General features: G+C 41.0%; 2 protein-coding genes and 2 long non-coding RNA genes across 8 annotated transcripts, besides 16 other annotated features; 1 reads left to right on the forward strand and 3 right to left on the reverse strand.

The window, feature by feature from the left end:
- On the reverse strand, positions 3,819-11,244 carry LOC105370346 (uncharacterized). The gene is made up of 2 exons (XR_002957491.2): positions 10,985-11,244; positions 3,819-6,283 (listed from the first exon to the last, which is right to left on the reverse strand). It is a non-coding gene; the product is annotated as an uncharacterized LOC105370346 (long non-coding RNA).
- Positions 3,845-5,044: an enhancer, noted in NCBI's record as "P300/CBP strongly-dependent group 1 enhancer chr13:107124121-107125320 (GRCh37/hg19 assembly coordinates)". NCBI's record gives its function as "activates an origin of replication core promoter dependent on BRD2, BRD4, P300/CBP, MED14 and CDK7 cofactors, with strong dependence on P300/CBP, by STARR-seq in HCT116 cells {active_cell/tissue: HCT116}" and the evidence as "EXISTENCE:reporter gene assay evidence [ECO:0000049][PMID:35650434]".
- Positions 4,213-4,507: a silencer, noted in NCBI's record as "tiled region #9098; HepG2 Repressive non-DNase unmatched - State 20:ReprD, and K562 Repressive non-DNase unmatched - State 9:DNaseU". NCBI's record gives its function as "represses a minimal TATA promoter and a strong SV40 promoter by Sharpr-MPRA in HepG2 and K562 cells {active_cell/tissue: HepG2 | K562}" and the evidence as "EXISTENCE:reporter gene assay evidence [ECO:0000049][PMID:27701403]".
- Positions 5,322-6,009: an enhancer, noted in NCBI's record as "H3K27ac-H3K4me1 hESC enhancer chr13:107125598-107126285 (GRCh37/hg19 assembly coordinates)". NCBI's record gives its function as "activates a minimal SCP1, AML or CMV promoter by ChIP-STARR-seq in naive H9 embryonic stem cells {active_cell/tissue: H9 hESC(naive)}" and the evidence as "EXISTENCE:reporter gene assay evidence [ECO:0000049][PMID:30033119]".
- Positions 11,324-12,523: an enhancer, noted in NCBI's record as "MED14-independent group 3 enhancer chr13:107131600-107132799 (GRCh37/hg19 assembly coordinates)". NCBI's record gives its function as "activates an origin of replication core promoter dependent on BRD2, BRD4, P300/CBP and CDK7 cofactors, and independent of MED14, by STARR-seq in HCT116 cells {active_cell/tissue: HCT116}" and the evidence as "EXISTENCE:reporter gene assay evidence [ECO:0000049][PMID:35650434]".
- LOC124903247 (uncharacterized) lies at positions 20,517-21,872 on the forward strand. Its single transcript, XR_007063940.1, has 2 exons — positions 20,517-20,707; positions 21,367-21,872. It is a non-coding gene; the product is annotated as an uncharacterized LOC124903247 (long non-coding RNA).
- On the reverse strand, positions 21,817-67,734 carry EFNB2 (ephrin B2). 5 transcript variants are annotated; one of them, NM_004093.4, is made up of 5 exons: positions 66,915-67,734; positions 44,601-44,884; positions 27,820-27,912; positions 26,953-27,066; positions 21,817-25,500 (listed from the first exon to the last, which is right to left on the reverse strand). In NM_004093.4, the coding sequence occupies exons 1-5, from the start codon at positions 67,034-67,036 to the stop codon at positions 25,112-25,114; spliced, it is 1,002 nt and encodes a 333-aa protein (NP_004084.1). In that variant the 5' UTR covers positions 67,037-67,734; the 3' UTR covers positions 21,817-25,111. The 5 variants fall into 5 exon arrangements, with proteins under 5 accessions (NP_004084.1, XP_016875895.1, NP_001358985.1 ...); XM_017020406.3 differs by lacking the exon at positions 66,915-67,734 and adding an exon at positions 50,893-64,127; NM_001372056.1 differs by lacking the exon at positions 27,820-27,912.
- Positions 24,552-25,052: an enhancer, noted in NCBI's record as "H3K4me1 hESC enhancer chr13:107144828-107145328 (GRCh37/hg19 assembly coordinates)". NCBI's record gives its function as "activates a minimal SCP1, AML or CMV promoter by ChIP-STARR-seq in primed H9 embryonic stem cells {active_cell/tissue: H9 hESC(primed)}" and the evidence as "EXISTENCE:reporter gene assay evidence [ECO:0000049][PMID:30033119]".
- Positions 25,200-26,399: an enhancer, noted in NCBI's record as "CDK7 strongly-dependent group 2 enhancer chr13:107145476-107146675 (GRCh37/hg19 assembly coordinates)". NCBI's record gives its function as "activates an origin of replication core promoter dependent on BRD2, BRD4, P300/CBP, MED14 and CDK7 cofactors, with strong dependence on CDK7, by STARR-seq in HCT116 cells {active_cell/tissue: HCT116}" and the evidence as "EXISTENCE:reporter gene assay evidence [ECO:0000049][PMID:35650434]".
- Positions 58,677-59,330: an enhancer, noted in NCBI's record as "OCT4-NANOG hESC enhancer chr13:107178953-107179606 (GRCh37/hg19 assembly coordinates)". NCBI's record gives its function as "activates a minimal SCP1, AML or CMV promoter by ChIP-STARR-seq in naive and primed H9 embryonic stem cells {active_cell/tissue: H9 hESC(naive and primed)}" and the evidence as "EXISTENCE:reporter gene assay evidence [ECO:0000049][PMID:30033119]".
- Positions 65,173-65,232: a silencer, noted in NCBI's record as "silent region_5489". NCBI's record gives its function as "represses an Ori minimal core promoter by ATAC-STARR-seq in GM12878 lymphoblastoid cells {active_cell/tissue: GM12878}" and the evidence as "EXISTENCE:reporter gene assay evidence [ECO:0000049][PMID:35858748]".
- Positions 65,293-65,392: a silencer, noted in NCBI's record as "silent region_5490". NCBI's record gives its function as "represses an Ori minimal core promoter by ATAC-STARR-seq in GM12878 lymphoblastoid cells {active_cell/tissue: GM12878}" and the evidence as "EXISTENCE:reporter gene assay evidence [ECO:0000049][PMID:35858748]".
- Positions 67,522-68,181: a silencer, noted in NCBI's record as "silent region_5491". NCBI's record gives its function as "represses an Ori minimal core promoter by ATAC-STARR-seq in GM12878 lymphoblastoid cells {active_cell/tissue: GM12878}" and the evidence as "EXISTENCE:reporter gene assay evidence [ECO:0000049][PMID:35858748]".
- Positions 68,762-68,831: an enhancer, noted in NCBI's record as "active region_7982". NCBI's record gives its function as "activates an Ori minimal core promoter by ATAC-STARR-seq in GM12878 lymphoblastoid cells {active_cell/tissue: GM12878}" and the evidence as "EXISTENCE:reporter gene assay evidence [ECO:0000049][PMID:35858748]".
- ARGLU1 (arginine and glutamate rich 1) lies at positions 73,745-100,209 on the reverse strand. The gene is made up of 4 exons (NM_018011.4): positions 99,645-100,209; positions 91,504-91,729; positions 89,120-89,203; positions 73,745-76,232 (listed from the first exon to the last, which is right to left on the reverse strand). The coding sequence occupies exons 1-4, from the start codon at positions 99,989-99,991 to the stop codon at positions 76,068-76,070; spliced, it is 822 nt and encodes a 273-aa protein (NP_060481.3). The 5' UTR covers positions 99,992-100,209; the 3' UTR covers positions 73,745-76,067.
- Positions 99,371-99,670: a silencer, noted in NCBI's record as "silent region_5492". NCBI's record gives its function as "represses an Ori minimal core promoter by ATAC-STARR-seq in GM12878 lymphoblastoid cells {active_cell/tissue: GM12878}" and the evidence as "EXISTENCE:reporter gene assay evidence [ECO:0000049][PMID:35858748]".
- Positions 99,371-100,475: a biological region, named in NCBI's record as "NANOG-H3K27ac-H3K4me1 hESC enhancer GRCh37_chr13:107219841-107220751".
- Positions 99,565-100,475: an enhancer, noted in NCBI's record as "NANOG-H3K27ac-H3K4me1 hESC enhancer chr13:107219841-107220751 (GRCh37/hg19 assembly coordinates)". NCBI's record gives its function as "activates a minimal SCP1, AML or CMV promoter by ChIP-STARR-seq in primed H9 embryonic stem cells {active_cell/tissue: H9 hESC(primed)}" and the evidence as "EXISTENCE:reporter gene assay evidence [ECO:0000049][PMID:30033119]".
- Positions 100,151-100,270: an enhancer, noted in NCBI's record as "active region_7983". NCBI's record gives its function as "activates an Ori minimal core promoter by ATAC-STARR-seq in GM12878 lymphoblastoid cells {active_cell/tissue: GM12878}" and the evidence as "EXISTENCE:reporter gene assay evidence [ECO:0000049][PMID:35858748]".
- Positions 100,281-100,350: an enhancer, noted in NCBI's record as "active region_7984". NCBI's record gives its function as "activates an Ori minimal core promoter by ATAC-STARR-seq in GM12878 lymphoblastoid cells {active_cell/tissue: GM12878}" and the evidence as "EXISTENCE:reporter gene assay evidence [ECO:0000049][PMID:35858748]".

Here is a 143,265-nt window from a genome sequence, read left to right on the forward strand (position 1 = left end):
GCATCTTCCCTCGGGGGTGGGGGGTGGTGGCTACCTTCAACCTTTCCCTTTTACAGGCTGCTGAAAGCTATTCTTTTAGAAGTCAAAGGAGAGTTGGAAGCCAACAAGTCATGTATGGAGAACTTCTTTTAACTTTCCCCTAAATTATCTAAGTAGACAAACCCAGCTGCCTCAGTAAATGATTCATTGAAAAGGCAGAGATTACAACCGAAGTGTTTTCCTTGACCCGGGAAGTGATCGGAATTGGATCGTAAGTGAAAATGCCAGATTTGCAGTGGCCTCAGGCACATGCCAACCTCCTGGCATTGCAGCAAATGCCAGGCCTCTCTTGCCAAAGTGAAGCTGGGGGTTTGCATGTCCCCGGTTCACCAATGTGGGCCACAGCCTTGGCTGATAAGATTGTCAGAAGCACCAGCCATTCCAAGGAGACGACTGAGAGCCTTGGGTGATGAGGGCGCCTTTCAATTAGCACTTTGCTCTGCCGAGCCAGCCGGCCAGTCTGCCAGCTGGCACAGAGCGGACCATCGGCAACCCCAGCCTGGGCAGCACAGCCAACTCTGTGAAAAAGAGACTGCAGTTAACACTGGCAAGTAACAAAAACAAATCAGAGAGGGGAACTGGGAGACAGGTGGTGTGGGGGGCCCTGGTGGGGCCAGCCATCCCTGAAACTCCTGCCTCCAAGGACAGGGGAATGTGGCAGGAGCATATGAGAAGTTCAGGAGTTCAGACCTGACCCTTCTATACGAGTTGGAAACTCACCATCCTGTGTCTCCATCTTAGATATGGTTGCCTCAATCTTTCCTGTAAATCTATGTCTGAAATAATCATGTTGACTTTTTTGTAGTTTGGGATACAAGACAAAATATATTTTAGACTAAAAAGTGTAGGTGAGTTGTTTTTTAAAAAAGAAAAAAACTCTAACAACTATTGACATGATTCTTAGCAATCTTCCTTTCATGTGTTGCCTGGGAGACACCACCGTGCACTTCGAAAGCTCCCTCTTTCTTTAGAAAACTGCCGCCTGTATGAATGGCACTTTTGCTGCTTTTTATTAACGTACAATGGAGGAGGCAGGTCATCGTCACAATTCCATAGAGAGAAACACCAGCTTCTTGCAGGTGTGTGGGCAAGATTCACAGGTGTTTCTGGAAATCTAATCTGGGCACAGGGATTTGTCCTCATCGGCACATGAAAGGTGTCGACGCCTTCCTTGAAATCTGCCTGCAAGGAACAGTTCAGCCCTTGCTTGGCACCAGCCATGGTGAGGGCAGGGCCACAACATGAGATTCCTTTGCTGTCGAGAAATCACCTTGATAGCAACTGCTACTGTTCATAACAGCATGGAAGCCGGCCCTGGCGTTGCGCACACAGAGCTGGTGAAAGCCTCCATTACCTCTCCCAGTGACTCCTGCAGACACACGGCACCCGGGGAGAGGGGAGGTGACGGGCTAATAATTGGGAGTGATAAGGAGCTGCTAGGGGGCAGGGCGAGGGCTTGTCCTGTGTCGACTCTGACAGCGATCAAAGCCAGGCCTTGGTTCCTCAGCTCTCCATTTTGCTAACAGTCTGAAGAATACAAAGCGAAAAGCAAAAGATGCCAAGAGCAGTGTTGCTTTTGAAGGTGAAGGCGCACTCTCCAGCCTGTTTCTCTTGGTAAGTGAAGACAGGAGCAGCAGAGTCTATGAACAAACAGGGATTTCTCTTCTGTTTTGGAAACCCTGAGCACGCCAAAAATAAATTTCGGTTTGTTGGTTGGTTTGACATCTAGTTTTGTTTTGATCACTTGAAGGGAAGAGCGGGGAGATCATAGCTGGGCCTTGGGAGAAACAGGGAAATTCCAAGGAGAAGGTTCCAGGGGGAAGAGGAAGTTCAATTTTGAAAAGTGTCTTTTATACCAGGCCTCCAGAATTACTAGGTGCTTTATTCGGGTCTAAATAAAATCTTATTGACTACAATAGCAGCAATAAAAAGAAACAGAAAATCCCCATGCTGTGTTACCCCCGTTAACACTACTTGTTTTTAGATGATTTAATCTCATAAGCATGAGAAAGCAAAAGCGCTGAAATGCAGGGGGCACCTATTTGGTTTATTCCTTACTCCGCTTTTTTGTTTTGTTTTGTTTTGTTTTTTGTTTGTTGTTTGTTTTGTTTTTTTGAGTCAAGATCTCACTCTCGCCCAGGCTGGAGTGCAGTAGCGCAATCTCGGCTCACTGCAACTTCCGCTTCCCAGGTTCGAGCAATTCTCTTACCTCGGCCTCCCAAATAGCTGGGACGACAGGCGCGTGCCACAATGCCTGGCTAAGTTTTGTGTTTTTAGTAGAGATAGGGTTTCACCATGTTGGCCAGGCTGGTCTCAAACTCCTGACCTCAGGTGATCCTCCCACCTTGGCCACCCAGAGAGTGGGGATGGTTTATTCCCTACACTTCATGCCCAACTTTTTCTTATTTGAAGAAACTCTGAAGCACTTTTTGCTTTGAATATATTAAAGCGAAAAAGAAAAGAAATAATTAGTGCATTATCCTTACCAGCATCCTGTTTCCTAATTCTAGAGAAAATATTTTTACTGAAAAATAAAACTTCTCTTCCAGTGATGCCAGTGCTGGCTGCAGTGTCTCCTCCATTTCGCCTTGTGCTCTGACCCCAAATGATTCACCTCTCCTGGGATTCACAGCCAAGCCAGCCCCGACAGGGTCTCCGATATTTAGTGAGGATCCTTTCCTGCTCTCTGTTCCTTCTTGACCTGTATCTCCTGTTTCCTAAGGCCTGTGCTCACCCTAACTGATGCCCCTGCTAGGGACAGTAAGGGAGAGTGTGGTTAGGTCCATTTGTGGAAACGCCCACACGAGTGTTTTAAGCAGATTAGGATCCCATTGGATTCCTCTTGCTCATTGAAGCCTGTGTATGTTGCATCTAAATAACACAAAATACAACAGCTGAGACATATTGAGTACTCAGCATGTGCCAAGCACCTCGGAGCATGGTCTCATGTGTGCCTCACGACAGCTCTGTGAGCGGTGCTCTTACCACTGAAGAGAAAACTGAGGCTCATGGAAGTAAAGGAACTTAGCTCTGGTCACAGAGGGGGCAGAGGGAAGAGCTAGGATGACAGCAGTCGGCCTGACTCCAAAGCCCCTTCTCTGAGCCAAAACAGTGCATCCAAGCCATTTTTAATATCACAGCTCTTTTTTTTTTTTTTTTTTTAGGTGGAGTCTTGCTCTGTCACCCAGGCTGGAGTGCAATGGTGCAGTGGCATGATCTCGGCTCACTGCAAACTCCGTCTCCCAGGTTCAAGCAATTCTCCTGCCTCAGCCTCCTGAGTAGCCAGGATTACAGGCGCCCACCACCACGCCCAGCTAATTTCTGTATTTTTAGTAGAGATGGAGTTTCACCAGGTTGACCAGGCTGGTCTTGAACTCCTGACCTCAAGTGATCCACCTTGGCCTCCCAAAGTGCTGGGATTACAGGCATGAGCCACCAGTCCCAGCCAGTATCACAGCTCTTAATTTGAAAAATGGAATGTTTGACTCCCGTAAGTCCATCAGCAACATCAATGAATGCTGCTTTCTAGTGGAACTCCCCCTGTAATCATCACACTATTCCACAAGACACAGGGAACTACGTTGTTCTTTCTATAAAGGTATAACATGAAATGCCCCTTGGTCACCAACAGAAAATGCGAGTGTCCCCACAACACCTTGCAGTTTTGGCAAATGCCTTAAAATGTCATTGCCGTTAGTACAATGTACTTCTGAATTATACTAGATCTTGTTACTTAAAGAGTTAATCAAGAGGCACACGTAGTACTAGATCACAATTACTTCAATATTTTGATAACTGTATTTCAAGATATTTGGTTTCCTTTGATAGCTGTTTCAATATAACTGGTTTCCTTGGTGCCCGATGTATTTATGTTATGGGTTTAAAAATATTATTCTTAGAAGGGGCCCACGGGCTTCATCAGACTGCTAAAGAGCTTCTTGGCACAAAGGTTGATTAAGAACTTCTTCTACACTGCCTCTGTTGCATGCAAAAATCATGCCTCCTCAACCATGAAGTGATTTTCTTTAAAATGGACATGTCACTTCTCCTTCACGGGGGAGAGTTGGTTTCACAGATGAGGCATACCCTTAATGCTGGGAGGGTGTGGCCGGCAGGATCTGCAGGGCCCAGCCGACTTTCTAATCGGTCTGGTTTCACCTAAGAGGGCAGCCCCACCCGGTCTCTGAGTCAGCTGTGCACAAAGCAGTCGGAACTGACAAGGTAAAGAACGCCTGACTCCTCTTTACAAACCCCAGGCTCCATTTAAACTGCAGATTCCGCGGGCATTTCTTCTTATCTAACTCCGCCCTGTGGGTTCCCAGGCGCTGACTCCCTCATCCTGCAGTTTCAATCCCTGCCTTGACTCATCCTCCTGGGCCTGCCTCTCCCCTCCAGAGTGCCTGTTCCTGCCTGCTCGGTGACTGAGCTGATCTCTCTAGGAATGACCTGTGTGCTGATCAAGCCGACACGTCTCTTTGCTTCCCGACGTCCTGATATGGCAGCAAAGGGTGGTAGAATGAAGTCATTCCTGCAAAAGAAGCTGTGAGAGGAAATACAGATGCAGTGGCTGAATATGAAAGTGCTTATGTTCCCAAAGGAAGAAAATGCTAAATCTCAATTAGAGGTTGGAAGAAATAATGACGCAGTCTTTTTACTTTTGTTCTTGCTTTTGTGTGTAGTTTTGCTTCTTTTTTTTTTTTTAATCTGTCTGGGTTTGCAAATCTCTGAATAATATCCACAAAGCCATCAGGGGTTCCAGGTTCCAAACCCTGCCATGTGTGATGGTAAAGGTGGCTCACATTTCCCAGGTCCTCCTAAGCTGTGGGTAGAACAGGCTCCTGTTTACACTCATGACTGGAATTTCCCTAGCCCGTCTACCTCCCTTTTAAGCACCTTTAAATTCCCCTTAATCAGTGTAAAAGTTCTCTAGGAAGGTCTTACGTGTGTTCAACAAATTCCTCTTGACTACAAGGAGGTGGTCACCATTTTCCTCCTCTGCTGCTCCAGCTAACTGGGTGTTATCCAGCTTCCGGTCCGTAAGGAGTGACCCAGTGTCCTCTGAAGTCCCCACCCTAGTGACATGCCTACCAAGGGCCATGGCACTGTGGCTGTGGCCTGAAGTCAGCCCCCAGCATGGAAAGCTGGGCTGAGCCGTGCTTTTTGAAGGGAGCTGGTGGGACACAGGCCCGGCTTGTGGCAGCACGCTGAAATGTTTTCTGAATTGAAGTCGTGTGCTCTCACCGCACAGCAGAGATGGCAGTGAGACTGCTCTTCAATGTGTACATTTCCTCCATTTCAGTACCTTGCTCAGGCCTCTGACGGCAGCATGTGAGGGCTGAGGGCCAGGCCAGAGCTGAGGGCGGAGTGGCCAGCAGTGTGTGTGCCCTCGTGCATCAGGTGTCCCTGCTGACCCTGGCATTTGGCATTGAGTCAGGCTGATAAGCCTTGTCTCTGTCTGGTTTTCCGACAATCCTTTCCCAGGAAACCTCTTGGGCAAGTTTGCATTCACAGCCTCAGGCACTGGGACACAGGTTTGGGGTGGGCTAACCCACCTGGTCCTCCAGCAGCCCTAGGCAGTCGTGAATCCTGCGGGGCTGCAGTTGAAGCGCAGGCCCAGACCCCGTCTCCCCATCAGGGCTGAGAGAAGCTGCGCCGTCCTGGAGTGAGTTTCCCACGCCCGCTGCTAGAAGTCCAGTTCAACAGAACAGAGCCGGCCAGAGCCTTTGGGAAGGTCTTCACGGCAGAAATGGAAATTGTAGTTTCTATAAATGTTTGCCAATATTCTTTTTATTGGCATATTGTACCCATAATAAATTATTTGGAACTGTTGTCAGTTGTAACTCAGTAATTATTATTAAGACAAACCCTATGGGGGCTGCTAATTTGCTCTTATGCATTGGCATTGCAATTTTTTTTCTTTTTTTTTTTTTTTTTTTGTTTTGAGACGGAGTCTCGGTCTTTTCTTCCAGGCTGGAGTGCAGTGGCATGATCTCGGCTCACTGCAACCTCCACCTCCCGGGGGCAAGCAATTCTCCTGCCTCAGCCTCCGGAGTAGCTGGGATTACAGGCACCTGCCACTGCACCTGGCTAATTTTTGTATTTTTAGTAGAGATGGGGTTTTACCATGTTGGCCAGACTGATCTCCAACTCGTGACCTCGGGAGATCTGCCTGCCTCGGCCTCCCAAAGTGCTGGGATTACGGTGGCTCACGCCTGGCCTGGAATTGCAATTTTGATGCGCTACCCTGAAAGGAGAAGTGAGAGGAAGCAAATGCTATCATCCTTGGTTATGACTTTTTTAAAATTAAATAATTGTTAAAAAAAAAAAAACTATCTTTACCATTCACTGAATCTGCTGTATGTAAATGCATCAACAATAACAAATGCAACAAAAGCAAACAATCTTATTTCAGACAGTGCTGTTTTAAGCACTTTACTTATATGCAACCATATAACCATCATGACAGCACGAGGAGATTGATACTGCTAGTTTCTCCATTCTGCAGATGAGGAAACTGAGGCACAGACTTAGAAACTTGAACTCATTCTGAGGCAAGATTTTAAGAACTATAACCCTGCGGATGCAAGAATGTCTTCTCGCTTGTGAACTGCGTCAATGGCTTTAACACCCATAGTACACTGAACTCCTTTTGAGGATCTTAAAATTCCACTGCCAGTGTTATTCATTCACACTATGGATTTTGACCTATTGGAAATTGAGGAAAGTAGTGAAATAAATGTAATGAGGCAGGTTGTTTTTAAAACTGGAAGGGAACAAAAATATATACAAAACATCAGATTACATCATGTATGATAATAGTAAATTTTTCATGAAGTTTTGCTTTAGTTGTGTGGTGTGTGTGTGTGGTGTGGTGTGTGTGTGGTGTGTGTGTGTGTGTGTGTGTGCACGTGGGTGCATGCTAGGTAACCGTGTAACCTAGCTGGGTTGCAGTCTAAAGGATTTGACAAACACTGTCCCCAGCCAGGCAGGGTTGTGAGAGTTTGGGCACTTGCTGAGTTAACTGACCCTCCCGGCGAACGTGTAACTGGTTCCTTATCCTTATCTGAGCTGAGGTATCATACCACTTGGCCTCTGCAGCACAATGCCAGCTGTGAGCTTCTTTCACAGTGAGAGGGAAAAAAAAGCATATTATCTTCATGGCATGAGTTAAGCACAGACCCCAGAAATGGAGCCCCCTCCCTCCTCGGCATGACTCACCTGTGATGCTAATCACAGAGGAGCTACAGCAAGCCTTCCTTGTCCTCCCTCCCTCCCTCCGATCGCCCCTCCTGAGGGGACCTGCACTGGTGTTTCTTCTAGGGTAGAGACTTTCACCAACCTGGCAACTTGTTAGAAGCTGGTGGATGTTATCCCAGGAGTGCCAGCCCAGTGGAGGCCCCACGTCACCCTCCCTGGGTTCTAATTATGGGGATCCTTGCCTACCTCCTCTGAGACGTGAAAACCACTTTGTGATTGACTAAGCCATCTTCATTCTTGTATTTTTCATGCTCCTGGCTTAGGAGCCGGCATAGTCACAGCTCATTGCATATTTGTTGAATTTGTGAGGTTTTGATTTTGATGTGTGCAAACATTTCGAGACATAATTTGAACGAATCATTAAAAAAGTAAAATTATTAGCTGAGCATGGTGGCATGTTCCTGTAATCCCAGCTACTCAGGAGGCTGAGGCAGGAGTATCCCTGAGCCCAGGAGTTTGAGGCCAGCCTGGGCAACATAGTGAGACCCCCATGTCTAAAACCAATGCATAAATAAATAAAAGTATTTAACAATTTCTTCAGAAAAACGTACAAAATGTAAGTACCTGGCACATAACATGTTTTGAGATGCGGTGCATGCATAGATCTATGCTAGGAAATATAAAGCGATCCTCAAGAAGACAGAACTCCTGGCCTGTTAAGCTGTGTTGTTTCAGCCTAATGTTGTCATCTGACCCTTGTACTCAGAAACTTCTCAGGCTGTCTGGACCCAGCAGCAGCACGGCCTGTCTCCAATCTTAAACCTTTGTGCGAATAGCTTCATGACTATGAGTCTTTGTTACCTGTTTATCATAAAATTTGGAAATCTGAATCACTGGCAGAAAATGTTCAAGGAAATTGCTGGCTGTTGTTTGGTTGAGAGATATGAAAGAGTTAGAGAGTTATACTCTTGGCCATGGTTCCACTTACTGTTTACCTTTCTCTCTAAGAATGCAATGCTGCCACAGGACAAACTTAAGAATGGAGTGACGTTTTTTTTGTTGCCATTTCACATAACCTCTCAAACTTTCTACATGTCCTTATTATTGCCTTCATCGTAACAGCTGCTTACGTTTAATTAGCCAACACATTACCGTGCTCTGAGAATGGGCTGTGCACTGTGAAAATCTTTCAGATTTACGGTCTCATCTGAATCCTAGGAGCCCTTGTGATGTATGTACTCCTCTCTCCATTTTACAGCGAGAACACTTAGGACTGCAAAGTTTATGAGATATGCTCAAGGTCACAAACCATTAAATTACGGGTCTGAAACGCAAATCAAGATGTTTAATTCCAAACCTTTCTTCTTATCCTCTGCTACCCTAGTTGACTGCCCAAGTCCTGGGGAGGCACCCGTCAGCCCAGGACACAGAAATAGCCTCGCCATTCTAGTTTGCATTCACAGCCTCAGGCACTGGGACTTCTGTGTTTTTGTACCACAATACAGCTAATGTTTTGTTGTTTTTGTTTGTTTGTTTGTTTTCTGAGATGGAGTCTCACTCTGTTGCCCAGGCTGGAATGCAGTGGTGTGATATTGGTTCACTACAACCTCCACCTTCCCAGGTTCAAGCAATTCTCCTGCCTCCGCCTCCTGAGTAGCTGGGATTACAAGTGCGCACAACTGTGCCGTCTAATTTTTTGTATTTTTAGTAGAGATGGGATTTCACCATGTTGGCCAGGCTGGTCTCAAACTCCTGGCCTCAAGTGATCTTCCTGCCTTGGCCTCCCAAAGTGCTGGGATTACAGGCATGAGCCACCATGCCCAGCCACAATACAGCTAATGTTTTAATCTGCCCAGATAACATAATCTCTTGATCCAGTGTTAAAGGAAAATGTTCCAAAAATGGATAGAATCTTGACTCTTGTACAGATACAACAATGAATACACAGTAAAGATTTTACTTAACTCATTAATGAGAAAATGGTAAGATGCAACAACCAGTTTCAAGAAGAATACAAAGGACAGACGCAATTTTGCATCAGGAATATAGAAACAAACGTGCAGATGAAGGAAACCAGCTTCTTCCCCGGCTGGGGTGGCAAGTCCATTGAATGTGTGCATCTACCAGGCAGAATTTATTTTTCATGTCTTCAGACAACATTTTGCATTGCTGTTGGTCATCTATAAATTATAGAGTCATAGAAGAGTTCAAAGGAATGGAAAGCTGGGAACCAGATAACCCAGAATGGTGTGCTCTCCACCAGGTGTCTGCAAATCTGGCCCCCACCTGTTTCTGTGAGTAAATTTTTATTGGAACACACCCATTTGTTTACTTATGGTCTACGGCTGCCTCCCGTCGCCACAACAGAACCAAGGAGTCACAGCCGAGGACCACATGGCACACACGCCTAATATCTTTACTATCTGGCCTTTTCAGGTGAAGTTTGCCAACTCCTGCTTTATATAATGAATGGCTTTCCACTGAAGCACACAGTTTTCCTTATACCACCTGAAACACATGGCTTTGTATGTTATGCAAAGCAGGTGGCAAGGATTCTAAGAATTTCTTTAAGAGCAATAATTGATTAAGGGAGATATTTAGTGTGTTTTGTTTTGCTGGGGCTGACATAATGAAGTGTCATCAACTGCATGGTTGAAACAACGGAAAAGTATTTTCTCACAGTACATGAGGCTAGAAGTCCAAGATCAAGGTGTCAGCAGGGTTCATCCGAAGACTGTGAGGGAAGAAGCTATTCCAGGCCTCTCTCCTTGGCCTGGAGACAGCCGTCCTCTCCCTGTGTCTTCACACCGTCTTTCCTCTATATGTGCCTATGTCCTGATCTCCTGTTCTCATAAGAACATGTCATATTGGATTAGGATCTACTCCAGTGATTTCATTTTCACTTGATTAGCTCAGTGAAGTCCCTCTCTCCAAATAGTCATTTGAGGTACTGGGGATCAGGACTTGAACACAGGAATGTTGGGTGGCACAGCGCAGCCCCTCACATTTGGTGAGAGGGTAATCTGCGTGCCCACTAAATACACTGTGAAGACGGCCAGATTCTCTTCCACCCTGTGAGAATGATGCTATAGTGGCTCTGCCAGAAGTGGACTCAGCAACACCCCATTAATTCTGGAACTCGCGGGTGCCTCTGCTCCTGCCCTCCTCCTCATTTAGAAAAGTCCTGCTCTCCAGCAGCAGCTGGCACATGTAGAATCCTGACACAGGGACGGGAACTTTCGCAGAGATGCATTCTGTGTATGCTTTTAATATAGTTACCATATATTTTGTCTTATTGTATAAGCCAGGTATAAACCAGGAAAAACTTGATCTCCTTTTAGGTCTGAATCAGCAGTATTTTAGTATGAAGTATATATTGATGCTGACTTAAATAATGAAGGCAGGAAAGTCAGGTGCAAAGAATGTTCTGTCCTTACTCTGGGAAAAAAATGCATATGGATTTCCTCTTCCCTTGGAGATATCTAAAGATGCTGTACAATGTGTACTCCTCTTGGAATACCTTTCAAGACCCCCCGTGGATGCCTGAAACCACAGATAGTACTAAACCCTGTATATACTATGTTTTTTTCTATATGTTCACAACTAAGACAAAGTTTAATGTATAAATTAGGTACAGTAAGAGATCAACAAAATAATAAAACAGAACAATTATAATGATATACTGTCATAAAAGTTTCGTGAATGTGGTCTCTCTCTCTCTCAAAATATCTTATTGTATGTTACTCACCCTTCTCCTTGTGATGATGTGAGATGATACGATGCCCGTGTGATGAGATGAAATGAGATGAATGATGCAGGCATTGTGACATGAATAAACAATTCCAGAAATAAACATGCATATGTTCTAAATGGCGTCGGTCTTAGCAGCATGATGGAGCCTGGTGCTGTCTGCATTCAGCCTGGATTGCCATTAGCCGCTTAGTAGCTTTGCCTTGGTTCTCTGATCAAGCATTGAGGTATCACAGCGCTGTGTTCAAGTAACCTTTATTTTAGGTCATAATGGCCCCAGAGCACAAGAGTAGTGACATAATAGTTTCAGAACTTGGTTGACTAAGGGTAACTGAAACTGAGGAAAACAATAAGGAGGGACCACTGTATACATAATGTAATGTTGACACTAATGTTTGCATGCCTATTAAAAGAGGTGTATTTAAAAAAAAAAGTCAGCAACGTAGGATTATTTGCGGTCAAGAATAAAATCTAGGGCTGGGCACGGTGGCTCACGCCTGTAATCCCAGCACTTTCGGAGGCCGAGGTAGGTGGATCACCCCAGGTCAGGAGTTCAAGACCAGCCTAACCAATATGATGAAACCACGTCTCCACTAAAAATACAAAAATTAGCCCGGCGTGATGGTGCACAACTGTAGTCTCAGCTACTAGGGAGGCTGAGGCAGGAGAATCACTTGAACCCAGGAGGCAGAGGTTGCAGTGAGCTGAGATCTAGCCATTGCACTTCAGCCTGGGTGACACAGCGAGACTCCATCTCAAACAAAACAAAACAAAAACAAAAACAAACAATAAAACCTATCACAAAGCCAAGTCTTGAGATCAGCTATATCTCAAGATAGTATGAAATAGAGAGACACTATTCACAGATCGTTACTGAGTGCCTATTACCTTCTAGCCCCTTTTGTGCGTGTTATTCCCACTAATCTCATGGCAGCTTTCAAGGTGGGTGTTCGTAGACCTCTTTTCACTGATGAAAAAACTGAGGTTCCGGGAGGTGAAGTAGCTTTCTCAAGAGCTCGTAGCTAACACGCAGCAGCATGGGGTTCCCACAGAGCCCATCTGCAGTGGAAACGCACCCGCAGCTGTCTTTTGGGAATGTGCGAGGATGACGCTGCATTTTTGAAAGAACCTCCTTCTATATCAGATACGCCATGATTTGGGCTGAACAGGAAGGCCTCCGCTGGCCGATTTTGCACGGTGCAGGATGAAGGAGGAGGTGCAGATGAGCATCATTGCCCGCCACTGGATTCCTAGCACAGGGGGAGAGATCTCTGGCGGGCCGAGCCTGCTCCTCCTTGCAATGTGATCTTTTTCTAATGTGTTTTGATAATGCTCTGTGGGGCCTCCTGTAGCTCAGATCCACGGAGCGCAAGCCCTATGAGCTATTTCCTTGCATGTGGAAATTGGCAAAAAGAAAGGGAAAGAGCCCGAAAGAAAACAAACGGACTCCATTTTCTCTCTTCTTGGTTATGACCGCTAGCTATTGATTGCCTGTGTTTGCTGAAGTAATTAGAAACCTCGCCCAGTGTCTCAATTCCTATAAGAAAAAAATGAGAATGTTCATGATGTGAAAAAAGAGGAAGGAAGAAAAGAAAAACAAATTATGCTTATCCTTACTGTTCTAGGGAACCACAGCCAAAGCCGGGCCTGCATCTGGACAGCAAAGGCATAGTTTGAACGTTGCAGAGAAGCTCTCATTGCCAAGAAAATATTTCTATATTGACTTGCTATGAGCTGATGTTTTACTGGGAAAAACAAGAAAAACAGGGACATTATCTTCAGAAGACCTGAGTTAAATAAACCATATGTTTCCTGAGCAAGGCCTTCTAACCTTTAGAAACTGTTCATCAGATTAGATAGTTGAAATCTGGGGGTGGAGGAGCTGGGATACTAAGCAGGGAGACCAGTGGATGTGGTTTATGCCAACACAAACTCTGTAGCTGGGTGATGAGATGAGGGAGGAGGAGCCAGGAGGTACCCAAGAATCTCAGAAGGCCCCAGGACCCACGGCCTGGACAGTTTGGGAGGAAGAATGAAGCAGAGGTGCGTTCAACTCATTCCAAAACAGCCCCGCTATTTCTCCAAGGGCTGATCCTTTTGCCAGTCTTTCTGTTGAAAGTCTCTGATTGTTGGCTTCATCTCTATTTTTGAACCATCTGTATTATATGCAGACAAGCAAGGCCCAGACAGGCACTGAAGAGGCGTAGAGGGAGTAGGTGTTGTTTCGTAAAAGGACTCATTGGAGGATCAGTGGAGCCTTACCCTAGACAGAGTGGGCAACCTCCTATGTAGTATGATCTATGGGGTTTGAGATTTAAGCTCAGGTTCTAGAACTAAGTTATTGTCCAAGAAAAAAAAAGTATGTATGTATAAACATACAAATCTCCTTATCCTCATCCTCCCTTCATATCTGATCACTAAAATTATGTTAGACAGTTTAAGTCCTTTAATTGAAGAGATTGAACCTTGTTTATTAAAAAGGAAAGAAAAGAAAAGAATAAAAAGAAAAACCCCATGAGAGGGAAACCTTCGAGCTGTTATCAACCATTCATACACCAGCAATCTTCTGTTTGCAGGGGAAAAAAGATTCTTGGGTCACACCAGCTCTATAGAATCTGAATCTCTGGCTTCGGGTACAGGGAGTTCTACTTTAAAACAGGGCATGAAAGTTTACAGAACTTCTTTAGTAGGCTGTCATAACTCTCAAAACAATCACTTATTTCCCTAAAATTGTAATTTTTAAAATAAACAATATTTATTATTCTGAAAAGATTATGTTTCTCTTAGAAAACTAAGATTACTACAGTGGGCCGTGATTGCTATTTTCACAGCAGCTCTATCTTAGGTGCTTTTTATGTTTCCTGCAAAGCTTCTGGCACAATTTTAAATAAATGGGAAGACACTTGGGGAGATAGTAAATATTTGGCAAAATAAATAAAGCACATGCCTTTCAATTTTTCTGTATAACTCTTAACATATCCTCTTACTGGTTCAAAAAGGAGAACGAAGTAACAAAGTATATCACATTCATGAGAGAATTACTGCCTAAATCTCATTAGATGAAATTTCTATTAGATCCGGAATACTCGGTTTTGTTTGTGCTAGCAAGATAACTGACTGCAATTACATGGCTTACACTTAGGCGTCTTCTCTATTAAAAGCAAAAATACAAATCTCTCTGCATCATGTTCCCAGGTCCACAGCTCAAGATCACATGCTCTGGTCACACTAGCAGATATCAAGTCCTATTTTAGTAGCAAATACACTAATGAAAGAGCTCTTATGCATCCACAGCTATGAAACAAAAGAGGTCTAAACTGTAACAAGGGGGGGCTTCAGATTATTTGACATATATTTATGTATTACATTTATTTCTAATTTCCACAGCTGGCATCAAAGTGATATGTAATGTTTCAACAGTTGTTACTTAAAACAGAGATAGTACTTTAAATACAGTAACACACAAACAAATTAAAGGCTCCTTTTAGTATTAATCTGTTTCATCCTATTTGCCTCTTGTAGGTTGTAAAGCATATCACAGAGTAAAAATGTAAACAAACCAGAGAAGAGAAGAAATGGAGTGGAACACAAATTATGTGTTCAAACCAGAAGTGAAAGAGGAAGGAAATTGGAAGACAATCTGGCAGTATCTATCAAAATTTCAAAAGGCTATTTCCTTTCATACAGCAATCTCACCACCAGGAATTTAGGTGAAGGATATATTTGGAAAAGTACCTTGAGATGTCAAGTGTGTGTAAGAACAGGTAGGCTTATGCTGTGGCAACAAACAATTCCCCAAATATTCCGGCTTAGCATGTTCATTTTATTTATTATGCAAAGAGCATAGTACCGCAGGTCAGTGGGAGGCTCTACTCCACAAAGTCACTCAGGGATCCAGGCTGACCAAGCTTCTATCATCTTTGAGCTGTGCCTTCTAGAACTTGTGATATCTATAGTCACTACAGCAGGAAAGGAGGAGCACATGAAGATCCAGCACCTGTTCTTTTATGTCACCACATCATTCCAGCTACGGCCCATTGCCCTCAACCTATGTGCAAGTGAGGCTGAGAGAAATAGTGGAGTACCTCGATTATCTGATGAGCCCTCCTGTCTCTCCACAAACCAAAATATGTTCATGAAGCAGTATGCAGAACAGCTTAAAAACCATATTTTGCCTGTAGATGATGGACAAAATAAACAAGCATATTATGTGGCAGTTTTTTTTTTAAGTAGATCTGAGCGTGCTGATGAGGAATGGTCTCCAAGACATATTACTTACCAAAAATACATGGCATAAAACAGTATTTCTGATGTGATCTCTATAGAGATCATTTAGAAACACTATTTATATGCAAGTGTGTGCATATATCATTTTTCTGAACAGATAGACAAGACTGATTATGCCAGTGCTTACTTTGAGAAATGGAGGAGGGGATGGAAAAGGAATCATAATTTTTAATCAGATAAAGTTATAGTGTTATTTTTACCCACATTTTAAAAAAAACCTAAAAAGATAAATTTAATAGATTAGATAGTAGATTATATTATGAAATGCTTGTACATTTTCTCAAGACTGATAATGGCATTGTGGTTATACAAGAGGGTTTCATCTTCCGAGATGCTGACATGTGGGAAGAAAGTATTGTGAGATCTGAAAATTCTTCAGCCAAGGAATGTGTGTACACATCCATATACACACATACACACATACTGATGTACATAGAAACACACAGAGCATGAGCATATGTACAAAGTGCTGATTATTGACTCTACATAGAAGATAGCTGGGAGTTCATTGTTCTGTCTTTCAACTTTTCTGTATATCTGAAAATTTCCAAAGTAAAATACTAGGAAAAATAAAAAGAACCAAAGGGATAAAAAGCACATCACCTGCAAACAGAAAGCTCCACAGATCTCCAGTCTCCCTACCTTAGGGCTCTGCAGAGTTCATAGGTAGACATACTTGAATGTCAGAAATCAGATATTGATATCCAAAACCAAGAAGCATCACAGAACACGCGGGTGCCGATGGTCTGCAGTAGAAAAGTTTTCCCAAAGGATTTCTGTTTGCTGCTATAAAAAGCTGGGGTGACCTTATAAAGCATTTGCCAGACTCTTCAAACTGCCTAATCACTGTTGTAATAGTAGTACCTGCTTGGCCGGCGGTGCTGGTTAAAAAATTCTATTGCCATATTTCAAACACTTTTCTGGAATCTGTTCTTAAAGTTAGCATAATTGAGACTCAAAAACAACGCACAGGGGATGAAAAGCCATGTGGCTTTAATCCATGTTCTCGTGGTCCCTGAGGCGATGGTGACTCAGGGAGAGAGCATGTCCCACCAGGCCATCTTTAGGAGGTGAGGACTTGGTATGCCACCTTTCCAATGGACAGCTGCCTCTCCCTGTGGTTAACGTCCACAGCACACGAGGCTTTATTGGCTCCACTCATTGTGTTGCACACAAACGTTAATGCCTCCCACTTTTTCAGCAACTGTTTGCAGCAAAAAACCCAGTCCCGGCAGCGCGGCCTCAGTGGGAGCTTCAGAGACCAAACTATCAAGGTACATTTTCCATTGTTTAGCAAAGTACCCGATAGTTTTGGAAATGGAGAATGGTGCTTCCACCATGCTTAAGCAGACTTTTTTTTTTTTTATATAAGCCCACGTGTGACTGCTACACAGAATACGAACTTCTGACACAGGCACTCCTGGAAAATGTTTTTCATCTTTTCCTGACACCCAGCCAACAGTGTGGAGGAATAAACTGGTGTAAGTTGAAGTGTAATTAATGCCGTCATTATTTTTATCTGAAATATTTAAGGGAGTTGGTAGGAGACCCTTATCTTTTCCCTCCCCTTTTACAAAGACGGAAGTTAAGAGGCAGGGACCTGGGTTTATGCAGGAGGAGCCCCGCGTCTGCTCGTCTGAAATGCTTATGCTGCACGTAGCTTGTAGGTCACTTTGGCAAACACCCCAGATACTCAGACTTCCTTTTTTTCCCTACTGTTTTTGGGTCCAGGGCTAACTACTGTTAGCGGACATAAAGTTCTCTGCAATTCTTTCCTCAGAACCAGCTACCAGAAAACTACCAATTATAGCCAAGAAACAGTCTTTCAAATACACATACACATTGTAATGTGGGCTGGAAACCAGTTGGAAACTTTTTGATTTGCCCTTTAAGGCTGGAGGCAGGCACTTGAGGCAAACTCCTAAGACGTTCTGAAGAGCAGAACAGCGATTCTAAATTTAGCATCTTAACCAGCCAGTCGGCATACATGTAATGAAAGATTTAAAAGGAAAGAAATTGAACTGGCAGTAACAGAAGATACAGGTGGATGAAAAGACAGCTACAAATAGACAAACACCTTCCTAAAACAATGCCCAAGGAATTCAGACCTAGAGCAGCTGTAAGCCTTCTTCCTTCCTTTCTCACCTGCATCCGAGATGCCTAATTGCTGTTCATGAGGTTTTAAAATTCCTAAGTGGACCGTGAGTTCCCTCATAGGAGGAATCCTGTCTTTCATGTTATAATCTCTAATATTCAGCACACTGCCTGGTAGATAGTAAGTGCTAAATAAATGATGTTATATGAGTGGACAAATTAATGTGTGTGTGTGTATGCATGCATGCACATGTGTGTGTGTTCGTTATATGAAGCTTCTAGACTTATCAATAAGCAAGAATCTGCTTAGGTGAGCTCATTTTGAGTGTCTCAGGCCCATCTAATGAAAAGGTGCTAGCTGAGGGTGACTGAAACCAGTGCTGCCTCTGCCTCTCCCCACGGCTCCCTACTAACCTGTGTGTTCTCTGCTGAAAACAGAGATGAGATTTTTGGATTTGTTGTGTTTTATGAGCTACACTTCAACATTAGCTGCATGTAATTGACCTAAGTCTTAGGAAGTCTCAATGAGTATCCGAGGGAGTCCACGTTGCAGATGGCTGGCCTAAGTCAAGGACCTGCTATGTGGTTTGCCTTGGGTCACATGAAGAAACAGAAGTTCCAGACAGAGGTGCCCCAGATTCCACAGGTTCTATGCTTTCTTAGCATGTAAAGGAATCTAAGCTATACTAGTTATTCATGTAAAACAAACAAACAAAAAAGTTGGAGTTATGTGTATAGAAACCTGTCTCACATCTTTTTTGTCATCTTGAACATCATGCAGGTCACTCAGTTGATGAAGAACTAAGAGATCAAATACTCCTAGACCCACTGGAAGATAGAGCAAGCTGTGAGCTCTTCCTGGAGCATTTTTTCCCAGTTGATGAATCCCAGAGATAGAAATGAATTTTGACTACTTTTTTTCTTCGTTTAGTGTTGTGTTAATGAAGCCACTGCACAAAAATGATATACCTGAAGAGGATTCTTGGAGTATTCAGTTTAAGATTCTAGGTAATTTTAAGCAATTTGCTTTGAGGAAATTTATCTCCCCTACTGTTCTTGGACGTTTTAAGATAAGAGTCATCACGCCTTTTAAAACACACACACACACACACACACACACACATACACACACATACACACACACACACACACATAAACACATACACACATACACACACATACACACATACACACATACACACACATACACACACATACACACACACATACACACACCCCTGTAATCTCTTTATTAAGCATGAATGGCACTTAGTTAAGAAATAATAGCTCTATTATCAACTAAAAGATGTTTCTCAATTCTACAGTTTTCTGTCACAGACTACAGAATTAGAGGTGTAAATAATAAAGGAGGGATAAGGATGTGTTCCAGATACCAGCATGAACAATATTCAACAGGAAGTTAAATTAATCTTGAGTCTACAAGGAAGACAAAGTCAAGTTGGGCTAAGTTAACTGGTGGAAGGGGACACCGTGACCACCCGACACGTTGCCTGGCTCGTGGTGGGTCTTTATCAGACAGTCACGTAGAAGAGTGTAGCGAATGTGCTCGGACCCCGCCTGCAGTGGCCTGAAAATGTTTTTAAATAGAGATAAATGATTCCACTTAACAATTAGAGGGAAGGGCTGGCAACACCAGCTCAATCCGTACATATACATCGCTGGTTCTGAAGTCTTTTTGGATTTTGATTCTAGGGAGGGGTGAAGAGCCGCAGAGTCCTGGACCCCGGGCCCTGGGCAGCGGGTTCTTGCTGGAGGCAGTGGGTTCTTGCTGGAGGCAGTGGGTGGATGGGCATGCGCAGCTAAGAGGTGGGGCCGACTGGGCACCACCTCCGCAGACTTCAGAGCTGTGTCTGCAGCACACTAGGACACGGAGAAGCTTGCATGGAGATACTTTTGTACAGCTGAAAATGGTGATGGCTTTTTGCTGCGAATCCTGCAAAAAGGCAAAAGCGACCTTTGGTATCTTAGAATCCATCCCTCTCACTTTACAGGTGAGGCTCTGAGGCACAGAACATAAAAGGATCTGCTGAAGGTCACAGCATGAGTCAGTAGCAGAAATACAGCCAGAAACCAGGTGCCCCTTTCATGATTTAACACCTTTGTTAACTGTCTACAACTGGCCAGAAACTGTGCTGCTATAATTAGTATTATTTTCCTTGTGCCGTATGCCTGTGTACCTGGTGTATACCTGGAGAATTCTTGAGGGGGTTGGTTGTTTTTAAAGATATGGTTGACTTCATATGAACACTGTTTTAAAGAGATTCCACTAATCAAGTTATCAAAGTATAAAAATCTTAAGCTGCATGTATCGTTAGCTTTTGGGACATATCTAAAAATGGATTAACCTACCTGGTTTGCTATATTTTGTTACAAATAATGCAATATTTTAGTACCCCCCCCTCAAATCACTGATGAATGATTCTCTACCTGGAATAATGAATCGGAGTAGGAAATACTCTTTTCCATGACAACACTGAAAATTTGCCTTCAAGTAAGTGTATAGTGTAAATATCACAAACGTAATTCAAAAATCCATCCAAAGTAAAAACCAAAGCAGTAGCACATCCAGGCTAGTGTCCTTGGTGCTGCAGTAGCTACTGTGTCTCCTGAGCCACCTGAGACCTATTTGCTACCCAACCAAAAAGTAGGGTAATGGTCCTTTTTCTTTTTCTTTCTTTTTTTTTTTTAACCTACATTAGGAAAGTGAGTTTTACTACTCTGGAGTTTACTTTTTCTCTTGCTAATTCTTCTCTGGGTTGGGTTCAGAGACTGACAGTAAGCTGGACAGCAGTTACCCAGAAAGGAATACTTTATTTTTTCTCATTTCCATTGCGAACCTTTATCCCAGGGTTTGAATGGCCATCTGCTTTGCCAAAAAGGGAGTTGATAAGAAAGAGAGCTGGCTGCTGGCTGAGGGACGCTCGCCTGTGCAGAGAAGTAACGTGCTCAGAGCAGGCTGGGCTCACCTTTGAGACAGAACAAAGGGCATCTGGTTATACGCCCTCTGCAAGGAGCTTCTGCGTGTGTTCCTTCTTCCCAGGTGAAAAGAACAAGTGGACAAATCTTGTTTCTTAGCTGAGCTTGGCTTACTCAGAAAACGTGGTTTAAAAACAGGGTCCAAACCATGACATTGTGTATTCGGTAATTTATGTTGTAATAGGTACCACAAAGTAAAGGTTGAAAATGCATGATTTCACTTTGGTTCTTTTCTTTTGCCCAAACTAACTAGAAATGACCTTGGTGCACACGGTCGAGGGTTCAGCTTAGTGGCTTGGCCATAAAATTGCATCCATCAACTTGGATCTGCAACTGAAGGCAGGTGGGTGCAGCAGGAGAAAATCCTGGAACAGATGAAACTACGATTCTACCATCCACGAAAACCCTGGGCCTCCGGGGATTGTTGTTGTTGCTGATGAAGGGAGGCATTTATTTAACAAACATTTCTCTAGTACAAGTACTGTGCTAAGCTGTGTAGATCCCTGTGTCCAAACCAGCCTTTCTTCATCACCTATGGACTTTTGAAACATATGGTTTCTTCCACTGACTGGGGTGTGGTCCTGGGCAAGTCAGTCAGACCTGGGAACTCTTCTGGCTTGCTTCCTGACTCCAGGGGCCTTTTCCTATTCTCCCTACCTAAAATGTCTCACTCTTATGGCAGGGATTAACCTGAGATAATGTAAAGATGTTAGCACTCAGATCTCAAGGGTGTGAAGTTCTCTGCCATGGGTGGGGACTCTTGGTTGTTTAAAAAGCTACCCAGGAAGTATAGTGATCAGTCTTAATACCCAGGACTACAAGAGGCCTGAAAAACAATCACACCCCTCAGGGTACATAGTTACCTTCCCCAGGAAGATGACCACTGAAAGTGTGTTTTAAACTCACAGCTGGCCTCTGGCTTGCCTTCAACCAGTATCTCAAAATGTGCTCTCATCAATGTTAAGTTTTTACAAAAACATTTGACTTTTTCCTTCTCCCTAGGATTATTCTGTTAAGAAAAATGAAGCGATAGACCGCTGCTTTGCTTCTATGGACACTAGATCGATCTGGAATTAAGTGTAAGATAAGAGTACATTTCCCTCTTTTTCCTGAGACAGCTAACTTTGTAGGTAACTATTCTGACTGTGCAATTCAGGTGCCACTAGAGAGATTTTCTGTTGAGGATTATTAGGATTTTATACAATTGCATATTATTTTTGAAATGAGAGTTTGTGGTTTTATGGGGAATAACGAGCTCACGGCTCTTAGCAAAATTAATATTTGTGTGATGTGCACATCCCGATTTGAAAAGTGGGCACACAGTGTCCATAGACAGAAGTCTCTGGATTAACTGTAATTTTGGGGGAAATAGAGTAAAGGAAGGCAAATTAAAATAACAAACAAAAAAGAAAGAAAAATGAAAAGAAAAGAAGAAAAGTACTTTGAAGGCACTTTTTCCATAGGAAAAAAATATTTTATTTTTTTAAGAACAAATTCAGTTTGAAACAGATGTGGAATGTGACTTCACGGATTTCATTTTCTGGGGCTAACTGCAATGTGAAACTAAAGCAGATTTAAAACCTATGACAGGCTATTAAAATAAAACAAAGAAAGAAAAAAATATTTATAACTCAGGCATAATACTGTGTTACTTACAAATTGGACAACGAAATTTTAAATAAATATTCATGGTACATAATTACGGCACAAATATGCAGCAATTTGGCAACCTTTTATACCATTTTTTCCTCATTACAGTGCAAAGGGGAATGACACTGCCGTTAAACAAGCTGTAGCTAAATACATTGCAAAATTCAGATTTTATACAAAACATCTTGCTTAGACTTTATAAAAAACCAACATTGCTCTATGTACACAATCTGGGTAAGAAAAGCCATTTCTTTCTTGTTTTCATGTGTATTTTTATTAAAAAGGTGAATAAGGCTACTGTAACACCCCAAATCCATAGACAGTAAAATCTGAACCTATTTACAGCATCTTCACTGAAACATGATGGTGCAAATTCCAAAGTCGGGTGACCAGGGACGATCATACAAGCAAGGCATTTACAGTAACTTTCCAAAGCTAAACCAACTTCAAACAAAGGGACAGTTGGTAGATTGTCATATTCTGCACCAGACACAAAACAGACGCACAGAACACTTTTCAATTGGTTGCAGGGAACTCTTTTATCAATTCATCTGATTTTTCACAGTTTAGCATAGAACCAAAACGTAGCCAACTGATGATACATACATTTGATTTCATTAAAATCAGACTATTTCCCATTTTTCCCCTTCTCGCCCCTCTCCCCCATCCTAAAAGTAACTTCTGATGGCTTACAAGAAACTCTTGCATGAATGCACAGAAAGGAGAGGTTGGGGTGATGGAAAGAATTACATATGTACTGTGGCTGGTTACCATGGCAACCCTCCACAGAAATATGATATAGATATATATAATATATATTGTAGATATATATTATACATATATGTACACATGTATACCACGCACCCACTCACACATACACACACGCACTTTGGACCAACATCATTTCCAGGTTCAGGAAATAGAGGATCATAATTTCTGTGACAACTCATTTTTGCAGGTACTCACTGGAGGTCTGAGAACCTTAAAATGCTGTCGCTACATTTTTTTTCCCTTCCAATTCAGAAAGCAAAGTGTTACCATAGTAACAGGACTATGTTAAAGATGTCTATTTTGCATAGCACATAAAAAGTAGGTTTCCTGTTTACTCTTCTTGTTTCCCAGAAGGGAGGGGGTGCGGGGGAGGACAGGAGGAGGGAGCCACAGCTAAATCGTCACCTGAAGCCCCCAGTGTGACCTGCTGGATTCTAGAGAACACTTCAGCCCATAAGGCAAGGGAAAACCCAACGCAGAAATAAACGCCGGAACATCTTGTCATTGTTAAATATATGATGCAGTCACATCGGCTTCCTGCTCTGTGGGGCTCGTACTTCCTAGTCTACGGTTCCGTGAGATGCCTTCGGAGGACTTGGTTATTTTTGCATTTGCTCTCATTATTGTTCTTTTTGGAATGATGTTGTTTTTCCCAGAAGTAGCTGTCCAATTTGTTTTTTTAAGCGCTGAGCATTGGGACCACTTAATTGCCACAAATGAATTTCACATCTTCTGGTGTGTACTGTGTGCAACCTTAAAATATATATTAGTAAAAATCTTTCATTTTATATCCCTTGTGTTCTATATACCTATTATAAATACGTCCTATCTTCCTTCTCCCCCTGGACATCATAATTTACTTCCGTCTTAAGGACTCTAAGAGGTCTGCCGTATGTGCTTCACCTTGACACAGAGCACCGGGCGCTGCAGCCTCCATCAGTACCGACCCTGCAGCCCTGGCACCCGGACAGCACCGCATAAACCAAAGTGTCGTAAGGCTCAATCGGGAGGGGAAGGAGGAACCTGGGGGGAGGGGGATCTGACCTACCTTTTATAGATAAGGATTCTTTAATAACAACGATGATGATGGAATTACAGCCTGTTTGACCTTTGGCTTTTCAACTTTTAGGTCAGATTTGGCTCTCTGCTATTCTCCTAAATGCTTTCCCTGTGTTTAATAAAATGTGATAAGTATAGCAGCTGAGTCTGCTTAAAAAATCATCCAAAGCAGACCGACTCTCCTACAGCTCGGAGCTGTGTATCTTATTGCCAGTACCACAACAGTCCTGCCCGAATATATCATCAGCGGCCTACTTTCTCCCTTCCCTCCAAGCCTGTTCCTTTCCCAACAATACCCGTCTTTGTTCCCCGGAATGAAGAGGGGCTTTTCTTCCTGCACATCGCTATTTGATAACAGCGAGTGCCTCCCCATGCACTGGAATCCACTGTGTGTGCTGTCGTGTCTCCTACTGGCCTCTTCGATCTCAGCAAAACCAAAGTGCTGTGCTACCTAATTGCTTTTTTCTTTTTTCCTTTCCAACTTTCTGTTTCAGAGGCAGCAGCAGTGAGCTGCAATTGCAGCCAGCCCTTTCCCCAGCCCCACTCCCTTCTATGAACTCCTAGCCTTCTTCGCAGACAGCCTAGCATCTGGCTAAAGGGCACCTTGTTAGCAAACACAATTTCTATGAACGGATTACCCATGGACTGAAGCTGTTGTTGCCAGCGGCTGGAGGAGGGGACTCCAGACATGAGTGTTCCATGAGTGATGCAGATGTGGAGTGGAGGTCTCAGGTGAGGTGCTGCAGAGCCCTGGGTAACAGAACGAGTGAGACAGTAAGGACTAAACTCTAGAGATCTTTGCACACCTTAACTAGCCCGAGGTCCGTGTGACAAGTCCGGTATGCACTGCGGGGGAAATGCACCCCAGGCAGAAGCCGGCCCTTCCAGGCGTGGCATCCTGGGGCACCTGCCAGGATGCTCACAGCCCTCTCGTCCACAAACCACTGTCTTCCCTTGGCTTCTGCAGAGGCCTGAGTGACCGCAGCACATGGCTTCGAGGAGGAGACGTGGGACGCGGCACAGCAGTCCGAATGGGCGTCTTCTGCACAGTCTTCCAGCTTCCAGGGAGCGTGTGTGTTCACCAAGGCCGAATGCTACAAGACTAGGTAAGCTGTCCAGCGCGACGGGCTCTTCCGAGGAGGAGTGTCCCTCTCCCCCGGTGCTGTGCTTCAGTCAATTCTCCAGCACGCGGGCTCTCAAACCCTCAAGGGAGGCATCGGGACATTAGGTGTCCTCTGGGAAAGCACAGGTACCACCAGGGTCCCTCTCAGACCTTGTAGTAAATGTTCGCCGGGCTCTGCGGGGGCATCTCCTGGACGATGTACACCGGGTGCCCGTAGTCCCCGCTGACCTTCTCGTAGTGAGGGCAGAAGACGCTGTCCGCAGTCCTTAGCGGGATGATAATGTCACTGGGCTCTGAGCCGTTGTTGTTGCCGCTGCGCTTGGGTGTGGCCAGTGTGCTGAGCGACAGCGTGGTCGTGTGCTGCGGCGAGTGCTTCCTGTGTCTCCTCCGGTACTTCAGCAAGAGGACCACCAGCGTGATGATGATGACGATGAAGATGATGCATCCTGAAGCAATCCCTGCAAATAAGGCCACTTCGGAACCGAGGATGTTGTTCCCCGAATGTCCGGCGCTGTTGCCGTCTGTGCTAGAACCTGCAGACGCGGAGACAGAAAAGGTCAGAGATAGTTACTGCTGTCCCAGTGCAGACGGACTGCTTTTATGACCCTTAAAAATGTGAAAAATAAGCCAGGCTTATTACTAACTAGAAGCTGGACTTTGCCTCGCCAATACCTCGTCTAAGAGCTCAACGCAAAAGGAAATGAGAGGTATCTCTAGGAGGGACTTCCCTACCCTCCCAAGCCACAGGGTTTCCTTTGTATCATTATCCAGCAAGAGCACAGACTGTCGGTGACAGCCAGCCCTTGATCTTGCTTCATCTTCTAACCCGTGTCAGCCAGCCTGGGGCAGCGGCAGGGAAGAAAAAGGGAAGTGGCCAATTCTCCAGGTCAGCGGTGAGCGTTTATGTGGTATTGCTCTTCCGCCTCCTTTGAGAAAGGGAGTTTCATGCAAACCTTCAAAGGGCCTGCCTTCTAAAGAAGAGCCCTGCCTCCTGGCAGAACAGAACAGCTCGGGAACGCGGAAGGAGTGAGGGGGCCTGGGAAAATGTTCAGCTCGTAACTCGTCTGTATTATTTGATTTACACTTAAAATATATTTGGAAGGCAGCAGAAACTCTCACACCGAACAGACTGCCAGCCCAAATGTTAAGCACTAAAAAACTGCCTGGCATCATTATATTATCCATTTATCAGTTTGTCACAAGAATTTGACACATCTTGTCATTGAAAGTTAGAAATAACAACTTCCCTCCTTGACTCTTGGAAAGGGATGGAATATTGCTGCAGACGATAAATTTGCACAACGACCAAGCAAGCACACAACAATCCTAATACAAAACTGCTGATGTCTGCTCAACAGCTACTCTATAAAACCTTCATTAGCATGGTAACAAATACAGAACTATTTGTTCCAAGACTGTTAAGAAAACGAAGGTCAACGACGGACAATTTTATCTGGTATTCTACACTTTTGTCAGGGACCTGTTTAATATTTTCTTTTACATGGAAAATGTGAAACAAAATAACGATAACCACCTGAAAAAATACTATTATGCAATATTTAAAAATGTTACCATTTAAAATTTAGAAGAGGATCAATTAAACCCTCTGTGGCTTAGATATAATTAGATGAGGGATTAGCACATTAATTACATATACATTAACATCAGCTTTAAGCTGGAGTTGACAACCAGCTTGATAAAATGTCAGCCAATGAAACCTTTGGCCTGACAGAGTAGTTCTAATAACTGGCACTTACAGCTCATGAACTCTACTCCTTTGAATATATGACTTTCATTGGAATGAGTTATTTTGTTCTTATTGAGTGTAATTAATAATGACTCACTGACAGCAAAGATTCCTGATCACTGTAACTTCCAGCTAATCCTAACTGGTTAGAAGTCTTTAGACTCTGCCCTACCTTTTAAGATACTACTAAGAATGTGGTACCCACAGACCTCCATACACACAGATCATGCTGTTATACCTGGATTTGGTTTTACAAAGGGACTTGTTGTCGAACTTCTTCCATTTGTACCAGCTTCTAGTTCTGGACGTCTTGTTGGATCTTTATTCCTGGTTGATCCAGCAGAACTTGCATCTATATGAAAAACAAATGATTAATTACGGCACAGACATCTGACAATATCTAGCTTTAGGAGCTGCATATATATTTCAACAGGCATGAATAGCAATGAACATAAGAGTCTTTATGCAAAGTACTGTGAAATACAAGAATATAATTTTTCTTTTAAAACAAAATGGTTATACTAGTTATTTCAGAGGTTTAGAACGTGAGGCCATCTGTGGAAACTATAGGGATTCTTGCATTTGGCAGGCAAAGCATTGCAGATGACATTTCAATTTAACTGAGCAAGTTGATTGACTACTATACCAATTTTTAATTAGAAGAATAATTATTTCTTTCTGCACAATAGGTTATCTATATTGGAAAAGTCACAATGAACAAAACTCTTCTGTAGTCAAGATTCAGAAATGAGCAAAACTGCACAAGCTTTTAGTTTTCATTCTGGATATTTTGATTTTGAACCAAAGTGTTTTGCTTTTTAAAAAGAAATATCTATCTATCTATCTATCTATCTATTATCTATCTATCTATCTATCTATCTATGGCAATAGACATTCTACCTTGCTGATCTTAACTCTTAGATCTCCAATAAAAGCTTAGTACATTGACTTGAGGAAATCTGTCAGTGGCTCAAAGTGCAGAAGGGTTTGCTTTGAAAACTAAAAAGAAGAGCGAATGAAGGTGGGCATCGGCAACATTAGCACCATACTAGCTGGGGGCTACACCAGGTCACAGTGGCGTCATGAAGCAGCAGATGGTCTTTACCTTGTCCAACTTTCATGAGGATCTTCATGGCTCTTGTCTGGCACACCCCTCCCTCCTGGTTATCCAGGCCCTCCAAAGACCCATTTGATGTAGCTGATTAAAAATAAAATGGACAAAACAAAAAAATAAAGAAAAATCAGGAAATCAATAAGCCAAGTTTACATGAACATGAAATGTCTGAAAACAATTTGAAAAATAAGAATTCACTCTTAGTCACAAGTTTTCTGAAAGTATGGGGATGCTGAAAGCCAAAAAGAAAAAGAAAAAGAAATAAAGAGAAATGGATATCGGAAACACTGCCGCACGTATGCTATCTGACTCCAAATTTATTTAGGCACTTTCTCCTTCCTTCACAAATGACTGATTTAATGTTAGTCTATAAATAAAAGGGATGGCATCCTTCAAAAAGTCTATGGACTCTTTTGGGGCCAAACTCAGAAGAGCAAAATAGTTAATGCAGCCATTTCCAAACGTGGTAATCATCCCCCCACACCTGCTTCCTCCACTGCAGATTTCCTGCTTCAAGAACAATTAGCTTGACGCTCTGTTTGTCAAGCATCCAAGTTCTGTAAACACTAGACCAGGAGCCTCCCACAACCCTTGTCTTCTTTTTTCAGCCTTATGCATGCTTAAGAAGTATACCAGAAATCAGGTCTTCAAAATCTCCCCTTTTTCCTCCATCGTTTTGTAAATCAGAAGAACATACGTGTTATTACTGCCAATGTCAACCTTAGTCAACCTCTTCAACCAAACTACCTGTTGCGGGAAAACTCTGGCTGAATAGAGGGTTCACACACATGCCCACCACTCATTCTGGGTCCTGTGGCAGCCCTGGAGAGAAAGTGGGGACTTTTACCAGCCACTTGCTGGTGTTCACCAACTGAATTCCCTCTCCACCTCAGCAGTGAGGAGTGGAAGGAAGGACAGAATCATTTTACCATTTTCAGCATTTTTTTTTTCAACAGCCTATGCTCTATTTAAACACATCCTTGTTCTGTCTCTTTAGACCAGCGAGGTCTCTGAATAGCTTTGTAACTCAAGCTGTAAAGAGATAGGCTGCCAGGTACTTTAATGAGAAACAGGCTTTGAATTACAGTTCAAGTTCCAGGAGAGAAAAGAAGGTGGAGAGTGCTAGACATTTTCATTCCCCTAAAGTTCAAGGGGCAAGGAACAAAAGTGTTTCATATACATTTCTGCAATTTAAATCCATTTTCTACCTGATTATCAAAGTCTTGGCTTGTAACACTGTACTTTGCAAGGGACTGAAAAAAGGATTGATTTTCTGGTAAAAATAAATCCCAAAGACATTCTTCTAATGGGATTGTTTGTTTTCCAAACAGTAGGTCAGCAAACAAGTTCTATATGCATTTATGGTAGAAATATGCATTCCACTGAAATTATATTAACTACAAAAATAAGGCACTTATTTACTTGTCTTTGTGGTCTTGAATTAACTTTACTTTCACTGTTTTCCTCAAAACAAAGACTGCCTCTTCTGTGCATACATATCACTGTGCTTCTCTGAGTGCTTGCTTAAACTTTACAGTCTCACAATTGCATCTCATTCTTCTGTAACTGTGGATAAATTTTTCCCGGGAAACTGGGCAATAATTGCCATAATAATACTTGTCTTGGAAGGGTAGTAAGAAGCAGACAGTATCTGTTTGTAGATACAAACATTGTAGACCATTAAGAAACTATTCAGCAGACAGCTTAAAAAAAAAAAAACCTAAAAATTTTGTACACTTCTGTGAATCTAAAAAAAATCTTTTTAATTATTTAATGGGGCTATTAAAATTTTTTTTTATTATACTTTAAGTTCTAGGGTACATGTGCACAACGTGCAGGTTTGTTACATATGTATACGTGTGCCATGTTGGTGGGCTGCGCCTGTTAACTCGTCATTTACATTAGGTATATCTCCTAATGCTATCCCTCCCCCAGTCCCCCACCTCACGACAGGCCCCGGTGTGTGATTTTTTTCAGTTCTTCATTCTGCTCTTTCCCTTTTCCCTCCTCCAAATATGTGACTAAATTTTAAAGTATCCTTTCCTCCCAGAGGCTTCAAACTATGAGTTTCTATGAGCAGATCCTATTTCTGGACCATTTCAGAGCAGAGCTATAATCTTCAATTAATTGTTGAGAATTTTCCTATTTGATTTTTCTAAAAAATTAGGATATGTCTGCATATAGAAAGAAGTGAAAGGCTGATGTCTCTATCTGGCTGATAGTTTAAAATGTTTGGTTTACTTCATTCAGGTGGAATCCCAATGTTTTTAAATTCACAAGCACATAAATGAACCTACACGCAAAAGTGCACTCAAACTCAAAGTTAACTTACTTTGAGTTACTTACTCAAAGTAAGTAACTGACTTTTTGTTGCTAAAAGTTTCAACACTAAGCTGAAAAATGACAAAATGAGATCTGAAGGGCAGTGCACAGAAAGAAAGGGGAGGAATACAGATGTATTTATTTTAATCTTGAGGGGGAAAAGACAGTCAAAGATTCAGATCCAAAAGAAAAACAATTAAATGAGTATCAGCAAGAGAAAAACAGGCACAGTAGAGCAGTTACTTGTAAATAGAATTGAGAACTGCGTCTGCAGAGGGAGAAACTGCTGATGACTTCTGCTTTGTCAAACTGGAAGCACAAGAGGTGCACATTATTTGATTTTTTTTTCTTTTAATTTGTAGGTCAGTGCCTTTTCTGAATATCAATGCTTTTGTGCGGAGCTCCCTAGGTTTACCAAAACGGGGTCTTGACAACCACAAATGTAAAATCTCTAGAGTATTAAAATTCAATTGGAATCTATAATTTAACATCCACAGACTATAAGACAGTAGGAGGAAGGCTGTGTTGCATAAGAATGAAACTGCTTTGCACCTTTAAGAGTGAAAACTTTTTTATTTCTTGGTTTAAAAAAAAAGTGTGTGGGGAAGAGGGAAACATTCAAGTCTTAGAGTTGAAGAAGGAAAAATCTACAGATGCTGCCTTTGTAGGTTCCTCTGAAGCCACAGGCTATTGCTTGTTTGGGGGAGTGTGCTTGCCACGTGGGGAGCAAAAGTGGGCTGAACAGTCTGAATGCAGACAGTTTTTCTGCTATATTCAGCATTTTGCTTCTTTTCCTTTTAAGTCAACCTGTGACTTGCAAAGGGTACTGGAAGATACTGAAAAATTCACTACTAATATCAAAATAACATCCCAAATACTTGGTTGCTTATAAAGGGGCATTTAAAATACAGTTACACGTTCCACCAGGAAAGATTTTTGCCATGAGTTAGAAATGATCTAAGGTGCCATGAACTGTTTTAACCCAGTTAGTACACTGGTACTAACTGAAACTCCAGGAGGTAAACTTTACAAGTATAACGTAATTCAAAATGACTTCAGTCTATTTTATACTTGATGTAAGTATAGCTTCCCATAGTGAAAATCACCTTTCTTCTCCCCTGCTACATCCTCATCACAGAGTGTAATTCTTATGCTGAGGTTCCAAACCCCCCTCCTTGAACAGTGACACAGCTAAAAAAAAAAAGTCTCCTATCCCAATTATACCTCCTTCCTGGCAGCGAACTCTGAAATAAAACCACAAGATTAATATTCTGATTTCTCCTGCAATAGTCACCAAGAAGCTCTGAAAGGCTTAGTGGCTGATTTTGAAAAATAACAAGAAATTGCTAATGCTTGGGAAAAAAAATCTATTTCCATTTCAGGAGACAATTCTGCAATTATTTTCATTGTTCATTTGAATGTACTGGGAATTTTTAACTTAGAGAAAGAGTGAAAATAAATTGTTAGTTCATTATACTTAGTTTTTCTTTGTATCTTTCTATCAGCGTGATCTAATGCAGCCACAATCATAGTATTGCTACATAAATGAAATCACATTTAATCATTCAGAGATAGAAAAAATAACATTGTTATAACTAAGCTTTTAGGGCCCAGATATTTTTTTTCCCTTGGCTCAGGAAAAAAATAGACTTTACAAATTTAAAAATTACCAGAAAATTTCTCTATCCAGTTGGAAAATAGGCTTAATAAAGATACATGGGCATTTTACAGCCTGTTTTTAAAAGCTTTTGCTTCAGGGGTCTAACTGCATGTAGTAAGTATATAGAAGTCACTACATTGTTCCCCCCAGGGCCTAATTTCCAGTGGGTAGAGATTACTGCTCAGCAAAAAAGTTCCTTGCGTTCACATCGTCTAAAAGTTCTGCAGCACATCTGAAACCACACAGCTGCCATCTGCGGTTTGCCATCTATTTGCACCTATACTTATCTGCAGTTCTTAGTCACTGGGAAGAGTATACTGGTTATCTGAGTAGGAAAAAAAAGAGAACCAGTGAGTAACTGTAAAGCAGACTGGAAGGGCAAGAATATTTCTGGCTGTGCTTTTTAGCCCATCCCCAGGAAGAGGAAGTAGTACTCCATTTTCACATGTCTTCATCTGATGTTCACCGCTCTGCTCCCAGGAGGCTAAGCTCCAGCCCCACATCTTGGCTGTGTTTAGTCCACCACATTGCTAACAGTGTGCTAATCAGATGGACAATCAAACTTCTGGATTTGCACCGATATATGGGTCTCACTGGCACAGAGATGTGAAACGGGGAAGCACAAAAAAATCCTACAGAATAATGGTATCACAGTTCTTATGGAAAGAATGAAGCACCAGGAAATATAAATACTATTGAGGGTATTTCAAATTATTTAAAAATGTAGCGTATTTGTATGGGGCCAGGATGGAGGAGAGGGCAGATGGACACTTGGAAGCAAGTATTTGTATCAACTCCGTTGAAGAAGTCCAACAGAGAGACATGATAAGCATCCAGGGTCATGAAAACCACAGAGTCGTCAGAATAAAAACGTTGCCCTTACATACAGCTGCACTGGACACAAGTTACTCTCATGTAACCACAAAACAAGTAGCATTTTATGAACATTCTCTGTCAATATCTATGGGAACTATTCTTTTCCAGCATGTCCTCACATGCTAGCCTTGCTAATTTGGACTTCTTAGGCGAGTCTTCCTACACATCAGTTTCCTTAAGCTTGATACAGACTTCTGAAGATCGGAAGACTGTTATCTTGGCAAACTGAAGAATTAAAAAAAGCATAATCCAGTAACAACATGGAAAGCAAAGCCGTGACTTTAAAATAAACACAAACACAACAACAAACCAAACTGTATTACTGTTTTCTTCTACCACAGGGCTATCAAATCTGAGTGTCAAAAAAACAAAAAGAATAAGGTAAGTTGAAAAATAAGAAGGCTGATAAAAAAATAATTAGTGTGAATATACAACCTAGGAAGCTAAGATTTATCTATTTAACACCCTGACATCAATTCAAACTATGTACTCTAGAAACAAGAATTCAATTTCTGAAACTCAAATTAATGTAGTTGAATGCCTTGAGTTTCACAGTTATCTTTTAAGATGCTAACTTAGAAGAAAAGTTCTAAACATGGAAATGATAGTGTTCACTGAATGCCAAAAATAAATGACTGTTTCTTTAAAGTTAATTAATAAAATCTTCTGAAACAGAAACATCTATTTAATTTGCCAAAAGGAAAAAAAGAATTTCATTCATTTTTTTTTCTAACTTCTTCCTTTTATGTGTTTTTCACTGTGGCTTTAAAATGAGAAAAATGAGAAATATAATCATGACTTTCCGAGGGCCTCATTATTCTTGTTTAGTTTAATATATTTAAAAAATTCAGCATTACTTCAAATCACATAGCACTTCATCCTATAATACCAAATTTGCCTTATCTTAGAGCAAGTTTTATGGTATACTTTCCCCTAAATGGCCTCACTTGAAGAAAGAAAAATACAGAAGAATTTATTTTCCTTTTTTTTTTTTTTGAGACGGAGTCTCGCTCTGTCACCCAGGCTGGAGTGCAGTGGTGTGATCTTGGCTCACCACAAGCTCTGCCTCCCAGGTTCACGCCATTCTCCTGCCTCAGCCTCCCGAGTAGCTGGGACTACAGGAGCCCGCCACCACACCCGGCTCATTTTTTGTATTTTTAGTAGAGACGGGGTTTCACAGTGTTAGCCAGTTTGGTCTCGATCTCCTGACCTCGTGATCCGCCCGCCTCGGCCTCCCAAAGTGCTAGGATTACAGGCGTGAGCCACCGCGCCCGGCCCAGAATTTATTTTCAAGAAGAAATTTATACTTAGCAAAGTTAATTTAAACAAAACAAGCCCTCTACTTGATGAGATGGTTCTCACTGACATTTGATTAACTCTTATTTTGCATGCAGGGAGCCACAGCTAAAACACTGTATAAACTATCAGTGATGTAGGATGTGTGAGTTTTTCACCCGTGAAAATATCGTTCAATATGATAGGAAGAATCACTTGAATTAATACCACATTGCTATGGTTGTGTTTTGAAAACTTAAAGCAGTAAATCATGCATTAAGAAGTAATAACTGGCTTAGCTTCAGTGACTTTTCTATGCAACACTATTAATTAGTTTTCTGCACTAAACAGAATAATTTGGAAAAAGTAGATTCTAAAATTGAGTCACAGTTTAGAACTCCCCTCCTCTTTGCCAGCATTGAAATATGACTGAAGATGTTATCAAGTACAAATGGATGCTCTTAAAGAAAATGGTACAGTTTTATTTCTTTAATTTCAAATATTCATGATGAACAATAATAGGACATTCTACCCAGAGCTCAGAAAGAAGAGTGTTAAACATGGAACAACTTTGAAGCAGTTTGGTAAGTTGATTTTGTTTGTATGTGCACTTAAAAGGTTTTGATGACATATATTACTTAATTGCTTCTACTTGGGAAGAGAAAGGATACCAGGATACAGAACTGAGTTTACAGGTGCCATCATGCTATGCGAGGCTTGGACACTGAGGGAGAAGGTCAATCTACTGAGAGAAAAGTCACAAAATAAAGCAATAAACACCACATCTAGAACAGGAGAAATTCTATCACAGCTTTCGCATAAAGCCTTTTAACCATTAAAAACCGTATGAATGTCAAATAGCAATCAGTGAAGACATTCAGGGCCATAGGTATCTTTGACTATACAGACCTGGAAAGCTACTGGCTACAGACACTCAAGAGTGAAAAGACGGAAGAGCAGAAAGTGATGGCAGGTGCACATGTGTGCGTGTCTACATGTGTGTGCGTGCAAGCACATGTACACATAGGGGGTATAGATCAAGAAAACATACCGTCCAGGCTCAGTGATGTACACTGACGCTTTTCTGAGAAAGACCAGACAGTACTGGCAATAAACTGCACCTCCCCCAACCCCCGACTTTTTTGTTTGTTTGTTTTGCTAGAGACATGTTTAACAACATAAGATTATTTATGGAGTTGTTTATTTTATTTCCCCTCAAACTATTGTTTGGAACAGCTTGGTGTCTTGATTTTTAATAAATTCTGTTGAGGAAAAACATCACTTTCTAAGTCTAAGATCTTACTGTTAAAAGTTATGACGATTTATGCAGGTGGAATCTCTCAGTTAAGAAAAAAAATTTAACATAATTTCAAAATAAAAAACAAAACAAAAAAAAAGCTTTTCTTCTAGTATAATTTAAGGGACCGTTTCTTATTGCCACAGTAATTCAGAAAAACTTAATATAGTGGGAACATGAGAGTCAATGGTAAAAGAATAAGTAACTTCACATAGAAGAGCCAGCCTTAGACACACCTGAATATGTGTCCTGAGCTAGGGAATCCGGGAGTGGCCAATGTGGAGAGTCATTCCTTGTCTATGAGGAACAGCTGAGCCCTCGGCCCATCCTGTGGAACATGGGCCGTACAGGGACTCGAGGTCCTAAGTTCTGGATTAAATGAAGGTTGCCAGGTGGAAGTCATTAGCTGGGTGGTGTTAAGTGAAAATGCTATAGATGAACTACATGCTGTTTGCAAGCAGTTGCAGTTTTCCTGCCCAGCTCACTGCCACAGGGCCATGTGGATATCTTGTCCAGCCCACTGCCACTGGACTCTCTCTTTCCTTGTATATAAGCCCCCAATAAAACCCCATGTCTTGAAAAAAAAAAAGTCATTCTTGATATGCTTAATATGGGCCAAAATCTACTAAGATAGAGGAATTGTGTTTTAAAAATAGGCGGCCAGATGACCACTGCAATAGCAATGACTCAGCTCACATTTTTAAAGAAAAGAATAATGTAAGAGTTCTAAAGATAAAACATAATTCCCTATTGTCTATATTAGCTGTACTTAAGCATCAGATTTTTAAAAATGAAACTTCCCAGGGAAGGGATAGTGATAATATCTAATGAAAATATTCTGAACCATGGAGAAGCAGGTGTTTGAGTGAATTATTTCCAGCACATAATCCAGTGCCTGCTCTGAAGATTCTGACAGTCTCAATCATTAAAATATCCTTGCCAAGATACGAAAAGGTCTAGCTGGGAAAGGGTCAGAGTAAAAAGTTCATGGTGGGGAGGGTGCACATCCCACAACCCTCTAGCTCTTTCTACTGTCACTAATTGCATGCAATGATATTAATGACCCAGTAATTGCGAGACGAGTGGCACTGAAGTGGAAAACATCCATCGGAGGCAGAGTTCATCTCTAGGCGGTGGGACTTCACCAGCGACCGAATTAATGTCTGCTGACAGTTTAGAATATAACAACACTGCAGAGGAGAAAATGCGTCACTCTCATGGACACACACAGCTTAGATGGACATCACAGCTTAGATGGACATGTTGTTTGCTTTGACCATCTAGAGACCAGTAGTAACCCCAATAAGGTGCCCCTATCTAAATTTGCCCTACACATGAACCTTATTCCGTCCAGGGGACATGTTCTATCCTCTAAGAATCCAGAGCAATTTCCCGCGTTTGTGCCAATAAAAGAATACCTTCATCCCCTGTTTAACATCAGGAACAACAAAATGGGCTACTTCACCAATGCAAAAAACCACTTGCAAAGCACAACTGTCACCCAGCCTGGCTCCTCTGTAATGAGATCAATTACACTCCAGCTTGAGGGTCTGCCAATCCATCAGTCCTTCTATGCAGCCAGCCAGCCAACAAAACTGCTGCACTTGTACTTGGCTAAGGGAATTTGAAGTCTCATACCACCTCTACTTGTATGTTTGAGAGATTTTTATTTTTAATCACTATATGATGTAGCAACTTTCTATTGAGGGGCTTAAAGTACTTGCTAACATAAAAACACAAAATAGTATAGATTTATTGAAAAAATGGAATTAAGAGTATGTCTAAAAAGAAAAAGAAAATTCATAAGAGCTAACAAATTGCCACTATAACCACCTTTTCCCAATGGCCTTCCTTTCCTAGTACCCTGTAGGATTTTCTTAGTTCAACTTTGGGGGCAGATGATTGCAAGCTGGTTATATGTTACACAATATATGACAAAGCGTCAGTACCAAAATGTCTGATACAAGCATACAGTCCATCCTTTATAGTTCATGAGCTTCTCTGCTGTTGCTATGTATGCAACATGTGTGTACGTATACTCTGCTGTCTCTACATATGTGTTATGTATGCATACATACTATCTTTACTATTGCTACATGTGCACTTAGATGTTTGGACCCAGGAGGCACTGTTGTAAACTAACAACGCCGGCCTAAGGGTCCAGCGGCCCTGGACTGAGTTTTGTTTCTGACATTTGATGGCCAACTGAATTGTACTAAGCTACTCACACTAAGTTTCAGCTTTCTCACAGTGATAAAAATTGCTCTAAGACCTGTGTTTCTAGACTTCAAAGTGAGACAAGAGTATGTGAAGGCCACAACACTTCCCTAAGTGATCAAACACTCAGCCCGAGATTTTGAAACTTCAGGAACAAATGTGACTCTTAAGAACTATACAAATAAGTTAAAGTAGTATTTGCTTGTCTGGTCTGTGCATCTTGGCTATTTTCATGTGTTTTATTTTGCTTTAAAGTTTTATCTTCCTGATGAATGTTTAAAGGTTATTAAGAAAGAAGCCTGTCCTCTTTCATTCTTGTACTAGGTCTCTAGCATTGTCCAATTATTTATAAATCCCAGTGAACCTTTAAAAAGCCATAAATAAGGTGCTAAAGATACCAAGATACATTTTATGAAATAATGAAGGCAGTTTTATTCTGAGCAATTCCTAAATAATTCTTGCTGTCATGATGGCTTAGGTGATGTCATTTAATGTGAACAGAGTCTCCGTCCACAGCAGCTTTTTCTTCTTACACACAGAGCCATATGGGACAGACATCCCCAGGTCGTGACTCCGCTATACCCGAGAGCCAGGAGTTTCTCAGTGCAATCTCAAGTTAAGCAGAAGCTGAGACTTTAATCCTTAAATGTAAAGAATTTATCTTTATTCATATTAAATTCAATCAGGAGTCTCACTGACACACACTGGGAAAACCTTTAATACACCCAGAAAAGGAGTTCACATGATGTTCAGAAATAACAGAAACAACGCTTCGAATTATCAGACTAATGGGCTGATCTACTTTCCCAGCTAGCCTCAGTGATAACGCAACCCTGACACATTTTCTTCTCTGGAAGACGATTTATACCACATTAGGATGCTACTAAAATTATCAATAAAGAGACACTATTTTCATTGTGTAACAGGGAACTGAGAAAAAGTCCTGGCAAGGCTGGTAACATGGAAATTGGGAAAAATGATTATATGTATCTGAAGACTCCTCCCCTGTCTGTCTCTTTTGGGTCTTACAAAGGATCTGCTAACAAGCTTGGGCAATTCCATGAACAAAAAGATACATAAATGCATGTTTCTTGGTAAAGGAAGCTCAAGGACAAAAGAGCTTTTATAACACTGAAAGAAGACAAAGAGAGAAGATCTTATAATTAAGTTATGCAGCATTACTGAAACGTGTAAACTCTCTGGAGTTCCATTTTATGGATGGACTTCAAATCAGCCAAGCTTTTGGGGTCCATCCTCTCCAGCTTGCAGCCGAACACAGGTCTGCCTCCAGCCTGGAGCCTCACACTTCCTCCCCTGCTCCAAAGTTAACTCTTAGTTATATGTATTTGGTGTCAAAGGTGGAAGTAATAAGCATTTTCTATATCCCACCACATCTGGATTCCCATCAACCCTGTGAAGCAGGTGCTGTCATTATCCCCACTTTACAGATGAAGAGACTGAGGCAGACAGGGGTTAAGTTACTTGTCAAAGGGCACTCAGGAACTCGGGTCTTCCAGACCCCAGACTCTCAACCTAAGATGTTGATCTGTTTCTCTTGGACAGGGGGAGGGTGGTGGTGGTGCTGTATCCCCCAAGATCCCAAATGCACAGTCTCTGGCAAGATTCTGATGAATATCCTATTACAAAGATGACAGCTGTAGGTTAGAAATAAAAATGAGTTTAAATGCTTGAACGCAGCCATTATGCACAAGGTATCAAACAGAAATCCTCACCCCTCAATCAGAGGACCCAAATGACAGGCTGATGTTGCTGTATCACCAAATGGGATTACATTTAATGATGGAAATGTGGCTTTTGCTACATTTATCGTACATAAATAATTCATCAAATAAAGCACATAATCGCTTTATACAGCCCACACATTATTCTATATTCTAAAAGAAATCTATATGTTAAGAGGACATTTGAAAGCTCCTGTAACTATCTTGCTAAAGAACAGTGCATTCAGTACGTTTCAGTACTACTTGCCAAACCTACACCCCAGAAATAAGTAAATCAAAAGCAGAGAAGAAAACAAATATATGCTTAACATAAGCAACAGACTCTGAAGTTCTTCTGCTTTGATTCTTTAAGAATATTGTTTCATTATATTTGTGGAAGCATTTTACTTTATTTTGTGATTTTGCTTAGAAGTGGAGTACATGTCTAAAAAATAGCAAAGCTGTTTGTGAAGCTTTCCAATTTTACATACTCTTTATTAAAAAAAAAATAAAAAATAAAAAGCTATAGACAACTGAACCAATGAGGGCCCTAAGAAATGGCAGCTTCTCCAGACTTGTTCAGTGTTCCTTAAGGAAGACTTTGCCAAGGCATGGAGAGTGAGGGAGGCCTCCAAGAGGATGCCATGAACAACACAGGGTGGATCTCACAGAACAACCTTTAATCAAACAGTCCTTCGGAAAGATGACTTACGGACTATGCCACAAGATGTGTCTTAGCTATGGATTTGCAGCAAAATAATGCAAAAGCCATATGAAGCTAAATTGGGAGGCGCTTCATTAATACGGTTTTCTTTGTCTAACAGCTCTGCTGTAGCTACTGTTCACTGGAAAAGTATGAACACAATGGCATTCATTTTTCATCCATCTCTGACTCACATGATTTTGGTAGTGTGACGAAAACCTCTTTGTGGGTTATTTTGCAAGGTTTTATGCGAAGGTAGAATAACCAGCCCACAGAACCTTCGTAAGGACAGCTGTTGCAAAGGGTCGACACACCAAACCTGCTGACTCATTCAGCTCTGGGTGTCGCCTCTGAAAAGAAACTAAACCAGGCACAGAAAATGCTGCAAAGAAAACTCTACGGATAAAGGCTACGAACACAAGAAGGCTTTCCCAGTATCAACTGGAGCATTTAGTAAGTCTAAGACACAGCTTCCCTTGAAAATAGGCAATTTCAGAACAGTTATTTCATGAACATTAAAAAAAACTTTAAAGACAATAATAAAATAACTAGAGGTTAGGTAAATTAGCTACTCTATTTTTAAGGCAATTAAAGATCTGAACATAATAAAGAAAAGGTCTCTTCAGACCACATGGCCATAATATCTCCATCTTTGCATTACTTGAAGATTAGGAGATCTCATTATGCAAATCAGGCCCAGGGCTAATTACTGAAATAGGTCACTTGAAAAAGTCAATTCTAAACAAGAATAAAAACCCATATACAGATGCTCCATGACTTAGGTGGGGCTATGTCTTGATACTTGATAAGCACAAGGTAAGCTGAAAATATCATTAAATTGAAAATACATTTAATACTCCAATAAACCCATCAGAAAGTTGAAAAATTTAAGTGGAACTATTTTAAGTCGGTGACCATTCATATATAATTTTGCCACAAGTTAAAAAACAAATAACCATCTATGAGAAGAATGAATGAGGATGCATATCAGTTTGCCACATATCTCCTAAGGGGACTTAGTTAATACTTAGTGTGTTTAAAAATACAGTTCAAATTAAAAATTCATATTCACGTCTGAAACTCACAAGTGTGATGACTATATTTTAAAGCAGGTAACACCACAAATCAAATTAAATGTTTTTAAAGAATTTACAGAGGATCATGTCCATTTGAAACCACACTAACAAGTGATCCTATATTGCATTTGTATGCCCAGCCCTAAGGTGGCTTGAAACTGGAGGAGACCGCCATCATTAGCCAGAACAATGACAATACTAAAAGCGTTTTTTAGGGAAATAAATTAAAGTTCAAAGAAATAAAATTGACTTTCTCATTAAGCTTAGGAAGCAGGACTAGCAAGTAGGACTCTAGGTTCCTGGTTTAATTCTTCTGAAATGCTGTTCATGTAGGGTACTCCCCAATGCAAGTCAGTCCCTCTGGACTACTCCTCACTGGGGAAAAGTCAAGCACTCCTCCAAAGCATCAGGTCTCTTTTTCCTCTCCATGGAAAGAAACCAGCACACAATAACATATTTATTATAACACTGCTCGTTCTGAAGGCGCTTACCAACTAGACACTCAGATTTGGGGTTAAACCCATGTAGAATTTATTAAAGCTGAACTCAAATGCTAATATTATTTACTGTCTCAAAGTGAACCAACGATTTGAAGTGTTAAAAATATACATGTAAATTTTAATACTTTCCGTCATGCTACCTAGCACTATTTATAAATGTACTGATATAAAAATTACTAACTTCAAACACTTTCCTTCTCAAAAAAGCCAGTACAGAGCTTGACTGTGTGTGTGTGTGTGTGTGTGTGTGTGTGTGTGTGTGTGTGTGCATTTGTCTGATATGCAAAGTAGTGACTTTTTAAAATCCATTCATTGTTTTGGTGTCTTGGAACTTATGCAGAAGCAATACAAAGTCAATATTAATTTCTAAAACTATTTTAACATTTGTTCTCTGCATTTCCCATTTCCTTTCTAGGGAAACTTGTAGATCAATGAGCTTTGCTGTAGGGTGGGTGAGAAATTGGCTTCTATATTTTCCCAAGTATCTGAAACGCCTTCCTCTGCCTACGCCATCGTGGAAGTCTTTCAACTCTGCTGAAAGTCTCAACTGGACTTCCTGGCAAACTTCTTAGCCCTGAGTCCTCCACCCAGCCCTTATGACAGTCCCCCAAAGCAACATTCAAATAGCCTCTCGTAGTTTCAAACTTGAGACCCTCAATTCTGTATTAAGAAAGATTCATTTATCCCAGGCTACCATATGCTTTTGCATGGTAAATCGTAACTCTAAGGAGAGCTCTGATGGCCAGAGTAGTTCAGTAACTGCAATGAACCTGTTAGTGTGGTATGAAGAGTTTCCAAAAAAAGAAAATAATAGATGTCGTTATTGTGTAGATTAATATTATAATTATAAATTAAACTGCTTCTAAATACAAATCTCTCATGTATTAATAAAAAGCAATTATTAAATGCTCACCACATTAAGCAAAGAGATGTTGGTAAACAATTATTTGCATATCTTGCATATTATTTCACACTAAAGGTTAAACTCTTAATGTTTACTAAAATTCCACTTGCGCCCAGTGCGAACTTAGAATTTGCAAAGCATTCTTCGTGAAGTCATAAGCTAAAGTAAGAAGAGAGACTCTGGGTGTGTCGGCATTATCGGTGGACGTGGGCTGCATCCACGCATTAGGGACATGCGTTCACTGCCCTAGGGCATCTCATCTCTAGTGTGTCCCCTCTTCCCGTACCACGACCTTCTTTCTCCCACCCCACCTAGGGGCATTAACCTTCTTAATAAATGCATCTGATCAGTTTCAGTTGCCTGTAAATGTCATGCCTAACAGTAGCTTTCACTGAAAAAGTCTTACTTTAAAAGTCTTTACTAAGGCCAGGCGCGGTGGCTCACGCCTGGAATCCCAGTACTTTGGGAGGCCAAGGCGGAAGGATCACAAGGTCAAGAGATCCAGATGATCCTGGCCAACATGGTGAAACCCCGTCTTGACTAAAAATACAAAAATTAGCGCACACCTGTAGTCCCAGCTACTTGGGAGGCTGAGGCAGGAGAATCACTTGAACCCAGGAGGTGGAGGTTGCAGTGAGCCGAGATCACGCCACTGCACTCCAGCCTGACGAAAGAGAGAGACTCCGTCTCAAAAATAAAATAAAATAAAATAAAAAAATAAAGTCTTTACTAATATAAATACATTGTTAGGCTTCCAAAAGCTTAAAGTTTCCATTTATTTTACCTGGTAACTATTTTACATTTTCAAAGATTTCCCTACTATGCTGCATACTTGGCCACCCCATCTACCTGTTTCATTTCAGAATGCTTTTATTTTATAATAATTACTCCTTACTAAGTATATACTCTACCACATTCTCTCTTTTTTTTCTTGTTGTTGTTGTTACTAATTCTTGGTAAGCTACTCTATGTATCAAGTTGGCTTTAAAAATAGGTTTTCATTCTGTGCTTTGAAGTGTAGCTCTTGAGCTGGGTGCAGTGGCACATGCCTGTAGTCCGAGCTACTTGGAGGCTGAGGTGGGAGGATCACTTGAGCCCTGGAGTTCAAGGCTACAGTGAGCTGTGATCATGCCACTGCACGCCAGCCTCGGCAACAAAGCTAGACCCTGTCTCTAAAAAAATAAAATAACAATAAAGTGCGGCTCATAGGTTGAGATGCAAGAGTTTCAGTTTGATCACCAAGAGTCTCCTACCTAAAGTTTTAGAGTCCACCTTGGGGCAAATAATAAACCAGTGGCAGATAGCAGTTCCCTAATAAACTGAAGTCTATGGTAACCAAGCCACTGGAAAATTCAACCCAATTAATTATGAGTATAATTTTAAACCAAAGAAATTAAGAAAAAAGACTTCATTGCTTGAATGACGCGAACAGCTGTCTGAGTCACCTAGACTTTAACACCACCTGGGGCCCTGGGAATGACGCTGACGAGAGATCTGCACATAGTAGGCGTGGGCTCCAAATGTGCTCATCAGCTGACTTCACATCCTCACAAGTCAGCCTCAGATATGACCCAAGGGATACGTACCATCTCTTCTTGAAACAGCGTGTCAAATTATATATATGTATGCAAAAAAGAGTAATGTACTAAGCAAACCAAGTTTCGTCTTTTTCTTCTGAATCTGGTTTTAATGTGACCTGTCATCCCCATCTTTCGAATTTATGAGCTCCATCTTCTCTAGACTGTTAACTTCTTGAGGAAAACATGCTATTTTACCACCTTTCACTGCTGAATCCCTAGCCCTTAAGCACAGTCTCTGGCACAGAATAAATACGAAATGAATGAGTGAATGAATGGATGGATGGGTGAAGAGAAAAGGCAATGCACAAGATTTACCTATCAAAATCCACCAATGGTCCTTAAAAATGGTTTTGTCAGTAGAGATGCTGAATATATTCATATAATACATTTATTTCAATACTATTAAGAATTCTAGTGTTTTTTTTTCTCTTTGGGTATGTATACTTAATGAATACTGGTAGCACAGGGTCCCAAATTCAATGAAGTTTTCTTTGAAAAAAAAAAAGGGGGGGGGGACAATTTTTCCACATAGATTTTCATCAAATTATTTGTCACAATAATTTTAAGGAAACAAAAAATTGATACAAACCTATATAGCTTATCTTAATTTCTATAAAATAAATGAATAAAATTATACTTACATATAATGTAATAATCTTTGTTCTTCTGAAATTCTAGACCCCAGAGGTTAGGGCTGAATTCTTGAAACTTGATGGTGAATTTGATATCTTGGTCTGGTTTGGCACAGTTGAGGAGAGGGGTATTTTCCTTCTTAATAGTGCATCTGTCTGCTTGGTCTTTATCAACCATATAAACTTTATAATATTCATACTGGCCAACAGTTTTAGAGTCCACTTTGGGGCAAATAATATCCAATTTGTCTCCTATCTGTGGGTATAGTACCAGTCCTTGTCCAGGTAGAAATCTAAAAGCATAAGAAAAAAAAGCCATTGAGTTGATAAAAATTAACAGTATTAATGACAGTTACAAGATAGCCAGGCAATGCCCATAATCCCAAACTACACATTTTCAGATTCACACTTTAATTTATCAAAAGTCTCTTACTTCAGATCAATATGGGATGAATGTATTTTGGAATTAAGCTTTAAAAGAAAAAGGAAAGACAGAAAGAAACCACTTTCCTTACTCTAAGCTGTAGGATCAGGCTACCTGCTGACATTTCTTTACCACCCCCTCGCTTGTAATATTTCAGTACTCCTTTGTGTAACTTTACCATAACTCTTCCTCCGTGGTGAGTCAGATCTCCCACATGTTTGTTATTTTTTAACCATTGGCAGCTTTAGTTTATTGGGCATGCCACAGAGAAAGCTCGTCAATTGGAGGGAACAGTGGATCCACTAATACTTTGTTGTCCTGTTAGTTTCCCTGTGCTGTTGATGTTAATTAACAGACAAGTTTCATCAAGAATGTTTCAAATTACTTATCATAATTAGTCAGTCACTGATCAAACAATGGGTTTTTTATTACACTGAACAAAAGCAATGTCTTACAAATGCGTAAAAGATAACCAGAAATAATTAGTTGTGGTATTGATTCAGCTGCAAAATGAAGTGTCCTCTACTTGCAAGGACAACTACTGTCCCTGCCCTATAAATCTTTTTTTTTCTTCCCTTGAGATGTATTTGCTCCAATTAATTCTCAGAAGCAAATCTTTAGAACTAAGACTACTGATACAATATCCCCTTAATGCTTATAGCTGAAAGCCTCCCTCCTCCCTTTCCTCTTTCTTGGTAGCCATGTTCCTGAATGATCTTTCTTAATGGGGAGTTTCTCTGAAAAACTGAAACAAGAACTTCCTAATGAACATCCTTCTACAAGTGCTAACACTAACAACACACTTAGAAATCTCAGCTCGTTCGTAAGCAGCCAAGCCTGCAGGCTCATTAAAATATTAAAGCCTAAGAACAAAGAATCGCCTCTGAATCCTTCCAATCCAACCCTTTCTTTAACCAGAGACGCCCACCAGCCATGATGACTACAGGGTCATAATTCACTAAGAGATAAAGCAAGGATGATAGGGCACCCCCAATTTCAAACCCATACCAAGGGAATAGTTTATGATTTATGCTAATGAATGGTATTAATTTTCTGAAAAGTGCATGAGTGTGGTTATGAAGCAGCACAAAACATAACAGAAATCATACTATGGATTCATATTAAAAACCCACACTCTTTATTGGGAAGAAAAATGTATGTGGCTGTTACCTCTTTCTTGGGAATGTGTTACTGTACAACCCCCAAAAGAGAAGGATGGTCCCTTTTTTTTTAACTGAGCTCCTTTAGCAAGGATATATGACATTCATTCATTCAAAAAAACTTTCTGTGAAACAGAACTCAAAACGAATTTTTATAACAATGATATATTTAAAACAACCATGTGTGTACTGTTGAAGAATTCTCTAGAACTTTTGACAAATGCAAATCACAGTGGGAGCCTCTCTGTGGTATCCCCTCAACCTTGTGAATGGCAATGTGTTCTCTGTAGACAATTTCATCTTCTTTATGGACAAAACACAATTCAGTTTCTCAAGTAACAGACTGAATCAGAATGTTTGGGATGAGGCTAATTTCTTTATCTCCCCCAGCCCCTCCAACACACACACAGTAATTCTGATGTGCTGCTGAGGTTAAAAACCTCAGGCAAGATGCCGGGCAGTAAGTACAAACTAAATTCCATAAACATTAAATTGATCATCTTCCTGACATTTCCTTTTTCTCCTGTCTTATTCCTTGACCTTTTTAGGACATCTTTAAGGTTTACAAACACCAGGAGTCAATTCCTGCCTAGGGTTTCTCATACACTCCAAACCTTTTCTATCCTTAATCTGCTCCTTTTGTAGCCTGCACAGACAGCACTATATAAGGGTTAGCTACTATTAGGGGAAGTATTCCTAAATTACAAGCCCTGGGGGCATCCCAGGCTTCAGAGATTAGGATCCTTAACCAAACCAGATGTACCCATTTCCTCAACCATTCATTCAGCTCTTTTAAGAAAATGCATTACACCCCCTCCCAAGCTGTACATCTCTGCAAATCTTAAAACTCTCCCACATTACACCCTATGTCTCAAGTTTGGCTCACTAAGCTCCTTCTTCATTCAAAATGCTCCCAAGATCCTGTTTCCTTCATGAGGATTTTTTTTTTCCTGCTTAACTAAAGATTCACAGGAGGTTTCCTCCCAGGCCATGCAAGTCACTCCTCTTGACTCTCATCACTCACCGTCTCAGCGACAGGTCTTGCTGGTGCTGATGCGGTGAGGTCGAGAACATGGGACGCAGGGGTCGGTGTGGCTTTGGGGATCTCTGTGTTTGAGGCCATATTTTCAGAAGGCGTAAGTCATATAAATCATTTAATGAGCCTTTTAATTCATTTTACAAACACGCCAGGCCTTCCTTGATGTAAAGTTTTCATTCAGTGTGTACTGTCCAACTTTGTTAAAAATCTATAATGGTCAGTGACGGCAATCCGGGGGATGCTTATCAAAGCGGAAGTGTGGTGGGGAGGCTCACATTTCAATATGCATATTAGATACGCTTGTAAAAAGTAAATCGTGACAAAGCTCACTATTCCTGATGATTCCAAAAGCATTAATTCACCTTTCAGAACACACTGTGGCAAAACGTGAGGCAAGAATTTGATCCTCGGCTCTTCAAAAGTAATTGTTTCTAGAGCTCATTAAAACAATGATTGTTCCTTTAATTAAATCAATACAAAAGGCCCCAATCCTTGAGTGGTTTAGCAGCTTTTACTTTTTAAGCGTATATATAAACAGCCATAGCGCACAGTCACTTTAAGTGAAGAAATTATGGCTTCTCAGTGGACAGAGTGCAGTTGAGCTGAGAGCCTGAACTACAGCTCTCCTGGCCATGTTTTCACTACGTGTAGTCTGCATTATTGACTCTGCCTCCCGGGAACTCTCACACTTCCTAAAGCACCATGGCAGCAAACAACAGTACTGTGAGTGTAACAACTCAAGTAACCTATGTTGTGCCAGACATTATGAGTGACAGAAAAGTGGAGACCACTGATCATTAGGAATTTATAGTCTAGCTCCCTGAGGGCAGGCAAGTCCCACATGTGACTAATTCAGTATTAAACACCCAAGGGGCTGACACAGAGTAGATGCTCAATAAATAATGTATTAATTGAACAAAAAATAGGAATGAACAAATAGAAGCTAACATTTATACAAATTGAAGTCAAATTAAATACCACTATTTGCAGATCACAGACATGATAGGAATTCTGAAGACAGAACCACTGAGTCGGTACAGGACACACTGAGGAGGAGAGACTGGATTTCTGAAGATGCCCTCCCAGGCACACTGGCATTTCTGGAGAGCAAGGAGCCCTGCAGATGCAGTTTCTGACCCTTCCTCTCTGGAAAAAGTTCTAAGTATTGGCAGTCTTCTACAATCCCTCTCTACTTAAAATGCAAGGCAATCAGCCACCTCCAGAACCACTAATAATACAAACACAGCTGCTTTTGAGCACTTGCTTTTGGCTCAGCACTGTCCAAAGCCCCATACATCCCATGTTCTTCATTTCAGCATGACGCATGGACCTAACACACAAAACAGGTGAAGACACACTGGTGCCCAATGAGCATGACAGGAAAAGCCCCCTTTCTCTGCACACATTTCAGTTTTGACTGCAGCACATTCAATTATAACTCCAGCATTGGGAAACACATTTTTTTCCCCCAAATCAAGCTGTTCATAGATAAGCCATGAAGTTAAGGGAAATCAAGACACGCACATGTGAGCGTCACATGGAGAGCCAGGGAAAGTCTAGCTCCACACCAAGCACACATCAGTGGTGCCTGAAGGGAAGAGGCTTCTTCCGAGGCAGTCATCTGAGACCACGGCTCAGATGTGCAACCCTTCCCCAGGAGGCCAGGAACCAAAAGGTGAGGAAGAAACAGACCAGCTACATGGCATTTGTGTTTTACATTTAATATTACATATGGACTCCAGACAATTATGCAAATAGCAGAATATATATGAAAAGAAAATGGGGTGAGTTTCCTAATAGTATCATTTTTTAATGGAAAACAATTGAGTTCCATATGTTATAATCAAGTCAGTAAACAGAGTTCCTATTTTGGAAGTGATGGGGTTTATATTTGAATTCTGTTGCTTTGATTGCTTAGACACATTAACAAATCAAACTACACAGCACATCTATCTATGCCCTAAATATTTTGTAATATTCAACAATACACTTCTCCTATGCTGACTTTGAAAGTGTTAAAAAGAATTATGATGATGATAACTGGCTAAGTTTAAATTACTAAACTGACTTTCCATTATGGATGCCAAATACAGATTTCTTTCTGTGTGTTCAGATAATGTTCATCTTGTAACCAAAAACAGCAGAGGGAAACCGCCACAGTTACAACCCATACCACATGGGGGGAGGCTGTTCTTGTTAAACTTCGCCCAGACAGAGAGTGGTTAGAGAGAGGTGTCATTTAATAAAGTCTGCTGATTTTAAGCCCAAATAAAAAGCAAAGACCACCAAGAGTGATTCATGTCCCACACAGGAGAGAGAACTGAGCCAGACCAGTTCCATCCCTGAGCGAAGTCAGAGCAGGCTCTCTACTATCTTCCTGGGAGGGGAAGGCTGCCTCTTCCTTTCCATCAAGACAATCTCCAGGTTCAGGACTGCTTCCCAGGCCATGGCGTGTGGCTTGGTGCATTCTCACTGGAGGGCCTGCCTGGGAACCATGGGAAGCTACTCTAAGAGTGAGGCATACTGAGTGGAAATAGGCAACTCCAGTGGCTTTTCCCAGTGAATCAGTCCTAAGCAAGACAATAGATGCCCTGCCTTTGAATCAAATATAGACACAATATAATGTGGAAAAAACTGGAAACACTCAAGTAGGGCTTCCAAACTTAACATGACTATGGTGAAAAGATCTGATATTGGAATCTGTTTTTACTCTTGGATTACCTATTGAACTTAAGCCAAGCTTTTTCAAGTTTTTCACCAATCTAGACTCTAATACTTCTACATGGATACTTTGGCTAAGTCTAATCATCTCAATTAGACATAAATATTTAGTAATCTAAACTGGATCTCTAATAATTTAGACATTTCAACTTCACAGTCATAATTGTAAAAACTTTAAAAAATAGTCCTTATGTTGCCAGGCGTGGTGGCTCACGCCTATAATCCCAGCACTTTGGGAGGCTGAGGCGGGTGGATCACGAGGTCAGGAGTTCAAGACCAGCCTGGCCAAGATGGTAAAACCCCGTCTCTATTAAAAATACAACACTTAGCTGGGCATGGTGGCGGGCGCCTGTAGTCCTAGTTACTCGGAGGCTGAGACAGAGAATTGCTTGAATCCGAGAGGCGGAGGTTGCAGTGAGCCGAGATCGCACTACTGCACTCCAGCCTGGGTGACAGAGCAAGACTCCGTCTCCAAAAAATAAAAAAATTAGTCATTATGCAACACAATATTCTTTAATATTAATAGACTAGAACACAGCATAATTAATGAAGACAACAGAAAGTTTTAACCTACACTACGAGCACATGCTTGTTTAAAACACGGGCCTAATACACTGAAAACATAAACCAGCCACTTAGAGTTCAGAGGTCACCTCATGTGATTTTCATTCACAGACCAGACCATGGCACGTTGGGATGTCAAGTCTGGACTTTTCTGCTGACCTGTATTGCATTATCGGGTCTCACAGGGTGCCTGGGAAATGGACGGAGGCAGTGGTCGCCTGATCTATTTCTGCACTTTGCCCAGTGTAATAGGAGGATCCGTGGGAAGCCAGCAGTGGAGAAGTTTATGGAGAGCTGTGTAGTGAACCCGAAATTGCACTCCCTGCTTCCCCTCCCACCCACGGCCACTCCATTTTCCCTGCTTCTTTCTTCCTCTGACCATACTACACGCACCTTAGCACAAACATCTGATGCCTTCTTACAAGTTTTCTCACGGTTGGCCAAAGAGTGTAGATTAACCGAGAAGAAAACCCAAATCGCTGGGGGGCCACTTGATGCTGCTGTAGTCTCTGAAAATACATGCGAAATGTGTGACAATATACCTGGTGGCTCTCCTGAGAGACGCGACAGGTCCACGGAAGGAAACCATGGAAGGATATGCCAAAGTTTCCAAACAAGGATGAGTTAATATGTTAGTAACTGACTGCAAGAATATTTAGCTGACACAGAATAAAGAGATCAGAACAAAAAAGATACAAACAGGAACTACCAGTTTCTACACCCAGACAGATAACTAGGCCAGGTAAACCCCAAATCGAGACAGACACGATGACAGTGCTTGGAAATGTTGTGGGAAAGCTTCTATTTAAAAAGCATCAGATTCGATCCAGAGCCACTTCTACCTAATATTACACACGTAAAGATCTATTTAAATATTTAATATTTATGTGTAATTATGGCAGTTATCATGCACTTGAGAATCAGGGCCATGTTACTCATGTAACAGGACAAGGTGAGTCCTGACATGGATGCTGGTGCAAGTGTGAGCAGAATAAATGTGTGGGGGGGGAGGAGGCCCACACATAAAGCTCTTCTACCTCTAGAGCAAACTGCCAAGCAGGGCGAGATTCATAAGTCAATTCGCATTACTCTCCACAAAGAATTATTTTATTTTTCTTTTCATTTCAAAATTATACCATTAGTGTATATGATCATTGTAAGCAGATGGCTAATTTCAGTTGAAAATATACACATCAATAATATATGGCATGTTGTTCTGTTTATTTTGCTGACTGCACGGAGACAACCATAAACAAATGGTCACACACACCGCCTTTACCTGAGACCACTTTGGGCTACTGAATGGTGGACTTAGAATGATTTTTAGCTTTCTGTGTTTTCTTTGCAATAAATAGTCAATGCTTTTGTGATAAGATTAAAACATTATTTTTTTAATGTAGTTTCAGAAAAACTTTGTGCTATCTTTCATAATTGACTTTAAAAATAAGCATTTAAAATATTTAATGCCTACAGACTTAAACTTTTGATGCAATTCCCTAACAAGCAGATAAATAAAATTATCCTAGTTGAAGTTGTGGCCTATTTAATACATAAATCTCTGAGTCCACAGAAGCTGTAGTAACAAACTTGTTTACTCAAATAAGTGAAAAAAAGGGAATATATACAATTTATGCTTAATCATTGAACTGTACAAACATTTCAAAGATTCTAAATCCCAGCTTTACAAAGAGGCTCAGCCTAGCAGTTGCAAACCAAAAGTCATGTAATATCACAGGTTTATTCCCAAGCCAGTGTTCTGTATCAAGTATACTTCGAATTTACCCCATTTTGGAAAACATGTACTTTTTCCATAAAAGGCTTTAATTTTTAATTAAATGTCAAAGCCTACAGTGAAGAAGAGAAGTCGAGTACAAACTGGTTCATCTGCAATTCCGAATGCAGATGAGCAGTCTGCAGTTCTGCTGTAATTGGCTGGTGTTTCCAGTCACCTCCTGACAAAGGATGCACGCTGCTCTGGATAAGCCCAAACCCTTGACCCTTCACCCCACCATGTACTTTGGGCCTGCCACATCTATACGGAGCTAGGAGAGCATTAACACCAAAGACCAAGGCTCCTTTCCGAAGTGCTCTGTGCACTTGGGAATACGAATACTCCCAAAGAAGGACTCTGCATCATGAGCATGTGAATTTGATGGCACACTTCATAAACAGGCAGGATCTTCAGTCTTGCATGTCTTCCATTTAATGCTAGATTGCTGCAACAGCTTAATAAGGTATTCTCTGAATGCCCCAAACATAAGAGTTTTGTTATAAAATGAATAAATAAAGGCAGGGCCTACGAAAGACACAGGCAGTAATAAGAAATACTTGGAAAATGTTTTTCCTTTTTTGTGGATAGCACTTTACTGCCCCCTTTTGCACTTTAACATCAGAACAAGTTTCTACGCAGACTTATTCTGAAATCAGAGAAATACTGGGGTGTAGCGATAGGGTGTCAGGTTTATACGGAATTAGGTTACCAGATACTACTGCTTAGAGTAAAAAGTAATTACCTTAAAACTTCCAGCGAGGGCACCACTATCTTCTCAGCGGCTTTAAACCTCCAAGAAATAAGGTAGTGATTGGAGGCTTTGACATTTTCTGCTTTAATTTGGATGTATATGTGTGTTGGAACAATTGCGTGTTTTCACAGGTGCCCCTTCTTTCACACTTTCCTAAAACAAATATCGTCTGCAACATGAACCTGATTTATTCAAGGAAAAGAAAAGGGGTCTAAGAGCAGGCTATACAATTTGGAACCATTAAAGTGTTATAAATCTGAGAGCAAAGACTAGATGGGTGGGGGTGGGGGGTACAATTCACACCAATGACAAGCAAAATCTTTTCAAGAAAAGGAAAGATGAGAAGCACAGAAATTCAAACACACGGTGAACTGATCGGCACACAAACCAGTTTAGCAACTCTTCAAGGTGAGGTGTATTTGTGCCTCTTCATCACGCATACCTTTGAAAAAAAGTAATTAAACTACAGTCTAAAGGAAAGTTTTATTTGTCAAACTTGAATCTGCAATAACAGAGCTAGAGGGCCCCCAGTTCCTGGCCCAAAGACCTCAACTTGTATTTGATACAGCTGCGTGTGATGCTGTGTATCCTTTTATTTAAACACAATCCATTTTCCTCTGTCAGTCTACAATTAGCATATGAGTCAAAATAATATTAAATTTCACAGCCCACAGTGCTGCACAATTGAATGAAAACTGACTCCTTTTGATGTTAATCTTGTTTTTTATTTGTGATGTAATGCTCAAAATCCTGCTGGCTGAAGTCAATTTTATTTTAAAGTGCTCAAAGACAGTATTCTCATAGTTTAAGCTTTTTTTTTTTTTCTTCAGGAAAATAACAGAAGTATTTATTTAATTTTTATCTGTGCCATGATTTTCACTGTCATAAAAAATTCACAGAAGGGCATACCTATAAATGGCTGAGGCTAAAAAATCATCTACTTTGGTATTAATCATCTAGAAATCTAACTTTAAGTGTGTGATCCCCAAATATCATTGTTGTCTTTTCAAAAGTTGAGACTAGTTAAATCTCTGTCATGAAATTAAAGACAAAACTCAACCACCTATATCAAAATAAAAATGCAGGTCTTTATTTACCAAAAAAACAAAAAAAAAACCACACACGCACCCCAAAAAAATCAGCCTATGAATTTTGTAGCTAGATAAGAAAAAATGTGGAGATTTGAAGAGTAAGGCTGGGATGCTATGTACAGTGGGCAAGTGAGAAGGGGGGTGATCTCACAAATGCCAAATTTCATCCTGCTGGCTTGATCACGCCAGCTCCATTACTAAAAGGAGGATTTCATAACCTTCAGAGACAAGATGCACTGCAGGCTTCTTTCCCAACTGTAATTTGTGTGCACCTGTACGGTCTTGTTCCAAACCATGCTTTCAGCAAGAGTCTATAAAGGAAGGTGGAACTCCTGTTATTTATAGGTGAGGCACCAGAAAGAAAAATGGTTTACATAGAGAAAGAAATTCAAAGGGCATTTCCAGCTGGTTCTCTCTTGTTTTAGATATGAGTGTTCAAATCCATTTGCTCATTTACCTGAATGGGAAAAATCGCGGAGATGAAAGGCTCACGTAAGTCATACAGGGAATGCCTTGGCATTGAAAAAACTCAAAGAAATGGAATTCAGCTACAGTGACAAGCATAACAATACTACAATCTAGAGTTAGGGAGAGCATATCTTTTGTTTTAACCCTCTGCCCATCCCTTTCCTTCCTACCATCATATTTTTTTTTAACTACAAAGAATTTTGCCTATTGACAAAAATGATTCACCCATGTATTATTAAAATGAAACCTTTCCCTTTTGGTGGGGCCAACAGCCCAGCGAGGGGCTGCCATTCCTGCTCCTCCAGGATTGAGTCTGTCTCGTTTACCATGGGACCCTCCCTCTGACCCCCGACCAGGTACCTTGCATAAATAGGGTGCTCAATAGGTGGCTGTGTAATTAAAGAATGAACAAATTAATAAGGCATAAGATGAGATAAAACTCTCCAAGTTCTCTTTTGCTATAAGAGATTCACCTTGCCAATCAAGTATAATCAGCCCAGTAACACAGTTTACAAGGCTGTGTGCAATTGCTTTACAAGCAGGCTGCTTCACAGATACCTCCTTCCTGGGCTTCAGAGGAGGGTCAGGGCTAGGTCTGCTGTGGGCGTATGACAGGAGACATTTTCCTGCACGTCTCAGGGCTTTGCCACAGCCCGTGAAGTTAGGGAAGAAAAGGAAGAAAAACAAAGCAGGCTACAAAACAGCCAGGTCTGTACTGCTACCATCAAAAGGAAGCAAAATCAGACTGGGTTCCTGACTTCCATACGGATCGCCCCCACAACTGTGTACCTTAGGAAAATAGAAACAGCGCTCCACTGTAACTTTGAGGACGACCCATTTATTTCCTGCTTAGTCACCACATTCAGCCTGGAATTACCTTGACCAAAACCCAAAAACACCCTAGAAGTTAAATACTATAAGTGATTCAAACAAGCAGCTACTGAGAACTGCATGAAAGTAATTGGACAAGGAGGAGGAAGGAGGATGTGCTGGGGACTCTGAGTTCTAAAAGGCATGAAGATTTGGTTGTTGGAGACCTCTGGCCGGCGGCTGCATGGTCTCCAGGTAAGCAGATGCTAAGCATGGTGAAAATGCAAACCAAGGGGCACCACTTGGAGTCAAGAGAACCCCAGGACCACCAATATTCACCGCCTGGCTTCCTTCAACAAATGGCTCCAAACTTGCAGAACATCAAAAGCCAGATGGGCTGTACTGAATGAATCCACCGGCAAGAAGCCAGAATCCCAGTTTGCTGTAGAAATAAGCCTGGACTTGATTTGAGTCTTCTCAGCTCTGACAAGCTGGAAGCTGGCACGGATCCCAAAATCCAAAATAAAATGGCATTTAATTGTGACTAGACTCTAAAAAAGATGTCATACTATCTCCTTAGCTTGACACACACTCAGCATCTCACCAAATGGATCTCCCCTCAAAAATCTGACCTCCTTTTCTCCCAACAAGGAACAATCAAATGTTACAATTTTTAAAAGGAAAATGTTACCAAAGGAATACTACTCAATATATGCATGACTATTATGTATTGTAATAACTCTCCAGTCATCCTTTAAATGGGCTGATCATTATTCTGTTTCCATTGGGTATAACCTTATTATACCCAAGATTTGACATAACCTTATTATATCAAAGATTCAAAGGTTCCATTTAAAACTACACGACCATCATAAGAAAGTGACTATAAATCAAAATGGATAATGACAGAATTAAACCAATTATACCACAAACTTTTTGATCCATCATGTATGCACTGCTTTAAGCAAATGCATGCTTAATTTAGTTATATGATAAAGACTACTCCATGCAACAGCATAAGCAGGAGGCAGAAGATTAAAAGAGGGACCCTGGCCCCAGACTAGCTGGGTTTAAATCCACTTATTAGTTCAATATGACTTTGGCTAAGTTAATTAACCAATTTGGCCACAGTCTCCCCGTTGGTATTATGGATATATTAAAAGTGCTTCCCTCATATGGTTACCATGAAGGTTTCAGGAGTATTTGTCAGGCAGTTAGAATAGCAGCTGGCACATAGTGAGTGCTATACACAAAATGCTGTTAATAAAACAACGTCCACCAGTTAAGCAGTTTTCTAAATATCATGTAATATCAATGTAAAAAATGCAATACTGCCCATCCCTCCAGGTTGAATTAATGTATTCATTCAACAACCCAACTGCTCACAGTACTCTCTACTAGAATATACAAAATGAATTCAAAGAGCCTCCTCTCAGTCCACAGTTGCACAGCTGAATGAGAAAGTCCAGGGTTAAAAGTGTTATTAGAAAGCACCAAAAGCAGGAAAGCAGAGGAGAGAGAACTTAATTTAATAGGACAAAAGAATTACAAAGGGTGTTTCATGTAGCAGAAAGTCATAAGGAATGAGTAGAAGTTTGGCAGGTAAACAAAATAAATTAACATCAAGAAGTTTAAGGTGAAAGTATTATGCTATAGTCTTTATTAACAGAGTATTTTAATTTTTTCCTTGTATGCAAAGGCAAATTGAACCACGGCCAGGCACACAGTACATATTCAACTGACTTTTATTAATAACAACTGGTGTTTGATTGATTGGTTCATTGTGCCAATCACGGAGCTTAGCTCTTTAAATACATTAAATGTTGACCAAAATTTTGTTACTCTTTTATTCAGCACTATTATGTTATTGTCCCTATTATAGAGATGGGACAACTGAGAGACACTAAGGCTACTGCTCCTAAAGCTACCCAGCTAATAAATGGCTAAACTGGGATTGGACTCACATAGCCAAACTCTAAAGCATGTGCCCTTAACTAAACTACAGTGGCACTTGCCCTACTGTCTCTGCGAAACTGAATTGCCTCACCTATCCATGATCATACTCATTTTGAAAAGCAGTAGGTACTGATAATTCTCACGTGAACAGGTAGCTGAAATCAGTGGCTTAGCTGTTCCTGTGAGGGATCTGTCTTGAGCAATGGCCGGATGCAGAGAATCCTGGGACGTGTTCACAGGTGGACGTGATAGACACACGCTGCCCTTGGCTGAAATACTGTTTCTTTGGCTTGCTTACTATTTTCTTTATTTCAGCTGTCTACTGTGACTTTGCTTAGAGATGCCCACAGTATTTCAAGACTCAAGCTCCTCCTCCCTAGGCTGTTTCCGGACCCCTCCAGAGGCAAATGCCATTCCCTTCTTCTGTGTCCCCACCTTGCACCAAGCACCTAACTCTAAATGTGCTTGCTCCCACCTGGGCTTCTCTCTACAGGACTTAGACTTTAAATCTCGAGGGTACAGGTCACTCTGCCTTGTATTGTTAGAGCCGAGTAACAGGCCTAACACTTAATAGTTGCTTGCTGAATTAACAACAAATACTCCACCATCAATGGTTAGATCCCTGATGCTCCCCCAACAAGGCAAGGACTACAGATTTCTTCAGAGATCCCCAAACAGCTTTAATGTTGAGTTGTTTTCCCAGAAAGGTTTGTGTAGGGCGAGGGTTCTCAGCATGGCCCTGAGGCAGCAGTTGCCAGCGTCACCTGGGAGCTTGTTAAACATGTCCATCTTCAAGCCCCACCCCAGACCTCAGGAATCAGGAACTCTGGGGGTGGGGCCCAGAAACCCCTGTTTTCTCAAGCCCTGCAGGGGATTCTGGTGCCCTAAAGTTCAAGAGCCAGGGACCTCTGAGCAGTCCCATCGTCTCAGGTCTCATCCATGTCTAGTAGCAGAAGGATGACAGTTAAAACAGGGTAAACTGCCATCAGCACAAATTCGGGTTGTCTGTCCATTCCACTAATACTTACTGGATGCCAATGCTGGATAGAAGTAGGGACTGATGAAATGAAGAAGGTGTGTCCCTGACTTTTAGGACAGGTAGAGTGGTGAAGGCTTGCATATCAATCATGACGTACCGTGTATATGGTTCTTTCTAAGTACATCTAAGTACAAAGTGCTGTGGGATTATGAAGAAAAGACTTAAAGAGATCACTCTTGATCTAGGTCATAAAGAGAGAGAACATGTCTAGGAGAAATCATGAACTTTACTGGACAGTCCATTATAATAATGATCCATTTTCCCATAGCAAGGGGGGGATTCAAGGCCTACGAGAACTTGCTTTTTTTTTAAATCTAAAATGTACCTCGAATATAGTTCTGGTAGATAAGTAAAAGATGACACTTTCTAACTTCTTCTGCAGCTAGGTACATTCTCAGCTGGTCTGGAACAGGATTTGCCTTGCCCCACTCACTCATGAGACAATTCTGATTCTGGGCAAATGTTTTAGGGCCATGGTAAGCCCAGGTAAAGGTGTGGAAAGAGCAAGGATTATAATTCATCAGCTATAACCCTAGGCTGGAAGAGATCAATTGAGAAACACTTCTGGCTCTGAAGGTCGGAAATTCTTTGCTATGCACACAGGTTAGGTGCCCCGCAGGGAATGTGGATTGGGAACAACAGTAGAATAGGCAGACAATAAGGAGCTGCACCCACCCCACTTAAACACACATCCACCCCTGCCAAAAATGCTAAAGCATCATTGGCTTTCCTCAAAGACAAACATGTTGACTCTAGTGGTTTCAAAAGTCTGGGTAGCACTCATAATTATTCTGGGGTGATACGAGAGTGGTGTACACAGAAAACATGGATAAGGCCGCAGTGGCAATGGGGACGTGGGTAGCAAGTATGGGAAGGCAGATACAAAAACTGTAATTAAAATTGGATGCAACAGGATTTAAATTGAGAAAATAAATTAGTAATATAAATAAATAATTATAATAATACATAAAAACAACAATAAAATAAAAATAATAATATAAATAAATTAAGTATGGCAGAACAGCAGTGGTTCATTCACAGCGCTCTAAATGTATGCCCACCACAGAGTAGTTTGAACGCTTACTTACTCGTGCTTTAGAGAATGAAAAGAGCACACTATTAATACTCCACTACTGTCCACTTTTTCTTCCTATCTTGTTTAGAGAATTACTAAGGGCAGAAACAACTTGTTTAATGGAGCTTTCCCTTGCTATGTTTTCTTATTTGAAATCAGCAAGTATGTGCTTACCAGCCACAGAATGCTTTGGACTAGAATTACATATTTGAATTTATACATGAAAGGAAAATATGTTAATAATCTAGAGCCACTGCTGATTGTCTGCTGGAATAACAGAAATAGGTTCGCCTGGCATTCAATGTGCATGGAAAGCATTTTATAACTGGTCACCTACTCTTTTCACTGGTTTGCTAGATCCTCCTTCCTTATCTCTAATACTTCTGAAATATCTTCTCACAGGTAGACTACAAAGCTAAATGTTGGATGAAGGTTAGTAAACAAACGGCAGGGCTTTCTTGAATGATTGCTTTAATCACTTTAACCCTGTTTCTGATAGAAAGCTGGAGGCCAGGGCAATTCAGCTTTTTCTTTTGTCATTTGCCTGCCATAAATATGCACCAGTCTGCGTTTGAAAAGCTGAAGGAGGCAGCAAGCTTGCTGGACATTTATCATGTTCTGTTCCCTGTTAACAAGCAAATACTTTAGTTGAATGGGCCATTAGCAATCACTGTCAAGTGTAGAATGCAAGGTGCTTGGATGTGAGCAGCCTGTAAATCAGGGGGTAGCCTCTCTCTGATGAAGCTAGACAAATGAAATGGATCTGTTAATACAGACTGCTGCATTAAGTTAGAAAAAGAAGGTAAAGTAACAGGCACTGGATATGGCCAGCCTATATGCAATACTTTAAAAATGTTTTGAGTCTATGAAAGCTACATAGTAATGGCTACAGTAATTCCCATAGAAACGAGAAAAACAGTCAACAAGGGCAATGTATCTACAGCCCCAAACAGATGCTCAAGTCAGTTGAGAATTTGGAACAAAATCAGTGAAATGGGTCTAAATTATAATATTGCTCATTTAATGACCATTTTTGTCAGACACAGAATCCAAGAGTCTAGAAGGGCCCTATGCTGCTCTTTAAAAAAAAAAAACAACAACAACAACAAAAAAACAGCACTGAATTCCCCTTTGTAAAACACACCAAGATGCACTCCATCAAGAAAGACACAGGGTGTTTGCAGCCTTTGGCATTTTCAATGTCTTGAGAGTTCAGACTCTTCCAAAGTGTGGAGACTTTCCTGTAATGCCAAATAGGGGGCAATCGAGCAAGTATTTCCTTCTGGCTTGACCCGATTGCGGATGTCACTCTGCATGGAACCCAATCGTGGTTTCAATGGCTTATTTTGTTTAATGGCTGAAATGGAAAGTATGGAAGGCAAAAACAAAAGTCTAGCTTACTTACAAGGTTGTTCAGGAGAGAGGGCGGGAAGACTCAACAGCACAGAGATTTTTCTGTTTTTGACTTTAAGGCTGGGCAGCACTAACATTTTTATAATCCTGTAATTTACACCACCTCTAACAGCCTGCCCCATTCAACTCAAAGTTTAAGACTCACATTTACGAGTAAAATTACATCTAGGTAGAGCCCACTGCTTTTGGCATATTGGATTACTACTCATTTGAATTAAAACTAAATTCCTCCCTCCCCTTTTAAAAATTGTATTTTATCTTTTTTTCCAGGGTGGGAAAGACAAAACTCACAGAAGAGCTCTGTGGCTGAGGGAGAGGGACAATGTGTCCTGTTTACCTTTGCTTCTCCCATGCAGCGGGAGAGGGAGCTGGGTCTGAAAAGATGGCTGAAATCAAAAGGTCTCTGTTTTCTTTTCAGATAACCCCAGCCCTACCTATCCCCTCTGGTCTCTGTTCCTTCCCAGCATGTCCCTGCCTGAAGCCCAAATAGATTAAGGCAACGACCGCGAAGTGCAGTTAATCCTACAGAACGGCTGCTGCTGTTAGGCCAGGAGTTAAAAAGGAAAATCTCCCAGGCCCTAACAACTGCAGTGATCTGAAGTTTTAATCAGCCCCAATCTCAATCTATAAAAAAGGCAGTCAATGAAATCTACCTTTGCCATATTATCCACCACCAATGAGCAAGAACTGAGCAGCTTTTCTTTACTGCCTCAGCCATCCCAGACCACAAGTAGAGCTTTCATACTTCCTAATCCCAGTTTCCAAGTCTGTGTGGTTCTCACATAATGCCCAACAGCCTGGAGGCAAGGGCCTTCGTCCCGCGCCCTTTTCAGAGACGTGTCATTTCTAACATCAAGCTAATCTATATGTTGCCATGGCTTCACCCTTTATCTGCCTTTACATCTTATGAACTGCATGGATTTACCACATTATTTTTATCTGAAAGACAGAAAATGGTGGTTTTATTGCCATACAATCAGATTACTGCTGCTAGTTTCTCTATGCCTTTTTACTATACTTCAATCAAAAGGGATCAGTTTCTTTATACTCTGCCCTTGATTTACATCACATCTGTAAAGACCTAGTCTGAGTTGTAATCCCCTTATTAACTATGACCAGGGTTGATTTGCCTAAAAATAAAAGCAAATTGTGTCAGACCCTTTCACTTTGTTTTTGATTCGGAACTACAAAATGGATTACTAAAGAAATCTTCAGAGTTCACACGGCTAGTATCGTGCTGAATTTAAAATGAGAATTAAACAAGTTAAACAGGGGAGGCATGTCAACGGTTTACATCTTCCATCATGGGAGAAGGGCTGAATTGCTTATGTCTTTGTATTCTTTGGCTTTATAGAGACAATGAAGCCACAGGAGTTTTTCCAAGCTGTTCGGAACATGTCCCATTTGCTATCCTTCCTTCTTTGCTGTTCTTATATTCCTCCCCCAGCCTCCTTCTAATTCCCCCCTTAAAAAGAAGGGGGGAGCTGTTCCCTGAAAGAGCTAATTCCTGACTAGAAGCTTATAGTTCTATGGGTTCTGCATATTTTAATCAAAATATTTTAAACAGTTGAGCACTCCTCTTTAAGGCTCTACTCCGCTACACAAAGGGTGAGCTCATAAGCAAATCTATGTAGATGTATATTAAGTGACCTGAAAAACAGGTTCTTTATGTCAGCAGCAAAGGCAGGCAGAGATTAGGCTGATAGGAGGACCAGTTTAATCACCTTCCTTAGAAGAGCACTTCTATTTGTCTAATTTGCAATTAAGTATTTTAAGAATGAAGTTCTCATAAAACGTTAAAGAAATATCTTTCCTAAAAATTTTTTTATTAGGGTCTACAATCTGTATTTCCTTTTCCCCTGCCACTCCCATTCCTATGACGCATTACTGCAGTCACGCTGGGATCTCGAATAGTTTCCCATTAGGTGAACGCACTCTAAAACGTCGCCCGAAGTTTGGTGTCATACTGAAGCTCTCGGGAGCTACCTGGAAGATTTCAGAGGAAGGAAAGACAGCAAGGATTTAGTTGCTCCAGTTGCAATGTCCATCTGAAGGCAATTATCTCACTGATCCACCAACCGAAGGATGCACCTCAGTAAGTTTACAGACAAGAGGTTTTAATATAAATCCACCAATTGTTCTTCAGCTGACTCTGTCTGGAGGAACCATTCAAACACATAGTTTTTAGCAAGCTGGTCTCCAGGCCCATGGCGAATTCACCTGTCCACACACTTTAGCTTAAGTCAGAAGCCTCTGGAAATGTTGGAGTCATCTGCATGTCTTTGCGTCGGCAGAACCAGCGTCAACAGCTTATGCTTTGTAAAAGATTTAGAACCAGGTGCTTAGCAAATCATCTTAACCTCCAGCTCCTGTTTCTGGGGCTTGAAGCTGTAACTGTTGAGGTTAAGATGTGCAGTCCCTAGACACATGATTCTCAAATAAATTCTCATCTGAAAAGAAGGCTACCAAGCATGTTGTGAGGTATCGCTTTAGCTTAGTCTTTGTGCTCTGCCTGGCTCAGTTGTCCTGCAGAACAACGACAGTCCATTACCTACAGTTTATCATCCTGACAAAATGTGAGGAATGTGGATGTGAAAGCACTAACAATTCCACCCCTGGTGCTTTGAGCTTTTTTCTCTCTATATTAAAACCGACAAGATTAACCCAAACGCAAACTGTGGAGCATAGTTCAAGGGGCTATTCAATCAGTGCTGAATGTGCATTTGTTTACCTACAAAAATAAGAATTTCAGACACAATGGAAGGCAGGCTGGCTTATATATGTTATTGAATGGACTGTTTAAACAGCACTATCCATTGTAGTTTATTTTATCAATCTCTGACAGGTCTGTATTTATTCAGAGCCTGATTGTGGTGAAGCCCATGTATTATACGTTATCTGGATATCATCCAGCCATTCTTTTGTATCAAGTCAATTAGTATCAGGAATCCAGTATTATATAGGGAAAAAATTACATGGGAAAAGCAAAATGCTATGTTAACTAACTAGTATGTGATGCACAGGGAATGGTAACCCCAGACATAAGGCATTAGTACTCGAAATTTTCAAAGTCAGTGTAATGCATTGCAGAACACCATACCAATACAGATTTGCTCACATTAAAGTAAAATTAATTTTTTTTTAAAAAAGAGCCCACTACTTTACTTAGGCCAAAATCTCCCTCTTGGAAGAAAATGTTCTACTGAAGTGTTAAGTTAAAAACGGAAGCTAGGCATTACTGTTCTCTGCTGAATTAAAAAAAAAACAAAAAAAAAACCAAAACTTTAAACAACCAAAATGGCTACAACGGACCCAACTCTACCAGAACGTATCAAAGCAATGTGAATAACCTAACAGGGCAGCTACTGTTTCAGCACGCAGGACATCTTTCCATTATTACATACAGTCAGGGACGGGAGAGCCGACAATGTGATTAAAGTAGTTACGGAGACGCTGAATTTACAAAGGGTTTTCTGGACCCTGTATCCAAACAGCTGCTGCATGCTCCCTGTGTCGACCACCTGCTAAAAAAGCTGACCTCTGAATGAAACAAATCTAATTACTGATGGCGGCTTCATTACAAATGAATTGTTCCACAGTTCATAGGAACTGATGTGAAACTTCAATGCATTTGATTACCTTCCTGCCACATCATATTTACCGATTCAAACTTTCCTCTGGAAATAAATATAAAACTTCCCCAAGGAAAGCGACCCCCTGTCATCAGGGGGTTGTATGCATTCTCAAAAACTTAGAGAGGACTCTTTCCTATGGCTCCTACAGGAAGAAATCTTTCTGATCTCTGGAGCTAGCATTCAGCTGCAAGGGAGACCTTTTCCAGGCACACATTATCCAGTCATCCAGGCAGGCCGTTATCAGGAGAATTTTAAAAGAAATGCTGCTGTGGAGGACAAGACAGCAGCAGCAACCTCAACCGCGCAAACGGCAGGCTTCCAGAAACGCAGGGCCCTCGCAGGTCTGGACATAGCTGGAAAGACAGACTCATCTTCATCATCAGAATGGGGGGGGGGAGTGGTGAGTACCTGTCACCTCCCCCCAGGACCCCCCATCTCGACACATTACAAAAAGAAGTTATTAACGTCTAAACCTTAGGTTGAAATAACTATTGTTCTACTTTTCTTTTTCTCCCAACTAGGTATTTCTAATTCTCCTACCGGATACACACAAACTAATAGTTAATATAGCGCAAAGATAAAGATACACACACCGAACTAAACGCTGAAGAGGCTAACGGAATTGCTTTCAACTAGATTTAAACAGAAATATTAAATCCTCATAAGAAAAAAAAAAACAGCCTCAAAGAGAACCGGTCAGTGAAAGTGCAGAGTGGCTGGAGCAGGCGGCCTGGGGGAGGGGCGAGGCCTGGCGCTGCGCGATTCCGCATGGAAGAGTGACCTCTGGAGGCACCGGGCGGGCAGCGGCGCCGCGGGCTCCCCGCGACCGCCTCGCCCGCCCGCCCGCCTCTCCCGGACTCCGGGACCCGCTGCTGCGCGAGGTCCTAGCCCGGCTCCTTCCGGCACCACCTGGCGCCTCCCGAGCCGGCATCGATGCAAAGATGCCGCCGCCAGTACTTCATCAGCAAATACAACAATTTACATTAAAAATATAATCCATGCAAGAGCAGACTACATGGAAGGAGGCAGAGCTAAGTAACTTCTCCGTATGAGCGGTGTTGAAAGTGCCTTCTAGCATCATACAAACATTTGTTTAAACCGATTTGTAACCGACGTTTTCGCCCTTTTCATGAAGGGATTCTTGGTTAACATGTTAGTGAATTTGAAATTTGACACTTTTAAGAGAATGGACACACTCCTTTAAGACGTGATTTCTAAATCAATCCCCCATTTCTTTTCTCCTAAAACCAGGCCCAACTTGCTCAACTTCAATTAGGCCATTGATTTTGCTTCTGATCTCAAACGTTTTCTCCAGAAACCAGCTAATGTCTGCATACTTCTTCTCCAAGTTTCCCGAGACTACAATTCCAAGATTCTGTAAAATATGTTTTGGCTGTGATTCGAAATAAGGGGATACACAGTACTGAATACCCAGATGACTACGAGTTATGACCACACAGATTTAGGGATGGATGGGATTTTCTAAATTCTGAATGCACTCTGGTGGCCCAAACTGAAAGTTACTCTCCACAAGGCCTGGCTCGCTCCCGGCTGTAGAGTCCGGTAAGAGCAAATCTGATCCTAAGGATCCCATTCCTACCAGGGTCCCGAGGGAGAAGGCTTCAGGAGCAGTGTCGACTGGGCAGGGCCCTAAGCTTTTATAGGAAGTGCATTACAATCAGGTCGGCCATCGAGACCGCATACTCCGGGGCTACCGGCTTATGAACGAAGCGGGAGGCCGAGGTGCGGCGGGCCCTCAGGGAGAAGCCTAAGGCCCGTCTCCCCGGCGCGGAGGAAAGGGCTCGACGCCCGAGTTCTCCTGCGAAGCAGGCGAGCTCCCCGCGCACCCTCGGGCTGGCGGCGCGGTGCCAAGGCGCCCCGGCTCCAGGGCTCTGCGGGCAGCGTAGCGACTCCAGGCTCCCCTCTCCAGAACGCGCTTCGCTGCCAGCGTCCTGCCACCCCGGTCGCCCGCCCGCGGGCCCCGGACCACGCCGCCCGCGCTCCCCGCGAATGCAGCATCTCCGCCTCTCTCCAGAGCCCACCAGTCCCCGCGTGCCGGCCAGCCTAGATTGTGGCCATGTCCTTCGTCCTCGAAAACAGGAGAGGGTCAGGTATCGCCATCGGACACCTTCCCGGACTTGACACCCGAGCCGATAGTAGCTTTTAGCGCCTGGGAGCGTTCGGGGGAGGAAAGGCGGAGAGACCGTCCGTTCCAGCGGGGCTCGGGTTGGAAAGCCGAGCGAGGAGTCTCCACCTAGTGAAATGGGGCGGGGGTTGGGGGTGGGGGACGGGGAACCGAGGTTCCAGAAACAGGCTCCGAGGCCCCGCGGACTGACCCCTCCTCCCGCCCGGACGGCGCGGCGGACCCCGGGGCGGGGACATAGGGGGATCGCGGACGCCACTTACTTGGAGTTCGAGGAATTCCAATAGATAGGCTCTAAAACTATCGATTTGGAAATCGCAGTTCTGCATAAAACCATCAAAACACCCCAGCAGTACTTCCACACGGAGTCCCTTCTCACAGCCATGGCGAAGCCACTCCCAGCTCCGCGCACTCCGGGCCAAGAAGGGACTGACGGGACGCAGGCTGGGACCCCCAATCCTCCGGGGCAGACTGGCGGGGAAGACGGCGTGCGCCCGCAGGCAGCTCCGAGGCGCGCTGCGCAGCTCCAGCGGTCGCCGGGCCAGGTGCGCTCGCTCTCCGGGGCCCTCAGGGCGCGGGGCGGGAGCGCACGCGCGGGGCGCGGCGGCGCGGCGGACTCGGGGTTCCGGGGCGCCGCGCCGGACGCAGCTCGGACGGCCGACTCCCGTGCGGCTCCAGGGTGCCGGGCCGGCCGCGGCTGGCGGGTGGGCGCGGGGCGGGTGCGGGCTGGGACACAAAGACCCGGAGCGGAGACGACCGGCGCGGGCGGCGGGCGCTGCGCCCCGAGCGGGGCCGCCTGTGACTATAGATCCAGTGCAGCGGGCAGCGGCCCGAGCGCGCGGGCGCCGCGTCGGCGCGGTTCCATGTCCCGGAGCACGGAGCGGAGTAGGGCGCCTCCGGGCGCGCAGGAGCCTTCTCAGTCCGCGCGGCTCCCGGCCCCCAGGGCAGGAAAGAGGGAGCTCGGTCCCCGCCGCGGGCTCCGGACGCGCGCGGGCCTTTGTGTGCGGGGAGGGCGCCGGGACCCGCTGCGTGCGCAGCTCCTCGCTCCGGCCGGCGCCGCGGTCCCCGCCGAGGAGAGTCAGCGCGGCCGCCGCGCTGTCAGAGCGCTATAAACGCGGGGCCCCGCCCCGCCGCGCGAAGCCCATTGGCCCGCGGCTCCGCGGCCGCGCGCTGGTTGGACGGCCGGTCCGTCCGTCCGCCATCCCCTCCCGACATTGGGTGCCGCGAGGCGGGGCTCGGGCTGACAGGTGAGCCCCGCCCCTGGCTCCCGCGGGCGGCGGGAGCGGAGCAGAAGCCGGGCAGGAGAAGCGCTCAGCGCGTGCACAGGGCGCCCCCGGGGCGGCGAGAGGCCTTCTGGGCGCGGTGCAGACGTGGAAACAGCGACGGCCGAGTAGCGGGCCACCTGTCTCCGCGCCCGGGGGCGCCTTCCCCCTCGGCGGAATCAGAGGGCGCGGCTTTCCCTCGAGCAGTGCGGAAGGCAGCAGGCTCCGCTCGGCGTCCCTTCTCCGCAGATGCGGCGCTGCCCCGCGTGCAAGACTTGCACTCCGCGCGCACCCTTAGAGCTCCCGGCTTCTGCGCGCTTCTCCCGACGCCTCTCGGCGAGGGCTTCTCACTTGATTTTGGTACCAATCGCCTACGGCTCAGTTTCAGTCAGTGGGGCCGGGAATTGCAAGACGATTCCTGCGACGCGGCGCCGGAATTTGCAGCTCTAATCAGGGCCTGAGCATCGTCGCCTCCCGCCTTCTCTGCGGGCGTCTCCCTTCCCTCCTGGCCCCCCGGGAAGGTGGCGCCCCTGGAGCTTTCCCCGCGTGTCGCCGGCACAGGCACGACGCGGGGACCGTCTCACTAGCCTCTAGGAGACACGCGCGCTTCCCAAAGTGACCAGAGATTTAGAGGGTGTGAGATGGAAAAGTCAAGGCATGTGCTTCTCACTCGGCGTCTGCAAGACCCCAGAGCAGAGCTGGCAGGAACTCCTCGCTACTTTCCCGGTCGAGCGCCGGTGCTGACGCTCGTCCGTGACTTCCACGGAGCCACAGCGCCCACTAGCGGCCAGCTTTGCTTCTCCGCATCTCGAGCGCTCTGCGGTCCACCGACCCGGATCCAGCATACTGCAGCATCTAATCAAGTCACAGTTCCAAGGAAAATCTTTTTATATGTCCAACAGTAGGAAGAACACGGTAGAAATAAGGCACAGTGCAAATGTACGATTCAGTATGAAAAATTAAAATATACTGTATGCCCACGTTTTTTTTCAATTTAATGCCGTCCACCCCAGGATTTATGTTTCAAACACAAACTGGGCAGTAATTCTACAAATTATGTATTTTTAAAACAAAGTATCCACTACGCTAAATTTAAAAATGCATATGGTAAAACACCTTGTTTTCTTTCACTCTTCTTTGTAACAATTTCTGAAGATTTTTATGGTACGTTGCTTTTAAGTATCCGTTTTTGAAACATTAGTCTAACTTAACGTATACATCTCAGTTGGAGTGGTAAAAGCTTGTGAAGACTAGTTTAAGATAGAAAACACATTAAGGCATACAAAGTACTGAATACACTTACTCTTCCAAACAGATCTTTGAGAGCAGAAAAGTTTCATAATTTATTTTCATTTTAAATAAGCCTTCAAACTAAATATATATATACACACATATACGTATACACACATATACACATATTTATACATATATACACATATGTACGTATATATATACACACACATATATACGTATATATATACACATATATATATGCACACACACACATATATATATAAAATTTATTTTAAAAAGGCTCCACCACGGTATGACGATTTGAACAGCGGATTCCCAGGAAGCACCAACAACCCAGGAAGCAGCAGGCACTATGACTCCTACCTTGACAAGGGTGAGAAAGGGCTAGTTTTTAGTATGCTAAAATACCATTTAAGGAACTCATTGAAATTGAATATAAAGTTAGCTTAATGATCTTTTAAAAGAACACTGGGTACTCAGTACCTTTTGACAAACTTATATTGTGAAATTTAAATTGTGACCTCTTAGCTCACTACATCCTCCTCTCCAAGTAAACTAGAGGAAATACAGGAAATTTGCATTGTCTGAAAATAAGCCAGCTTCCAAAAATAACATTTTCAGTAAATCAGAAAGTCTCACATCCAAAGCGTTTTACCTTGGGACAAATGTAAATATACACTTTAAAATCGCTTCCTTTTCAAAACAAAGTGCGTATTTGACTGAAAAGGAATCCTACACACACACAAAACATCTATAGTGTGAGAGAATATACAGCTTAGTTTCAGTCAACAGAGATTCAATGTAGACAATGTGAAAAGCATCAGCAGTACTCACTTCGAAGATGTCAACATTCTACTATTTAATGGTAATTTTGGTAATTAAAAGCATCACCTCAAAGCCATTTGTATCTACTATTGTATAACATGCCAGCAAAAAAGTAGGTCATACTGGCATGCACAAGGCAAAGTAGAATTTCCAAAGCATGCCAAACCAAGAACCAATCACATCAGTGTCGTATCTCTTGGTATTTGGACTTCATTTTACAATTATTGGGAAAACTTGGTTAATTTTTTTCTTTACCACACTTTGAATCATGATCAATGTATTTCGAGAAATCTATACTTTTAGCAGATGTATTTAAACCCTCATCAAATGAGATTTTATTTCAGCAGAGGAAGTTACTTCACTGTGTTCTAGACTTAAGTTTTGAAGGCCGGGCGCAGTGGCTCACGCCTGTAATCCCATCACTTTGGGAGGCCGAGGTGGGCGGGTCACGAGGTAAGGAGATTGAGACCATCCTCACTAACACGGTGAAACCCAGTCTCTACTAAAAATATAAAAAATTATCCGGGCGTGTGTCGGGCGCCTGTAGTCCCAGCTACTCGGGAGGCTGAGACAGGAGAATGGCGTGAACCCAGGTGGCGGAGCTTGCAGTGAAGCCGAGTTCACGCCACTGCACTCCAGCCTGGGCGGCAGAGTGAGACTCAGTCTCAAAAAAAAAAAAAAAAAAAAAAGTTCTGATAAGTCAAATAAATAAGGATTTGGGAATTTCAAAGGATACCATAGTTATAAAAGTTAACACAAAGCTGAATAAATGTAAAATGAGATGACAAATAGATAATCGCAGCTTTAAAAAAGTGCAATTCCCCACCTCCAACAAAAAAAATGCAAGTAATTATGTTCCTACCCCTTTGAATTCCTAGGCATGTTTTGGGCTTTAGAACTTATGGTTGTTTCTTATATATTCCTTATATAGTATTCCATCATTTCTAGGACATATTTCAAAAGATATATGTAACAGAACTTCTACAAAAACAAAAGGTTATCTAAATAACATTACAGAAAAATAAATTTGGTATGTGTTGACTAAGTGTTGTCCAAGCCATACATTCTCTATGTAGCTTGTAAGCCTCTCGCAAAATCATACCCTTTGTTTCCTGGCATTGTATGCTGTTTATTTCATACAAGTCACTGATGCTTTCAGCACTCTCTAGCAAATCACATTTTCCCCCATTTATCCTTGAGGGAAAGATCTGACAGGAGAAAATAAAACCCTTTCTTAAAATCAACTTTGCTAAACACCCTTCTCCCATCTGCTTCTGAAATTCAGATTGTTAAAACACTGAAACATTTTATATTAGAGTCTATTTGTTTGGCAGGAAAAATACTACATTAGGCTCTTGGTCAAAAGAGAATCATTCTTCTCTCTGGGAAGTTTAGAGGAAACTCATACCTTATAGACTGTCACATATTCCTTATGGAAGAAAATTACCGTATTTTCCACTAGTATCCATTTTAATCTGAAGCTCAACCTCTCATTTCGTTGACAGCATTATTAATGTAAAAACAGCACACATGGAAATACGAATGGCTCCAACAAGCATGCACACCTGGCATGAAACTTCATCTCTTTATTTGCAAACCAAGTGTGGAGGACCAAACTCCACTCATCATTCCAAGCTGGATTAAGAGGTGTGATGGATACAAAGGAGCAGATAATGGCTAGCTAGCTGTGCGCTCTCTTGATTGCATGATTAATTCTAATATTTAACCTCTATCAACAGGATGTTTTTTCAGACTGATTTGATACAGACATACATGAAAATTTAAAAGTTAAATACTACTCTTAATAAACATAAGGAAAACTTCTGACAACAATCGTAACGGATCTCCTCTTTTGGGTCCATAAAATCATTTTTTGCATCCTCTTTATACTACTTAACAGCTTCAACAGCACTTAAAACCAGCTGCAATAATGTATTATTTTGTTAACTCCTTATTCTACTTGTCACTTCTTTAATCCAAAGTGAAAACCTAGAAAATGAGAATCATCCAAATGGTAAACAAACCCATTTTATTCTAACCCTAATAAGCCTAGGTTTGGTAATCAACAGTTGCAGCAATCACAAAACATACACTATTAAAAACATACGCCTTTGGCCGGGCGCGGTGGCTCACGCCTGTAATCCCAACACTTTGGGAGGTCGAGGTGAGCGGATCACGAGGTCAGGAGATTGAGACCATCCTGGTCAACATAGTGAAACCCCGTTTCTACTAAAAATATAAAAATTAGCCAGGCGTGCTGGTGGGTGCCTGTAATCCCAGCTACTCAGGAGGCTGAGGCAGGAGAATCGCTTGAACCTGGGAGGTGGGAGGTTGCACAGAGCCAAGATTACACCATTGCACTCCAGGCTGGCGACAGAGCAAGAGACCATTGGCGGGGGTGGGGGGGGGGGGGCAAAAAAACAAAACAAATACACTTTTATAGCATTGATACAAAAACAATGAGAGAAACAGCTGGATCACTGGAGTTACTATTCTCTAATGTACTGGCTCTTTAGAGCTAGAGCAAAAAATAAAAATATAAAAATAGAACTGTCCCAACATCCTCTGATCAACCACTGTAGGCTCAGAAAAAGATAAATCATCAAGTATGACTTCCAATTAAGTTTTAATTTCTAAACCCAATGACGACTTAGGTATAAAAGCACTTAACTTGTGGAACACTTACATAGATGTAAAAGCAACCACTCTGATTTGTATTACTTTGTAATACCAGAAGGAAGTTCCAAAGAAATACTTAATGGAGTAAGAAGCTAGTTATTTCTCTCACACACGCAAATCCCTTAATTAGGTCTTCTGTATCCCCCACTTCCACTGTTTGCCAGCACTAAATCAGTTACTCTAGAACCAATACTGGATGGATGGATGGATGGATGGATGGATGGATGGATGGATTAGGTAATACAATCCACTCATCTTAAGCATATCTACAAAGTAAACAGTGTAGTTTATCAGCAAATGCAAATCTTCTAGATTACTGCACCACATTTTCCATCATCACGGACAACTGAATGTTAAAAGCCAAAAACAACGCAAGAGTAAACAAAAAACGTTACAGACAACAAAGATAGTGAAAGAATCAAGACCACTGTTAAATGGCAATTCAACAGATCAAAAAAGTAGGGTCTATTGCTTGGGCTTCCACACTCATTCTAGACTTCCAGGTTGAGGCTTTTACCTTCAGCAGTCTCTTGAGGTCCTCTGATTAGTAACACTAGTACTTGTTCACAAGGCTCTCCTGGAGGGGGAGGAGAGCCTCAAAAATTAGGATAGCCTGTCTTCAGTATTTCTCATGGCCATTAATACAAAACAGATGAATGGTTTTGCGTGTAAAGATGCAGAAAATTTAGACAACTGAAAAGAGACGCTCTAATGGATAGAAATAGCTTTGGAGAAATGTCAGTGAAGTGACAGGCTCCTCATAAAATGAGGCATTAGAAATGATACATAGAGTTCAACAAGTCAGGATTCTACGCTTACTATACTTAGAAAATTGAAAAAATACAAACCACTGAAAATTCTTAAGATACTGCTAAATCCAGGACAGGTGGTGATACAAAAAAAAAAAAAAAAAAGCTATGGACACATACTAGCACAGTAAATGAATACGGAGATTACTTAGGGTAGAAATAGTCTGATTTGCTGCATCTTCATAAGGGAAACTGAAGTAGGTAAAATCTCATACTACAAACCCCTTCCCCAATTTAAAGCATTAAAGAGTCCTCACACCAAGCTAATTTAAAGGTTTAGTTTATACAATTGATAATTCTGCAAACCACAATATGTCAATAACTACATACTGTAATAAAAATAAACAAAGTCATACTTAATTCTATAATGCATTAAGAATAACCTAAAAAAACAAATTGTGAATAAAGGCATATTTAATAAATTAGGGAACATCTTAACTTCTAATAGACTGGGGGAAATTTTTAAGTTTTCTATGTACACAAAGGCAGTGGGAACAAATGAAAAAAACAAATTACTACATTGTTGCAGCACATTAAAGACTGGATGGTGTATATTATTCACAATTACATCCTCTTTCCCATAGCCTGGCAGAGGAAAGTAGTTACCAAGCACAGGAACAATTTCAACATCTCACTGGAGTCTCCAAAAGCAAGCAGATACTGCAGGATGTCATTAAGCAACTTACTGTCACTTCACACCATATGTGGCAGTAAGAAACTTAAAAAAAAAATTAAAAGGCACGCATAAGCTGATTTCAAATATTTTAAGTCCAGGCTACTCTCTTTAGATACAATGTTTTGAACACTTGTATAGAACAGTTTTTAAATAAACATTTCCAAAAACTTGAATACAGAACTTAGGAACCATGAATCTTCACCAAAAAAAGTTACATTGAAAAAAAAAAAAATTCATGAAATAATTACAGCTAACCTATATTTAGAGATAAAATATTTTTTGGCAACCTATATTCTTTAGGAAAATAAAATGTTTGATTTTAGAGTAAGTAGTATGTTTACTAAAAGTTCTCACTATATTTCATGCCTATTTAAAATTCTACCTTTAAAGATCTTTAAACTGATTTTATATTGTTCCTTACCACAATTAGACTCATTGAAGAGCTCAAAACTAAAGCAACAGCATTTTTCCTAGCATGCACACACAAAATAATCTACCATTTAGTCATCTCTTTAGCTTATGTTTTCAATTTTTAAGAATAATCAAACTGTCTAAAAAATATTGGGCAAAAATAAAAATATTTTCTCTACTTGATGACATGTTTATGCATCTCAGGTAGCATTTTAGATCAATATCCTTTTCTTGAATGTTTTAATACCAGTATACTTAAACATATGTTAAGAGTAAATGAGGCAGATTCTAGTGTATAAAATGAAAGCCATTCATAAGATTTCACATGCAAAAAAAAAAAAAAAATTCATAAAGTTCAAATGTGTTTGTCCTAAAAATAAACGTGCAAGTACACTACACAATGAAAATGACTCGACCATCTTAGCCTTTTTTTGACAGTATAAAGCTAAGTTCTTTCTGATGGCCCACTCTGAAAACGATCTCAGATTCCATAATTTAAAAGCATTTTTCTAGCCTTTATTAAGTATACTTTGTGATAATACTTATATCCTAAAACAGAGGCACAGGTTTGAGAATTTAAATCTTCTGGATGTTGTTAGTCTTTCTTAAAGGTAACACTGATGCCATTTGCTCTATCAGCATAAAGTTGATATTTGTAAAAATAGCCATTAAATACTAATTCACAAGTATATTTAATGTACATATAAACCCTATGTTAAAAGTATAAACAAGAGGAAATATAGTTCTAAGACTTCTAAATGGTTGACCATCAAAAAGTGAACCACCCTCTTTAAGACTTAACATAACATTAAAAAAAATTGCTTCAACATATGAATTTAAGACTTTACTTTATTCAGCAAAATCATTTATTTACACAATGGGGAATGCTGGTTTGATTTTGTCAATGAAATAAAAACAAAATGAACAGAGACAATACTGAACTGTATATATACTTTGTATCAGAGTTGACCAACTGTTTCCTTACCTGTATCAGGAACATCAAGAGCAACAGTATCACAAGGACACTGGTTTAACAATACACCACATAGGTCCAGTAATACCCTGGGAATTTCCCAATGCAATCACCAACTTTTTCTTTTTTTATAAATATATAAAAAAACAAAAAGTCAGCAAAACCAGCATTATGATGTAGCAAACAGAGTATAACTCTGAAGTCAGTGGGGTCAGTAAAAGCCTTATCAGACCATCCATAGTTTTACAATGTGATCTGCTCTTCCTCAGACCACTAATATAGAATCCAAACAGGTGAAAAATACGTCACTCCTTAGAATACAACAATGATCTGATAAGGATTTGACTTAGTGGAAGGAAAAAAAAAAAAAAAAAGGGAATTGCAGAGCATAGCCCCTATTAGAACAAGCTAACTTTCCAGATTTTACAAATTAAAAAAACAAAAACAAAAACAAAAAACCACTTCAACATGAAGCTACCATACAAAGTTTTTCCATTTTTCTTTGTAAAAAGTTCAGAGTTTGCAATTTAATCCTGGGTTTTTAATGAGAAGGACAGTTTTGGCCTGGACTTCCCCTTGCCCAGGATAATTTTTTGTTCTTCTTTTTGTTGACGTTGTCGTTCTTGTTCTAGTTTCATCCTTTCCTCATGAATCTTTCTTTGTTCTTCAACAATTCTCAACTGTTCTTCGGCCTGAAAGTTAAAAGTAAAAATTAATTATAGAAATGTATTAAAAATTATCATATGTACCCCTGCAACAGGTGTTATCTATTATGTATCTACAAAAAAATTTTTAATGCAAATGCAAAAAAGGGGGTAAAAACAAGGACTTCCTATGAATTACATGCCTTCAAAATATTTTAGTTATGAGGTGACAACTTACACACAATGGCATGTGTCATAAAATCTGACGAAGGTCACATAGTTTGGTAGAGAAAAAAGAATTAAGAAAATTAAAAGAGAACCCTTTATTAATTACATCTACATTTTCTGTCTTTCATTTTCAATGAAAATAAATGAACAAATTATGGAAAAGCATTTACACATTTTGGAAGTGGAAATTAATTTCCACAAATCACATGTTGAGATGACAGATTTTGTTCTATACCTATTTTTATCTCTAACTTCATTGTACCAGATTAATAGATTGTTAATTATAAACCGAGGTACAGATTTACTCAAAGAGCAGGTTATCTACCAATTGCCATATTTATAGTTGAAGGGCATACACACACACAAAAAAACAGAAACATAGGAAAAAATCTCCACTGGGGCTTTTTGTGTGGTCAAATCATGCTGAAAAAAAAGGGACTATATTATAGTATCAGTAGACAACCAAGAAACACGACAGACCCAATTACCTGAAGAAAAATATTACAAAACCTTCTGACCTGACTAACTATAAAGTGCTATCTAATTTCAAAAGGACACTGGTATAACTGATTCCACTCCTGCAGTGCCTTCAACTCCTTCCATGTCAAGCAACTTCTTTCCCGCATTCTTCCACAGATTTCCCCCTCTTTACCAAAGTCAGGCCCTTCTCATGCTTCCTAGAGATACCATACACACATCTTCAATTCTCAATTCTCAACCAAGCACAATTTTAATCCCTTCCCCAAGGGGACATTAGGCAATGCATGGAGATGATTCTGGCTGCCACAACTGGGAATGGCTCCTGGCATCTAGTGGGTGGAAGACTGGGACAATGCTACACATCCTATAATATGGAAGACAGCTCCCACAACAAAGAATGATCCAATCAGTGCCAAAATTGAGAAAGCCTGCTCTAACCCTTTTTAATATCAGTTATCATGATTTATCCTTTTTCCCCTCTATCTGACAGTGATCTTAAAACATTCGCTGCATCCTTTGAGCTGCCTACCTATTCCCATTCAAAGTCAAATTTTAGGTCATTGATTCCATCTCCATTATTCTACTAAAATTTTCTTCTGTATGGTCAAAATCTATCAAATTCAGTGATTTTTCTCTTTATTCAAATAAATTCTTCTGTTCACTTAAGTCTTTTAAAAACGTTCTCTCTTCTGATACATTCTCTAATGCCACACACTAATTACTTCTTTTGTCTCCATTGATATATATGTATTTTTTAAATAAAGTGTAAAGTGACTGGTTTACAGGCATTTATGGCAGAGGAAGATGGAAAAGGTAACAGGACTCCGGTATGCAATAAAAAATGTTGAGATTTTATCTTAAGTAGCAAAAAGGGAAGAACGCAAAGAAGTTTAGACAGCAATGTGACGTAGACTAAAAGATAGGTGTTGGAACAAATCAACCGCAGTCAAGTAAGGTTGGAGATAACAAAGATCAGAATTACAAGCAGTGAGAGAATCTGGCAGGTGAGCATGGTGGAAAATCCAACAGAGAGCTAAAATGTATCTTTAAGATACAGCTCTCTAAAACCTTTTTCCTATGCTACATTTAGACCTGGCTACTGGACACATCCACCTGGGAGACCTAGGACTTGCTTCAAAATTCAACATGTTTCAAGATTTAAATTCTTCCACTTTATCCTTAAAATAAATCTGCCCTTTACACTTTCCCTTCCGCCACTCAAATTCTATAGCTTTATTTCATCTCTTCCTTCTTCAGTCAAGTTTGTTACTTCTTGTTTTATATTCTCTGCCTAGAGTTTATTTTCATTTCTTTTGCCAGCTTCATCAGTTTAGGGCCACATATCTTTTGTACATCTAAAATGGTGCCCGTTTCCAGTGTGTCCTTCAATCCATCCTACACGATACTGCCAGACTCACCTTTCTTGACCACTGCTCACTCTTTCTTGTTCTCAAATTGCCAATGATATCCACTGTCCATGGCATACAGCTTAACTTCCTAAAGTATAATGTTTCTCTAAGACAAGATTTTCTATAACCTGGCTCCAGCTTTGTTTCTACTCCTCTTCTAAATTCTCCTTTCTATCTTGTTCCCCCGTCTTTTGCTCATGCCATTCTTTCCTTCTATGGAAATCCTACCTGTACATCAGAATCTATTTCAAATAGCCACTCTCTTCCTTAGGCTTTCACTGATATTACAACAAAAAGAACTGCCTGCTATCGGTCATCATTAATGAATTCATATGCCAATCACTTTATCCAGTTTTAATAAATCATCACAAATTTGGGGTAAGAGCTTAGTGTGTGCAACTGAATCAAGATGTAGTAAGGGTTCTTTGGATGTGTGTGTGTGCCTAAGAAACATTTTATCAATATAAATACTCAGATTCACTTTCTTCTAAGGTTCTAACTCAACCCTAGGAAAGCATCCTAGAGCCCTGGAGAGTGAGGGTACATAAAGAACATCACAACCTTAATCCATAAGAGAAATCTAATGAACATTACAAATATACCATTTTTTACCCTAGAAGACAGAAATTCAAAGTGTGACAGCACACTGCTGTGGTTTCAGTATGTCCCCCAAAGGTCGCTGTTAGAATTAACTGGCATTGTTAACAGTATTAAGATGTGGGGCATTTAAGCAGTGATTAGGCCATGAGGGGTTCATCCTCATGAATGGATTAATTCTGTTATTACCCGAGTGGGATGTGGGTTGGTTACCATGGGAATGGGCTCCTGATAAAAAGACGAGTCTGGCCACCACTTTTCTCTCTCTCTAGGGCCCTCTCTGTCTAGCTTGCTCGCCATGTGATGCCTTCCACCATGGGGAAACCTCATGGGATGCCTGTGCCATGTTCTTAGGCTTCCCGGCTTCCAGAACCCTGAGCCAAATATTTTTATAAATTACCCTGTTAGAGCAGCAAAAAATGGACTAACACACATATGCTATCATATAAAGAGCACTCTCACACTATCAAAATTACATCTTCGTAATACTTTATGCCAGCAAGTACATTTTCTGGAATTTACATTATGTACTTGTACAGCAATGTGCAAATTTTGCACCCATGCGAAACTGATATATTTACAGGGTTACATATTACAACACAGTTTATAGAAAGAAAAGAATGTGAAAAAAACCCAAATATCCACCAATATGGGGTACACTAAATAAATTACTGAAGATATATAAAGGAGAATATTGTATAGCCATTAAAAACAAGTAAGAGGAAAAAAGGAGGCCCCTATGTTCCGCAATGGAAAAATCTCCAAGTTACACTGTTAAATGAAAAAAAGAAAGTTCCTTGTGTACATGCTACTTTTGTGCAATAAAGGGAGAATTAAAATATTATGCATTTGTATCTGCCTGAATATGCTTTTACAGACATTCTGAAAAGATTTTAAAAACCCGTAACTGAGTACACTTTTGGAGACGGGGTTGGGAATTGGGGATTGGGTTGGGGGTAAGGTAAAGGGACTTCACTGTTTCTCTTCCTAAAAAAACAAAATTTGAACCATGTGATCATTTTGCCTAATTAAAAAAACAAGATTTTTAAAGTAAAGCAACTTCCTTCAGATAAAATACTAATTCTGCACTTTAGATTGGGTAAAGAATCAAGTTTCTTCACTTAGGTCTACAAATACAGAAGGCAAAAGTGTGTTGTGTATGTATGTACAGCAGAGTTGATTTTCTCCGGGACTACGGCTCAACAATGTTAATCACCAATGCTAGGCATACAGTGCCTACTAGAAGTATTTAATGCAATGATTTAAAAATTAGTTGAATATACTGTCTATATACAAATATTGGTATTTTGTTCTACTATGGCTTTAGGCATAAATCTTAATTACACTTTGACAAAAAAAAAGACTATTCAAACACTAACAACCGTCATCTCTCATTTTAATATAGTCTCTCAAGTGATAAAAGCTGGTTTCCTGTTCATCCACCACTTGTAAGTGTGGTATGACCCTATACCTTATTTGCTAGGTATTTTCCTAAATCCTACCCTCTCTCTGTAGTAACTTTTTCTTTCCTGATGACTTGACTTGCCGGAGAATACAACCATTGCTCCTTTCCCTGCTTGTTTCACATTTATGCACAAGAAAGCAGTATTTGCATGGGGGGTTGGGGATGCATATATGTATTTATACAGATGAGTAATACTAAGCAACTCACTCACAAGGATTACGTAGTGGACAGCTTGGAGGCCAAGGAGAAAGCTAACATCCACAATACCAGAACCAATACACTGGGGCAGACCCTCCTAGCCATTATGCCCATAACCCTGTTCAATCTCACAAAGGTGGCTTTCAACTTTGTACCCCAAGCTAAAGAGTGACTGGTGGTAAGAAGTACACACACAAAAAAATGTTCCATTATAGTTAAAAGGCCTACTTACCCCTCCCAGTAATCTCTGCCCTATTTTATTTATTTATTTATTTTTAGACAGAGTCTTGCTCTTGTTGCCCAGGCTGGAGTGCAATGACACGATCTTGGCTCACTGCAACCTCCGCCTCCCGGGTTCATGCGATTCTCCTGCCTCAGCCTCCCGAGTAGCTGGGACTACAGGTGCGTGCCACAACGCCCGGCTCCTTTTTTTGTAGTATTTTAGTAGAGACGGAGTTTCATCTTGTTAGCCAGGATGGTCTAGATCTTCTGACCTTGTGATCCGCCTGCCCTGGCCTCCCAAAGTGCTGGGATTACAGGCGTGAGCCACTGTGCCCGGCCTCTGCCCTACCGTCTTTACCCAGAGGATCTACTGATTTTATAAAGATTACCTTCCTAAGCATTCTCCTTCTTAAACTGTCCATAAATTTAATCAAGGTAGTTCTTAGCAACAGTCCCTTTAGCAGACAGAGATACTGAAATCTATTCTCTATTTGAAATATATGTAACTTTATAAAATTTTAAAAATCCATAGAAATATTTCAAGAGTGATTATAGAAATGGATGAAAAACAGCACAATTAGAAACTATGCCACTATTCAGAAATGTGATTTCTACATTTTAAACCTTCCAAGATAAACAGCCTGATCCACTCTGCCATTTATAATTTTAATTCCTTTATTCATCTTCCCTTCCATAACTTTTTAAATGTATATCCCACTTTAGATAACCAATGAATAAAAAAATGAAAAAAATATATTTGATACGATTAGTTCTGACACTTAGTAAACTACGTCAGTAAATTTTTCTGAGGTATTCCATGTACAATGTTAAATAACAGAAGGGTAAAACGCAAGGATCCCCTTCATCCCTGTGACAACATATTTATTCTCACAGTTACCTCCTTAGGGTTTCTAATATGCCAAACCATCATTACAGGATATCATTAGCTACCATCTAAATTCCTATCACCACCTACTCCCTTTACCCCCTTTTATTCTTAATTCCCCTCTTGTGACATTTATATATAATCTTAAATCATTTTTGAAACTTCAACCTTAGATAATATCTCCATGGATTCCATGTTACCTGAAGTGAAGACAACTGTTTCAAAAGGAGGAAGTGACTGAGATTGAGCTTTGTATGCAATATTATGTACAAAAAGCACTGCCTGAGCACTCTGGAGAGACTGCTGTATAATTTTGCCAAGGAAAATCAGATGCCTTTGGAATTTTCTTTATACTTTCTGTTCTAAAATTTCACAAATAAAGGTATTATCTAGATGTGGCTCTTTTAATCTTCTGTATCCTACATTCTCTCTTTTTACAGTTCTTCTGTCTTGGTCATTCACTATTTTGTGCACTAAGTTTTCCTTAAATGCTTAGGGATACCTGGCATGAGTTTATTAGGAATGATTACATCAGGAGTGTCTTTTCTGGTTCCTACAACAGACTTTCCCCTGCGTCCCGGCTTTTTCATACCTCTTCACTCACCAAGTTTATTAGTTCTCCCTCACAGTTTCTAAGAACTGCTACTTTGGTGATTCAAGGCCCCATCTTTTGACTGGCCTTCAGTGGCTTCGTGTTTCCAATTTGTGTCCTACAAACCCATCCTTCACAATGTCAATACACTCACTCATGTCCAGAAATTTATTTTTTAAATTACTGTCCCAAATACATTAACATAAGGTCTTCAACCAGCTTTTTATCTTAACAATCAGGAAAAAACCTCTCGCTCTCTGAAAATCCTTACCTGACTTACCCAAAACTTCATTTCAAATTAAAATATTTGACATTTACATTTGGTGCCTTATTTTTCCTAAGTATTGTACCATTTCAACTTATAGAAATGCTTGCTCTACTATAAGATACCCTGTTCTTTTTCCAACTGTGTTCATTTCCTGTGGCCACTGTAACAAACTGCAACTGGATGAAATTTATTATGGAGTCAAGAAGTCCAAAATCAGTATCACTGGAACAAAAATCAAAAGTGTTGGCAGGGACACACTTCCTCCAGAGGTTCTATGGGAGAATCTGTTCCCTGCCTCTTCCAGCTTCTGGTGGCTGCCAAGGTTTCTTGGTGTGTGGACACTTCACTCCAAGATCAACATCCTCAAATCTCTGTGTTTGTTTTCACATCACCTTTCCTATGTGCATGGATTCTGTCAGGAGTCTGAACACCTTCCTTCATCGTGTCATGTGTCTTTTTCAGTACCAGTTGGCAGTTTCTGCTGACACAACATTCTCAGAAACTTTGGAGGTCCCCTACACGTCACATCATTAAACATCGTTCTCCATAGATATTTCCTGGATAATCTCATCTATTTCTGGCTTTTACTGAGATAGTACGGGAACCTATGAGTTACATGCATAGTTTCTTCCACACAAACAAAAGGCTGTCTAGCAATACCCCTGGCCTTCTTTCCAGAGACAGTTTTTCTAACAGTGAACACCTTTTGCCATCTGAGTAGCCTGAGATATTCCCAACATCCAGTGCTGGTGGTTCTTTCTATACTTATCAGTTCATTCTTCAATTTAGCTTTTCTTGCCACTTTACTATAAACAGGAAGAAACCAGGCTGCAACTTCAACACTTACTTAGAATTCTCAGCTAAATATGAAAAAGTTTTAAGTTCTGCCTTATATACAACTGTAGGACACAATTCAGCCAAGCTTTCTATCACTTATAGAAAGGATCTCTTTCCCTCCAGTTTATATGTTCCTAATTTGCTTCTGAGCCCTAACCAGAAGCACCTTTAAAATCCATATTTTTGCCAACAGTCTTTAAAGGCAACATATGCATTTTCTATCATGTGACTCAAAACTGGAGCCTCTACCCACTGTCCAATTCCAAAACCACTTCCACATTTTTAGGTAACATATTACCACAAACTAAACAGCTCAAAATAAATTTATTCTGGAGGCCAGGAGTCTGAAATCAGTATCACTGGGCTGAAAGCAAGGTGTCAGAAGGGTGTCCATTCTCCTTCTGGAGTCTTTAGCGGAGAGTCTGCTCCTTGTCTCTTACAGCTTCTGGTGGCTGCGAGGATTCCTTGGCTTCAGCCTACATCACTTCAATCTTCAACGCCAACATTTCCAAATCTCTCTCCTCTGTCTTTACTTAGCTTCCTTCTCCTGTCTGTGCTATATGCTAAAATTTCCCTCTGCCTCTCTAAGAAAACATGTGATGGCATTTAAGGCCCACCAGATAATCCAGAATAAACTCCCCATTGCAAGATACTTAATCACATCTGCAAAAGCCCCGCCCTCCTTGTCATATATGGGCACATTCAAATTCCAGGCACTAGAATACAGATTGTTTTTCATGGAGAGAGGACAGAAGGGATTTTTCAGCCTATCATACAAACTCATTTAAAAGAAAGCCATCTCGCAAAGCAAACTCTGGTTTATTTCAAACTTATGTATGTGGTACACATTTGATATATAAGCAACTTTCAAACATGGCATATCTTTTCTTCTCTCAAACTGCTGAGATAACAAACTGGTGAGATACAAAGTGGTATAACACGATGAACTTGGCAAGGGGTGAGAAGAAAACTATTTCATTAGTAAAGAGATCTGTAAATCTAGAATTTATAACTTGCATATACTTTAAAACCCCAAACACCCCCATCTCCCATCAAAAGTAATTTGTCCTTCCTTTGACCAGTATGTTACCTAAAATTTTATTAGAAATTATCAATCTATCAATCTATTATTATAGTTTAGGCGTTTACACCAGATTCACTAGCCAGGTTGTACGGTTTGTATTTTACAATCTTGACAAGGGTATAGATTGAGAGTTTCTTCCTTCTGCTGACACAACCTTCTGGAAGAGTATTTTATTCTATAGCAAAATCTATCCCCAATTTTTAAGTCTGTTTCCCTCTCCAAAAAAGTAAAATTCATATACATTTCAGAACAGTATCTGAGATTTTCCCAGGCACATCATAAAAACACCATGAAGACTTCAAAAAATTTTAAGCATTATTTTTAACAAAAGAAAATTAAAATTTTCCATTGTATTAACCCTTCAAATACCTAAAGATAGTTATGTGTCGCCAACACTAACTCAAGAACAAAGAACAATCTGCCAAAAAGCCAAGTCAAGTCATATTTGGATGCTTTTACTTTGTAAATAAAGTATGTTTGTTGGTTAATACTTTTGTCTCTGTTGACAAACCAAATATCTTGGTACACAATGTGGAACTGAAAAAAACAGTAACTACCCATGGATTAGAGCACTTAATGATTTTCACATATGGATGAGCTCGTGTGGCTAGGCTAACACATTCCTTATTAGTCATTACGGGATTCAATCTGTGAACTTGTGTCACAAAAGGCTACTTAAAAGTCAAAAGTATGACTTTAACTTCTTTACTAGTATTTCTATGTGATAAAAAAAAGTGATATACATTACTTGTAGCATGTAGAAACTGAAGAAAAGTATAAAGTTACACGTAAGACTACCAATTAAGGATAACTATTTTTAGCATTTTGGCTTATTTTTCTGTCTCTTAAAATGTGCAAGTATATGTTTCTCAAAATAAAAGGATCATATTGGATATATAAATTTTGTATTTAGCTACCTCCTATTTTGTATTTCCCCTGAATTATCAAATACTTTTTGGCTACAGAAAAACCCACTGTGTAATAATAATGAATCCAACAACTTGGACATTTCTATTTTAAATAATTTGAGAGTATCTTTGTACATAAATTCATTTGTAAATGATTCTATCTCATGAGATAAATTCTTAGACACAGAATTAAAGTTTTTTATATTTACTGATTTACTGTTAATTGTCTTTGGAAACTGTTATACCCATTTAAATTCTCATGATCATCAGGTAAAGAGGTATCTGTATAATAACCCGCCAACACAGGACACTATGAAAAACAATGGCTTTAGGGGATTTCTATTAAGGAAAAAGAAAAGAGGGGGACATTTCTTTGTTTCTCTGAGGTTGAGATATATTTTCAGAAATGTATTGTAGTTGCTTCTTGTCCTACTTGTGTACAAATATCCTTTTTAATTAGGAAGTTAGTCTTCTTTACTGATCTGTAACATCATTGTATTATTTTTTCAGTTAAAATGTTTAAGAAATCTCCCTCCCCACTTCCAAGGTACTTTCATTATCAACTTGTCTTTTCTATAATCCACTTTCCACACAAACTTCTTAGCATACATAAAGTTGGATGGCTGCTACTTTACTATAGCTCCTTCTTCCAATATCCCAAGTTTCCACACCCTAGCCTTTGTTTTATTCTACTACCCCAAAGGCCTTTGCCCTGTTTCATTTCCTCACACTCTTGTCTACCTCCTAATAGAATTTCCACCTACCCATCAGGGCCCAGCTCAAGGGACTACCTCTTCTAGGAAGGTTTCCGAGGCCACCCAGGGCAACTATGTCATTATCTTACATTACCTATACCACTTACCAAATATTTCCATGGTATTAGTAACTTTTTTTGGAGTTGTCTTTGTTTCCAAAATATGTTAAATTATTTTAAAGCACTTAATGGCTTGTCTACTTTTCCATCCAGTTGTTTTTCTCAATATAGATTTTAGCAAACAGTTACCTTTGATCACCCTTCATCATTCATCACTTTCTAGAGGCCAGAATGCTTCTCATTCTTCTTGCTTTATATGGTATCAAGTACTTTTAATAGGAGTTTGAATGTATTTTACATATTTCCCAATAAACATACATAAAGATTAAAGAATAGTGCTCAAAATTGAGAGGAAGGGGAAGGAAAAAGGCAATAAAAGTGGAAGTGGGCCTCAACGTGTACCGTGCCATCTTTATACATTTTTTGTCTCCTCCTACACAAAGAATACCCTACTTTTCCTGCCAGCATATGACTACCAACAGAACCAAATAAAAAACTTTTCTTGGCCGGGCGCGGTAGCTCACGCCTGTAATCCCAGCACTTTGGGAGGACGGTGCGGGTGGATCACAAGGTCAAGAGTTTGAGACCAGCCTGGCCAACATACTGAAACCCCGTCTCTACTAAAAACACAAAAATTAGCCAGGTGTGGTGGTGGGCACCTGTAGTCCCAGCTACTCAGGAGGCTGAGGCAGGAGGATTGCTTGAATCTGGAAGGCGGAAGTTGCAGTGAGCCGAGACTCCGCCACTGCACTCCAGCCTAGGCAACACAGCGAGATTCCATCAAAAAAAGAAAAAAAAAAAAAATTTCTCCAGTATCAATTTACTACGCTCCCAACTTTATTGAACACTATAAGCAAACATGTTAAATATGTTCAAATTCTTACTCAACTTTCTCAAATCCAAGCCTCTTTTTCCCTAAGATATGTTTTTTACTGAAGTTTATCACAAGCATGCCATCAGAATAGTGTCACTCTGGGCCAGGAGCGGTGGCTCACACCTGTAATCCCAGCACTTTGGGAAGCCAAGGCGGGTGGATCACCTGAGGTCAGGAGTTCGAGACCAGCCTGATCAACATGGTAAAACCCCATCTCTACTAAAACAGAAAAATTAGCCGGGCATGGTGGTGGGTGCCTGTAATCTCAGCTACTCGGGAGGCTGAGGCAGGAGAATAGCCTGAACCCACCCAGGAGGTGGAGGCTGCAATGACCCGAGACTGCGCCATTGCACTTCAGCCTGGGCAACAAGAGCAAAACTCCGTCTCAAAAACAAAACAAAGCAAGAATAGTGTCACTCTGATCAAATCTAAATCTGTATGATCTAGAAAAGTGCTAATGTAAAGCATGGCCCACAGACCACTTATAATCTACAAACTAATCAATCCCCAACAAGGACAAATCAATATTAAGGGTTTTAGAAGTTTTTACAGCAATATGACCTCATTTTTCTAGTAATTCATCTTAATTGTATTTTGCGAAAGTAGAGGTCTGAGACAAACTGGGATTAAAAAACAAAAACAGAACTTTTACTACCATTTGAGAAGTATTAGGTTATGACTACCAATATTTTTTCCAGTGATCACACACCGAAAGTCATATTTTTTATTTTTCATGTGGGCAAATAATAGAGGACTGTAAGAATGCAAGGAGGCCAAGCCGTCCCTAGCTACCACAGGGTCAGAAGGGATCAAGATCTTGGCTGGGCACACCAAGCTTCCAGGCCACCCACATAATGAACCCACCACAGCTATCCAATCTCTTTAACATGTCCTAATGGGAGGTCCAGTTCCACCTGCTCAGTAATTTTGCTTCAGTGATTTAACTGTCAACCATATTTTTTTCTTCTTTTCTGAAACATCCATGCCTCACAAACCAGAGTGTATTTACCCTTCAAAGCTCAACCTTCTAACCTCAAATTCAGATTGAACACTTTCCCTCTTCTTCCTATCTGCACTGAGGTTCTCTCCTTATATGGAATCCCAGAATAACTAAAAAAAAAAGTTATCACATACTTATTCATAAGCATGCAGCAATATAACTTAGAATGACTCATCCATTTCACATTCCTATTGCTTTTTCTGCCTTAGCAGATTTTAAGATTTTCTTCGGGAAAGCGGATTATGGCTTTCCAATAGATTCCATTATGGCCTTCACAAATACCAGGTGATATTTACCAAGAATCCATTGTGCCATGCTCACTAAGTTATCTGGAATATTTCTAGCATTATCTCTTATCCAGAGTACTCTATTTTTCAGAAGATGATGTTCCAGAAACAACTGCCCCGTATTAACTTTTTACATTCTTATTAAGGTTATTTATGGTCTTCCTTCATCCCTACTCTCAATGGGATCCACTGTTAACTACTCAGACCCACTTGGATATTTTTCTGTACATTTATAACCACAAAATTTCTTTATACCATGTAACTGGAGCTTACAACTTGCTTTCCCCCACCCCCATCTTTCTATATTATATAATTACCGAAGACTCTGTATTTCTTAAGATTATAAACTAGGAATAGGAAATTACTCCGGTGCACTTACTATCAAATAAATACTATCTACTCCTGGTAACAAGCCAACTAATACAAAGTAAAATGCTGCATATTATAGTTGGTTTAAATATACCCCCAAGCTTTTGTTGTTGCTATTAGTTTTTTAGGCATAGGAGAATGTGAATGAGGTTAGGAAAGAAAAAACTGGGGATAGAGAACAAAATAATTTCCCCAGAAAACTTGTTTTTTAAAATCACTGCAAATTTTGGAGTTCTGTCCAGATTGGAAGGAAAAATCTCAATTGTTCCTATCCTTGCCTCAAAAAGCCTTTAAAGTTAGTCCTGAGAATCCCCCCAAAATAAGTCAAATTATAGGGCACAAAAATCAATCCACAAAATCCGAAAAAAGGAAATAAAGCAAAATACAAAACACTTTTCATGTATGCTTTACACTTACCAGTTTGGCTTGTGCTTCTGCAATTTTTCGGTTATTCTCTTCCAGTATTCGCTCTAGCTCCTCACGTTTTGCACGTTCTTCCTCCTAAAGGGGAGGATATGTTAAGATATTAGAAAAACAAAATGTTTATTTTTATTGATAAATATTTACTAATCTTCCTCTGAACTTTTTTGATATGACTTACAGGGTAGCTTTATAGCTACCTTCTGTCTGACAAATGATAAACTGTGCAGTCACTAAAATTGGTTTCTAGCACTAAATTTAAATCATCCCTCCCAGTCCAAACAGCAACCAACTAAACCCTCCCTAATGATAGTTTCCTGGCAATTATTACTAATACTTTAATATCACACAAATCAACAAGGACAACTACAAAACTGGATAGTATTTACCAAATTAAAAAAATAATATATAAAATATAAATAAAGTGAATATTTGTCTCACCAATTATGTATACCTACGTATTCTTTACCTATACTCCTTTAATCAGCATTAAAAGTTGAATATTTACTGTCTTGTCCAGTGTCCTGCAGAGTGTGCTCCTCGGCTGCCATACGCGCCAGCTTCCTCTTTAAAATGATTTGTACTGTTAGCTTGGCAATACCTGCATCAGCAGCTCAACCATTTATAAAGAAACAACATACAAGGAAGGCTGAGCTGAGGAATGCAGATGTTTATGGTAAGAAGGAACAAAAAATGTAATTCATCATTCCTAAGGCAAACAATTAATAAGAAAAATACATTTACTGTTAGTGAAAAATACAAATGGTAATCCATACTTCATGGAACTACGGGCTTCTTCCATGGGGAAAATGGACTTAACATTCAGATGTTGACAATTTCGGAAGGCAGCTTATATTGTCATCTACAATCTGAACTGAAACTCAGAAATCCAGGGGATGCATGGTCAGGAAATAAAATTCTTCAACTTATTTTTTCTTGGAGAATTTAATGAGATTTTATAATGCAAACTGTATGAAGACTGCTTGATGGCTTGAGCAGTGTTCAGATCACAGCATACATATTCAAATGATTTTAATATTTGGAAAGACTGTCAGAGGGTTGTGTCCGTGTAAAAAAAAAATTGTTAATATGAAACAAAAAAAGCAAATGAAGAGAAAAAAATCTTACTATGATTAATAACTCGCTACAAGACAGCACCATTACTCCAAAAATATCTTCATTATTAAAAGCACTGATATAAATAAAAATTTCATACATTCAATTTTATAGTCTGTGAAACCCACTATAAATATAAGCATGTATATCTAGTTAAAGACAGGACAAGGGAAAATGCATTTTAAAAGCTAAGCTTACCAGAAAGCAAAGAGATTTAATATGTCAACTTGTCCACAATAATGCCAAGATGAAAAATGACAATGAGTCTTAATTATTTTGAGTCAAATATTTCAGTTCAAGAAAATACAACTACAGGATTTCCTACATCACACACCAATGGGATTCATATTCATTATGCAAACTATGGTGACAGACACTCAGGGCTGTAAAGTAATTTGCCTTGAGTGTTTCAGTGACTTTCACCAAGTTTTTGGATCCTGGAGTAATCAGTGCAAACAAGCCATAAAGCTTCAGTAGCAAATTACTGTCTCACAGAAAGACATTTTCAACTTCTGCTCCAGCTGCTGATAAAACAAATCATGTGTTTAGCTTGACTCCAGACAAGGACAACCTGTTCCTTCATAACTCTCTAGAGAAAAAAAGGAGTTGTTAGTAGATACTAAAAAAAGTGGATGAATAATCTGGATATTTTTCCTAAAAAGATTCCTTGAAACACATTAGGAAAATGGAGGGCCTTATGATCAGAATGCTAGAATTAGTCCATTGTGCTGAAGCAGGGTTTAGGGGAGGGAGTGAGGGATAAAAGAAGGAAAAAAAGAAGAGTGAGAAAACCTATTTATCAAAGCAGGTGCTATCACTCAATGTTAGGCCCTGCTCTTTTTAATCTGACTGAAGGCAAAAGCCTCTCACAGTCTAGGTAACAGAGTGACAGAATAGAAGAATATACAACCACAGGTGGATTTTTAACCTTTTCCCTTTACCACTCCCTGTCTCCCCACCGTCCTCCCAAAAAAGAATGTAAGTCCTGCAGCCATGGCAAAAGTTTCAAACACTTCTCAAATAGCCAGTTCCATTAAATCAAAAAGTATCCTTGAATATGTTTTATAAAAGCTTCCAACTTTTAAGTTATCAGTCAGCACTTCTGAATAGGCTAAAAAATTAACTTTCGCAGCAATGTTAAGTTTAGACGAGAAAGGAATTAGATAGTCTGTATTCCATCTCTTTCTGAACTGAGCAGGAGGCAGAACCCAACACTGAAAGTTTTGCCATGGACTGTCTCTACTTTCCAAACGACCGAGCGTTACCTCTCTAGCTTTTTGTGCGGCAAGCTCAGCTTGTCTCTGTCGCTCGAGTTCTTCGAGCAACTGCTTTTCCATGATGCGTTTGGCTTCCTCCACCCTTCGGAGAACTTCTCGTTCAATTTCATCCTTCCTTTTCTCCAGTTCTTCCTCCACCCTTTTTGCTACCAATTCTTCTACTCTTCGTGCTGTTTCTTCCTCGATGAGTTTTTCTTCTATTTCTTGCTGTCGACTAGCAAACAAAGTGAAAAAAACAAGTTAGGTATTTACTTTTAAAACTATAAATTTAAACAAAACTAGTTTTAAGTCTATCAAGCCATTGAGCCTGATATTATTCAGTGATTTTTTCAGAATTCATTTCCATGTCACATTTGAGGAAATGACAGATACCAAGATGTTAACTGATACAGAAATTCAAATGAGTATAAAATCTTTTTTTCCTTTATCATATTCTAAATACAGGAGAACAGGTATATACAAAGAGCCTAATTCATTAGTTCTAATTTAGGAACAATAAATCCGGACAGAAAACCTATTCTGTTATTGACTTTATAATCAGAGGACAAGTTGTTAAAACATATGGATTTGCTCATTTGCCAATCACTTCGTCTGGGGCTGAGCTACAGAGAAGGAGAAATTATGTAGCAGGCAACTCAGATTGGCTGAATTGATTTCCCGCTAAGCAAAGAGAGAATAAATACAGATTGAAGAGATTCAGATTGCTGGACTAATAGTGCGTAGTTTTTACTGAAAATATGACCAACTTAAGTTTTGAACTGAAGTTCTTTAGCTTTATAGTTCCTTACTATGTCTTTTCTTCCTTTTGTTAATTTTCAATTAAAAGCTCCTCTAGAAATGGGAAAGTGGGTAAAAATATATTTTTATTACCAGAAAAAGTTCAATAAAGCATGATACTACAGTTTTAATTACTCCAATCCCATTTTGATATTATAAACCAATTTACTCAAAATAAAATTCTGTGCTGAAATTACTGACATTCATCAAGGCACCACTGGAAATCCTGCACATTTCATACCAATGATATTCAGTGACAGCCACCAGTCATATGTGTCTGGTCCAAACTGAAATTTAGTATGAAGAAAAAGAATATAAATGATCTCCTATTTTTATTTGATTGCGTGTTAAAATGATATTTTGGATAAAAATATACAATAAAATTAATTTCATCCATTTCTTAAGGTTACTAAAAAAATTTTACATTGCATATATTGTTCATACTATTTCTAGTTAATAGCACTGAGACAATAATTTGTGCTGAATGAATAAATTCTGAGGCTCTTGCAGTAAATCTCAATCCTAAGAGGACGATTCATGTTCCAACTTTCTCAAAATTAAATAAAACCTGCAACCTTTATCTTTTGATCACTCATTTGACATCCATATATATGAGAATCATTCAATTTATCTGTTTAGTAAAGACTTTATAGTTTCTAAGTGACCTTTAAATACCCCAATCCACTTCAACTCAACTCTATTCTTCGGGATGATTCAATTCTCACCCAAGGGCTCTCATTTTCAACTCCTGTTACTTATTCAGTGATAACACACTAACACCAATGTGTCTTAATCTGATTCATTTCAGTTTCTACATTTATCCTCTACATTCTTCTGTCAAGGAGACAGTAGGTACTAGAGAAAGAATATTTTCCTTTAAGGGCCTAGATGTTTGCCCAACACTCATTCTCAGGACTTTGTTGTTTGAAGTCTTTATCTACAGCAGCTCAGTGAGAGAGCAGGTATCTTCCCCAATACTAAAAAAAATCAATCACTGGGAGCATATAAAAGGAAACCAGACAGCAACTTCAATAGAAATTAAATCACATTTCCATATAAAATGTTGTTTCTCTACTTCACCCAAAAGGAAAGAAAACTAATCAATGAAACAAGGCTGACAACTGTTGAATCTGGATAATGAGTACCCAAGAATAATAATAATAATCTGCCTTTGTGAATATGTAAATTTCTCATAATAAAGTGTACACACACACACACACACACACACACACACACACACACTTTTGCTAGTTGGTTCTTCTGAAATTAGTAAATGTAGAGAAGCCTAAGAAGAAACTTAATATTTAAAATTTCAAAACCGGTACAATGTGACTTTTAATTAACAATACTAGGTGGATCATAGTACCGACTATTAAAAAAAAGGATAATGTAACACAGTTCCAATTAAAATTCCACACAAAGTAGAAAGAAGGCCCTAGGAGTAAAAAGTTGCCATCTTAAGAATTTGGTGAAGGCAGAAGAGACCTGATACACACTCAAGGTTATTTTTGGCAGTCAAGCCATCCCTCAGCAAAAGCGCAGTGGCTAACAGGGCCTCATTTCCATAGCTTTGGTCAGTAAGGAGAAAATGAGCCAAATAAATTTACTTACAGCAAATGCCAAATCAGAATGTCAGTTCCCTGCTTCTATTTCCACTGATGACATCAAACCAGAGGGCCCATGTAACAGGCAGTACAGGCAGGCCGTGGGCTGCTCCGCTGCTAAGGAGTCAATTCTAACTACAGCTCAGCGACTTTATAGCCCAAAGGGAGGGCAAGTGGAAAGTCCCACGCTCAACTGAAACACTGGAGAATGAGAAATGACCTAGTGCAGTTTCTCACAAAGCTGCTTATCTCCCTTTGTTCCTGGAGGAACTGCAAGGCATCCCAATATGAAAATGAAGCTTTGCAACAGGCAGGGTTCAGGGTACCACAGCAAAACTGTTTGCCTGCAAGTGTTAGCAAGAATATAATTTCTGCTGTTTTTCTTGGTAAAATTAAAAATGCTACTTCAGTAATCAGAAAAAAATTTTAAATCAAATTTTAGAAACAATGCTGAAGGAAAGCTCAATTTTATCCCCTCACCATACACTGAATTCAGCAAACCAGTGAGCACATATACAACTGAATTAAGCATGAGTTCATCTTTACTGATGGCAAATTTATCATCATAATCAATGATAAAACCACTATTATGCCTACTCCCATAAGAGGCACTGAACTTTCTTGAGTGGGTCAGTGTCTTGCAAAATAGGTATCATCTAACAGCCTATTCACTCCTCAAAACCCTTGCCATAGCAGTTGTCACCCTCATGATGTTCTTTTCTCTAATGTTTTCCTCATGCTCCTCTGCTGAATATCCATTTCCCTGCCAATAATATGTTATACTGACGAAAGCATTAAATCAAGATCTTCAAGGTTTTCAATGAAATGGTATAATACTAGGTCCTATTTTCTCTGTGCTCTCAGGTATTTTAAAAACACTAGTCAGGCTGGGCGCGGTGGCTCACGCCTGTAATCCCAGCACTTTGGGAGGCCCAGGCAGGTGGATCATGAGGTCAGGAGATCGAGACCATCCTGGCTAACACGGTGAAACCCCATCTCTACTAAAAATAAAAATAAATAAATAAATAAAAAATAAAAATTAGCTGGGTGTGGTGGCGGGTGCCTGCAGTCCCAGCTACTCGGGAGGCTGAGGCAGGAGAATGAGCTGAGATTGCGCCACTGCACCACTGCACTCCAGCCTGGGCGACAGAGCAAGACCCTGTCTCAAAAAAAAAAAAAAAAAACAAAAAAAAAAACCACTAGTCACACTGAACTTTAAAATGCTAACTATTAAAAACAAAACAGTAAGGCTACAGCACTTCGGCACTGTTACAGAGTAACTGGCACCATTATTTTAAAACATCTTTAAAATGTGGGAACTCAATCCTAGGGGTTTACTTCTAGGAATCGCTTAATAATTATTAGCAAACAGCATTTACTTATTACTTAATAGGTAACATATAATATTGTGCCAAAAGCTTTATATACCATGTCATCATTTAAATCACATAATTATTCCTATGCAGTGGGTATGTATCCCATTTTTACTGAGGAAACTAAGAACAAGGAGCTGAAGTTTCTAGACTCGAGCACACTGGATGTTGCTGAGCTGTTTCTCTGAACCTAAGTAGATGCCAAAGCTAACGATCTCAAGCAAGCACTATACTACCACCCTACACCGGTTTCTGCAGGACAAATAAGCAAGGCAAAGACAAGCACACAGATTTAACGACCAAAAAAAGGAAGAAAAAAGTATAGGCCAGGCACGGTGGCTCACATTTGTAATCCCAGCACTTTGGGAGGCTGAGGTAGAAGGATTACTTGAGGCCAGGAGTTCAAGATCAGCCTGGGAAACATAGTGACTCTGTCTCTACAAAAATAATAAATAAATAAATGAATACATATTCTTAACATCAGCTAGGTCTTATGCCTTAATGTTCTGTCAGAGCCTTAACCTCCAAAAATATGCGGTTCCATATAATCAATTTTCTCCTAAAAGCTCTTCTTTGCTCTCACAATGAACTGCCCAAGTATTCTAAGAATCACTTATATAGATCCCAGTTCAGTGTAGATACTCTAATTTAGAAGGCCCTTAATCCGTCATCCAGTTGAACACGGAGGATATTCGAACCTAGATATCACAGGCTAGAGTAAGTTACTATGCCATTAACATTTTCCTGATTTGCTGCAAGTTATTTTCAGTTGTCTATTTTTTCAACAGTTAATATAACATGCATGCAGCATCTCAAAAGAGCATTTAAGAAAATGGTGCTACTGGTGTGGGGGAGGGGTGAGAAGAACCACACTGAATGGCTGGGACGCAAGGATGAGAGGAAGATCTTTTGAACTGAATTTTGAACCATGTGAACTGCCTATTCAAAATTGAGGGCAAAAGTCTTTAAAAATGTAAAGGCCTACCTTCTCAGCATTAAGATGACAACTCATAAGATCACTTCTGAAATTCATCAGGCTCGGTCTGGCTCCATGTAAGTTAGTTACATTAAATAACATTACTTATTGAGAGCTATTACATGCCAAGTATCACCTACTTTAAATACATCATCTCCAATTTTCACAACAAGCAAGACAGATTATCTCCATTTCACAGATTTAAAAACAAGGTTAGAGGGAGGTGATTTATTCAGCAACTCAGAATTATAAGTGGTAAACCAATAAGGTTTCCAATCTTACCAAAGAATTCCTAATTAGTTAAACCCAATGGTTGATTCTTATTTTACGGTCTCTTTCCATCTAACTAGATTTCTTGTAAGGGCACTTGACACTATGCATTTTTACCATATTTCTTTCTGCTTCCACCATAGGCTCTTCTCCCTCTTCCTAACTGCAAATACAGGCATGTCCTAAGGTTCTTTCAGTCCCTTGAATGAACCGCTCTCCTCTCTCCACACTCTCCCTGGGTCATTCCATATACTCTCAAGGTTTCACGACATTCAGCGAAGCCCCTCTCAGCTAGGCTTCAGTCTCACATGATCAAGTCTGGATAAACTCAGTACAGTATATCCAAAACTAGTGCTCACAGTGAAGGCACCATTCTCTTATCCCCTTTCCCTCTCCCTTATCCACTATTTAAAAAGTTTCTGACATTTTTACCAGTACCTGCCACATGGTTGTTACTGAAACATTTGGTAGATGAGTTGCAACAGCCACACTATAAACATGAGAACCAACATTCTTTTTCTGAAGTCCCACATTCCATTTAATATACCCTGAATGTTTCTTAAATCTGTCCCTCTTTTCCATTCCAACAACCATCCTCACTACTCCTGTGTAAACTTCTGTACCCACCTCTTAGTTTCCATCCTACACAACAATCAAAACAAAAAAGGCACCATGTCATTCACCTGCTTAAAATCCTTCCCGTTTCTAGGATGCAATCCAAGCTCTTTAATATGACATACAATAACCCTAACATGATTCCCAGCCTCTATTTACCTCTCCAGTCACTCCATGACTTAAATATTTATAGAACTTCGTGTTCTAAGTCAACAGTCACCTGATCATTCCACTTTTAAGACCATTTCCTCTATTTTGGCAGGAGTCGGGGGAGGAGGCTCTTTTCTGTGCTCCACATATGTCCTATACCTTGCCTGACATTGTCATATTCTTATATCCTCCACCCACACAGGATACTTCCTTTATACAGTTTATATTACTGTCACTAAATTTACTACACTGTATTATTGCCTATTTAATGATCTGTCTTTGAGCTAGATCAAGCTCTTGGAGAAGGGCCAATCATCTTTATATTAACAGTACCTAGCACAGTGCCTGGCACTTATTAAATGCTCAATAAACATCAGTTAAATGAATAAAATAACCAACAGGATATGTAGACTGCAAACTGTTTCCTTACACTGCCAAAGCTCCAACACTTAAGTCTTTCCATTGTTTCTTTTGCATTGTTTCCAAGACATTAGAATATATTAAATAAAATGCCTATTGTACGGCACCCAGGAATTTAGAGTACAGGTGGCTGCTAGTCCTGGTCCCTTCTCCCTCCTAAATACTATTGGCAGTTTGTGTCTTCTCTCAAACCAGAGAACCATATAGCTCCTCTATTTGCCGTATTTCATTCCTGAATTTCTTGTCTGCTATACATGCGAAACCTGCTAAATGCTTCTATTTATTCTTTGCATACCAAGTTTCTTTTCATTTTTCCTACATATCTTAGCTTTCTAGTGAAAGGCAAGTTATTACTCTTTGGAGGTCTCCTTTGTTTTCACATGTAGAAATTATCTCAGCAATGTCTTAGGTAACTTTTCATACATCCATCTGTTGATAGCTATTTGAGATCTTTACAGCTAAGGGCCTTGTTGCAGACCCAAAAGTTGTATTCTACAAAATCAAGGTTTAATTTGAAACGATTACTTGAACTTTGTTTTCATATGTATCACTGACAGTTCTAAGTACAGGAAAAATGAGTGTTGCATGTGTTTTAAAGGAGTGTTGGAAGCAAAACAGCTCCAGGTACAGCTTCCTCTGTAATATTAGTGCTCCAGTCCTACCTTTTAGTAACTTTGGTTTTAGAAACAAGCTGTGTGTGTGTGCTGGAAAATCTACCTAACACAAACCCAACTACAGAAAACTACAAACCACGCAGTCAATTCAGCACACATATACTCGCCTCGAGAAAATCATAAATTCAGTAACGTTCTTGCTTCATGAGCACTTTCTAAATATTCACTGAAGAACTGACCAAGTACGGCTGGTTCAATAGGGAGTTAGTAGGACTGTTCAAATCTACTTTTCAATGCGGTTTTTGGAAACTGAATACCCAGAGCATCAAAGTACGATGATCATAAAGCAAAACACACAACAAATCCCTAAATTTTAAAACCCAAAAATTCCTTTAGTTTGGGATTATTTATCCACATCTACTTTCATAGCCAGAAATACTTGAGAGCTGACATTTTCGGAAACACACTCTAACTCTAGTTTTCACTAAATATCCTTCATGGGAGCAACGCCAAAATAAAATCAACCCTTCAAGTGTCTTCTGAAGAAGCACAGTGTAAGGGAAACAACAAAACTGCACGTGTTTGCTACAGGAATAGAAAGCAAGTTAAAAAAGCGGTAGGCTTTGGGATGGTGATTACACAGGTGAATTCAAAGGTCAAAAAACTCATCGCACTGTACACTTAAGGTCTATGCTTTTTTTTTTTAACATCTCAAGGAAGGGGTGAGGGTGTAGGCTCAAGGGGAAAAAAGCAATCCCAACACCTTAACAACAGGAATACACTAAAGTGAAAATGCATTTTTCTGGCGGACCACCTAAAGTGTATGATTCCCGAGATTAGTTAAGTCCTGTCCCAAATTTGAGCTTCAATAGAATGCTTCTGGCCAGCTGTGATTCGCATCTCAAAGGTTAATTCCCTTCTCTCTCCTCCTCAAGCCGACCAGCAAACGCTCACCACCCTCCACATCTGCAGGCCGGCTCGCTCCCGGCCTCACAAGCCAACGCAGCTCTCCGACCTCACTCCGAACTCCACCCCTACTTCCGGGACACCACTCCTCTCTCGCGCCAAAATCGCCTTCTCTTAAACCCTTTCTGCTCAAGCCCTCGAATTTTCCATCCCGAACAACTTCTGGGTCTGTCCCACCCCAAGCTTTCCAAACGCCAAGCCTGCCCGCCCCGCCGCCGCCTCTCCGACCCGTTCCCGCGCCCGGTCCCCAGCCCCGGACCGTCCCCGCCATTCTCCCGGCCCGCACCGTCCCGCCCCGGCCCCACGCCCTCGCCCCGCGCCCTGCTCTCCGCACGCCCCGGTCCCTCCCCGCGCGGGCACTCACATTTTTCGCTGCCGCTCGAACTCCGCTTTCTTCTCCTCCTCCTCTCGCTTCTGCTTCTCGTCCAGGCTGCTGCGCTTGCTCACCGTGCGCCCGAAGATGTCGATGCGGTCGGGCGGGGACGAGGCGCGCTCCCGGTCCCGCTCGCGCCGGGACACGGCCGTGTTGGTGGAGCGCGAACGGGACCGCGACTCCCGCCGCCGGTTCCGTTTACTTTCCCGAGATTTGGAACGCTTCCGCACGCGCTCCTTGTCCCGGGATCGCGACCGGGACCGGCTGCGCTTCTTGTTGTGCTTGCTGCTCTTGGTGTGCTTGGAGCGGGACGAGCTCCGGCTCCGAGACCGGCCCATCCTTCCGGGAGACGCTCTAACCGCTCGCCTCAGGCCCCTCACGCGGCCAGTTCCCCTCGCCTCCGCCTTCGGACGCGGGCTGGCGGTTCTACCGAGGCCGGAGGAAAGAAAGGTGTCGGCCAACGGACTTTATGCCTTTTCCCGGCGTCTACAGCTGCCACGAAGGCCGCCTCCAACGAGAAACCCGTAGCGCCAGGCGCCCCTAAGATGGCAGCTGCGGCTGCACCGGCCGCCCTTCCCACAATGCCCTGCGCGAAACGTGCCGAAGCGTGGGCCCCGCCTCCTGACGATTTTTGCCGAAGGCAGGCGAGCGCTTCGGAGCGGACTCGTTTTTTTCCGCCAGTCTTGGCGGAAGCCTGAGACGCAATAGATGGAGACTCTCCTTTTCGCCTTGGCGTACTCTTTTTTTTTTTTTCCTCCCTGGTAAGATGCCAACGCCTGTTGAATGAATTAAGCACGTTTTAGTGGGATTTAAGTCCGGCCTCGCAGAAGTTGATTGATTGCATTATTTTCTAGGAGCTGGTCTTGTGGGGCAGCCCTAAAATGTATCTCCAAGTGACCCTGCACTCATCACTTGCTGCCTTGGACTTAGTTTCCTCATTCGTAGAATGGAGACACCACACTTTCTGAAGTGCTTATGAGACTTGCAGGAGGTAAGTAGGCAGCAGGTTTTGATGAATGTAACCTAATGCTTACTATAGGGCTTAATGTGCCTTCTAAATGCTTTAATGTATTAACAAGTGCTTAATTCTTACAATTCTGAATTAAGTACTACTATTATCCACGTTTCAGAGATGAGGACCCTGAGGTCCACAGAGGTTAAATAAGGGTCACACAACCAGTAGGTGACAGAGCAGGGACGTGAACCTAGATCATATTGTGCAAAGCCCTTGCACATAACCAGCAAGCCCTCCTCAACCCTAGCCACGAAAAGCTTCGTCCCTATGTGGCACAACAAACTGTGTCATTGTTAAGACCTAAAAGGAAAAGGCAATGTTAATATTTGCAGATGACAGGAACCCTTGAAAATCTAGGTGCCTCAATTTTAAAATTGAGTGCAATAATAAAGCTTAAGTAAGTAGAAGAAAAATTAGAATTATTTGAATAAGCAAAAACATATTAAAAATGAAATAATATTTCCTCCACAATGGCAACAGAAACCATAAAATACTTAGGGATAAACTTTAACAAGTTACACAATCTTTATTATAAACCTTTACTGAAAAGGCAGTAATAAGGCCCTAGTAAATGTAAAACATGCTGTATTCTTAGGTGAGTAGTCAGTATCAAAAATACTGTCAATTCTTCCCAAGTCAAATTACAAAATTAGTGCAATTCTCATGAGAGTCCCAAATTCTCTTGGGGATATGTGTTTTAGAACTAATTAATTTTAAGTTTTATATGGAAGATCACATAATTAATTATCAAGAAAACTTGGAAACAAAGAAGAGTAGTGTATTAGTCTGTGTTGACTGCTGTAACAAAATATCATAAACTAGGCAGCTTATGAACAACAAATTTATTTCTCACAGTTCTGAAAGTTGGAAATCCAGGATCCAGGTGCTAGCCAATCTGGTCGCTGGTGAGGACCCAGAGATTCACAGATGACTCACAGAAGGCACCTACTCACAGTGCCCTCACATGATAGAAGGGGAAAGCTAGCTCTCTGAGCTCTCTTTTAGTGGCACTTCTAGGGTCTGAAAGTTTGTGTTCCCTCAGATTCATATGTTGAAACCTAATCACCAGTGCAATAGTATTAAAAGGTGGGGCTTTGGGATATTGATTAGGTCATGAGGGCTCTAACCTCATAACTGGAATTAGTGCCTATCTCAGCCCATTTCCACTGCTATAACAGAATACTTTAGACTGAGTGATTTATAAATAATAGACATTATTTCTCAGAGTTCTGAAGGCTAAGAAGTCCAAGATAAAGGTACCAGCAGAGTCAGTGTCTGATAAGAGCTTGCTATCTGCTTCCAAGATAGTGCCTTGTTTTGCTGGGTCCACAGAAGGGGACGAACACTGTGTCCTCACATGAGGGAAGGGATGGGAGGCAAAAGGGCAAAAAAAAAGGGGGGGGAACTAGGACACTCCTGTCAACCTCTTTTGTAAGGATACTATTCCCATTCAAGAGGGTGGAGCCTCATTTCTTAATCACTTCCAAAACGGCTTCAGCTCTTAATGTTATTATAGTGGATTTTAGGCTCCAACATAGGAATTCTAGAGAGACACATACATTTAAGCCATAGCAATGCCCTTATAAAAGGGGCCCAAGGAAGCTTGTTCACCCGTTCTTTACCATGTGAAGACATAGAAAAAGGTGTCATCTATGAAGCAGAGAGTGAGGCCTCACCAGACACTGAATCTGCCAGTGCCTTAATCTTGGACTCCCAGCTTCCAGAACTCTGAGCGATAAATTTCTGCTGTTTATAAATGACCCAGTCTGAGGTAGTCTTATAGTAGGCTGAATGGACTAAGATAGGAACTAATCCAATTCATGAGGGCAGAGCCAGCAGCCTCACCTCCTAATACCATCGTCTCCCAGCTGCCCCGCCTCCTAATACCATCGTCTCCCGGCAGCCCCGCCTCCTAATACCATCGTCTCCCGGCAGCCCCGCCTCCTAATACCATCCTGTCCCAGCAGCTCCACTTCCTCATACCATCATGTCCCAGCAGCCCCACCTCCTCATACCGTCATCTCCCAGCAGCCCCACCTCCTCATACCGTCATCTCCCAGCAGCCCCACCTCCTCATACCATAATGTTCCAGCAGCCCCACCTCCTAATACCTTTGTCTCCTATCAGCCCCACCTCCTAATACCATCGTGTTCCAGCGGCTCCACCTCCTAATACCGTCATCTTCCAGCAGCCCCACCTCCTAATACCATTACATTGGTGATTAGATTTCAACATCTGGGTTTGGGAGGGCACACAAACATTTAGACCGTAGCAAACAGTACCTGTTTGCCCTACACAAAATTGAATAAACTGAACAACAAGATTTTAGGACAGAAATAGGAAAACAGTGCAATAGAAGGATAGATCTATTCTTTTACTTCAGATACGTTCAAGTAAAATCACATTTAATATAGAATGTATAGAATTACCCCCATTATAGTAGAAATATTTCTGTCAATCTAACCATCTGTCTGTACGTATCTGTACCTATCTATCCAGTGGGAATGATATATATGGTTTATATATCCATATATGGTGTGAATATATGATATGATGTATAGATATATCTGGAATTTTGTTTATATATATGTATATTACATATATATATAATCCAGAATGATGTCTGTTTAATGATAAAGATAGTTATTTCCAATGAGTTAGTGTATAAATTTTCTAGAGCTGCCCCGACAAATTACCACAGACTGATGTCTTAAATGAACAGAAATGTATTCACTTACAGTTCTGGAGTCCAGCAGTCCAAAATCAAATGTCAGCAAAGTTGGTTCCTTTGGAGGCTCTGGAGAAGAATCTGTTCACTGCCTCTCACTTAGCTCCTGGTGCTTGCTGGCATTCCTTGGCTTTTAGTCCCTGTCTCCATCTTTACTGTACGTCTGTCCTCTTCTTATAAGACCACTGGAGATTGGATGTAGAGGTATAGGGGATTATGGAGCTTTTAAAAGAGGATGATATTGGGGCGGGCGTGGTGGCTCATGCCTGTAATCCCAGCACTTTGGGAGGCTGAGGCGGGTGGATCACAAAGTCAAGAGTTCAAGACCAGCCTGGTCAAGATGGTGAAACCCCGTCTCTACTAAAAATACAAAAGTTAGCCAGGCGTGGTGGCGGGTGCCTGTAATCCCAGCTACTCAGGAGGCTGAGGCAGAGAATTGCTTGAACCCAGGAGGCAGAGGTTGCAGTGAGCTAAGATCGGGCTACTGCACTCTAGCCTAAGTGACAGAGCAAGACTCTGTCTAAAAAAAAAAAGATGATATTTACCCTGCTCAGGCTCTGGCCATGTCTTTTGGCTGCTGCCAGGAAAAAAAAAAAAAAAAAAAAAAAGGAAAAAGTGCATGAAAGCCCTTAATTTACCAGGGATCATCTCTGAGGATGCATTGAAGGAATGAGGAACACACACATTTTATGCCTGCATTTTATAGTATAATTATCAAAATCTTGACATTTCACACTCCCTGAACTCACCTTATTTTCTCATGTATTTCTTTATTGACTATTTTTTGCCACCAGAATCCAAATTCTCGGCATCTTGACTGTTTTGTGTCCACTGACACCCTATGGGTTAGCTAACCTCGATAAATATATGCCGAATACACCTTGAAAGAAGAGAATTGCATGGTTTTTTATCCTAAGTATAAGTTTGGCTTCATTTGTTTTGTTTTGTTTTGTTTTGTTTTCAGACTCTTAAAATTTTTAGTTGCCTCCCTTCCTCCATTCCCTTCTCCAATAAAAGCATTTTCTCAGTTCATGTTTGAATAATTAGGATAGCCAAATATAAATAACACATCATTCAAATCCAGATCATTCCAAAGAACAATTTAATGTAAAAAATAGGAGATGCATGAATGTATCTTTCCTCCTTAATATGGTTTGGCTGTTTTCCCAACCAAAATCTCATTTTGAATTGTAATCCCCATAAACCCCATGTGTCAAGGGAGAGACCAGGTGGAGGTAATTGAATCATGGGGGTGGTTTCCGCATGCTGTTGTCATGATGGTGAGTGAGTTCTCATGAGATCTGATGGTTTTATAAGTGGTAGTTCCTCCTGGGTTCATTTCTTCTTCCTGCCACCTTGTAAAGAAGGTGCCTTGCTTTCCCTTCACCTTGGGCCATGATTGTAAGTCTCCTGAGGCCTCCTCAGCCATGCTGAAATGTGAGTCAATTAAACCTCTTTCCTTTATAAATTACCCAGTCTCGGGCAGTTCTTTATAGTAGTGTGAAAACAGACTAATATACTCCTAATTCTTAAATTACTGATCCTAATTCTTAAATTAAATTGATCCTCAATTGTTTTTGCCAACTTTTCAAAGTTTGAGATGTATTTTACAACATGCCCATGAAGCGTCGTAAGTATTGATTGCCTTGTTAATGGAAAATACCATCTTAGTTGCTCAGAGAGTTATGTCTACACTTACAGTGCAGGTGGAGTCCTTGGGCACCATGGTCCCACTCTCTCTATAGTGTTGTTTCTTAGAATCTCACCTACCTAACTTTTCCTGAGCTGTCTGACACCCAGTTTATGCCCATTTCTCCCTATCCCACTGACTCCCAGTCCCTTGGTAGGTTGTCTCCTTGGCAGCACTTTATTCATAAGTTCTAAAAATGACATATAAATGTGTTCAATAATTTAAAGGTAAACGTCAACACAATGAAAATAAACCTAAAAAAATAAAAATAAACATGTTCATTAATTATTTAATATTCATCTCTCTAGCTAAAAAGTGAGCTCCTTTGGTTTGGGGGTTGGCGGGGCAGGGGGTTGGGGGAGTTGGCGTCCGTGTCTAAGATTCGGGTCATCCATCTCAGGCCTAGGACCTAGGAGCACATGATGGGACGCGGTCAACAAAACATTCAGAATGAGCAAATCAATATGGAACGTGTTGTCTGGCTTTTCTTGGCAGCATGGGTTCTTTGAAGAGTTTTAAAGAGAATTCACAATTACTGAATATTACATAATTTGAAGATGAGTAAACTGCTTTCATCACTGCTCTGGCAATAAAATCTGGAAATCTGGAGAACTCTAGCTTCTAAAAACTATCTTATGATCCAATTCAGAATGTGTAGTTCTGCACACATCGTACATTTCTTTTTCCTAAGCCAAATGATCATCAATTCATCTAAAACCATTGTCAGGAGGCCCTATGCTATGCAAGACTAATTGTGAGTGTGACTGTATGCAAAAACAAACAAACAAACAAGGGAAAAAAAGCTTGTTAAAAAGGGAATTCTTTACTCAAGAGGCAGGAAAAAAATACCTCCTGACTAGGGAAAGCACATATTGATAGTTCCAGCAGCAACAAACCTGGAGATCTCTGTCATTTCTGTTCAAGTGCATGAAAAGCAAGGCAGCAAAAGCTGTTGGTGCTGTGAGCATAGAAGGCTAAGGACATACTTCCCAGCAACTTGCTCGGACTGGACGGTGACTGGAGCTGATTCCTGAGATGGGAGTGTGAGCTTGGCAGGCTTTGACATGGAGCCAGGCCAAAGTGGGAGGCCAAATTTACAGTGTCAAATAAACCATGACTTAGGCGAGATTTTGTTCAAAAGTATCATTGGAAGGGGTTGGATGGTGGTGGGGTGTGGGGAGACTATTGTAATAAATAGAACACTCTACACATGAGATCTGCAGGCATCTCAAGAGTTAGGCAAAAAGTGGTTTTGTTTTATAGGAGGAATAAACAAGGAAGTGATGTGAGGAAGTGGATGAAGGGGTCCCAAAAGTGGGTAGTGGATCAGGGAACATTCTTCTGGAGGCCAGCCTGTTCTTAGGAGTGAGTGAAGACCAGCTCAGGCTGATGGTGGGCCAAGGTTCTGGGACCTGGGGAAAGGACAGAAACTTAACCAAAGTTCAATAAATAAGAATTTTGTTTCCATTAATTTCAGGGGAAAAAATAGTTCAGCTAATCTATGAGGCAAAGAATAGGAATTTGGAAGGCCCAGTCTGGCCTGTCATAAGTAAACAGGGGCAGGGGTGGGGTGATATGGTTAAGCTTTGTGTCCCCACCCAAATCTCACCTTGAATTGTAATCCCCATAATCCCCACTTGTCAAGGGAGAGACCAGGTGGAGGAAATTGAATCATGGATGTGGTTTCTCCCATGCTGGTCTCGTGATAATGAGTGAATTATCATGAGATCTGATGGTTTTATAAGGGGCTCTTCTCCCTTCGTTCAACACTTCTCCTTCCTGCCGCCTTGTGAAGAAGACGCCTTGCTTCCCCTTGGCCTTACACCATGATTGTAAGTTCCCTGAGGCCTCCCCAGTCATGCTGAACTGTGAGTCAATTAAATCTCTTTCCTTTATATTAGGGTGGTGCAAAAGTAATTGCAGTTTTTGCCATTGAAAGTAATAAATTACCCAGCCTTCAGCAGCTCTTTATAGCAGTATGAAAACAGACTAATACAGGGGGCTTCCATGAGTCTAATTTAAGTCATACAAGGAAGAGGGATCTTGAAGTTAAGTCATTTCCTCTAGCACGAAGGATGGGAGATTTCTTAGCATCCTCTGTTTTCTAAGAACACAGGTAAAATTCAACACTGTCAGCAGTAAGGGCTTCTAAGGACAACTTAAGAGTCTTCTTTTTTCCTTTCCCAACTCTCATCCTTTCTTTAGGTAGAGAAGATTTCCTGACCTGTATCTTTTTCCCTCCCTCTGAAGAACTTCTTTCAACATTTCTTGCAAGGCAGATTTACTGGTGACAAATGCCCTCAGTTTTGTTGATTTGAGTCTTTATTTCTCCATCACCTTTGAAGGATAATTTTGCAGGATACAAAATTTTACATGAGTTTTTTATTCCTTCAAATCTTTGAATCTTTACTCCACTCTCTTGCTGGCCTGGTTATGGACTAGAAGTCTGATGGAATGCCCATCTTTGTTCCTTTCTGGGTGGGTGTCCCCCACCATGCCACCCCTACCCCAGGATTTTTTCAAGATTTTTCCCTAGGTCTTTGTTTTTCTGTAGTCTGAGTATGATACGCTCAGGTGTTGATTTGGGGGTATTAATTGTGCTTGTTGTTCTCTGAGCTTCTTTAATCTATGGTTTGATTTTTGTTAATAATTTTAGAAAATTCTCAGTCATTATAATCTTTAAATATTTCTTCTGCTCCTTCACTTTCTTTGTTCTCCTTTTGGTATTCATTAGTGTGTGTTATGCCTTTTATGTCTCACCATTCTAGCATATTCTATTTCTTTTAAAATATTTTTTTTCTTCTCCTTGCATTTCAGTTTGGGAAGTTTCTGTTGATGTCTCTTCAAGCTCACTGATTCTTTCTGTGGCTGTGTCCAGTCTACTCATGAGCCCATCAGGGTGCATGCTTCATTTTTGTTATGGAAGTGGTTTTGGTTTCTAAGGTTTCTTTGCTTCTTTCTTATAATCTTCATCTCTCTGCTTACATTACCCATCTGTTCTTGCATGTTGTCCAATTTTTTCATTAACATTTTAACCACAGTTACTTAGAATTCCTGATATAATGATTTTGAAGTCTCTGCCATATCTGAGTCTGACTGTGATGCTTGCTTTATCTTTTCAGATGGTTTTTTTCCATGCCTTCTGTCATGTCTTGTAATTTCTTGTGAAAAGCCAGACATGATGTACTGGGTTATGAGAACTCAAGCAGACAGGCCTTTGGTGAGAAGTTTGATGTTTTTCTGGCTAGAAGTTAGTCTGTGCTTACTGTCCCCTGTAGCTGTATGTGTCAGAAGCTTATTTGTCCTCGGTCCTGGTTTTTGGCTCTCGTATTATCTGTGGGTTTCTCAGGAACTTTTTCTTAGGAGTCTGGTCCTCGAAGTTTTATTGTGCTGCAACCACCTGCTATTATATGGGAACCCTGTTGATGTGGGATAAAGTGTGGGATGGGGAACCAGTTCATGATCCTATGACCAGGTCTCAGTGTTTCAGTGAACCTGTGACCCTGGGCTGTGACCTTCACCAGTGTTTCTCAGATGGTTTTTCTCTTCTCATGCCAGAGAAAGCAGGCTAGAGGGGGCTGCAATTGGGTCATTTCCTTTCCCCAAAATTGGATAAAGCTCTGGCTTGGTGGTGTTTGTTGTGGAGAATGACCTGGGCATATTTCAGAATGGTTACTCTTCCCTTCTCCCTGGCCATGCATAGGGTATATTCACCATGAGAACCTGGTGGGGTTCCTGGAGGAAAAAAAAAATGTGTCACACAACCCTGCTCTAGGGTCCCCAGGAGTTTTTAACTCTCACGTTAGTCCACCCTCAGCCCCTGGTGATTTGTCAGCTGCACCCTTCAAGTGTTCTCACCAGCTCCAGTGGCCTGTGCCTCCGGCGAGCTAATCTGCACTCTCCCTCTTCACCCATCTCTTCAGTTTTCAGGGTGCTGATTTATCCTCCACCTCAGTTCTGTGATGGATCTAAGAAAAGTTTTTGATTTTCAGCTTGTTTTTATTGTTGTTCGGAGAGGGGGAGAGATGACTTCCAAGCATTTTTATTTGGTTGGTTGTTGTTTTTAGATTTTAATGTGCATATATATTTAAATTCTCATTAGAATTATACACTAATGATCTCTAAACTCCCATTTTTTTTTTTTTTCAGTTAACAAGACCTTTCAAAAAAATTTATCTGAGCTACCTCCTCTCTCTGAATGGCTTTTTCCCACTTGAGCCTAGCAATCTTTCCTTAAGTAAAAAAAGAAAGCTGAGATATTCAAAAGAGTCCCCAAAGTTAGTGTCTCACCCAGCCTGTTGTTTGTTAGCCAGTTTCCTTCTGGAGGAGGAAGTTAGTTTAAACATGGCCTACTTTCCTCCCTTCTCCCTTTCATTGCAGTCCATAGTTATTAAATTAAATGTGAACTCAGCTGTTTTACTGAAGTGCTTTTGTGGTGTTTATGAATAGAAGGGATTAGCATTTATTGGTAAATCGTTATGCCCCAAGAACTGTGTTAGGTAGTCCTCAAGCTTTAACGTGCACAGAATCATGGAGAGATCTGGTAACGTGCAAGCTGTGGCTCAGCTGGCTGGGGTGCAACCTGGGTGTCGTTGTTTTGCGGGAGGATGGGCTCACAGGGCCTGCCCAGGGTCACTGGTCTCAGTCAGCCTCCACTCACAGGTAAGAACTCTGAGACTGGTGAGGGAAATCACTTTGGCATAGCTTCACAGCCAGTCGGTATTTACACCCAGGGCTTCAGGCCACGCGCAAAGCAGCAGCAGGCGTGCCCCGGATTAATTATCATCTCCTCCTGCCACAACAGCCGTTTATTTAGATTTTTTTGTTTAGGACACTGCTGTGGGTTGAACTGTGTCTCCCTAAAAGGTAGGTTGATGTCTTAACCCCTGGTACTTGTGAACATGACCTTATTTGGAAATAGGGTCTTTTCAGATATAATCGAGTGAAGATGAGGCCATACTTGAGTAGGGGGGCCCTTAATCCAACATGACAGGTATCCTGTAAGAAGAGAAAAGGAGACATGGACACACATACAGAGGAGAATGCCGCATAGCAGAGATGGGAGCGGTGTGGCTCCAAGTCATGTCAAGCATTGCCAGCCACTACCAGAGGCCAGAACGGCCAAGAAGGCGCCTCCCCTGGAACCTGCAGAGAGACCGTGACCCTCTCGGCACCTTGATTGAGGATTTCTAGCCTCCATAACTGCGAGATAATACATCTCTGTTGTTTTAAGCTTCCAAGTTTGACGTGATTTGTGATAGCAGCCCTAGGAAATGGATAAAAATACTGAGTATACTGCCTTGGTTTTCCGTGTTGCTGACTGTGTCTGTCTGCCCTCTAGACTGTCATCAGGCAAACTCAGTGACTGCTAAAAGCGCATCTGACCCACACAAGCCCTCAGCCCACCTTGCTGTTTACTTGGCTTTCAGCAGTAGGAGAAAAAATGATGTTTATATTATAAAAGTAAATCAGCTGTATTGTACTTTACAGCAGAGAAACCCTTTGTTACTCATATTTTCAAATACTTTTTAAGAGATGTTTAAAGCATGGAAAGTATTTTTAGCATTTAAAGTATTTGCATTTTTAATAAAAAAATTTCTCCACAGAAAAATTGTTGTATATGTGTGATTAATTAATTGCCTGATATTTGCTTGGGAGCTATACTGCCAAGCAAACGTTTATCATCTTCTGAAAAATCTCGTGACATTTAAAAAAGAAAAACCTCTTGGGGTTGCCTTCTATTTGTTCCTCAAAGAATCTGTGCTGCAGAAAGTGAAAATGCAGAGCCTGGTTTTATTTCATTTCTCTTTTCAAACCAAATACAGTATTTTGGCTTTAGTTGGCCTTGAGTGAAAGTAAAATAGACTAGGAATGAATTTTTCTATTTTGCTTCCCATCCAAAAGTCTGTAGTAGAACAAAAATACTGCTCCTCTTTCAACTGCTGGTTAACAAATCACCCTAAAACACAGTGGCAAAAAAGTCGTCCATTTTATTATGCTCAAAAATTCTGTGGGTAAGCAATTCAGAGAAGGACACAGTGAGAATGGCTTGTCTGTGTTCCACAATGTCTGGGGGCTGAGCTGAGAAGAGTCAAAGGCAGAATGGGGAGCATGACCCAATTTGGTAGTTGATGCTGGCTGTTGCCTGGAACTTTACCTGAGGCTATCAGCTGTTTCACCTTCATGTGGCCTCTTCATATGGCCTGGGCTTCCTCACAACATGGTGGTCTTTTGGCAGCTCATTGATCCAAACGCAGGTGACCCAAGAGAATTAGACAGAAGCAATAGAGGCTTTTCTCATAGCTTCAAAAGCTGTGCTATATTCTACTAGTTACCAGTGAAGTCCCTCCAACTGGCCCAGATTTAATGGGAGGAGAACTAGGCTCAACTTCTGGATGGAAAGAATTACAAGAATGTGCAGGTGTGTTTTAAAATCATCATAATGCTTTTAATAGATACATGTTTCACATAACATACAATGAAAATGGCATCAACTTCTAGTTGAAAGATACTGATTGATTTCTGTTTAATTTTAAGTAAGATGTTGCACCTCTCTAGTCCTTACTTTCCTTAACTACAAAATGAAAGGTCGCACTGAGTGGACTCCACAGGTCCTCAGCAGAGCTATGATTTGGTTTCTTCCTGTAATTGTACCAGTCGAATTGTTAGAGATTCAAGACTGAATTTTATAGCCAACATTTATCTAAGAGGACACTACTGTGCTGCGTTTAGCTATCTACAGCAGAATGAGGTAGAAACACATCTAATCTCAATGTTTCAGTTCCAGTTCTTCCTATTATTATTCATAGCAGGTATAGCTACCATGTATTGCCTAGTGCTGAAAGCCATTTCTTTGCCTCATTTGCTCTCCATACCCACAACAATGCTAGCCTTGGTATTTCTTGTAGACATCTTTTGAAGGGTCTGTGTGGGCCCACCCCATTCACTGTAAAGGTGTCCTTCTTTGCCTCCTTTAGGAATTGTCCAGGATCCCAGACAATTTTTTTTTTTTTTTTTTGAGACAGAGTCTCGCTCTGATGCCCAGGCTTGAGTGCAGTGGCACGATCTTGGCTCATTGCAACCTCCGCCTCCTAGATTCAAGCGATTCTTCTGCCTCAGCCTCCTGAGTAACTGGGACTACAGGTTCACGCCACCACACCCGGCTAATTTTTGTATTTGTAGTAGAAACGAGGTTTCGCCATATTGGCCAGGCTGGTCTGGAACTCCTGACCTCGTGATCCACCCGCCTTGGCCCCCCAAAGTGTTGGGATTACAGGCGTGAGCCACTGTGCCTGGCCCCAAGACTATTAATCACCAGAAGCAAAGCTGCTGTGTTCATGAAAATAGAAGGCAGTCAGGAGGTGGGAGGAGGTGGAGGATGGAGGTGGTGTTTCTGGCTTGGCTAAAGTGAAGTCCCATGGGAAGGAAATTGCCAGAAAACTCCAGTCAGGCATGTTGGCACCCATGAATGACTCAGAATGCAGAAGCTCCTGCCACCAGATGAAAGGCACCTCTTAGGTGGCCAATAACAATACTAATTTGCCATGTGGCAGATACAAAGCTCAGCATTTTCCATGGATCCTTACAAGAAATGAGAGATAACTAACATATCAGTTTTCCTCCATTTGACAGAAGAAGAAAATGAATCTGGTTGGACTTAAATCACTTGTCCAGGAAGGTCACAGGCAGCTGTTAAATAGCACTGTACTTGAATCCAGGTGCTCTAACTCTGAGCCCACACCTGTCTTCTGTCTTCTCTCCGTAAACATGCTGAGTTTTGTCAGATTTCCGTATCATCCACCATTGAAACTTTAGCACCATCTTCATTCATCACGCTTTCCCCCTCCACTAGGTACTCATTCCTATCCAGGACTGGCTGCATAATTTGCAAAACCCGTTGCAAATGAAAACATGGGGACTTTTTCTTCAAAAAGCAGGAAAAAGAGTGTTGTTAAAGATACTAAAATATAAAGCTTTTTCATTTCTTCAGTGGTTTCTTTCTCAAGCTGTAATGATAATTTTTGTCTTTGTTTTTCTTGTAATTTAATGTCTGGTTTCCTCCTGAAAAAGGAAAGGGTCCACAGGCAAATGCAGACCCTCAAAAGCATCCTGCTGCCACCCTTGCACCCCCTGCCCACCAACTTGGGATTCATGTCCTAGCTGAGAGTGAGGGAACTGAGGCAGGCAGGCACACCTCCTTTCCAAAGGCAATGCCTAATCCATGGCCAATGCGTGACCTCCACATTGGGTCAAGCTAACAACTGGGTGGGGGCTCATTCTGTTATCAGCCTTAGATGTGATACTGCCGGCTTGGGAAGGGGAGGTGGTGAAGGTGGTTTGCATGTGAGCCAAGGCTGCAAGGTCCTCCACTCCACAGCGTGCTTCATTTCTTATCAAACTTCACATAGAAAACACACTCAAAGATAAGATTAAGAATCTCAAGAGGGGAGTAGCGGAGCATTAAGCTAGGTGCCAGCCTTTGTGAGCTCAGGGTGCTGTGTGACTACAGGTCACCTGGCCCTGGATCTGGCCCTGGTCCTATTCATCCTCTCTCCAAAATGATTTTCCCTTTTATCTTTCTCTGTCTGCTCTTAGTCTCCATCCAAGCCCAGGACTTTGTTCCTCATTTCCGAAGCTGTCAATGGTGTGTAAGTGGCTATCACTTGAATCCAAGCTTCTCAACCTAACTTTCAGTGGCATCTATACTCTGGATCCCTGTACCTGTCCAGAGTGCCCCATCCTGTCTAGATTGTCTTCCCCAGTGCTCATGAGTACACACCCTCTGCCCTTCATCCTGGTGCATGGTCTTGTTCTCCATGCATACCCAGCACCAGGCTCTCACTTAACTTACTTCCCCTTGTGCCAGCCCCTGACTCCTTAGGTGCAATGCCTCCCAGCTAAGTTCCACACTGTTCCCCAGCTTCCCCTGCAGGATTAGGGTGCGGCTGCCCATAGCAGCAGTGGCTTGATGATTTACTGTTACTGGCTGCTTCGTTTTCCCTCTCTCACTGCTCTGCTCCTCTACCAGGTTTCTCCAGATCATGAACAGTTGAATCTGTGTCTTTGGGCTCTATTTTGCTGTGGGCAAAGTAAGGATTCAGTGGTTTCAAACCAGATCCAATAGCATCTGGTTTGAGATGAATTTGTCCCAAAACAAATGTTGCTATGGTTTGAACATTTGTCCCCTCCTAAACTCATGTTGAAAGTTAGTCCCCAAAGTGACAGTGTTAAGAGGTGGGGCCTTAAATAGGTCCTACCCTCACGACTAGACTAATCCATTCATAAATTAAGGACTAATGGGTTACTGGATTAATGAGTTCTATGGGTGTGCAACTAGTGGCTTTATAAGAAGAGAAAGAGAGACTTAAGCCAGCATGCTCCGTCCTTTCACCATGTTGTATCCTGCACTGCCTCGGGACTCTGCAGAGAGTCCCCACCAGCAAGAAGGCCCTCACCAGGATGGCCTTTTGACCTTGGACTTCCCAACCTCCATAACTGTAAGAAATAAATTCCTTTTCTTTATAAATTACCCACTTTCAGATATTCTGTTATAAGCAACAGAACAGGGACTGAGGCAGATATACCTTACACTGCAGAAGAGGGATGCATTGGACAGTCGTAATATAGATGCACCTTGCAGCTAGTCTATGGGCTACTAAGCCCTGATCATTGCTGCCAGATAAATAAGGCACATCAGTTGCATTTTTGCTTTGCATTGTGAATATGCATCAACAGCATGACTGATGTCCAAATCTGGAAGGAAATATTTAATAACATATATATTATGTGGAACTGATAATACACAAGGATTATTAGGACAAGGCTTGCTGCACTGTAATTGGCTGCCTAACCACCAGCCTCCCTCCACACTTCACTGCCACAAATAACCTACATTATTCAGGTGTCATGAGGCCATGTTGTTTTGGTCCTTCCTTAGCCCCTGTGGGGGTAAATATTAATGTATTGAAGACAATCACTGCTGCTCTGTTCCCTTTGGCTGTGAGTGGTTTAGGAGTGAGCATGTAACACAATCTGGCAAACAAGATATGAGGAAAATTCTGCTGGGAGACTTCTGAGACAGTTTATCTCATTCTATAAAAGGGATACTTGAAGGAATGTTCTGATTTTTCTAAACCTATGGGATTAAGATGCTTGAAAGTGCTGCAGTTCTCTTGCAACTTCCATAGGATGAGCATGAGGGTGGAAGCTAGCATGATGCAGATGGCAGAGAAGAAAGGCAGAGAAAGCCTGTGACCTTGATTATATTGTTGAGCCACTGGCTTAACCACTGAATTGCCAGCTGTGGCCTTGTCCTCCCTTCTGATTTCTTGTTACATAGGATAACAAATTCCTGTATTGTATGAAGCATTTTGATTTGGGTCTCTGGTTACTTGTAGCCAAAATCTGGAGTCAGACTGGTCAACAATCAATGTGAAACACAAAAACAAACAAACAAACAGCCAAGGTGTTGAAAGGAGGCTGACTTTCCTAGATAAGATAATTAAATGCAATGCGTGTCCCTGTTGAATCAATCAAAGTTTGAACAAACCACTTGTAAAGGACACCTTGAGGACAGTTTGAACAAACCACCTGTAAAGGACATCTTGAGGACAATAAAGGAAACTTGGGTATTGAATGATGTTGATGAATTTTTGTTAATTTTATATGTGACCATGATAATTATGATTATGTAAGAAAATGCCCTAAGACTTTAATAGTATATTTTAAAATGTTTAGGAATAAAATTTCATGATATGTGTATTACAGACAGTGACAAAAATATGAGCAGCAAATACAGCAAAATGTTAACAATTACATCTAAGCAAAGGTTATATGGGTCATTACACTACTCTCTTCACTTAGGGTATCTTCAAGACTTCACACAATTAAAACATGAAAGAAAAACAAAACATTTCTAGATTGTACATCTGATAAAAAATTAATATGGTTTCATGTGGCCCAGCCGTATGGAAAAAGGCAGGGTTCTTTTTGAGAAAAATTAATACAGAGAAACACACGCAAATAGCTTTAAACACTCTGGCCGTAGGAACAGTGCTACCTGTTGTAGAAATCCAGTTTATTTACTACCCATTTGCTAAAAGCAGTACTCCTGTTTGAGGGAGAAACTATGACCTCAAGGAGACATACCGTCGGCATAAGCTATAATGCAGGTAAGAAAGGGCAGGCTCACCCCCTTTCCTTTTGGAATGGCCACTGTAAAGATGTGCCCACAGTTTCACAGAGGTGGACCTCATAGTCTTCTGTAAAGTGAATATCCACCAGTGTCCCCAGAGCAACAGCCATCCACAGTGAGCAAAAGATGCTCCTGAAGACTATGGATCATGGGGGCAGAACCTTGGTTACCAATGATCCAAGATGGCAGCAGGTAACAAGTCTCCTTGGGTATCAGGTAGGTGTGGACAGGAGTTGGGAGGACTTCAAAGTCTCTCTTAAAACCAGTGACACTTTTACAGACTGCAAAGCTTCACTTGAAACCAATGACTTGAAACATTATCAGCAAAGTGATGGAGATGTTAGGAGTTTGAATAAAAATGGTCATATGGTTTGGTTGTATCCCTACCTAAATCTCATCTTGCATTGTAGTTCTGATAATCCCCATAATCCCACATGTCAAGGAAAAACCAGCTGGAGGTAACCGAATCATGGAGGCCATTTCCCCCATTCTGTTCTAGTGATAGTGAGTGAGTTCTCATGAGAGCTGATGGTTTTATACGTGTTTGACAGTTCCTCCTTCACACACTTAATCACCCTCTCCTGCTGCCTTGTGAAGAGGGTACTGCTTCCCCTTTTGCCATGATTGTAAGTTTCCTGGAGCTTCCCCAGCCATATGGAACTGAGCCAATTAAACCTCTTTTGTTTATAAATTACCCAGTCTTGGGTGGTATCTTTGTAGCAGTGTGAGAACAGACTAATACAGTAAATTGGTACTGCAGAGAGTGAGGTACTGCTATAAAAATACTTGAAAATGTGGAAGTGACTTCAGAACTGGGTAATGGGCAGAGATTGGAACAGTTTGGAGGGTTCAGAAGAAGACAGGAAGATGTGGGAAAGTTTGGAGCTTCCTAGAGATTTGTTGAATGGTTTCTGCCAAAATGCTGATAGTGATGTGAACAATGAAGTCCAGGCTGAGATGGTCTCAGATGGAGATGATGAACTTATTGGTAACTGGAGTAAAGGTGACTCATGCTATGGTTTAGCAAAGAGACTGACTGAATTTTTGCCCCTGCTCTAGAGATCTGTGGAACTTTGAACTTGAGAGACATGATTTAGGGTATCTGATGGAAAAAATTTCTAAGCAGCAAAACATTGAAGATGTGACCAGTACCACTCTGAAAGTGTTCAGTTTTATGTGTTCACAAAGAGATGGTTTGGAATTAAAGCTTATGTTTAAAAGGGAAGTAGAGCATAAAAGTTTGGAAAATTTGCTGCCTGATGATGTGATAGAAAAGAAAGAACCATTTTCTGGGGAGAAATTGAAGCTGTCTGCAGAAGCTTGCATAAGTAGTGAGGAGCCGAATACTAATCCCCAAGACAATGGGGAAAACATCTCTAGGGCATGTCAGAGATCTTGGTGGCAGCCCCTTCTGTCACAGGCCCAGAGGCCTAGGAAGAAAAATGGTTTCATGGGTTAGGCCCAGGGCCTCCCTAATCCCCCAGCCACTTCAGCTCCAGCTGTTGCTAAAAGAGGCCAAGGTACAGCTTGGACCATTGCTTCAGAGGGTGCAAGCCTCTAGCCTTGGTTGTTTCCATGTGGTGTTGGGTTTGCAGGTACCTGTAAGTCAAGAATTTGAGGTTTGGAAACCTCTGCCTAGATTTCAGAGGATGTATGGAAATGCCTGGGTATCCAGGCAGAAGTCTGCTGCAGGGGTGGAGCCCTCATGGAGACTTTCTACTAGAGCAGTATAGAAGGGAAATGTGGGGTTGGAGCCCCCACACAGACTCCCCACTGGGGCACTGCCTAGTGGATCTGTGAGAAGAGGGCCACTGTCTTCCAGACCCCAGAATGGTCAATTCACTGACAGATCGCACCATGTGCCTGGAAAAGCTGTGGGCACTCAATGCCAGCCCATGAAGGAGCTGCCCAAGGCTGTGGAGCCTACTCCTTGTATCAGCATGCCCTGGATCTGAGACACGGAGTCAAAGGAGATTACTTTGGAAATTTAAGATTTAATGACTCCCCTGCTGGATTTTGGACTAGTGTAGCACCTGTAGCCACCTTGTTTTGGTCAATTTCTTTCATTTGGAATGGGAGCATTTATCCAACTCCTGTACCCCCATTGTATGTTGGAAGTAATGAAACTTGCTTTTGATTTTACAGACTCCTAGATGGAAGGGACTTGCCTTGTCTCAGATGAGACTGTAGACTTGGACTTTTGGGCTAATCCTGGAATAACTTGAGACTCTGGGGGACTGTTGGGAAGGCATGATTGTCTTCTGAAATGTGAGGACATGATTTGGGAGGGGCCAGGGGCAGAATGATATGGTTTGGCTGTCTCTACCCACCCAAATCTCATCTTGAATTGTAATCCCCATAATCCTGACATGTTATGTATGGGAGGGATGTGGTGGGAAGTTATTGGATCATGGGGGTGGTTCCCCCCATGCTGTTCTCATGATAGTGAGTGAGTTCTCATGAGATCAGATGGTTTTATAAGTGTTTGACAGTTCCTCCTTCACATACTCACCCCGCCTCCTGCGACATTGTGAAGAAGGTGCCTGCTTCCCCTCCCGCCATATGTTTGTAAGTTTCCTGAGGCCTCTCAGCCATGCAGAACTGTGAGTCAATTAAACCTCCTTTGTTTATAAATTACCCAGTCTATGGTAGTATTTTTATAGCAGTGTGAGAATGGAATAATACAAATGGGATGTTCTTTATGAATAATAAAAGAGTCAGAAGAAAGCAAGAGGTGTGGCCCTTCCTGGAAAAGTGAGAACCCTGATTAAAATGAAGTCATCTTAGTGCAGGGAAAAGAACAAGCCTGCTTTTTTAAGGCTGTGTGTGTGTGTGTGTGTGTGTTGACAAAGATTCTCTCCTCAAGCAAGCAAACTCTAGTTAGGCTTTTCTGAACTCTCTTCTCAACTGGGTCCTGAATTTTGCGCTTCTGTGTTTTCTGCATGGTCCCAAATCCTGCTATGTCAATTTAGCCAGAACCCTCCACCCTCTATATCTGATCACTGTCAATATCTCATCAGGTTCCTCATCCTCCACCATCTCCCCGGTGATTGATCACTTTAGCCTGCCTTCAGTGAGAATCCTATTAGGTCAGTTTAACCAGAATCCCCCTTCACCCCTAATGTTTCCTCTTAGTAATTTGTACCCAATGACCTCTAGCCTGTTTCTTGACTGTAAGTCTCTACTTTTCCTTACCGTATTGCAAGTTGAGCCTGCCCTCTCTCTCCTGCTGCAAAACCCTATTGCAGTGCTCCCTACTCTTATGGTGATGGCCCTGAATAAAATCTGCCTTACTGCACTTTAACAAGGGAATGAGTAATTTTTTTGCTTAAAAATATGGGTATATCATTTTTAAAAACACAACACAGAGAATATAGCTTTTTTTCACTTGCAGCTCCAAAAAGTGCACATCTCAGGGGTGAGTTTATTTTATATTTTGCACAAACAGACATTCAGAGAGAGCTTTTTGGAAACCACCACTACTAACCACTGGAATAGCTACTATGTCAGACCCCTCATCACTGGATTTAAAACAAAACAAAATAAAACAAAACCATCCTGCTCTTCCTGGTTCTGTGGAAACTGTGGGAAAAGCATTTGCGGATCTTGATACAGAAAGATGATCAATTACCCTGTAGAAGCTATTTTCTTTCCATTCGATCTGTGAGTGAGGATCTCATTGGCCAGAACAATGACTGTGACTGTTGCAGGGTTTCATTGAGTCAGACCTCAATGATAGTGAAACTACCTTGGCTACGGTATTTACAGAAGGTGGAGACACATGTGATAAACAAATTTACAGAGACACACCTAATAACAGGAAGAAAGACCAGGGGAGGAAAAGGCACTTTGCTTTGTGAATTGTTCTCAAAGAACTGCTGGGAGCTGGAGGCTTGACTTTCTAGGCCCTTTGTACAGTGATGTGTTTTACAAAAAATAAATGTAGTTGCTAAATGATTGAGCTCTGAAAATCAAGCTTTAAGTATCAAGAATGCCTTTTGCTTGATGACTTCTTGGCCATTTGTACGTTTAACTATATATAGAGTTGCAAGATAAAATAGGGGACATCCAGTCAATTTGAATTGGATTAAATAACAACAATCATTTTTTAGAATAGGCATGCCACAAATATTGCATTGAACATACTCAATGCTTGGAACACACTTATTCTAAAAGAAGGTGTTGTTTATCTGAAATTCGAATTTAACTGGACAACTTGTATTTTCATTTGCTAAATCTCACAATGTTAACTGCGTATCGTTTTCATTTTTCTTTCCGTCAAGGAAGTTCTTGCTGCATCCTGTGAACTGCTGGAACTTGCTGATTGCACTTCATAGACAATTCCCCAAAGCCTGCATTTGCAAAGCTGGCCTTTTCCATTTGGAACACTCCTAGCAGCTACCAGTGCCACCCTCCCCACAGCCTCTCTGGCAAAGTATGCTGGGGAACTTGGGGATTTTTGCTAAGCTGATTAGTTAGATATTGTGCATCTCAGTGTAGTTTCAATTACTATTTTTCATATTATGAGTGAGTTTGTGCATTTTTTCATATGTTTAAGGGTTATTCACACTGGTTTTTCTATGAGCGGTCTATATCCTTTGCCCGCTTCTTTTTCTAAGTTTCTTGTTTTTTTATCCATTTTGGGGAGCTCTTTTATATTAGGAAATCCATCCTTTGTCTTGAATATAACTGAACATATTTTTCCTTGGTGTTTATATTGAAATCACTATATCTTTTGACAATTGATACTTGCCTTTTCTTTGTCCTGTGAATTTGTCATATGCTGAGAGATGAATTAAAGTCTCTTTCTACCGCTGGGTTGTGTCTGTTTCTCCTTGTGTCTCCTAGAATCTCTTGGTGAATACTGCTGGTGGGGTATTCAGTGCATTAAAAACCACCCTTCATGTCACATTTAATGGTTTGGGGCCCGGATTTTACTCAGTCTGATCTTTATATGGAGACCACAGCTTTCTTCTTGCTTGCATGTGCTTGGGTGTACTTGGCCCATCTTTTAATTTTCAGTGGAATGGAATTGCTTTTGTGGTGCATGTCTCTTGTGCATAGCATAGGGTTGCATTTTGCTTTGTGTTCATATCTGAAGACCTTTTCCTTTTAATAGGTGAGTTAATCCTATTTTCACTTAAGGATTAACAGAAATGTTTGATATTAGCTCTTTCACATTGTTCTGTGCTGTATTTCAGTTTTTAGGGTAGTTCTAAAAAGTCTTTCATTATATAATCTGCCCTCTTTGCTTTTTGTGTAGAGTCCTTATATTTAAAGTATGTATTTGGTTTTATTGGCTACTTTGATAAATCTAATATTGCACATACTTTACTCCTTCATTTTTTTAAAATAGCAATGATGATATTCGAATTTTCCCCCTCCCTTTATTCTATAAGCTGCTTTTAATCAATGATGCTGTATTTCTCAGTTTCTACATCTGAGTAGTGTAATCTGCTTCACACCTCTACTACTTGATGTATCATCCTTAAAGTGCCCCGTCCACTGCCAGCAATTGGTGTGGATTGACTCTACCTCCCGCTCTCTTCCCCTCCTCAAGTTTGTCAGTTGTGTCATCTCTACATCATCAGCACATATGACATTTACGTTCTTCTCTTTAACCTTCATCACCACATTAGAGTCAGTAATTCTGTTGAGATTTTAGTCAGCTGACGTTCTTGCTCTGAGAGTTCCTCAAGAGCACGTCATGGGAGGTCATCAATTTCAAATCTATGAACTTTTGTATTTGAAGGCAGCTTGGTTGGATATAAAATCCATGAGTCATAAGTTTTCTGTTCTTGCTGTTTGTTTTTTTAATCTTAGGGTTACTGCTCCATTGTCTTCTGGTTTTGAATATCGCTGTGAAGAAATCAGAAGCCAGACTGATCCTTTTACCTACCTGCCCAACGGAGTCTTTCTTTATTTTTGTGGTCAGATAACTTTATTAGGATATGTAGCTGTGTTGATGATTCTCGTCAGTTTCCTGGACATAGTGGGAGACTTTTTTTTTTCACTTAAATTACATCTTCTTTAATGTGAGGAAAGTTTTTAAATTATTAAAATGTTCTATACTATTATTGTTATTATTGATAATGTTATTAAAAGTGGGAAGATTCTGTGAGTACACTTTTTTTTCAGTCTTTCATCTTCTCTTGAGTCCTATTAAACTTTTAATTTCCATTTCAATTGCATGTTTTTCTCATTTCTGTCTTCTACTTCTCTTATATGTTCTCAACAGTATCTCTTATCCCTTGCTTGCCTTCCTATTTATCTTCATTTCTGTATAATTTTTCCTTTTATTTTTGTTTTGCTTTATTTTGTTTTGTCTTGCCATTTCTTTTTTTGTTTGAGACAGAGTCTCGCTCTGTCGCAAGGCTGGAGTGCAGTGGCACGATCTTGGCTCACTGCAACCTCTGACTCCCTGATTCAAGCAATTCTCCTGCCTTAGCCTCCCGAGTAGCTGGGAATGCAGGCACGCAACACCACACCCAGCTAATTTTTAGTAGAGATGGGGTTTTACCATGTTGGCCAGGATGGTCTTGATCTTCTGACCTTGTGATCCACCTGCCTTGGCCTTCCAAAGTGCTGGGATTACAGGCGTGAGCCACCGTGCCCTGTCTGTCTTGCCATTTCTCACTTGAGTTTTTGTGTTTCTCTTATGTGGCCTTACTTCATAGAGGCTTTTTTTTTTTAATCAGACTGTCTTTTTAAAGAATGAGAATGCTCGTTAGTTACCGATATTTAAAAATCTTTGATATATTTTAAGTGAAAAAAGCAACAGACAGAGCTGTATGTGACTAGTTGTGCAAAAAGAGAAAGAGAACAAAATAGCAATATTCATTTATATATGCATAAAATAATTCTGGAAGAATTTTCAAGGAGTGGTGACATTGTTGGCATCCAGGTGGGAAAAATGTGTTTGGGAGACACTAGTAAAGGAGAGATTTTTATTGTATGTTCTTTGTAACTTTTGAATTTTGAACCATATGAATGTATTGTCACTTCAATTACTAAAAGTAGTTGAAATTACTTTTATACTAAAAGTTTAAGATCATCTGGAAAAATGTGCTAAAATACTGAAGACAAATTTTTAAAATAGGGATTAAATATAATGTTATCAAAATGTCTATTGTTTTATCAGACATTAAAATGTTCCACAGATTTCTAGAGTTAGGTCATTGTGGATTTAGCCCAAGGTTAGAGAGACAGATGAAAGGATTGGAATAGAAATGGAAGAACTGTCCCTGCCCTAAACAAAGTTCATCCCTTGAACTGGGTCCAGATCTTAATCACTTCTTTTCCCTGCCTTTATCCCCTCTGATCGGCATGGCTCACTTTATCTTTCACCTGGGGTTTATCAGCGTGCAAGCATGCTAAATTAGCTCCCATTAAAAACAAATGAACAGAAAACCTCCCTGGTTACATATTTTTCCAAGCAGTTCTCCATATACCTATCTCTGTTTTCACTGTTTCTTAGTCTTTTCCTCATTCTCTTTCAATTCCTCTTCCCGCTGGGAGCCCTACTCCTATGTGACAGCAGCTCTTGTCAGCGTGGCCGGTGACCTCCAGCTCACCAAGTCCAGGGAACCATATGCAGCCCCAATTTCACTCACCCCTCAGCTGCTTCAACAGGGCATCTCCTTATCGCTTTCTCAAAGCATTTTCTTCTACTGGTTCCAGCCACTCTCCACTCCCCACTCACTGGTCATTCCTCTGCCTTTTCCCCTGGGCCTCCTCTCATTTCTATATACTCCTTCTCCAAGGAGTTCCTCAAGGCCCTGCATACTACCTGAACACTGGAGACCCCCATCCCGCTCTCCAAACTTGTATTTCCAGCCCTGAACATTCCCCTGAGTCCGGATTTGTAGAGTTGACCCTTGAATAACATGGGCTTAAAACATGTGCATCCACTTCCATTTGAATTTGTTTCCAATAAAAGTTCCATCGAGAGTGCCTGCTTCTCCTGCCTCCCCTTCTACCTCCTCCACCTCTTTGGCCTCTGCTCCCCCTGAGACAGCAAGACCGGCCCCTCCTCCTCCTCCTTGGCCTACTCAATGTGACAACAATGAGGATGAAGACCTTTATGTTGCTCCACCTCCATGTAGTGAATAGTAGATATATTTTCTCTTCCTTATGATTTCCTTAATACCATTTTCTTTTCTTTAGCTTAACTTATTGTAAGAATACAGTATGTAATACATATAACATAGAAAATACTTGTTAATGGGCTACTTATGTTATCAGTAAGGCTTCTGGTCAACAGTAGACTATTAGTAAAGTTTTTGGGGAGTCCAAAGTTAGATTTTTCACTGGACAGAGGGTTGGCACCCCTAACCTTCGCAGTGTCCAAGGATCAACTGCATATCCAATCACCTGCTTAACATTGCCACTTGGATAGATAGGAAGACTTTCAACCTTAACGTGTTCCAAACAAAATTTGTTGTTCTTAACTGGAACTTCCCATACCCCCAGTTTTTCCACCTAAGTGAATGGCACGACCATTCACCCCATTATTTAAACCATCTCCAAATTTCCTTCCATTGCCAAATTTCTTCCTTATGTTCAATACATTAGCTGGTTTGGACAGCTCTCGGTTAACTATACACTAGAGCTGATCCCATCTCACCGTCTTTGTAACCCCAGCCTAGTCTCCTACACCCGTCCAAGTGCTTCTCACCTGGCCTTTCTCATCCTGTCCCTGCCTCACGAATGCCAGTTCTTTGCACATAGCAACAAAAGTGCTTGTTTAATCAATGTGAACCAGACTACACTCCTTAGCAAACAAGTCTTCGTTAGCTTCCCACCAAATATAAAGTAGAATTCAAATACCATTCCTTGGCCCCCAAAGACTCCAACCTAAACCTCTGAACTTTTCCTCATCTATTTCAGTCCAGCCACAGGGGCCTTTTTGCTCTTCCCCCGGATACCAACCTGTCCCTGCCCCAGGCTCTCTGTGCTTCCTGTTCCTTTACCCCCATACTTTTGTGGGGTTGACTTCCTCACTCCATCTCAGAACTCCCTGCATTATTCCTATTCCCTCTGCTCTTTTCAGGTGTCTGCCCAAAGACCAACCCTCACAGAGGCCGTCCTGACCACGCTTGCTCACATGGCTCCTGGCCTTCTCCCACACGGTCACCCTTGTGGCTTGCTGTGGCTTGCTCTTCCTCTTTTTCGGGAATCACTGTTCATAGTCTGTGCCTACTGCTTAAACAAAAGCTACAAAAGGCAGAGGTCTTGCCCATCGTATTCAGTGCTATATTCCTTGTGCCTAAAACAGTCCCTAGAACATAGTATTTGCTCAACAAAAATGGTTGAATGAATGAATGAAAATTCAAAAACAAACCCAAGTTCACATAAACTTTGAATACATAATAAATATGACATTATACCATTATACACTAGTGGATAAATAATTGATATTTATTTATTGATATTGACATAATTTGCTAACAACCATTTGGGGAAAAATAAGTTTCATTTCCCACCTGTTTGTATTTAGATAAATAAGCAAATAAATTCCAGGTGAAATGGTTTTAAACTTACATTTTTATGTATTGCACACCCTGGTACAAATTTGCTTTTTGATCTAACTTTAAGTATTTGTTTTTTTTTTCATATTTTAAATAGTTAAATGTAAAAATAAAACTATGCTTGTGGTTTGATATTTTATGTTTCCATATGTATTGAATAATTGTTTAAACATGACCCTGAAGAAAAAACAAGAGAAAGTATTACTAAATTTTAAGAAATAACAACCTAAATCTTCTTATGGTAAAAATTTTTAGAAATAATGTTTAAAGCAAAATGACCCGGCTGGGGGCAGTAGCTCACGCCTATAATCCCAGCACTTTGGGAGGCTGAGGTGTGCAAATCATTTGAGGTTAGGAGTTCAAGACCAACCTGGCCAACAAGGTGAAACTCTGTCTCTATTAAAAAATACAAAAATTATCTGGGCATGGTGGCTCATGCCTGTAGTCCCAGCTACTTGGGAGGCTGAGGCAGGAGATTTGCGTGAACCCAGGAGGCAGAGGTTGCAGTGAGCCAAGATTGCATCACTGCATTCCAGCCTGGGCAACAGAGCCAGATTCTGTCTCATAAAAAAAAAACCAAAAAAACAAAAACAAAAAACAAACAAACAAAAAAAGTAAAATGACCTGGTACATGTGCAGGGTTTTTATTGAACTGTTTTCCTTTAGTAATACTATTTATTCATCCAATAAAAATGTATGTGATTTGCACTGTGCTAGATCCTCTAGACGACGCAATGATGAAGGATAAGATGCCTGTCCTCACAAGATTTTATATTTGTGGAGTTCTGTTTTTGGGTTACAGTTGGAGGATCTCAAAGTCCTTGTTCAAGTTCACCCTCTTTTCAAAAAAACAAAAGAAAGATTACAATATTTTGTCTCCAACTTCCTGGAAGCTATCTCTGCTACATCCCTTCTCATGCCAATCCTATGAGCAGCACCCCTAAAACAAATGCCACGGATTCATCAATGCTTTCTAATGTTGCAGAATGGGGTGGGGGTTTGCAGCCGGCCTGGAGGCTGGGGACTGGTGGTCAGAGAAGTGCACAAAGCCTCTGAGCAGGAGTGGTAGGGGCAGCAGCCTCTGAAAGCTGACAGTCTTGTCCTCTAAAGCCTGGCTTGTGGTAGGGAGTATGGCTTTAAAGATTCAGCTGCGTGATTGACGTCTGAAGGTTGGAGCAAAATCAGATACTATCCAGAAATTTAAGTCCACAATTTTCTTATTTGTTTAGATGACTAGGGACTCCAGCTTATTTTAAATAACCAGCTTCCATTGCTTAAGTTTGTTTCATAAAAGTTGCTTCCACTCGATAATGACAGGATTAAGATGCAAAGTCATGCATGCTTAGAGCCCATTTATATCTATGGCGAAAGCTATGATGATTTTTATCTAAACAGGCTGTATATCATGCTGAGCACTCCTATTGCCAAAAATCTGAGATCACTTTATTTCAAATGTAGTGCTCGTTGGTTGGTCTCTGAATCTCTGCAGTGTGTGTGGGTGGGTGTGAACGAGGATATAGATGAGCTTGTGCATGCTTTTGTGTGCATTTATTTGGAAAAACTTAGGGGTTGGATGAAAGCAAAACTTTTTCTCAGATGAGAAGGAATTCAGTTTAATTGCTGGATTACCCAGTCTCTTTTCCCATTTTTCCACAATTAAAATGTATTATAGAGACTTTTGTTTAAACACAGCACATTGAACGTATGTAATTTACAATTTCCATACCTTCTCTAATCTTCAACAGAAATAACAGAAAAGTAATTTTAATAAAAGTATAAACAATAAACACAAAAACACAAAGAATATGAGGAAGGACAATGTCAGATGAATGACAAATTCAGAGCATTTCTAGATGGTGGAAAGTAGAAGCAAAATGGCAACTAGCTGAGTTGGGAGAGTGGGAGATCTAGAATCGAAGTCTTTCTAGAAGGGGACAGCAAGAAGAAGTGAGAAAGTAAAGCATCGAGGGTGGAGGAGGCAGGACAGGATGGTCTGGAAGGAGGAGGAACCCTGGCATCTGTGCACAGAGCAGTCACATTGCTGGCCTGCCCTTTGACACCCAGGAGCAGGCGGCCAGGCCTCCAGATGTCTGCAGGAGCCTGGCTGCATTCTCGAGGCCAGGAGGAGCTGGGCTCCCAGGCACCAGGCCCAGTGGAAGGAGTGAGGCAGGAAACAGGAAAGATGGAACGAATATCTTACCATGGAAATATGAATAAATTGTTATATTACAACCAAATGTAGTTTTTTCCGTATGTAATATTTTTGGATCAAGGAATGAGGTGTTTGCTTTCATTTTATGCAAAGGACGTGTGATGTTTGGTGTGTGTGTGTGTGTGTGTGTGTGTGTGATGTGATTGGCGTATGTGTGTTGTGTGCATTGTATGGGTTGTATGTGTATGATGTGTGTGCATGTCGTGCTGCGTGTGTTGTGCTGTGTGTGTGGTGTGATAGTTGTGTGCATTCTGCTGCATGTTGTGCGTGATGTGTGTGTTGTACTGTGTGTTGTGTGTGTTTGGTGTGTGCAGTGTGTGTGTGAGGGTGTGTGTAGCATCTAAACCTTGCCACACTATCTCTCACAGGCCTTCCACAAGGCCTTCTTTTCACTTCAGTTGGTCTAATTGTTCCTAAATACCCTGCCCACCGTCTCACTTTCTCACCGTGGCTCTCAGCTGCGACGCGCTCTCCACTCCCTCTCCTCCGACACACCTGTCAGGGATCCAGACTCACGCCTACTCCCTCCACTGAGTCTTCTGGCACCTCAGCCCTCCGGTATCTTCTGGACCTTAGCCTGGACTTCTCTGGCATGCAGCATACACTCCCTTGAGAGTTGCTTTAGTTTAAGTAAATGTATTTTCTGTCCAAGTCGAACTTGCGTTCTACTTTTTATTTTTGTTGTATTTAAACTCACTTTTCTATCAGAAGGTGAGGCAAGCTGGTTCTATCTAACTGTGCAGTGAGTGGGCTGAGGAAGAGGCTGGGAGGCAGTGCCCTCTGTCTGCAAATGGCCTGGCTGACTCCTCATGGTGGGTGCTGCAGTTTTATTTCCATCCTCCCTGGTATGGACTCAGTATTTACTCCTGCACATTTGGTGCTGGTCTAAGATTTTGCTTCATGGAGCCCACATGCTTTTTTAGCCAACAGGAGCCTTCAACAGATGAGTTATTTTTTCCTTTGTGGTTTTATTTTGAAATGATTTTAGGCGTACGGAAGAGTTGTGAGGATACTACATAGAATTCCTTCATACCTTCACCCAGCTTCCCCGAAAGCTAACATCTCACAGGACTCCATTATATGCATCAAAACTCATAACTCAACACTGGCACAGTACTGGTAACTAAAACACAAACCTTATTTAGATTTTTTTTTTTTTTTTTGCTAATTTCTCCTGTTTTTCTACCAATGTCCTTTATCTGTTTTAGGATCCCACAAGTCTCCTTATATCTCCTTCAATCGGTGGCATTTTCTCTGTCTTTCCTTGTCTCTCATGACCTTGCCACTTGAGAAGTCCTCATTTCCTGACTTCTCCTTCCCCAGTACTTGGTCTTGTTAGCTGTGTTTGTGACCGTGCTGAGGCTGAAACACACGCAGTGGAGGCAGCTGTGTGGCCACAGAGGCAGAGGAGGGAGTGAAGCCGCCTCAGGCAGGGAACGCCTGGAGCCACTGGAAGCTGGAAGAGGCAGGAAGGGTTTTCCCCAGAGGCTTCAGAGGCAATGTAGCCCAACTCAAGCCTGCTGCAGACTTCTGGCCTCCAGAAATCTGTTTTTTTTGTGGTTTGAATCATGGCTCACTGCAGCCTTGAATTCTTGGGTTCAAGCAATTCCTCTCAAGTCAGCCTCTCAAGTTGCTGGGACTACAAGCACATGCCACCACACCTGGCATATTTTTTTTTTTTTTTTTTGTAGAGACAGAATCTCTCTATGTTGCCCAGGATGGTCTTGAACTCTTGGCCTCAAGCAATCCTCTTGCCTCAGCCTCCTAAAGTGTTGGGACTGTAGGCGTAGATACCTGTTTCCTGAAGCCATCCCATTTGTGGTAACTATTACAGCAGCCACAGAAAACTCATACAGGCTCCCATAGGAAATATTTAACTTTCCCAATCACTCTGAGCACCTGGTTTTTCAAGAGTCCACTCAACACGTTCTTTGTGGAGATCCAAGTGCCCCTCCAGGCCATCCTCCTGGCTGGGAGTACCATGGCTCCAAGTCAACTCTCCCCCTGCACAACCCAGCTCTGGCTACAAGGATGTTTATCCTGCCAAACTCTGAACCAGCCCTGCAGGAGTTCTCCTTCACTCCACTGCTGAAGAGCTGGGAGTCCAGATTTGTACTTGCAATTTTCCAGGCAGGGGTAAACGTGAGTCCGCTGTGTCTCTACTAGGTAATCTCCAGTTGCCTCTCTCCTTGACCAGGAAGGCTGGCCATGGGGACGCGTCATACAGGCTCCCTTGCCCTCTAGCTGCCTGCAGGGTTCAGCCAAGGGGAAGGCCCTACAGGAGGAGAGTGGCTGCGTGCTTATGCCTCATGTTCCCTGCTCAGCAGTGTCTGTATTTCTCAATGGCAGGCCCTCGCCCTGTCAGGTGCCTTCACCAGCAGATCCAGCAGTGCTGATCTCCACTAACCACTTCTTCTCCTCACCCCTGCAGAGTAAAATGGTGCTGTGCTTGGCTCTTCATTGCTTCTTATTGCTTTCTCTTAACTCCGATCTCACCTTTCTGTCTCCTTAGACTCTCGACAATCACCCATTTTATTTGTGCTGTCTCTTTCCTGCCAGGACCCTGAGCAACTCAACACCCCTCTAATTATAAGGGGCACCCTCTAGCTCTCTACTGGCACTGTTGAACGTTCACAGATTCCAACTTGGGGGGGTAGTTTTAAAAACATTTATAGCATGTGTTGTGAGCTAAATTGTATCTCTCCAAGAATCATATGTTAAAGTTCTAACCCTCCATGTCCTGAGTGTGACTGTATTTGAAGACAAGACCTTTAAAGAGGTAAGGAAGGTAAAATAAGGTCATGTGGGTGAGCCCTCATCTGATATGACTGGTGTCCTTATAAGAAGAGGAGACCATGACACATATGTACACAGAGAGAAGACCATGTGAAGACAAAGAGAAAGCAGCTGGCCATCAGTAAGCCAAGGAGGGAGGCTTCAGAAGAAACTGAACCTGCCGACACCTTGACCTTGGACTTCTAGTCCCCAGAACGGTGAGAAAATAAATGCCCGTTGTGTAAGACCCCCAGGCAGTGGTACATTGTTAAGGCAGCCTTAGCAAACTAATACAGCATATCAACAGCTTTTTTTCCCAAGGCAATTTTCCCCAGAAGATGGTATAATACAATAGAATTGAAAGAAACATATCTGATTCCAACAGTCCACCTCTTTCATACCAGCAGTGCAAGGTAAGTGGCACAAGAGCTGTTTAACTGGGTTCTGTCCAGTTCCTTTTGCTTGAGAGTTTTTGTTTATTAGCACTTCCTTTGGATTGTAGCATCTGTGTAATAGGATCTCCTATTAGATCTGTAAAATAGGATCTCCTAAGGGATCCTATTTTCTCTTTGTTTTCTAAGTTTTCCTTAGCTGCTTTATTGTTTTCTCACTTAATAAATGATAAGATAAATTATTTTAAAAAATTGAATGAGTAACGAATACTGCATTACTCTGTTTTCATGCTGTTAATAAAGATATACCTGAGACTGGGCAATTTACTAAAGAAAGAGGTTTAATTGGACTTACAGTTCCATATGGCTGGGGAGGCCTCACAATCATGGCAGAAGGCAAGGGAGAGCAAGTCACATCTTACGTGGGTGGTGACAGACAAAGAGAGAGCTTGTGCAAGAAAGCTCCCTCTTGTAATAACCATCAGATCTCATGAGACTTACTATCACGACAATAGCACAGGAGGGACCTGCCCCCATGATTCAATACCTCCCATCAGGTCCCTCCCACAACACGTGGGAATTCACGATGAGATTTAGGTGGGGACACAGCCAAACCACATCAAATACAAATTAGTGAAATGAAATTAGGCTATTGACTGATAGCTTGTCTTTTTCCCACTTTTACCCCCTCTCCTTAGGTCTTTGTCACTTATCTTAGTACAAAGTAAAGGAAGTTAATATATAAAGTTTAGTAAAGTTTTAAAGCATCGCAACACTTTTTTCTTTTCACCATTGAAGTTGATCTACATTAGCCAAAACCAATAGAATAAGTCAAACAGAAAGCCAATTTAAGTGTCATTTCTACTTTAGGGCTGATTACTCAGTCTCATTTACTTGGTAGTGTCTGAGAGTTGAATGGTTTTGAAGGGAGTGACTCTCCTGCCTTCTCTTTCTCCTTCCACCCTGCTCTATTTAATGATCAGTTAGCCCTCTGCTTCCTCACTCCTTGGCTCCTTTTTGATGACATCATCCGAAACTACAATCTTTATACTAGACTTGTGTGTTAATGATTCTTAAGTCCCACAAGCAGCCCCAAACTCCCGAGATCCAGCATCTGTGTATCACACTGCCCACTGAGCATCTTCATTCATGTGTCCTCCAAGCCCCTCAAACTCACCCTGGCCCAAAGGAGAGTCTTCATTTTCAATGTCTCCCCAAACCTGCGCACGCAGTTTTCTATTATTGCTCTTGATCTCAGCCACCAGAACCCTAATCTCCCCAAGCCCATGAAGGTCATCCTGTGCTTCTCCCCACATTTAACATTTTATTACTCATCGAGGCTTATACATATCACTTATTTAACATCTGATACTAAGTTATTGAATGTTAAAAAAGTGTCACTCTCATTAGCAATCACATACAAATCAACCAAGAAAGAAAGAACATTTGTCAGCTGGTTAGAAAACATGTAAAAGATAATACCCAATGTGGTTAAGAGTCAAAGGAAATGAACATTTTTATATGCAGCTAGTGGGAAGGAAAAACTTTTGCTGGGCAATCTGCCAAAGTGCACTAGAAGTCTTTAAAAATGCATTCCCTTTAACTCAGTAACTTCACTTCAAGAAACTTACCCCTAGGAAATAAACTGGCAAATATATAGCTATTTAACTATGCTTCAGCTTCACTACTTTTCTTTTTTTTTTTTTTCTGAGATGGAGTCTAGCTCTCTTGCCCAGGTTGGAGTGCAGTGGCATGATCTTGGCTCACTGCAATCTCCGCCTCCTGGGTTCAAGTGATTCTCCTGTCTCACCCCCTCCCCCCACCAAGTAGCTGGAATTACAGTTGCCCGCCACCATGTCTGACTCATTTTTGTATTTTTAGTAGAGACAGGGTTTCACCATGTTGGCCAGGCTAGTCTCAAACTCTTGATCACCTTGACCTCAGGTGATCTGCCTGCCTGGGCCTTACTACATTTTTAAATAGTAAAAAGTTACAAATATTACAATGCCTAAATAAGAGATCAGTTAAATAAATTATTTCATTTTTGTCATTTCTTTTCAGCCATTAAGAATGAATATGTGTGTGTGTACTTGACCTAAATGATACCCACATATATTTTTAAATATAAACAAAATTGCAAAACATATATATAATAAATATATAACATATACAGAGTTTCCATTTTAGACTGAAATATATATGTGTGCACCTAAACAGAAAAAGATGCCTGGAAAAGTGTTCTTCAAATATTGATGGTGGTTATTTTAGGAAGCAGTTTTGTAGAAAACAAATTTTCATTTTAAACATTTTCTGTAGTTGCTGTTTTTGTTCAAGAAGCAAGACTTTCTTTTATAATAAAATAGCCAATATTTTTATTTTTAAAAATCTGGGTGATTTTGTGTCTAGGATGAAGCTAAGCATAACCCATTGAATAAGGACACAGAATCATGCAATTCATGTGCCGTGGAACCCCATGTTAAACTTAACAGCCCTTAGAACCATATCCTTATTCCTAAAAGAGAAGCAGCATCTGCTGAATGAATAATGCCCGCATAAATCAACCATTTCGGAGTTCATGATCCTTGCTTAATAGAAGCAGTGCAATATTCCTAAAATCTCTGACTAGGTGTGGCAAAAGTGTGAAAGAGTACTAAAGCCGCAAGCCTGCAGTCATATCTAGATTTCAGAATTGCCAGATGCTAATTATTTTCTCGTGCTTGAAGGCCTTTACATGGAAAAACTAAGATCATCTCTTCACCGATGCTGAAATTTTGGACTTATAAGAAATAGAAACCTGCTCCTAGGAGTTTTCATGCTCTTTGCAGACTTAATTTCTTCTTTGCCACAATTTCTCAGTGACCTTTCACAGAGGAACTCACTCAAGTGCTCACCCTCGTGTACAAATGTGAACAGATGTCTCAGCATCCTTTCTAGGTGAACCACTGTTTGTCTTTTCCAAACCTGATGCTTCCAGGTTAGGGTATTGAGATGACAATCAGTTGCTTCATGGGAATGAGCTCTGGCACCGACCCTGTGCCATGAGCCTAGACTAACACAAGAGGCATCCAACCAACAGTTTTCGTGAGAACAGTTTTGGATCTCTTGCCTGATTCCCGCCTGCCCTCTGAGCATGCACTTCATTCTTTGTTTACTCAGTTCTGCCCCTTGGCTTCCCTCCTGTTTCTGTTCCCTGTGCCTGGGCATGACTGCTGTGAACCTCAGCAGGACTCAGTATTTACTCTTCCACTCCCTCTGCTCTCAAAGCTCCAGATAACTCCCCTACAAATCCATCTGGAGCTCCGGAGGTGCACCTGTTGACTTTGCCCATTTGGCAGCCCTCCTGTCAAGCCTCTTTGGCCTCCCTGGGGCTGTTTAGACAAATAATCCCTAAGGATGCTTTCTCACAGGGTGGCCATGAGGACCTCTTGACCTCTTCCTAGCAATGTGCAAAGTAGGCAACAGTCTGCAATTGGTTCATTCATTCACGTGTTGCATGGACCATCTCTACTTCCTTCAGCTCATTTGCTCTTGTCTCCTTCCACCATTCTTTAATTACACAAGAACCCCAGTTCTTTGAGTTTACCACTTCCTTACCCATTACTGTTTCAAATTCTTTCCTCCCTTACTAACATTCTCAATTCTCTGATTGCTTTCCTTCTATAGTAATTCATGATAAATTACTGATTACATTCATCCTCCAACCTTGGTGAACCCAGCTACCCAACCCAAGTATCCAGCTCCTCTGCACTTTCACCCATTAGAAGTTAAAATTTCCCTGGGCCAGTCGCAGTGGCTCACACCTGTAATCCCAGCACTTTGGGAGGCCGAGGCAGGTGGATCACCTGAGGTTAGGAGTTCGAGACCAGCCTGGCCAACAGGATGAAACCCCATCTCTACTAAAAATACCAAAAATTAGCCGAGCGTAGTGGCAGGTGCCTGTAATCCCAGCTACTCAGGAGGCTGAGACAGGAGAATCACTTGAACCCAAGAGGTGGAGGTTGCAGTGAGCCGAGATCATGCCACTACACTCCAGCTTAGGCAACAAGAGTGAAACTCTGTCTCAAAAAAAAAAAAAAGAAAAGAAAAGAAAAGAAATTCCTTGGGAACATTGTATACCACGTGGAAGGTTTCACTGAAATTTCATGACCACAGACCCATGTGAGCACTCGACACTCCCTCATGGTTCTACCATATTTTCCAAGATCTTTGTGACTTTTCAACTCTTCTTGAAACCCTGTATCTGGCCCCCTCTACTTCCCTCTCTTAGCCACTGCCCTTGACTTGCAAACAATCAGATGGGAAATCCCTCATCTTTCCGCTACCAAATCAACACACCTATCTGCGTCTACATCCGGATTCTGCCCTTTCTCTCCTGTCACCAGAGTGAGACACCGGTGCTATTTTTGAGAGGCAAATGCCTTCTTTCATGATCTGCACCACCTTTCCTCACTCACCTGCACCAGGTCTTTATTTCGGGAGTTACCCTGCCTCTCTGCTCTGCACCATCCATTTCTCCCTCTTTGCTGGCTCAGTCCCGTGGGCACTCAAGCAAGCTGTATTGTTTCACTTCTTTAAAAGGATCTTTTAGTGACCTTCATTCTAAAGGATCTTTTATTGACCTTTATTCTCTTCTGGCTACAGCGCCGTTCTCGGCTCTGTTTTCACAGTAAGACGTCTGGAAAAAGTTGTCTACATTTATTGCTGTCTCTCACATGCTATTTACTTTTCACAATGTGAGATGTATTGTGAAATAGGTCATGCATTCGAGGGCATATAAAACATATATAAATATATATTTCTTTATATATTACATATATAAATGTATAGAGGTATTCAAAAATCTATGTCTAAAATAGTAACATAAAATGTTGCCAGCCCCTAGGAGTCCCCCAAGTGATACTTCTAAATCATATACTGTGGCCTGCCCCCACAGATATAAACACTTTCCCAAACTTTGTGATAATCATCCCAATACTTTCTAGTTTCTTTCCTTCCTTCTCTCTGTCTCTGTCTCTATCTCTCTCTCTCTGTCTCTTTTTTGATCCTAGAGTTTAATAAAAATAATGAGCTTTAACAGAGCAAGGGCACCTAGGCCAGCCAGAGGAGGGAAGTTGAGTTGTAGTTTCATTCAAGGGGGAGAAAGGGAGAGAAAAAGAGGTGGGGAGAGAGGAATTGAGTGAGTGAGTGTGAGAGAGGAGGTGAGAGGAGAGAAAGAAAAAAAAGGGAGAAAAGGGAAAGACAGAGAAAGAAGAAGGAGAAGGAGGAGGAGGAGGTAAAGAAAGGAGGGGAAAGAAGGAAAGAGGGAAGGAGAGCCTCAGGCTTTCTTTATAGTTTTCCCAAATTTATATGTCTCCCTAAACTACACATATTTTTTGTCTGTTTGGTAAAACATATTATTGTGTCCATTATAATATTAGACTTGTGTTTTGTTTTTGAGTTTTGCTTTTTTTGCTCAACATTATGGGATTGGGATTCTAACATGTTGATATGTGTATCTTAATTATGTTCAATGTATAGTATGGCATTATATGAATATATCCAGATTATTTATCTTTCCTATAGTTGAAGGATATTTGGGTTGTTTCCAGCTTTTTCCTTTTTATTTATTAATATAAGTAATGCTTCTATGAATGTTATTTTATATATCATATGTGTAAGAGATTATCTAGAAATGGAATTGCTGCCTTATAAGAGTGTACATTTTCAGTCTAACTATAATTGCTAATTTTTTCTTTAAGAAAGTTATACTATTTTACACTGTTCAAACATTCTATGAGCATTTCCATTACTTGACCTGCTTGATAACCTTAGTATAATCAGATTTTTAACTTTTTCAACTTTTGGACATGAAAAGCTGGTTCATTATGGTTCTAATGAGGGTTTCCTATATTGTTATTAAGGCTAAATATCTTTCATATGTTTATTGATCATTTGGATTTCCTCTTCTGTAAAATTCCACCTTACATCTTTTTGATTGTTTTTCTTATTGAGGGATGGTGTCAGAGGCATGTGAACCAGAGCAACTCCATGTTGAATAGGAGCTAGGTAAAAAAAGGCTGAGACCTATTGGGCTGCATTCCCAGATGGTTAAAGCATTCTAACTTACAGGATGAGATAGGAGGTCAGCACAAAATCCAGGTCATAAAGACCTTGCTGATAAAACAGCTTGCAGTAAAGAAGATGGCCAAACCCCACCAAAACCAAGATGGCGACCAGAGTGACCCCTGGTGGTCCTTACTGCTACACTCCCACCAGCACCATGACAGTTTACGAATGCCATAGCAACATCAGGAAGTTATCCTATATGGTCTAAAAGGGGGAGGCATGAATAATCTACCCCTTGTTTAGCATATCATCAATAAATAACCATAAAAATGGGCAAGCAGCAGCCCATTTATATACTCCCAATATATTCCAATTTATCAATCTTATCTTTTATGATAAATGGTTTAGCGTCTTGTTTTAGAAAATTCTTTGCTACCTCAAGGTCACAAGTATCTTCCACATTTCTCTTAATGTTTCAAAATTTTGCCTTTCACATCTAAGCTTTATCAATTAACTATAAATGTTCCAGTTAAAAATGCAAAGATTGGAATTTTAGACATCTAATTATCTACTGAAATTATCAACATCTAAAATGAATCAATATCTTTGTTCTCCACCTGGAAAATTTAAGGATGTAGAAAACTCAGTCATTCTTTAGGTTCTCTTTCCAACTGTCATGAGTACTTTTGACTTACATCACCAATTTCCTACTCACTTACTTACTACTCTTTAGCTCTTTACTTATTCTTTTATCTCAGACATTCCATCTGAATCACTCTTTCTTCCACCTTTAGGCTTTTCTATCGTGAGGATCTGAGAATGGAAAATCCTTAATCTTTGTCTGAAAATGTTTTTATTTTACCCTTGTTCTCAAAAGACATTTTTACTGGTCTACAGTTTTAGGTTGACAGTATCTTTCTTCAATCCTGGTCTCCATTATTGCCATTAAGAAATCATCTGGAAATCCAATAGCCACTCTATTAAAGACAATCTGTCTTTTTTCACATCATGATTTTATATATAAAAAACCATAAAGACTCCACCAAAAAACTGTTAGAACTAATAAATGAATTCAGTAAAGTTGCAGGATACAAGTCAACATACAGAAATCAGCAGTGTTTCCGTATTCTAACAACGAATTATCTGATATGGTTTGGCTCTGTGTCCCCACCCAAATCTCATGTCGAATTGTAATCCCCACATGTCAGGGGAGGGACCTGGTGGGAGGGGATGGGATCATGGATGTGGTTTCCCCCACGCTGTTTTCGTGATAGTGAGTGAGTTCTCATGAGATCTGGTTGTTTGAAAATGTGTGGCACTTTCACCCTCTCGTTCTCTCTCTCCTTCCCTGGCCGTGTAAGATGTGTGTGCTTCCTCTTAGCCTTCCACCATAATTGTTAAGTTTTCCTGAGGCCTCCCAGCCATGCTTCTGTACAACCTATAGAACTGTGAGTCCATAAAACCTCTTTTCTTCATAAGCTACCCAGTCTCAGGTAATTCTTTACAGTAGTGTGAAAATGGACTAATATACTATTTTAAAAAGTAATAAAGAAGACAATCTCATTTACAATAGCAACCAAAAAAAAAAAAAGGCCAATTTAGGATAAATTTAACCAAAAGGTGAAAGAGCTTTACATTGAAAACTATAAAACATTGCTGAAAAAAATTGAAGACACAAATAAATTTAAGATATCCTATATTCACAGATTGGAAGAATTAATATTGTTAAAATATCCATACTAATCCAAAGTGATGTACAAATTCAGTGCAATCCCTACCAAAATTCCAATGAAATTTTTCACAGAAATAGGAAAAGCATCCTAAAATTTGTGTGGAACCACAAAATAGCCAAAGCAATCTTGAGCAAATGAACAAAGCTGGAGGCCACACTACCTGATTCAAAGTATATTTCAAAGCTATAGTAATCAATACAGCAAGATACTGACATAAAAACAGACACATAGGCCAGTGGATCCGAATGGAGAGCCCAGAAATAAATCTATCCATTTACGGTGAGCTAATTTTCAACCAAAGCACCAAGAAGACATAATGGCGAAAAGACAGTCTTGTCAACAAATGGTATTGGGAAAACTGGATATCCACATGCAGAAGAATAAAACTGGACCCTTATCTTACACTGTATAAAAAATAATCTCAAATGAATTAAAGACTTAAATGTATGACCTGAAATCTTAAAGCAACTAGAAAAAAATATAAAGAAAAAACTTTTTATATTGGGCTAGGCAATGATTTTTTTGATATGACCCAAAAAGCACAGACAACAGAAGCAAAAATAGACAAATGGGGCTGCATCAAACTAAAACGTTTCTGCATAGCAAAGGAGACAGTCAACAGAGTGCAGAGATCACTTACAGGAGGGGAGAAAATGTTTGCAAAGCATCTGTCTGATAAGGGATTAGTATCCAAAACATACATGGAACACAAACAATTCGATAGCAAAAAAACAAATAACCCAATTACAAAAATGGGCAAAGGACCTGAATAGACATTTCTCAAAAGAAGACATACAAATGGCCAACAGATATATGAAGTAGTGCTCAACATCAGAATCACTAGGGAAATGCACATCATAACCACGGTGAGATATCACCTCATATCTATTAGAATGGCTACTATAAAAAAGACAAAAAACAACAAGTGTTAGTGAGGATGCAAAGAAAAGAGACCCTTTGTACACCATTGGTGGGAATGTAAGTTAGCACAGCCTTTACCAATTAAGAGTGTGTGGTTACCTGGAGAACAGTATGGCGGTTCCTAAAAAGTTAAAAGGAGAACTGCCATGTGATTCAGCAATCCTCAATACTTGATATGTACCCAAAGAAAATAAAATCAGTATGTTGAAGAGGTATTTCATTCCCATGTTCATTGCAGCATTATTCTCAACAGTCAAGGTATAGAATAGTCCCAACTGTCAATTGACAGATGAAGAAATAAAGGAAATGTAACATATATAATATATAGTATAGTACATACTAAACAGAATGCTATTCAGTCTTAAAAAAAAAAAAAAGAAGGAAATTCTGCCATTTGTGACAACATGGATGAACCTGGAGGACATTATGTTAAATGAAATAAGCCAGGCCCAGAAGGACAAAGAAATTGCATAGTCTCACTCATATGTGGAATCTAAAAGATTCTAACTCACAGAGGCAGAGGTAGAATGGTGCTTGCCAGAGGCTGGAGAATGGGGGAAATGGGGAGATGTTGGTCAAAGGGTATACACTTTCAAGTAAGGCAGGATGAATAAGCTCTAAAGAGCTAACATACTGCTTGGAGATTATTGTTAATACTGTACGATATACTTGAAATTTGCTAAGAGAGTAGATCTTAAATGTTACCCATCCCCCCGCCCACACACAATAACTATGTGAGGTGATGGATATATTAACCAGCTGATTTGTGGTGATCGTTTCACCATGCACATATACATGAAAGCATCACTTCGTACTCTGTAATATAAACAATTTTTATTTGTCAATTATGCTTCAACAAAGCTAGAAAAAATAATGTATTTTTATTCTGGTTCCTCTTAAAAAATTGCTTTCTTATTGTCATTGGCATTTTTCAGCTTCACTGTGATGTGTCTGGGTTTTTTGTCTGTGATGTGGATAGATTTTTTTTTTGTCCTGTTTGGCATTTATTGAGTACTTGAGTATATGTACTGATGACTTTATGGAAAATTCTTGGTATCTCTTCAAATATTGCTTGTTCTTCAGGTTCTCTCTTCACCACAAACACCAATTATGCATATATTAATATTAATTTTCTCAATGTGCTTTCCATTTCTCTTTACTTATCTTTCATATTTTACAAGAAATGATTGACGAAGAGGTACTCTGAGCTAAATTGAGAAGGGCTATGGGCGTTTCAGAAGGAAGACTGTGTGGTTTCCTGGGAAAGCTGAGAAGGAAAACCACATAGGCTGCTGCTCAGGGAGTGATTGGGGAGGTACGATGTAAGGATGGTGACATGGGCAGAGAGAAGATTGTGTAGCATCTTCAGCCAACAGGCAGCGGGAAACCATTGTAGGGTTTAGGATGAAGGTGAAGGAATCAGATGTGTGTATTAAAAAAATCACCTGGGCCCTCGTGTAGAGAATGGATGGAAGAGGGCCAAACACGACGTCAGGAGACTAATTAAGAGGCTGTTGTAGTGTCCAGGCTTGTGCTGACATGATGGTAGCCAAGACACAGAAGCAGCTGGAATGAGAGATACTTAGGAGACAAAAATCAACAGAACTTCATGTTGTGGAATTATGGCTTCTAAAATCAGAAAGAAATAGAAATAAAGGACATGCTGTGATACAGAAAGAATAAGAGACATCATTGTTTTCAGACTGTATGCCTAGGGAATCTCAAATCATCAACTGAAAAGCTAGAATTAGTAAAATTATTTATTTAATAACTGTCACTTTCCCTATTCCATTTATTTTCTCACTCTCTTTTCTCTCCTCAAACCTCCCACGTCTTTTCTCACTTTCTCAATGTCCCAGCATCTCACTCTCCACCAGGGATGTGCTTTTAATTTCAGAGAAAAGCTAAAAGCAATCAGAAGAGACTCCTCACATGCTCCCACCACAGTACCTTCCCCCATTTATGTGCACATATTCCCTTGTGATCCATCTTTTCTCATGTTGCTAGAAGTAAGCTGTCCTCACTAAGGCCAAGCTCCCTGTGTGTGAACTGGCTTCTACTCCTTCTACTGCCTCAATTCTCTGTCTCCCTCAGCCTCACCACTTTTCCACTCTATTAGTTGATCTATATCAACACAGGAACATGAGCTAATTATTTCCTTTTTACAAAGACTCACTTGACCCCATGTATGTATCCAATTACACTTCCCCATTTCCCTGCTTCCATTTGCAGCATCACTGATTCATATGGTTTGGCTCTGTGTCCCCACCCAAATCTCATCTTGAATTGTAATCCCCTCAGCATGTTGAGAGGGGGAGGTGATTGGATCATGGGGGCAGTTCCCGCATGCTGTTATTCTGATAGTGAGTGAGTTCTCACGAGATCTGATGGTTTTATAAGCATCTGACATTTCCCCGGTTGCACTTCTGTCTCCTGCTGCCATGTAAAGAAGGTTCTTGCTTCCCATTGGCCTTCTGCCATGACTGTAAGTTTCTTGAGGCCTCCTCAGCTTTGTGGAGCTATGAGCCAATTAAAACTCTTTCCTTTATAAATTACCCAGTGTCCGGTAGTATCATTATAGCAGTGTGAGAATGGACTAATACACTGATCAAAAGACTTGTCTACACTCACTGTCTACAATTTCTCCCTTCCCACTCTCTCTTAGACACACTCAATAGGTACGTTCCCACCTCATCACTGAACCTGATTTGATGAAGGTCATAAGTGACAACCAGTTGCTAAATCCTTGTGGGTGAAAGTCCATGACTGAATGACACAAGGATGTAAACATTGCCCCCTTGCAACAAGGTGCAGTGAGCCTCCCTGCAGGTTCAGACTGAAGCTCATCTCCAGTTGAAATCATGCACATTCTTACTGAGCTTTGCCTCCTGCCCTACCCTGTTGCCTGCACATCCCTGATGACTCTCAATGAATCACTTACAAACATCCTCTCTCAGGCTCTACTTCTAGGCAGCCAACTCCAGACAGTTGCTCTGTGCCTCATCACTGGGTGTTCAGAGAAAAACTTTTCATATCTGTGTCCAAATTTAAACCATCTTAACTTAGTAATGAACCTTTATCAAGATCCCAGTCTATCACATCTGGAATTTTTGGAGGTAGTTAAGAAGTTCTACTTAGGTCTTTCTGTGTCCCTGACCTAGTTAGGAACGTAATTTCACTCAGATGAGGATATCTTGCTTAGAATTATAATCAACCCCTCACACAGTTTCCAATAATTAACACAGAACTGGCACACAGAAGGTATTCAAGAAATGCTTTTGAATGAAGGAATCATTGCATTTAGCCTTCTCTCGGACTTTGACCATTTGCCTTGTGTTGTTGCTTTTAGTGTCTTTGCCCTGTAGAATCTGAAGCTT

The sequence above is a fragment of the Homo sapiens genome, chromosome 13 (genome assembly GCF_000001405.40).
Source record: "Homo sapiens chromosome 13, GRCh38.p14 Primary Assembly".
NCBI classification, from domain to species: Eukaryota; Metazoa; Chordata; class Mammalia; order Primates; family Hominidae; genus Homo; species Homo sapiens.

Excerpts from the sequence above, each read along its gene's own strand:
- EFNB2 (XM_017020406.3), bottom strand. The coding sequence starts at position 51,020 with ATGTATTTTCAGAGACTACAGCAGCATCAAGTGGCCCCCCAGCGATTT. Across the intron at positions 27,913-44,600 it reads CAAAGATTATTACATTATAT|CTACATCAAATGGGTCTTTG; the intron begins GTAAGTATAATT and ends ATTTTTAATCAG. Across the intron at positions 27,067-27,819 it reads CCTCATGAAAGTTGGACAAG|ATGCAAGTTCTGCTGGATCA; the intron begins GTAAAGACCATC and ends TTTTTCATATAG.
- ARGLU1 (NM_018011.4), bottom strand. The coding sequence starts at position 99,991 with ATGGGCCGGTCTCGGAGCCGGAGCTCGTCCCGCTCCAAGCACACCAAG. Across the intron at positions 89,204-91,503 it reads CCGCACAAAAAGCTAGAGAG|GAGGAAGAACGTGCAAAACG; the intron begins GTAACGCTCGGT and ends CCTCCCCTTTAG. Across the intron at positions 76,233-89,119 it reads CAGAAGCACAAGCCAAACTG|GCCGAAGAACAGTTGAGAAT; the intron begins GTAAGTGTAAAG and ends TTTAACTTTCAG.